Source organism: Bos mutus, chromosome 9 (genome assembly GCF_027580195.1).
Source record: "Bos mutus isolate GX-2022 chromosome 9, NWIPB_WYAK_1.1, whole genome shotgun sequence".
Lineage (NCBI taxonomy): Eukaryota > Metazoa > Chordata > Mammalia > Artiodactyla > Bovidae > Bos > Bos mutus.
In genome coordinates this window covers 94246457-94366048 of record NC_091625.1, presented here as the reverse complement: position 1 = coordinate 94366048, position 119592 = coordinate 94246457, and the positions used below count along the sequence as shown (strand labels likewise).

The 119592-nt window shown below is 50.9% G+C and overlaps 1 protein-coding gene across 2 annotated transcripts; it reads right to left on the bottom strand.

The window, feature by feature from the left end:
* Positions 1–1277: 1277 nt before the first annotated feature.
* Positions 1278–113850, bottom strand: SYNJ2 (synaptojanin 2). Of its 2 annotated transcripts, XM_070376959.1 has the most exons (27): positions 113594–113850; positions 73856–73942; positions 62611–62881; positions 58426–58651; positions 50723–50806; positions 43368–43429; positions 40365–40461; positions 37802–37974; positions 37373–37454; positions 36604–36753; positions 36333–36498; positions 32678–32869; positions 31221–31305; positions 29131–29271; positions 27281–27473; positions 24098–24256; positions 20938–21094; positions 19676–19793; positions 17955–18173; positions 17791–17869; positions 16415–16583; positions 15784–15957; positions 12906–13040; positions 11320–11432; positions 10097–10205; positions 7706–7857; positions 1278–6191 (listed from the first exon to the last, which is right to left on the bottom strand). In XM_070376959.1, exons 1-27 carry the CDS (start codon positions 113718–113720, stop codon positions 5448–5450), a joined length of 4464 nt encoding a protein of 1487 aa, XP_070233060.1. In that variant the 5' UTR covers positions 113721–113850; the 3' UTR covers positions 1278–5447. The 2 variants fall into 2 exon arrangements, with proteins under 2 accessions (XP_070233060.1, XP_070233061.1); XM_070376960.1 differs by lacking the exons at positions 58426–58651; positions 62611–62881; positions 73856–73942; positions 113594–113850 and adding an exon at positions 51128–51348 and having other exon boundaries at positions 1279–6191.
* Between the last annotated feature and the right edge of the window lie 5742 nt (positions 113851–119592).

The window sequence follows — 119592 nt, the reverse complement described above, 5'->3', positions numbered from 1 at the left end:
TAATGGACCAACATGCTCAAACCTGGAGGAGCTCAGGGAATATTGTTAATCAGTTCTAGTTCCATCCTCTTAGATTAATTTCGGGTAAATTAAGCTTGATACTTAACACTGACATGGGCTTCCCAGGTGGCTCAGTGGTAAAGAATTTGCCTGCCAATGCAAGAGATGAGGGGTTGATCTGTGAATGGGAAAGATATCCTGGAGCAGGAAATGGCAACCCACTCCAGTATTTTTGCCTGGAAAATTCCATGGACAGAGGAGCCCGGCAGGCTGCAGTCTTCGGGGTTACCAAGAATCAGCATGACGGAGCACACATGCACGCATGTACAATGACATACGGTAGATGTTTATCTAGGCCATGTTCTCAGGTCATAGTCCAGTAAAATTCAGTCAGTTCAGTTCAGTTCAGTCGCTCAGTCATGTCCGACTCTTTGCGACCCCATGAATCGCAGCACGCCAGGCCTCCCTGTCCATCACCAACTCCCGGAGTTCACTCAGACTCACGTCCATCGAGTCAGTGATGCCATCCAGCCATCTCATCCTCTGTCGTCCCCTTCTCCTCTTGCCCCCAATCCCTCCCAGCATCAGAGTCTTTTCCAATGAGTCAACTCTTCGCATGAGGTGGCCAAAGTACTGGAGTTTCAGCTTATTAGGAAGAAACCATTTTACAGTGCCAAACTCTTAACTACTGGAAAACTGCACAGTCTCCCTTGAACCAAATAGAAAATAAAAGCAAATTACAGGGCTTCTCTGGTGGCTCTGGTAAAGAATCCACCTGCCAATGCAAGAGATGTGGGTTTGATCCTTGGGTTGGAAAGATGGAGCAACTAAGCCCATGCACCACAACTATTAAGCCTGTGTTCTGGAGCCTGGGAGCCACACTGCTGAGCCCATGTGCCGCAGGGAGTTAAGCCCGCGTGCCTAGAGCCTGCGCGCCGCAACAGAAGCTCCTGCAAACGGAAATCCACAAGCCACAACCAGAGAGCAGCCCCTGCTTTCCACAACCAGAAAAAAAGCCTGCACAGCAGCACAGACCCAGAACAGCCACACATACAAAATAAGGGAAGTGTAATTCTTTAAAAAAAAAAAAAAGCAAATTGCAATCTAGAAATTAATGAAAATGAGACTCTTTCATGCCAATATGTGTAGGGTGCATTTAAAGCTACAATCAGGGTAAAATATATAACTTTAAATGTCTTTATTGTTAAGCAAGACTAAAAATAATGAAACCCAGTATGAGCTTTAAGAAATTAGGAAAATAACAAAACCAGAAAAGGGTGCAAATGAAAGATTTTAAGTTAAAATTCATTAAAAATGTTTTAAAAACTGACATAAAATAAAAATAAACAATAGGAAATATAAATACCAATGCTGTTATTTGAAAATGTCAACAAAATTGGATAACATCTTGAGAAGCCCAATTTAGAAAGTGAAAGTGATGGTTATTTAACAAATGGCATATATTTAATAAAAGGCATAGGGTAACTACCTCTCAGGAGCATATCAGACCCCCTACCTCACACCATTTACCAATGATGTTCCAGATGCTTTGAAGCACTGCTATTACCCCAGGCAAAGCCTGTAATCTTAAGCATGCCAACACTCAGATTTATTTAGGTATTTCTGCTGCCTGCTACTTCTAGTATCTACATAAATAGATAAAAATCCTAAGAATAGAATAAAATCCTGAACGGTCATTTCAGGTGCTCTGACAGTCTTTCCCATTTGCTCATTCTTTCCATGTACAGAAATCTACTTTGCTACATATCAGACTCTTAGCCCACATTCTGTCACACCTCCCCTGGCCCTCTGCTCACAGTTAGTCATTCCCTCATTTGTATTCTCCTGTCTCATGGAGACAGAGCTGATTATACAGGTGCAAACAGCATGCCTCGTATGAGAATGAGTTTCAGTCTGCAACCTAGGGTAAAGAAGGTACCTTAACGGGTCGTTTCCTTCTTCCCCATCCGAGTCCCAGGCACTCAGATTAAATTAATTCAATACAGTACTTACCGGTCACGAAGGACTAAGCATCTTTAATATGTGGAGATTGTCAGTATATTCTTATTCCTGAAAGGCATCAGAGAACATTTATGACCTAAATTTCGTGTATTAGTGAGCTAAAAACAAACCTAGACAGAACCGGAAGACTCCTTTCGCCTGTCTCCATGCAATAATGGACTCAAATCACTTCAGCAATCTGATCCTATAGAAGATCCTGTAAGATCCTATAGAATATGAATCTTAGCATCTCTCAATATTACAGCATAAAGTTATTAATGTTCTGGCAGTAAGCCCGGCCAGCAGCATTCAACTTGTAAATTCTTAACCAAGCTATTACTTTTATGCTGCTTCAACTTAGTTTGATGGTTGAGAAAAGAAACAGAAACTCGGAGGAATAACTAATAACCACATTTCAGCCAGAATAAAACGCTGGCTGAAGATATCCCAAGCTTCTCCTCATATCTGAAAAGAACAAAGCCAAACATTTTCTTTAAAAAAAAAAAAGACAAAACATTTAATAGGTGTTTTTTACAATTTCGGTACAAATTATCACTTCAAATAAACAGTTTTTGTTCACTGCTAGTCATCCAGTAAGATTCAGTAAGCAATTTTTGCAGCTTTCCTTTTTCATATAATTACTTTATTACAGAAGAAATGTTTTTATACGTTACCTTGCTTATTACTTATACACAGGTCAGGAGAATTTTAAGTGTCTTGAACTTCAACAACTTTAAACTTTTATAGGAGTCGCTTGGGCAGATGTCCCAGTTTCAGTAATTTACTGCAACAATTTTTTTTAAATAGGCAAGAAGTCTGGGAAGATTATGTTGTAAAAAGGAATTTAATTGGGTTCAATGCCAAATTATAAAGTCTGTGCCTAAAAATACTCTGTAGTGAATGGTAACGCCTTACAGAACAGTAATGAAATAAACGGCAAGGGCACAATAAAAAGGCTGGTGTGGGAGCATCAAGGAAAGATTAAAAATAAAAACCCCAGAATGAAATCCCCAGGATGCCAGCTGCTCACTGTCAAGATTATTCAACCAACTCCACTGCCAGCCTAGGAAAGACACCAACTGTTAAGCAATGATTTAAAAAATAAGACAATTCCAGTTGTCCCTTTTTAAGAGAATGTTAATGTGAGAACCTTACATATTATCAACTCAAAACCCAGTCTCTGTTATTCATTAAGTCTGAACAGCCATGATCAAATAGTATTCACTTCTTCATGTTAAACTACTTGTTAATTTTTCCTTTGACCTGCTTCAATACAATTGTGGTGTGATGAACACCTAGGTTAAATGAAGTTCTATTCTCAGTACCGTTTATTGGCTATTTGCTGCCTAGAACAAAGAAGAAACCTGAAAATTAAGCCCTAGAAGTGACTTCTGTGGTTATTACTGCCCCCCACCCATGCTTTTTCTGACTTGATACACAGATATGCCTTCAAATTCACCTCCTTTTTAGCAGGAAAGAGGTTATAGAGAAAACAGTGTTTGAATTAAGAAATCTTTGATTCCATTCTCAACTGTACCCTTTAAAAGCAATGTGAATCCTGCAAATGATTTACCTTTCCAAAGCCTATCCCCCATCTTGCGGCCTCTCTCGTCCCAACTCTTTCAACGATCATGTTTATTTCTTACATTTCTTAGAGACGTAAAAATGATATAAAGGAGGTAAGTGCTAGAGAAGGAGTCCTAATCAGCTAAGGCTAAAAACACCATTTTTTATGACCGAGTTAACTACTCACATTATGTTTATCTCCATGGCTCACTAGTATCTTTTTCTTAGTCTTCAGGTGAAATGAGATATAGCTTTGATATAGTCTTGAGTGCCACACTAAAATAATCTGTACTCTATCTTGATAGTGGTGATGAGAGTTAATTCTGAAACCCCAGAGGTTTAATTAGGAGAGTGGCATTTCCCCTGGCAAGATGATTACTGCAACAACAGCAGCAAAACCATTAGCTCTGAACACAGGAATTCCCTGGTCCATTGAGGTTTGATTCTATGACATGAAAGATGCCTAAACATGCTATGTGGCACACTGCGATCTTGCCAAATTCTTACCAGCAAAATTATGAAGTCTGTTCCCAAAGACTTCCAGGCCTCCTAACATTCTTTTAGAAATGTAAAGCAGCATGGCAATGTCTTTCTAGACGACTGAATAGTTGAGAGGAAAGATTGAAGGCAGGAGGAGAAGGGGGCGACAGAGGATGAGATGGTTGGACGGCATCACCGACTCAATGGACATGAGTTTAATCAAGCTTCAGGAGTTGGTAATGGACAGGGAAGCCTGGTGTGCTGCAGTCCACGGGGTCGCAAAGAGTCGGACGTGCCCGAGCGACTGAACTGAACTGAACTGAACTGAATAGTTAAGAGGTGGTGCTGGAAATGTATAGGGGGAAAACCTTAATAAAATGTAGATGATAAGTTAACTCAGGATATCCTGGGGTTTCTTATACTTGGGGACATATGGTATTTTCTTTCCTGAAGCCACAGTCAGGTAGGCCAGACTAAAACAAATATTCTTCAAATTGTAACAATGAGACTCAGGATTATGTGCCGGTACGAGTTTTCACAATCTGTGCTTTTACCGGGGATGGAATATAAGGGGGAAAAGAAGTCCATGAGGTTTTATTCAATAGGGAACAGAGAGTGTGAACAATGGGTAGCACACCAGAGCTTAGGACTGCAGCAATTTATGGGACATGCAAAGTCTAAGACATGGTACAGGAGGCTCTAGCCAGCTGGAGCTCAGGTGAAGCTAATGGTATATGATCCAGAATCGTAGCAGGGAATGCCACCATCTCCCCTAAGACTTGCACACCATCATGGTTAACATACATGTACATAAATAAACACAAGGGCTGCTGGGAATGTACAGTCTTGTCTTTTGGTGGACCTATTTGCTGCTTCCTACTCTGATATTTTTTTTAACCTGGTGTTGACCAGGTCCAGCTCTCAATGGTCCCAACCCCCTTCTAGTGTAATCTTGTATGCATCAACCTTCAGTGGGTCACCAAAAAGTTATTCCAAATCTGTAAACTGCAAACAATATTTTTCTAAAAATCACACCACATACACACATAAATTAAACAATCATTTAAAATTCAGTGGGAAGGAGCTTCCTGGGCATTATGGGCTAGGTTTCCTTTCCTAAAATCCACAGGCTGAATCTACCCGGAGGTTTCTCATACCCTGAGAGGAGACATAACATGCACAAGTCTGCAATAAAACATATCTTGGTGGCTGAATAATAATGGTATTGAGGAAGAGACACAAGTTCTGTAAACTACACAGGAGTACCCATGTTTTTTCAGTGTGCCTTTAACTAATGTCTCTTTCCACGTGGGGTTAAGGGCAGTGGGCCTTCCCCCTGTAAAGTGGAGCCAAGGGGAGAAGGCAGGCATCCTGCGGAGGAGCGGCCGTGGGTTTCCCCGTCAGGTTTTCGCCAGTGGGTCAAACGCCTGCAGCACCGTTCTCTTGTCCTTGTCACTGATTGTCACCCAGGGACCAAAGTCTCTTGGTCTGTGCTCCGGGGGCGGCTCCTGGGCTGGTGAGGCACTGACTTGCAAAGGGGCTGAGTGCACCCTTCCGAGGTTCCCGGTCCCCGAGTCCGGGGGATCGGAGCTCTTGGAAAGCCAGGAATTATTCAACAGGTTAGGGTGGTGGAGTAGGCTCCAGAAGGGATCCTGATAGTCACTGAGAAGGGGGGCACCCACTGATTTTCTGTTCGTGGTGCCATCAGCCTCGGGGCTTGCAGGTGATGATGAAACGCCCAGGAAAGCCGGCTGTGGAGAGAGCGCACCGCCGGCAGGCGGGGCTGTGGGGGGACCATCGCTGCAGGGGAGCCCCTGGAGAAGCTGGCAGCTGCTCTGCGGCGCCTGCAGGTGGAAGGCCGCCGGCGCGGATTTCTTCCTGCGTGGGGGCACCTGCGGCACGAGGGGCGGGGCCTCCGGAGTGGGCGAGGTGGCCGTGGGCGGGGCCTCCGGAGTGGGCGGGGTGGTTGTAGGCGGGGCCTCGTCCGAAGTGGCCTTCCGGTCGGAACCTTTCCGCGGCTGAAGGGTTCTCGGTTTGGGAACCGGAGGGACTGTCGCTAGTGGAGGGGTGTCAGGGCTCAACTCCGGGGGCTCGATTGTAAAATGGACGGCCTGATGCCCAAGCTGTTCTTCCGGTGACGCGGGCTGAGAAAAGGTACGACAAAGAGCGTCAATAAGCAGCCTGCCCAGGGAACTGGGAATCGATCAGCACACGCGAGATGGGACCACGTGGACATTCTAGCAAATTCAAGATTTGAGAATGTCTGGGATGCGGGGGTGTCATCAGGCACGAAAGAGCATGGGAGAGCACAGGTATCAATGAGGAACAGCAGGTCCAATGAAATATGAGTGGAAGCTTTAAACCCACCACAGGGAATAATCTGAAACAAGTTTCTCTGTTACCTAGGAAACGGGATTATAGTCTTCCTTTATTAAACAGCGAACCTCTCTGAAAATTCTTCCTGGAGGCTGCAGCTTTGATGATTCAGTGAAGTAGCTTATGTCACAGTGTTAAGCTAATTGAAGGACTCTTTGTAGGGTATACTGGCTCCTTGAATCTTTGCTATTTAAATACAGAAGAATGGCAAATTTCACACAGGAACTTCCCTTCCTCGGTTCTGATTCAAACGGACCACAAAGGAAACAACTGCATGAGACCAGAGGGAGCTTTTGTACAGACATGGCTGTGGGTAGTTTAAACATCAGCATTTCAGTATTGCCACTGGTTCTTTAGATAAACCAGCTGCAATAAACAACCTGTTCTCTGACAGCCTTTTATTGCAGCTCCTGTGCAGCTGGTGAGGAAAACGAACCCATTTCTACCTCTGGCCTTGAAAAGACAAAGTGAGAACAGAGAAGAGGCTGAGGAAAGAGGTCTGTAAGTGCAAGGAGGTGTGGAAAACGGGCGGATGAATGAGCAGACATGGAACAGCAGAGCAACCCAGAAAACACAAAGCCGGCTCTGGAAGAACCAGGTGCCCAAGCCACGCTCACACTTCCTCCAGGTGGACAAGCAGCCATTCTGTAACGACCAGCCAAGGATTACCGAGAGTCCGTGACTGGCACACTGAGCTCAAACGGAAGATCCAGATGTCTCTAGAGGTGCCAGTCTTTGGGCTGCTACTGTCCTGACAAACTCACGTCTCTGAAGCAGCAAGCAAGGCTGAGAACCTTGAGAGCGAGAGCAGAAAACAATCTGCAAGAAAAGTGGCAAGAAAAGCTGTCGCGCCTCCAGTGCTTGTCAAACAAGGCCCGTCCGGAGACCGGTGACTGTTTTTCTAATGCAAATAAGATCTGTACACGTGAACTGTGGGCATAGGACACAGACCACACACACAAATGGGAATTACTGGGACAAATGGAATACAGCGTCCCACGCTGGCTTGGTTTGGGAACAGAAATGGAACATTTGGACAGAGTGATGCCTCCAAACTGTTCCTGTCTTGGTGAGAAATTCCCAATGTTTCTGCTCAGCGAGAGCTAAGAAGCAGCAGGGATGAGAGGGAGAAAGCAATTGCTGGGCATGTTCCTCAAAGATGAGGCCGTGGCTGGGAGTCGTGAACATGTATAAAGAGACCAGACTCATCGGAGACATAATTCTTATCTAAGGAGACATCTGAGCAGCCCAGGAGCGACGGGCTTACATGACAGGTTCTTACCTTTCCCGTCCTCCTCAAAGTTGGCTTCTTGATGGCAGGAACCCTGGGGGCGGGCCGACGGGGCAGAAGAGGCGCCACCCCCACTGTGGGCTCTGGTTTGGAAGATTCCTGGTCCCTCAAGGCTGGAGCATTTAGGGCTTCTCCTGGGACGCCTGAAGCATGGAATGGCACAGCAGAGGCGTAAAGGACAAGGCATTATTCAAAGGATAATGCAGGATGTATTTCTCTTTGATCTAAATCTCTGAGGGTTGTCAGGACCAACCAGCTAGGCTTGACCCCAGCTCCTCACGCTCACCTTCTCAACAGGGATGGGGTCTGTGTAGGGAAGAATCAGTGAGACCCTAAGATCAGTTGCAAAGTTTAATGTGTACCTGTGTTGCTCAGGGGAGATGATGGTAGAATGCCTTGAAATCTTAGCAGGGCCCATGAGAAGGAAAATATTAAGTTGTGACGCAGGGTAGAGTTCAAACCTCAAACCTCTCCCACTCTCCACGTCTATACAGACTTAGGGAAAAAAACCCTTGACTGTAATATAATTAACATACCATAAAATTTACCCTTTTTTAACGATTATACTTTGGTGGTTATAGTCACAAAGTTGTACAACCATCACCATATGGTCCCCAGAAGGTCTTCATCACCTCAAAAAGAGACCCCACACATTTCCACAGGAATCACTGCCCAGTCCCTCCTCTCCTCTCGCTCCTGAAAACCACTATAATTTTCTCTCTGTATAGATCTGACTCTTCTGGACAGTTCACATAAATGGAATCATACAACACATGGCCTTTTGGGTCCGTTTTCTTTCACTCAGCACAGTATTTTCACGATTCACCCATGACAGAGCATATGTTAGCACTCTGTTCTTTTTTACGGCTGAATAAGATTCCATGGGATGGATATGCTCCACTTTATGCATTTGACCTTGGTGTACAGAGCAGGGGCTGACAGAAGGGGTAAGTACGAGAAGTTCAGGTCAGTTGTCTTGAGAGAAGAGGCTATAAAGAGACCTGCTGCTGCTGCTGCTGCTGAGTCGCTTCAGTCGTGTCCGAATCTGTGCAACCCCATAGATGGAAGCCCACCAGGCTCCCCCGTCCCTGGGATTCTCCAGGCAAGAGTACTGGAGTGGGGTGCCATTGCCTTCTCCAATAAAGAGACCTGCTACTGCTAAGTCGCTTCAGTCGTGTCCGACTCTGTGCGACCCCAGAAACAGCAGCCCACCAGGCTCCCCCGTCCCTGGGATTCTCCAGGCAAGAACACTGGAGCGGGTTGCCATTTCCTTCTCCAATGCATGAAAGTGAAAAGTGAAAGTGAAGTCGCTCAGTCGTGTCCGACCCTCAGCGACCCCATGGACTTCAGCCCACCAGGCTCCTCCGTCCGTGGGATTTTCCAGGCAAGAGGACTGGAGTGGGTGCCATAAAGAGACCTAGTGGGGCCTAAACAAAGCAGCAGGGATGCTGGTAATCACAGCAATCGGATTTTAGAGGCGGGCATTCTAGAGGGTGGCACTGAGCTCTAAAGAAGACTGTGGGTGAAGGCCAATGGGCTAGAGGTGAGGAAGGAGGGAGGTGCCACTGGGGGCTGGGTGGAAGAGAGTCCATCAGCTGATGGACTGTTTCATCCATTCAATGAGTTTTTGTTTCTTTTTTTAATAAAAGAGAAACCATGGTGTTATCATGCAACAGTGTTTCTCCTCCTCTTAATCCATGCCCTCTTTAAATGTTATTTGGGAATTTCAAATAAATGAAATATCCAGACTAAAAACAAATCAGGCAACTGTAATTGCATCTGGCTTTTCAGAGGGCATACTTTGCCCTCTTCAAAAGAGAGTCTAGTATAAAGTCAAAACAAACAAACAAACCCCAAATTGCTAGTTACCAGTGATTTTGAATGCATAGGGGAGATTCTAAGTTAAAACATGGTTAACAAGGGTTAGGTGAAGTGACAGCAACAAAAAATGAACAGGCAGTATGCAGAGAAGAGGTCCCTGCCTGACAGTGAAGAATCTAGGGATGCTGGTAATTAAAAACCGAGATGTTTTGCCTGAAGGAGAACACCTACTTAACCATCTCTTTCTACAGAGCCAGCAGGATGAGTTAGTGCCTCCAGCATGAACCTCTTCTAAAACTCATTTTCGGTTATTTCTGTCTCTCCCTTAAGTGCTCCTTAATAATCTTGGGATTGTTTTTATCTATTGATACTTACTGAATTTTAAATATAAGTTCTAAATGGACGATAAATCTTCATAGATGAATTTTATAAAACGTTGCTAAAGGGTATTTTTACTGAATACTGCCTCCAGAAAAAGAGTTCTGTTCTTTTCTAGGCCTCTTTTTGCAAGAATATGAGGAGAAAAGCAGAATCTCGAAGGAGCTCCGGGGGAACACCTACCTCCTCTGGCTTCCAGGAGACATCGGATGGCTGCTTCTGCCTCCTGAGCGTTGGTTGTTTTGATCTGCTTGACATTATAAGGCTTACTTATCCCAGTCCTTGCTTTGGGCTTGAGGACAAAAATCAGGAAGAAATACATATTAGCACAAGTGGGAAAACAGCCTCACCCTGTGAGACCTCTACCCACGGATCCATACGTGAGCGTGAGGGTAACAGAGCTCCATCAGCGATGAAGGCACAGCTCCCATCTAAACTGCATCCTTCAAGTCTCTCCCTCGGAGCACGCGCATACCCAAGGGGAGGGATGCAGTAACATCTAGATGACGCTGGTCTCCCCAACAGGGTGGTTCTAGGACTGTGCAATGCGGACCAACCATCCTCTATCTTTATTTCGACAACCAGGTAAAAAAGCAAGAAAGATTAGTCAGAAGTCACTCCTTCCAAGGTCCAATGAGTCACTCAGCACTTTCCAGATGTTTCTCAAAAGTGCTGATTCTACTTCTTCACTGTTCTACGTCTTAACCTCCACCTCTGGGTCGCCTTTGAGGACCTGCCTTCATCACTGTAAACCACTGAGGTCACGTCAGCCTCCTACGCCTGCTTGTGAGCATGACCATGGCCATCAGCTGGCCCAGCTCTCCTCACTGTCCCTTCCACCCGGCCCCCAGTGGCACCTCCCTCCTTCCTCACCTCTAGCCCACTGACCTTCACCCACAGTCTTCTTTAGAGCTCAGTGCCACCCTCTAGAATGCCCGCCTCTAAAACCCTATTGTTACTATTACCACCATCTCTACTGCATTATTTAGATCTCTTTTTAGTCTCTTCTCTCAAGACAACTGACCTGAAGTTCTCATATTTCCCCTTCTACCAGCCCCTGCTCTATACTCCAAGGTCAAATGCAAGCACTGAAAGGGAGAGAAGCAGGTATGTCTGGAAACCAACAGTCCCTCCATGAAGGGGCGCTTGGGAGTTTTCTTCAAATGCGATTTTCTCTCTCACACTCTGGACGACCATTAAAAATCCCTATAAAGGACCTGGTAGTAAGTTATAGGGTTTGGGGGGGTAAGTGGTGGATAGGCAGAGAGTTAGAGACAGCAATCTATGTATTCACTGGAAAAAGGTGACCTGGCATGATGTGAGGGGCTATGCATGGACCACGGGGCAGATCTCATGGGTTTGAGAAGCTGGCCCGTTTTGCTCTGATCTGAGAAAGGAGAACTCACCGCTTGCTGAGGGGCTCCCGGCAGGAGTTTTGCCATCTGCAAAATCGAGTACTGCCCGTGGGTGCCAGAGGAGATGGAGGCATCCGAGGCTGATTTTTTCACCATGAAACCAGCTGTAAAAACCAAGGAGGGCAGAGACTCCATCTCAGTGCAGTCACAGCTACTTCAACACAAAATTCCCAGCCAGCCGAGAGCAAGAGTAAGGTCATGGTCTGAGTACATCCATGGCCTTCAGCGATTCAGAGGTGCTTCTGAGGCTGTCTTTTGATTCTCTAACAACTTGGGCCTATTAATGTAGATTCTCTGGAGAAGCAGTGTTTGAATGAAAATTTTAATCTAACATCCTGGGCGGGGGGATGTTAAATCTGACAAAAAACCTAATCAGTCATTTTTAAGTGGTTTAAAACACACTACTGTTATTAGGACCAAATTTTAAAGATGTTTCGTGGGCAAAGTCTTAAAAAACATTCCTAAAGCGGAGAATAAACTATATTTAATAGTACTTATAGCCATTAATCATATTTAGAACAACAGTTAGTGACAGAAACACTAGATGAAAAGACAGATAACCAAAAAAAATTGGATACCAATTCTGTTATTAAAATTTTGCATAGACATAGATATATCTAATTGGAAAAAGGATGGAAATCTTTTGGTTAACAACTATCATTGCTAGGTAAGTGAAATTAAATTTTTTACTGTTTCTGTTATCTCTTTTTGTAAACCTCCACAATAATATAGGACATCACTTTATTTTTATTTAATATTTTATATTCTGAGCATGAACTCTGCAAAGTAAAAAAAAATATGTTTCACAAGTCATGTGTTTCTGACTTGGCGTTGATTACGATTGTGATGTAACCCAGACTGTGATGAACCCAGTTCTGAAAGTACAGCTTAGGAAAATCTTTACTGGCACGGCGGGGTGGAGGTGGGGAGAAGCAAGCAGTGGAGGTAAATGCAAACTGATCAGAAGCATGGTACAACCTTATTTCCGATTATTGAGGAGTGCTTTATGGGCGAAGCATTGTTTTTTGGGGGAGTCAGGAAGAAAAGTGCTATGCTGAGGCCCGGACCGGGAAAAGCCGTTCTCAGCAGACTCGGGCTCACAGATGGAGTGCTGCCTGCTCAGAGGCGCGAGCATGGCCACCTTCCGGGTCAGGGCACCTGGGCTTACTTGCGTCCTCGTGAGCAGAGAGGTGGGGGGGCAGTGGTCCAGGAGAGAAGATGCTGAGAGATGCCGTTGGGGGTCGGGGGGAGAAGGAGCTCATAATGTCCCCAGCTCGTTTGTGGCCCCAGTTCTCCAACCCATAAGGTTTCAAACTGCAAGCAGCTTCAAGCAAAAGCACAGCCACAGGAGGGCGAAGAGCAGCTTTAGGAAGGGCTGCTTTGATTTGTCCACAAGACACAAAGCGATCTCTGATACCAAACTCGCCAAGGATTTAGGACGAAGAGGAGGCCGAGGAGGGGAGAAAGCCCTGTGAAAACCCAACAGCAGGATTTTAGAGCCATTCGCTCAGCAGGTAGGAAGGGCGTGGTTATTCCCAGCAGGCATCGTGGTGAGTGGAAAGCAAGCGGAGTCTTACTTGGAGGGGGGGGTCTCTGTGGTGGGTGAGGTGGCCGAGGCCGACTGGGAACCGACAGAGACCTGCTTGGAGAGCGGTGGCGGAAGTCCCCAACTGCTTCCAGCTCCTGCTTTAACTCCACCAGGTCGGCATCATCTGGAGGACACGGCGGGACGTGAGTCAGGGCAGTCAGACTCGGGTCTGCAGGGACCCCTCCCGCAGGACAGCTTGAAGGGTCCCTTTCTGCTGGCGTAGGGGCGGGGAGAGGGCACCCAATGCCTGCTTGGAACACTTGGTGAACCGTGCATGAGGTGTGGTGTCCACGCACGAGAGACACCGAAGAATTTTAAAGTGTACGCGTGCTTCCTTCCCAAATAATCCACAAGACTTCCACACAGAATGACAGCTGAAAACCAGAGCCCCTCCATTTTTCTTTTTTTTAGGCTGAGCTGTGTAGCATGTGGAATCTCAGTTCCTTGACCAGGGATCGAACCTGTATCCTCTGCACTGGGAGCCCAGAGTCTCAACCACTGGACCACCAGGGAAGACCCTAGAGCCCCTCATTTTTCATTCTCCACTCTGAAACAGGGCAGTGACAGGTTTGGCGTTGAGAATATTGTCACTTCTCTGCCGGTGGGGCAGCCTGCAGTCCAGAGGCAAAGTCCAGCATGGAAGGTCCCTGCTCACTCAAGCCCCAAATCCCACAGCCCACGCCAGCGACTGCCCGAGCGTTCACCATCCTGACTCACCAGGGGTATGGGGAGGGGACTGCTTCTGTTTTATTAATGTACATTTGTTACATTTGGGGCTTCCCTTGTGGCTCAGCTGGTAAAGAATCTGCCTGCAAGGCGGGAGACCTGGGTTCGATCCTTGGTTTGGGAAGATCCCCTGGAGAATGGAAAAGCTACCCACTCCAGTATCCTGGCCTGGAGAATTCCATGGACTGTTCCCATGGGGTCGCAAAGACTTGGACACGACTGAGTGACTTTTTTCACTTATTACATTTAAATTCAGGACAGTTTTAGGTCTTCTCTTCCACACCACAGCACACACCGATTCATTTCATCGCGGCTCATCCTCCCATCCCTCAAATCTAAAAGCGGGGTGCATCTTGTGAGCTCTGATGGGGGAGGCAGGATGTCTCCTTCTAAAGGGAGTTCCTGAGGGCCCTTTTCCAACCCACTGGAAAAGACCCTGATGCTGGGAAAGATTGAAGAAGGCAGGAGAAGGGCACGACAGAGGATGAGATGGTTGGATGGCATCACTGATTCAAGACACATGAGTTTGAGCAAACTCCAGGAGAGAGTGAAGGACAGGGAAACCTGGCGTGCTGCAGCCCATGGGGTCGCAGAGTCAGGCATGACTGAGCAACTGGACTGAGGGCCTTAAAGCATCAAGGAGATGTTCCCTTGAGGTCCACCAGGAGGCGAGTCTGCCCACATGTCAGAACCCCAAGCTGCTTTATTAAGTTCTTCATTCAAAAGGCACACACTTGCTCTGCCTCCAAAGGATGCCTGAATGATAGCCACCCTGGAGAAGAAGACCATTTCCTGACTCAAGGACACATCCCTTCAGCCACTTCCGCTACAGTGCAGGAGCCCTCTGGATGTGCAGCATATATAAGCACCTTGATTCGCTAAAGAAGGCTGTTGCCTTTGAATTGGGCAGCAGTCTCACACCATGGGTTTGGGTAGACTCTGGGAGTTGGTGATGGACAGGGAGGCCTGGCGTGCTGTGGTTCATGGGGTCGCAAAGAGTCGGACACGACTAAGCGACTGAACTGAACTGAACTCACACCTGGATGTGCATCCGAGTCACCTGGGAGCTCCACGAGTCGCCAGGTTTCCAGGGTCCCAGCCACACCTGCCAGGCCCACATCTCTATAATGTGGCAAATGATCAGACCTCAGCAGTCTATTAAGCTCCTGATAGTTCAACGCAGCCAGGCTACTGACTGGCTTTGGGACCAAAAACAGTCAAAGGGGCTTGGGGGTGGTCTCTGTACCTCCTGGGAAGTATCTAACTGTCACCCGTTCTTTGTTCTCAGCCGCAGCACAAAGGGTCCTGACACACAGCTAAGCTCCTGCACCTGCTCGCCACCAACAAGGAGATACAATGTCCAACAGCTGGAAGGCACTGGTGGCTGTGGCTGAAACGGAGCTGAAGAGTTTGATGCAGAATGTGAACCACTCTAATCATCTAGGGACCGGCAGTTCGATCCCAGTGACTTTCAGTCCCTCTCGAGTCTAAAATGACATAATGATGCTAAGATGTAAAATTACTGTATAACAATATAATGTTACACAAATATAGAAAGACACCAACAACTCAGGACATTGATAGTGAGTATGTGTCTTATGGGACTGAATCAGAAAAGTCTTGCGGGGGGAGGGGGGAATATCACAAATGTAAAACCAGTTCAGAGCCATGCCAATTTAAATAGAGGAAAGTAACTGACTCATTGGAAAAGACCCCGATGCTGGGAAAGATTGAAGGCAGGAGGAGAAGGGGATGACAGAGGATGAGATGGTTGGATGGCATCACCAACTTGACGGACATGAGTTTGGGCAACTCTGGGAGATGGTGATGGACAGGGAGGCCTAGTGTGCTGCAGTCCATGCGGTCGCAGAATCGGACATGACTGAGCGACAGAACTGAACTGAATGGTCATGAATCTGGCGTGTTAGAGGGGTCCTAGTTGTTGGGGAAAAATGAAATCACTAGAGGAAATCAGTGTAGTGGCAACTGTCTTCCCAGAGCCCAGTGTCCACCTCTTGCTGTGACTCATTTTGCCCCTCTGTTCATGGGCCGAGCATACTGGATGTGGCTTTACCTGACACCCAGCTGCTGAGAGTGAACGCTGCACCAGAGGCGAGTCAGAAAAGGAAGGTCCACGCTACCTTTGTAGGTTGGACGCTGCTTCTTCTTGGCGAGTGCCGGTGACCTGCCGGGAGGTGCCGTGGAGGTGGAGCCGGGGGCATCAGAGACCTCGTCTCCCCCTGGATCACTGTCTGAGACCACAGGCTGACTCAGCTCATCCACCAGATAGTCTTCGTCGTCGTCAAGAATATCCCCTTGGGGAAGGAAGTGTCACAGCGAACAATTAGGGGGAAAGCACCAAGTCATTCATCGATGGGTGTGTTTCAACATCGAGGCCCGTGGCTCGTGTCAGGACCCCCGAGGTCCCCCGAGGCACAGTCACCAGCAGCCCCAGGCACCCACATGGCAGCAAGGCTGGGACCCCAATTCCACGGATGTCTGAGACCCAGGACCAAGCCCACAGCCCTGACATCCACAAAACCACTGTCTTCAGTGAACCTTCAGACGCCTCCAGTCTTAGCACTGCAGGTAGCACCTGTCAGCATGAATGCCCCCCAACTCTGGCCTGGAGAGTGAGCCTGCACTTCAAGGGGTCTCTGGAACCTTCCCGAGGCGGGGGTCTCAGAAGGGCTCTTGAGGCTCTCGTGCTGGGAGAAGGTCTCGTCTGCCAGCCTTGCCACACAGAGCAGGAAGTCCTGGGGGGTGACTCACCTTCCGACTCATAGTCCAGACTCGTGAAGTCGCAGTTCTCCTCCAGGAGACAGGAGTTGGCCGTGGGGGACATGGAGGCCACGCTGTCCCGCTTTCGGATGATCTCCTCTTGCAAACCTTTCAACCAGTCCTTGGTCTTTGGTCTGATCTTCACGGCTCGGCCCTTCACCTGAGGACAGAGTGGCCACCCGAGAATGATCATTGACCTCAGACCCTCTGACCCCAAAGTGCTTCTCACTCGAAGGCATGCATCGGGAGCCAGGCCCACCTTCACTTTTTTCCCAGAGGGTCTAGACCTCGGGCAGGCCCGGCACAGCTCACATTTGGTCTGAATAGAAGTCGAACTGTCATCCCAAGCTTTTCATTTGGTGTGAATTTACAACCAGCACATTATTCATCAAAATGGAAACTACCATGAGCTGCATGTCCCAAACCATGGAGACAGAAAAGTGAAAAAGCCTCTCAGTCATGTCCGACTCTTCACGACCCCATGGACTATGCAGTCCATGGAATTCTCCAGGCCAAAATACTGGGGTGGGTAGCCTTTCCCTTCTCCAGGGCAATCTTCTCAACCCAGGGATCGAACCCAAGTCTCCCACACTGCAGGCAGATTCTTCTCAGCTGAGCCACAAGGGAAGCCCATGAAGAGAGCACGACCCCAATATTCTTGTCGGGGTGGGGGGTGAGCGCAGGGAGCCCCAGTCACGCAGGGGGCACGGTGCTCCAAAACTTGCTGTTTCTCCCCAGTCCTGCAAGGAGCCGGGGCTGGAGGGCAGATACCAGAAGCAGAGGTGGTAATGAGGGTATCTCTCTGGCAGTCTGGTGGTTAAGACTCTAGGCTTCCAATGCAGGGGGCATGGGTTTGATCCCTAGTCAGAGAACTAAGACCCCACATGTCTTGTGGCATGGCCAAAAAATAAATTTAAAAAAATTTTTATGTAAAAAAAAAAAAAAGATGTGGGGCTTCCCTGGTGGCTCAGTGGTAAAGAATCCACCTGCCAATGCACGAGACACAGGTCCGATCTCTAGTCTCAGTTCCACATGGCACACAGCAGCCAAGCCCATGCGTCACAACCCGAGCCTGTGCTCCAGAGGCTGGGAGCCACAGTGAGGGCGTCTCGTGTGCCCCAAAGCCTGTGCCCCACAGCTAGAGGAGCCACTGTAGTGAGAAGCTCACACACCTCAACGAGGGAATAGAATCTTGCACGCTACAACTAGGGAAAAGCCCATGCAGCACCTGAGACCCAGCACAGCCAATAAAAAGATGTGATAGAGACCCAGCTCCTGCCCTCCTGTGGGCGTCTACATTCACAGAAACCAGCCACAAGAAGCCGGAGGGGACAAGCACGCCCCACGGGTGATCAAGCATGCCTCACCTTCATTCCGTCCACATCTAGCACACTGAGTGCCGAGTGACTGTCGGCAAAAGTCACGAGCATCTGCCCTTGGTTGATCCTGGAAGAGAGGAGATTTGCCAGGTCAGCCCCGGGTTCATGTTGTCCAGTGATGAGCACCCAGCTCAGCCCGAGCGTGTCTCCACCTGACAAGCACGATTGTCCCGTAATTCCCCAGGGTCTGCATGAGCTCCAGGCGCACGTCCTCAGGAAACTCGTCCTTCTCTTCTGAGCTTGGCGACTGCAGGTTGACGACGACGGTGGCATCCGGGGGGCCCTGGAAAGAGGACACTTCCTGGAACACCCTGTCCCGAGCCCCCACGTCGACTTCTTGCACTTCCACCTCCACGATGGCCAGCACGGGTCTGCGTTAGACACGGAAGGAAGAGAGGGCACCGTTAGCCCAGGGCAAGACCGTCCCCCAGCCCAACCGCCATCCAGACTCTGCTGTCAACAGGAAACACTGACAACGCAGCCCAAGCGTGCGGCAACCCCTCGGGCCTGGAACCGAGCTCTCCAGTCCTGGAGTTTCCATCCGTCTTTCCCTAACCTTGGCGTTATCTTGGCTTTTCTGTCTAAAGATGATTTGAGAGAAAATCCATAGCAGCCATCAGCAAAGGTTCTTTGCATGTAATCCCAGGACTGCTGAAGAAAATGGCAACCCACCCCAGCATTCTTGCCTAGAGAATGAATCCCATGGACAGAGAGGAGCCTGGCAGGCTACAGTCCATCGGGTCGCAAAGAGTTGGACACGACAGAGCAACTACCACACCCAGGACCACTGAGGATGTGGAAAAGCGGGGATTCTCCCTGGGCTGGGGGGGTTCAAGCGTTTTGCAGGGCACGCTATTTGGAGGTTTGTGTTAAGAACCTCAAAAGTGATTATCTTTTGACCAACAAATTCAGTTCTAGAATTTTGTTCTGAGGAAACGACCAGAGTCAGACAAAGATTTATAAGCAAGGTTGATCTCTGCAGCACTGTTGATGGGAGGGACAAAGGAATAACCTCTAACTGTCCCAGGAGAGGGAAGGGGTTACGACACAGCCACATGACCGTATGCTATGCGCTAAGAACAGCGTTGTAGAAATCTACCTGACATTCACTGAAAACAGATCAGCAGCAAATAAGGCAAATCTTGTAATTTTTACATAGGGATGGGTTTACTCTACAAAAAATTTATAAAATCCTCTATTAGGCAGATGACATCATCTTATTGAAGACATCTACCATATTAAGTGGATAAGTGAAACTATATCTAATATCCTGGGATAAACCATAATGGAAAAGAACATAAGAAAGAGTGTATATGTATGTATTACTGAGTCACTTTGCTGTGTAGCAGAAATACAACATAAATCAACTATACATCAATAAAAAAAACAAAAAAATCCTGAATCTAATACTATAAACTCTGTGGTGTTTTTAATAATAAAATATTAGGAAAATATTCATCAGTAGGTGAGTGGGTAAATTCAATGGGTATATTTAGCGGAATATGGGACAGTGGTTGCAAATGAGAATCAGATCTCTAACAGCAATATCACTATCTCAAAAATATTTAAGTAACAAAAAGGCAAGTTGCACAATGACATAATTTATCAAAACTTAAATGACACAAAACATCATACAGGCTGTATCTTGGCAATTTTCATAAATGAAGTCACTTTTGATGTGGAGTGATGACAAAAGGCTAACACTGATTAATTCTTGGTGGCAAGCACACAGCTACTTGTCACACGTTCTTTGCTTTACCTCATGTCACACATGCACACACACGCATTCAGATGGGCAGCTCTGTTCTCTGCAGGGAACACCCGACCCCGCCTTCCCCAGCAGCAGACATGCCGACGGCGGACAGGACCTTACCTGTGGTCAGACGCTTGCAGCTCTGCCCGGCCGTAATACTTGAGAGCACCGGGAGACCAGGTGTGTCTGAATTGGGTGCCAGCATCCAGATCGCTGTCTAGAAGGTTGAGTTCTCCAGCTGCGCATGGAGATTCCAATCAGGAGATGCACACAAAGACATACAAGACATAATCGTATGCATACAAGACAAAATTTTATCAACACGAACAAACACTGATTACAGAGCGGGGGTCCATGTCACGGCCCACCTCCTATCTCAGACTCAGTGGCTCTAACCCCTTGGACTTGAAACTGTGTCAAGGCGGCTTTGGGGCCTGGGGTAAAAACCCCTCCCCCAGGACTTCCTTAGCAGTCCCACGGTTAAGACTCCGCGCTTCCAATGCAGGGGGTGTGGGTTCTATCCCTGGCTGGAAACCAAGATCCCATGTGCCTCGAGGTGCAGCCAAAAAAACAAAAAACACTCGTCCTGAGCAGGCGGAGTAGGTGAGAACACAGCAGTCACTGCTGCAGGCATCCTGCCCCGGGCCCACGGTAAACAGGACGCCCGCAGCTCTTTGTACAGTAGGAGAGGCAGAGACTAAGGACTAGAAGCTTCTTGCGCAGATGTCCACAAACTGATCTGGACAAAAACGCATCTTCTCAATCTGCAGGTGAGATTTCTGGGCTTTACAATCTCAGCATCCGTCTCACCAGGACAGTTTAATTGTTTATGTATCAGTTTATAGGTGTTCGAATTTTTTAACAAACTGCATTTCTTGCTGGGCTTCAATAATCGTTCAAAACACAATCAACGACTAATGGATGAAAGTTATCTTTCCTGTGTCTTGCTCATGTGTGATCTGGAGTTGGGGCTTTCAGCAGGCAAGAGCTGGGCTGAACAAAACGGGCTAGAGAAAGGGCACAAGTGTGAGAGGCAGAGGTGCCCGAGAGGAGGACCCAGGGCCTCTCCCCTGGTCCCCGCTGTGAACAAAAGGCAGCAGGGTGGGGTGGTGTGGGCAGAAAGCCACGAGGCACAGATGCAGAGATCCGGGAAGCCCGCACACTCATAGGCTGCAGTCTCTAGAAAGAGGCCAGAGGGGGGCTCCCCCAAAGCACCACTCCCAAAGCCTAGGGGTAACATCGGGAATGAGTTTCCTGTAGTTCTGGGTTAACAGGAGCCTTGTTCTTTAAAGAGCGAAGAGCACTGGACTAGGAAACGCGATTTCCCGTGGCACACGGGTCACCGCCCCCTCCGCGTCTGACGCTGCACACGTGTCACCCACCTGTTCTGTCGGAAGGGTGCCTCTTTCTCCACCACAGGACCCTGTCCGTCCAGGCGGGGGTGCGGCACTTGTCACTGGTGTCGTAGGCAGCGGAGCCCACGTCGTACTTGTAGGTGGGTCCAAAGTCAATGGTGCCCTCGTGAAAGTCTTTAAATATCTATCGGGAGGAGAAGTCACAGGACCATCTCAGTTCCCCTAGGTCACGTCCGTTACACACACCAGAGGGCATGTCCCAAAGCAGTTCTTTTTGTTCCCGACAGGAACAGAACCTACATCATAGTGGCAGGCGTGTCGAATACGGGACATCTGAACGCCTTTTAATCAGCAAAAAAAAGTGACGATCATCTCTTTGTTCTGCCGAAGGACACACCACTGGGCCTCCCACCTGCCTTAGCACCAGATCGATCACATGGGGGACAGCGACAGACACAGGCAAGGAGGCCGCTTCCATGCGAGAGGACTGTCCAGCCCAGCCCCGGCAAGGCCTTGATCCCTATCTGTTAACTAAACCAACTGGCTATCAACTGCAAATGGGCACTCGCCAAGGACACCACCCATCTGCGTCTGCAGTTTGAGCTCTGTGCTGCTGCAGCTGCTGACCTTCAACACTCCCTGAGGGAGTTCAGGGAGAAGACTCTTGAGAGTCCCTTGGACTGCAAGGAGATCCAACCAGTCCATCTTGAAGGAAATCCACCCTGAATATTCACTGGAAGAACTGATGCTGAAGCTGAAACTCCAGTACTTTGGCCACCTCATGCGAAGAACTGACTCACTGGAAAAGACCCTGATGCTGGGAAAGAGGGCAGGAGGAGAAGGGGATGAGATGGCTGGATGGATGGCATCACCAACTCAATGGACATGAGTTTGAGCAAGCTCTGGGAGTTGGTGATGGACAGGGAGGCCTGGCGTGCTGTAGTCCATGGGGTTGCAAAGAGCTAGACACGACTGAGCGACTGAACTGAACTGAGGGAGTTCAGGGTGGAGAATGAGGCACTCAGTGCTCCAGGGAACCCAGTGGGACTGGTCTTTGATAGATATTTTCAGGAACTGATTTCCTGATCCCAATCTTTGCATCCCTTCATATCGAGAAATCACTAAATCCCTTCGTGACTAGCAGAAAACCTTTTGTAAAGTGAGTGCTTGATTGCACTGAACTCCTCCTTCACCAAAATCTTATATGTTTAATTTTCCCCACTGCCGCCTTGGAGCACTCTCTCAGAGCTCTCTGATGTGCTGTCTCCCGGGCTGCAGTCCTCATTTTGCCCCAAATAAAACAATTCACAACTCTCATGTTGCACATCTTTTTAGTCAACATAGGTAGGGAGCGGCTCAGAACGGAAGCCCAGTTCCCCTCCGTCTTCACTTAACCCTGGTCCAGCCCTGATGCTGTGGGCAGACGAGGAACAGACACTCACTCGGTGTTCAAGTGGAAGGGTGTGGAGGACACTGGCAGGAGGAAGGAAGAAGGACCCTTAACAGAAAGGCCTGTAAAGGTCCCTTTGCCCTCTGGCCATCCCCAGCGACCCACGTCCCCGAGGGGGACGACAGAAAGCCCGTAGGAATGACCGGATCTCGCTTCAGAAGGGGTCTTGCCCTCCCTGCCTGCGCCACACAACCCGCTGCGCTTTCACCAGGTGAATGGAACTAGCTGTGCTTCCCTTCCCCTCAGTCTGTCCTGCTAGGAAGTAAACAGGTGCCGAGGTGTGGAGGCCCGCCAGTGTGACCTTGAACTGAAGACAGATCCTATAGCTGAATCTTCCCTGTTACGTCGTGACCTGCTGCTGCTGCTAAGTCTCTTCAGCCGTGTCCAACTCTGTGCGACCCCACAGACAGCAGCCCACCAGGCTCCCCCGTCCCTGGGATTCTCCAGGCAAGAATACTGGAGTGGGTTGCCATTTCCATTTCCAATGCATGAAAGTGAAAAGTGAAAGGGAAGTCGCTCAGTCATGTCCGACTCTTCGCGACTCCATGGACTGCAGCCCACCAGGCTCCTCTGTCCATGGGATTTTCCAGGCAAGAGTACTGGAGTGGGGTGCCATCGCCTTCGCATCGTGACCTGAGGAGGCACTAAAAACCTGCATGGGGTCGCACAAGGTAAGTCTGAGCTGAACTCTGACGGTCTTGGGCTGTATCATGGCTCTGTTTACTGACTCTGTGATCTTGGATATGTTACGTGACTTTGGCCTCAGTCTTCTTATCTATAAAATGGGTATAATACCTAATCTGTAGGATGGTCTTGAGAACTATGTGTACAAGTCGGTGTGTGAAGTGTATTAGATGGTGTATTAAATGAATTTGTTAGCATGTTCACTAACAAGAAACAGAGATATCACCAAAATGAATTGCTTTGAGCAGAGTCTAGCATGTCACTTGCTGGTTTAGTGCGCCTGACATACAGCCATTCCTACGAGCCTCAGCCCGAGTACAGAGGGTGTTTGGACTGTGTACATCAAACCCGCCATCCTCACCAGCTGTGTGCACAGAGGCTGATGTGGGGCTGTTTGAATCAGCTTGGATTCAAACTTACTCCCCGGGAAGCCCTGGACCAGGGTTCAGCTTGTCTGGAGGAGGAAGGGACAGCTTCCTGCCCCTCCAACCACGGCGCCGGGGCATAGAGGCTCCTATCACCCTGAGCTGCTGCGGTGGCTTGCGTGTAGCCAGTGTCCTTTCAAACAGCGACAGCCCCTCCGGCCACGAGAAGACACAGACGTTGACTGTGGCCAGAGAAAGCAGGAACAGGACACGAGTGTGGACGGAGACTCACATGTCTCTAGCTTCTTATGCTGGCACGTTTTCTACCATATCAGAATCAGTTACATCCACGCATGAAGCTTAATTTGCAAACACGAGCGTGTGCATTCAGTAGATGCTGTTCCACACTGGGGGCTCCCAGGTGGCGCTAGTAGTAAAGAACCCGTCTGCCAATGCAGGAAACAGAAGAGACGCGGGTTCGATCCCTGGGTGGGGAAGGTCCCCTGGAGGAGGGCATGGCAACCCACTCCAGTATTCCTGCCTGGAGAATCCCATGGACAGAGGAGCCTGGCGGGCTACAGTCCATGGGGTCGCGAAGAGTCGGAGAGGACGGAAGCAACGTAGAACACACTCATGCACACTCCACTCTGGAGCAGGTGTTAAAAACTATTTCAAAAGCACAACTTACTTTTCCACTTGACTTCTGCAGCTGTAGCTGATCAAATTCCAGAAGCTTCTTCCAGTCTTGGCGTTTAACAAAATAGAAGACTTCTTCGTAAGTGAGATCAATGCGGTAGTTGAAATCACCACACCAAAATACGTAATCGTGAGAGAAAATGTTTCTTCCCTAAGTCATAAAAAGAAAGAAATCCTGATGATTTGATCCATCTTGCAAGGAAATGTGGGAGAGGGGGAAAAAAAAATTCACCGTACAGAAGATAGGCAGATATGTTTTTCTTAAAATGTTATTTTTAAAACAAGAGTCTGCTAAAGCATCTCATTTTTCACTAATGCCATAAAAACCTGCCAATAGACTTGCATGTGGCTTACTTTTTACACTTTAAATAGTGTTTTTGAGTGGTCTGGGGAAAGCACCATCCCTAATACAAGGCGCATGATGGCCAGTATTCGCTCTGCCCATCAGATCTCGGCCGCCAGGCTGTACCCCTGCTTCGTTATGTCTGTATCCTAACAACAATGGCCCAAATATTCAGTGTTATGAGAATGAGGCTTAAGAAAATAAGTATAAACGCTCAGGACATGCAACTCTGTAAAAGCTCGTGGGTTTCATACATTTTTATCCTTGATCCTCCATCACCCGCCTTGATCAGTCCCCCTGCCCCTAGCCTGCCCAGTCAGCTGTGTGCCCGCATCCAGGGCAGCCCTGTCGATCTCAGACATCTTCCCCTTTCCCCACCCAGGAATCACAACAATAGCAGCACAGTATCCACCGCCCACAATGCTGGGCTCTGTTCTGAGGTGCCCTGTCTTCACAGTGGCCCTGAGAAGCACATACTCTTGATTCTCTAACAGATTAAAAGAAAAAAAAAAAAAAAAGTTCAGAAACTCTGCTGAAGGTTACACCACTAGTGCATGATATAGGCAAGATATGAACTCAGACCTGCCAGCCGTGAAACCTGCTTCTGCTCACTGCCACTGAGTGGTACTTCCACTCCCCTCAGCCCACAGTATTCTGGACAGAAGACTGAAATTATCACAGCCCAATAAGAGAACCATGTGGAGCAGCCCTGCCTAAAAGAATGCTCGGTAGTGATGGAAAGGCTCTGAACCTCAGCTGTCCAAAGCCCAGCCACATGGGGCCACGCACGTGAAATGCGGCCAGTGTGACTGAGGGCTTTTGGCTTTATTTTTTCTATTTTACATTTGAATAGCTACTTGTGGCTAGTGGCTACTCTATTGAATAGCACCGGTATAGAGTGTGGGTACCCTCAATATTTCTACCGAAAAAGAGCTCTATTATCAACTCTTTAATTATTGAAACTGTGTCCCATGTTTGCTACTTCAAAATAGCACATTTCAAGTGAGAAGGGTTGGACTTTACTTTTTTTTAAGTTACACAGACACAAAAAGAAAATATTAGTCCTACATAATCTTATTTAACTTATATGCAGAGTACATCATGAGAAACGCTGGACTGGAAGAAGCACAAGCTAGAATCAAGGTTGCCGGGAGAAATATCAATAACCTCAGATATGCAGATGACACCACCCTTATGGCAGAAAGTGAAGAGGAACTCAAAAGCCTCTTGATGAAAGTGAAAGTGGAGAGTGAAAAAGATGGCTTAAAGCTCAACATTCAGAAAACGAGGATCATGGCATCCGGTCCCATCACTTCATGGGAAATAGATGGGGAAACAGTGGAAACAGTGTCAGACTTTATTTTTAGGGGCTCCAAAATCACTGCAGATGGTGACTGCAGCCATGAAATTAAAAGGCGCTTACTCCTTGGAAGGAAAGTTATGACCAACCTAGATAGCATATTCAAAAGCAGAGACATTACTTTGCCAACAAAGGTCCGTCTAGTCAAGGTATGGTTTTTCCTATGGTCATGTATGGATGTGAGAGTTGGACTGTGAAGAAAACTGAGCACTGAAGAATTGATGCTTTTGAACTGTGGTGTTGGAGAAGACTCTTGAGAGTCCCTTGGACTGCAAGGAGAAGACTCTGGAGAGTCCAACCAGTCCATCCTGAAGGAGATCAGCCCTGGGATTTCTTTGGAAGGAATGATGCTGAAGCTGGAACTCCAGTACTTTGGCCACCTGATGAGAAGAGTTGACTCATTGGAAAAGACTCTGATGCTGGGAGGGATTGGGGGCAGGAGGAGAAGGGGACGAAAGAGGATGAGATGGCTGGATGGCATCACTGACTCGATGGACATGAGTCTGAGTGAACTCCAGGAGTTGGTGATGGACAGGGAGGCCTGGTGTGCTGTGATTTATGGGGTCACAAAGAGTCGGACACGACTGAGCAACTGAACTGAACTGAACTGAATCTGGCAAACTACAGTGACAAATTTCCCAACTCACTTCTTTATTTTTATTCCAAGAAATAAAAGCTTCAACAAGGATTAATTGTTGAACAACTTCAAGCTCTTCTTCATGAAAACTAAGGAATTCTTGCCTTGAGTGCAGGCCCTTGAACAGGATGTCAGTTTTAAGGGATCTGGCCTTACACAGAAGAGCTCTGTGACCCAGCCGTGTCTCAGACAGAATCCATGGCAAGAACGGCTGAAGTCTACTCTCACTGCTGGGGAACAGGTGTGTCTGCAGGGGGCTGACGGTATGCGAGACCATCATCTCCACATAGAAAGGAAAACATTCAAATCTGAATTTGCAGAGATGGCTTCAGAATGAAAACTTTGGAACCCCCGCTAGAGGGCGGCATGATGCATGATACTGGAAACCAAGAAACCAGACCAGGATCCGGGGCTCCCAAACGGACTGGTTTCGAAACCGGGTATTCTTTTCTGAGCCACCACAAGAAGGTGAGTGTGAGTCTCAGGAAAACCAAATCGTACGCTGGGTTTGGATTCAAACGTTCTTTCCCAACTTAAGACAGAGCACACGGGTTCTCCTTCCCAGTTCCACGCAGTTGCCTTAGAATAAGAACACGCAGGGTGTATCAGCGTGTTCAGCAAGGTACAGAGATACAGGGGGAACCCAGCACTCCTGGGCTGGACGCCCGCTCACCTCTATCTCAGCTTCCCTGGCTGGTTTCCCCCGCCTGGAATGCTGAGTCCCCAGGGCAGGGATGCTCCTAGAGCCATGTGCCCCACCCTCCTGCAGCTGCTCAGAACACCGGGCGGGGCTGACCGGGGCAGGGACCCAGCCACCGCCCACCGCCCTGCTCACCATGGGGAAGCTCAGCTTCTGGGTGATCTCCCTGTAGTCCTCATTCCGCTCCTTCACCTGGCACTGCCCGGCCGTCAGGTGGCAGCAGACGAAGCAGAAGCTGCTGCTGTGGAACTGGAAGCGGATGGCCACGGCGCCCTTGTTCCCCGCCTTCCCTCCCATGCCCGTCTTCACCGTGTCCATCGCCACGTCCCTGGAACAGAGAATGCACACGCGGTGGGGGGTCTTCCCAGTGCCTCCGAAGGAAAAGCAGACGCTGTTCTGCTACAGAGACGAGCCACTTGGTGGCAGCTCGGGGCTGGGGGCTCCGAGAACCCCCCCACACCATCCGCTCGGAGGCTCCCACCGCCCGGGACCAGGCCACACGGGGACCCGCGTCACCGTCCACTCCACGTCACCCCTTCCCTTCCTCGCCCTGGGGCAGCCCCCTGGGGCAGACAGGAGTATCCTCTCTGTGGTCCCAGCTCCGTCCGAGGTTGCTCACACAAGCACCCACGAAGCACATTGGAGTTGAATCACCTCCCCCACCACCTGCTTCTGGTCTCCCAGATACAGCAGAAGCAGCCACCGCATCCTACACAGCTTTTCTGCAAAGTACAGGAGGGGCCCTCAGATAATCAACGTACGTTTAAGAAACAGGAGCCATCCAGTTATTTGTGCTGGACTGGTAGAGGGGGGTGGCCACCAAGCAGTGGCCTGCTGGTGTTAAGATGCTGACTTACAATGCACGCAAGGGAGTGCGCGGGTCCACAGGACCACGGAGCCTCCACCTGCTCCCTGGGACTGGCGCCCGACAGACAAGGTATGAGGTAACCTGCCAGCAAGAGTGCGCTCACCCAGCCCTAGGCTGGAGGGCCTCGGGGCCAAGGACATCGGGGTCGGGACCTCAGCGGGCGCCTGGGAAACCCAGAGCCCCTCGGCATGGACCCCTTCCCCGTGTTCCATCTCTGATCCCGACCCCAACCGCAGCCTCACTGTAACCACAACCGACCTTTACCCACTCCCTGTGGACACTGCCAGGCTGTTACAGCAACCACGGGGGACACGAACCGTAAAGTTTCCCAGAGGTCACAGAAGAGATTATTAGGAACACAGAGCATTTTGCTCTCCAGGTGCTGCCCCGGGCAGTCTGTGGTCCTTGACCTCTGAGGAGATGCACAACCTGTATGACCCTATTGGGTTCAGGGGTCAGGCCAGCTCAATGCCAGGTATCGGCAAAGAGAAAGACTGGCAGGGACTCTAACAACATGAGTGAGACCAGGGAGCAAGGGAAGGCTATGAGACAGCTGCGGGAGAAGGGGAGTTCCTCCCAACCTTAAAACACACATGCATGCCTGTGCGTGCACACACACACACGCCCTTTCCTAAAAGACATCCTGTTCCAAGGCTTTTCCCCTCATGACATTCACAAAGCTGTCACTTTGGAGACTGAGTAACGGGGTGACAGCGGTAGAGAGTTTCTGCCCACACATCTTTTGAAATGTAGAATTCTTTTGAAAAGAGACAACAACTCATTTCCTGATGAGTTACCCAGCTCTAGGCCAGAGGTTTCCTGTCTAACACTGCAGCAAGGAACCCCTTCCCTGCGCCCAACTGAGCCTGGCTGACAGGGATGGTGAAACGCTGCTCCAAAAAGGGTCCAGCTTCCCGAGCTAGAAGTTCCCATCGAGGCTTTTTAAATGCTAGACAATATTCTATTCAGCCTGGTTTTTCCCTGGGGGTTGTGTTACATTTGACTAAAATAATGGCAGGTCCTGATTCCTGCTGCAGGAAGTGGGGGGCGGGGGAAAGGAAGTGGGAATAAAAGAATCCCGGGTTCCCCCAGATGTCTGTAAACGAAATGCTCTTACCTGATGAAGGGGATGTGGTGCGGACGCACAAAGATGTAAAGACAGACGCCCACCAGCTGTGCCGAAGTCAAAAGGATGTACCGATGAGAGCGCGAGATGGCCTTCTGGAGCTGTTCACCCCACATCTTCCTGTTGGTGGTACTGGAGGAGAGAAAGCAGCGATGCTGTTCACAGTTAGCTGGACGCAGGCTCTCCCACCTGGAGACTCCGCCAGCCCTGAGCTGGTTCTTTTTTACCAAACTGACATCATATGGGTTGCACACCTGCATCAGGGCCCTCTGAGCCTCAGTCCTTACAGCGTACTATCTGCGTGTTTCTGGCTGTGTTCCGCACAGACATCATATGGGTTGCACACCTGCATCAGGGCCCTCTGAGCCTCAGCGCTCACAGCGTGCTACCTGCGTGTCTCTGGCTGTGTTCCGCACAGACATCATATGGGTTGCACACCTGCATCAGGGCCCTCTGAGCCTCAGCGCTCACAGCGTACTACCTGCGTGTCTCTGGCTGTGTTCCGCACAGACATCATATGGGTTGCACACCTGCATCAGGGCCCTCTGAGCCTCAGCGCTCACAGCGTGCTATCTGCGTGTTTCTGGCTGTGTTCCGCACAGACATCATATGGGGGTTGCACACCTGCATCAGGGCCCTCTGAGCCTCAGCGCCACAGCGTACTACCTGCGTGTTTCTGGCTGTGTTCCGCACAGACATCATATGGGTTGCACACCTGCATCAGGGCCCTCTGAGCCTCAGCGCTCACAGCGTACTACCTGCGTGTTTCTGGCTGTGTTCCGCACAGACATCATATGGGTTGCACACCTGCATCAGGGCCCTCTGAGCCTCAGCGCTCACAGCGTGCTACCTGCGTGTCTCTGGCTGTGTTCCGCACAGACATCATATGGGTTGCACGCCTGCATCAGGGCCCTCTGAGCCTCAGCTCACAGCGCTCACAGCTGTGTTTCCGCACAGACATCATACCGCCTGCATCAGGGCCCTGAGCCTCAGCGCTCTGGCTGTGTTCTCTGGCTGTGTTCAGACATCATATGGGTTGCACACCTGCATCAGGCCCCTGAGCCTCAGCGCTCACAGCGTGCTACCTGCGTGTTTCTGGCTGTGTTCCGCACAGACATCATATGGGTTGCACACCTGCATCAGGGCCCTCTGAGCCTCAGCGCTCACAGCGTGCTACCTGCGTGTTTCTGGCTGTGTTCCGCACAGACATCATATGGGTTGCACACCTGCATCAGGGCCCTCTGAGCCTCAGCGCTCACAGCGTGCTACCTGCGTGTCTCTGGCTGTGTTCCGCACAGACATCATATGGGTTGCACGCCTGCATCAGGGCCCTCTGAGCCTCAGCGCTCACAGCGTGCTATCTGCGTGTCTCTGACTGTGTTCCGCACATCAGCTCTACGCCTGCCGCCGGCCACCCAGCTCAGGGCCTTACTCATAAGACCTCCACGTGTGCGCGCTAAGTCACTTCAGTCTTGTCCGACTCTTTGTGACCCCATGGACTATATGTAGCCCGCCAGACTCCTCCGTCTGTGGGATTCTCCACGCAAGAATATACTGGAGTGGGTTGCCATTTCCTCCTCCAGGGGAATCTTCCTGGACCGAGGATCAAATCAGAGTTTCTTAGGTCTCATGCATTGGCAGGTGGGTTCTTTACCACTAGACTGCCATAGAACCAGGCTTTATTATTCGTTCAGAAAGTACTTTACAACGGACTAGGAAAGAAAGAGTCCAGCTGAGTTCACACCAAATGTTAGTCCAGTGGTTTTCCTTCCTTTGTACGGATTTTTTACACCTCTCCCTCTCTCATCTTTCCCCAGGAAACGTGAGTCAGCCCCCCTCCAGCCCAGCCCACACCCTCGGGGCTCACACACACCACTGGCAGCTGGTGACTCAACCCTCCCGGCCAGGCAGCTCCGGGAGCACAGAGCCTCCCCCACCCTTCCTTCTGGCCCCTCAATCAGCAGAGAGAGGAACAGGGAGGAGCACGTCTGGGAGGACTTAAGGAACTCGGGCAGCACCAAGGGTCGCAGGTTAGTGGCCACCCCAGCTCGGGATCCCACACCCCAGGCCCGGCCGCCCACCTGGCGTTGACGATGTTCCCCGCACTCAGCTCCACCATCTCTTCGAACCCCACGGCAAATATGTCAGCTGGGCTGCCGCCATCATCTGCGGAACAAGCGGAAGACGGAGGAAGTCAGACCCACCAGGGCCGGTGCGGCCAACTCGAGGGCCAGAGCCCCGCGGCCTGGGCAAGCCCTCCTGGCCACAGGCAAGCACACGCCCACCTCCCTCCAGCTCCCACTGTGCACACGGCCCTTCCCTGCCTGCATCCCAGGAGCATCACTGACTTCTCTGTGGCTTGCTTTTCAAAAGGGACACTTTAATGGTCACCCTGAAGGGTGGTCATGAAGTCAGAGGACACGTGGAAAGTGCCTGGACTCATAACTTCCATGCCAGCAGACCTGCCCCAGGCCCAACCTGCCCCACCCCAACCTGCTAGGCCCTAAGCTCCCGGGACGTGGGGGGCACTGGCTCAAACCTGCGTGGCCCTCAGTACTCTCACAGCCCTGGACCAGCCCCTCTGGGTTAATGTCCGACTGTGGTCTTCTCCCAGGGCTCTGGTGTCCTGAGGGTCAGGGGATGGACCCGCTCTGATGAAGTCTGCCCCAGAAATGCTGGTTTACAGACAGCAGAGCAAGCAGAGGGGCTTCTCATCAGCTCTTTGTTCAGCTCTATCTTCCCTCGAACGAGGGGCCTTTGGTGAACAGAAGCCCTGCAGCCACCGGCCACATCCCTCTCGACGAGCCCTAAGCCATCCCCGTGACTCCGAGCCGTGTCCTTGCGGTACCCTGCCCCCTGCCCCACGCAGACAGGGCACAGACAGTGGAAACGGGGCTCTGGGCTCTGATCGTCATCAAGGCACATGAGTGCAGCCCCCCACACGCCCCCCAGCACTGCACACAGCAGGCAGGGAACTGGAACCCAGATGAGCAGGAGAAAAACCAAAGGCCTAAATAAACGGCTGACTCTCAGAGAAAAAGCACGTGTTTGGATACTGACCTCTGAGGCCATTAAATATTATTTTGCATGACATAGGATAAAAGGTGAGGTGTCCAACCTCGCAATTATTTTATTCTTAAAAGGGGACACAACTTCTTCATGACTGCTGAAGCAAACATGTGTCAATAAGAGGGGTCTGAGAAAAGGCAGGGGTGTGTGTTCTGGGTCAAGGCATGGGCCGGGTCTGGCATCTCACTCACTTCTTACAGCCTGAGGGTTCTAGTCATCAAAACTGAAAAAGTGCAAAATCTATGTGTGAAGAGAAAATGGAGATTCACCGCTTGGGTAACTCTTCCAAACACTTGGAAAAGAAAAGGTGCCACGTATGTAACTTGCCGGACATCTTCTGCAAAGTCAGACCACAGCGTTTGCTGAACGTTCTAAGGAGCGAGAAGGCCAAACACCCAACTTCCCACCTGTGGGCGAGGCCCGCGGCGAGGGGGCTCTACACCCATCACCCTGACCCGGCCGCACTCACCCGGGGGTCCGGTGACTCGGCACAGCGAGGGCGCGTCCAGCAGCCAGTCGGCCAGCTCGGCCGTGCCCAGCAGGTTACTCCTGAACTGCTTCCCACCGTTCACGTTCCAGGTGCCCACAGCCACGCACACCGGCTTGAAATTTGTGAACTCTGACTGGCGCTCCGACATGGCTCTCAGGATCTTGGGAGTCACTATCGGGGACACAGAAAGGGCGTGTCTGTCTCACCCCAAAACTCATGCATTTCCCCCACACCCCCAGAAACCCAGCCAGGGCTGCTGCCAGAGAGGGACGCCGAGGCCATCCACAGGAACCAGTGGCCGGGCCTTATGAGGATGAGGCTAAAGCCCACCACGAGCAGAGCACCTCCTTGTGGCCCTTCTGCTACAATGTCCCCTCCACACCCTTCCCCCAGCACAGCCACACGGGCTCTGACGTCAGGTCACAGGGACACCCATCCTCCACGGTCACGCCACGATCCCACGGAAGTTCATCAACAGGCACCCTGCAACTTCCCGCACGGAACTTCGGCTCTGACACCCACTTTGCATTCTCCATCTTCCAGTCCAAGCACCAGCAACGGTTTGTGGTACCCCCAGACTCAAGCCTTTAAAAAATCATTACTCTGAACCAGGTCCGTCCTCTAGATGGCCAAAATATATTCCATTTTTTAAACTGGGCACTTAAGCCAAATCTCCATCACATACACTCTGCTATGAAATGAGACGCACTGTGCCACTCAGAGCTTCTTTCCACTTGTCCTGAGGTGGCCTCGTCTCCAGGGTTGACACAAACATCACCCTGCCTATCAGAAGCCAAACGGGAATTTCCGCAGCAATGGAGGAATAAAAGCAGAAAAGGGGTGTGAAGCCATTTTCAGCATGGGCAAACCAATTTTTCAAAAACTCCAAAAATTTCTAAGATAAGAGTTATACACCTTTATAAGGAAAACTGCTAGGTTTCCCCTTCTTTTCCACGAACCTATAATGTTTACCGCTCTAGGGAAGTGGTCCCCAACCTTTTTGGCATCAGGGACTGGTTTTCGTGGAAGATAGTTTTTCCATGGACCAGGGCGAGGGTGGGGTGGGGTGGTTTCAGGATGACTCAAGTGCGTTACATTTATTGTCCACTTTATTTCTATTACTGTTAGATCAGCTCCACCTCATATCATCAGGCGTTAGATCCTGGAGGCTGGGGACCCCTGCTCTAGGGGAGAGTGAAACTGTTCGTCGTTCAGTTGTGTTCAACTCTTTTCGAGCCTGCTGGGCTGCTCTGTCCATGGGATTCTCCAGGCAAGAATACTGGAGTGGGTTGCCATGCCCTTCTCCAGAGGATCTTCTTAACCCAGGGATCAAACCCGGGTCTCCTGCATAGCAAGCAGATTCTTTATGTCTGTGCAACCAGGGAAGCCCTAGGAGGTAAGATGCCATTAAAAATTTCCCAAAGAAGCCCCCAGTGCACTTTTATGCGGAATCTTCAACACATCCCCATATACAAACCTTAAGAAAAAATGAAGTCACAGATGCAGAGAACAGTTGCCAGAGGCTAGGGTGGAGGTGAGGGGCAGTGGATGAAGGTGGCCAAAAGGTACAAACTTCTAGCTATGAAAGAAGCAGCCTGGGGGTGTGACGTACAGAATGATGACTGTAGCTAACAGCGTCGCATTACACATTCGTCACAAGGAAAAAACAACCTTTTGTAACTATGTGTGGTGATGGATGTAAACTAGAATTATTGTGGTGATGACCACCCTAGACAGTATATTAAAATACAGAGACATTACTTTGTCCACAAAGATCCGTCTAGTCAAGGCTATGGTTTTTCCAGTAGTCATATATGGATGTGAGAGTTGGACTATAAACAAAGCTGAGTGCCGAAGAATTGATGCTTTTGAACTGTGGTGTTGGAGAAGACTCTTGAGAGTCCCTTGGACTCCAAGGAGATCCAACCAGTCCATCCTAAAGGAAATCAGTCCAGGGTGTTCATTGGAAGGACTGATGTTGAAGCTGAAACTCTAATACTTTGGCCACCTGATGCGAAGAGCTGACTCATTTGAAAAGACCCTGATGCTGGTTAGGGCATAGAAGGGGACGACAGAGAATGAGATGGTGGGATGGCATCACCAACTGGATGGACGTGGGTTTGGGTAAACTCCAAGAGCTGGTGATGGACAGGGAGGCCTGGCGTGCTGCGATTCATGGGGTTGCAAAGAGTTGGACACGACTGAGCGACTGAACTGAACTGAACTGATTCTGCAACATCAAATAGCAAATCATTATGTTATACACCTGAAGCTAACATGTCAAGTATAACTAATTTCAAAAAAAAGAAAAGAAACCTCTAGCTGTTGAGGGAACCATGACAGTCCTGTCCCTAAGAGTGGAAGGCAGCCTACCTACTGCAGGATTTCTAGGGTCCCGGGTCATAACAGAAACAGGAGATTACCCTCAGGGGAGAATGCCTATAAATAACATGTGGCAATGGGACCAAGAACCCTTTCTAGCTGAGAAAGATTCCTGGAGTAAGTTAACATTCAAAGACATCAGCTCCTGGGGAGCCCACTTTATCTCTCCCAGCCTCTCGGTTTGGAAAATGGTCCAAACTAACAGAGGAGGAGCGTGAATGCTTCCGTGAGTCCAGAAGAACAGGCTCCCGGAAACCAGAGTGACAGCTGGTTTCGTGTAAACAATTTTATCTTCTGTATATTGTGGAGCTCGACCTTCGGGGTGGGGAGGGACTGCTCTTCCTGGGGTTAAGCCTGGTCTCAGAGTCAGCCAGAACCTGTTCTGCGCACACAACCAGTCCAGAGCTGCGCCTCCTCTTTCCAGCCCCCACTCCCTGGAGTCGACGTCCTCCCAACAAGGAGATCAAACCAGTCCACCCTAAAGGAAATCCACCCTGAATATTCACTGGAAGGACTGATGCTGAAGCTGAAGCTCCAATACTTAGGCCACCTGATGCAAAGAGCCAACACATTGGAAAAGACCCTGATGCTGGGAAAGACTGAGGGTAGGAGGAGAAGGGGGCAACAGAGGATGAGGTGGTTGGATGGCATCACCAACTCAATGGACATGAGTTTGAGCAAACTCTGGGAGATAGTAAAGGACAGGGAAGCCTGGTGTGCTGCAGTCCATGGGGCTGCAGAGTCAGACACAGCTGAGCAACCATCCACCTAGAGCCCACGGCTGTAGCCCAAAGCTCCAGAGTTACTCCAGCCAGCCCGTGCCACACTGTCTACCCCACCCAGCCTTCGCTATGAAAACCCCAATAATAACCATGGCTTAAGCGCCCTTCTGCCTCCTGACCACCCTGGGGTTCTCTACATGGCCTCACGCGGCATCTCCAGGACTTGTGAGGGCAATGACTGTGTTCTCCTGAGCCTCTCCTCAGCCTCCACTTGCAGCTGCACCTGGCTGAGCATCTCACACAAGACAAGGCAGCTGGTTGTTTAGATCAGCTGGTCACACCGTGAGACGGGTCAAGCTAGAGTCAAGGGTCAGGTTCTGAGCACAGAAGCTCGCTCAGGGGCTACCTGCCACCTGCCATCTAAGATTATGTGAGGGTGGGCAGGCTGGCTGGACCCGTCGCATGTCCTCTGGATGGCAGGGCAACTGGACGCCCCCCCACCCAGCTCCAGGCAAGTGGGAGCCCCTCACCCAGCAGGGCCGGGTTGTCCAACAGCATCCTCCCCTTGTCCGCAGACTCCTCGCTGTAGACGTCTCCAACCAGCAGCAGCTTGATGGCCTCCTGCTTCACCCCGTCGAAGAAGTTGGACTGGATCGTGCGAGACACGGACCGGGCCCCGTCCTTCAGCTTGCCCACCTGCCGCCGGCCGGACAACGGACAGACAGACAGACAGCCGTGAGAGGGGCCCGCTTGGGCCCCCGCCTGTCTGCCCGCCCGCCGCCCCCGGAGGCATGGCCCTACCTTGGCCTTCCCCTCCAGGGCCCGGCTGCCCGTGAACATCTTGCTCAGGCTGTGCCCATTCAGAGACCACATGGCCTTGAAGGACTCCACGAAGCGGTCAGTGATGGGCCTTGAGTTCAGCCCGAGGCTCTCGAGCTGCAGATGGAGGACCTGGGAAAGCCAGAGGGACCAGCGGTCACCGACGTGCCCCTCGGAAGCTGCCCAGGGTACACCACCAGGCGCCACCCCCCAAGAGCTCCTACTCAGTGATTATGGGGCTGACTCTGCGCCCTCAGAGGACAGGGCCCCCTCGCATCGGAGGATGGGGCTTCCCGCCACGGCCCACTGGACTTCATCTACACCACCCAGCCCTCCCCTGACACCCCCAGCAAGCAGGACAGCCAAGGCTGGATGGCGGGCAGCGCTGACCCCACGCCTCCTCCCAGCAGGGAGCCAGGGGAGGTCACCCGGGCAGCAGGCTGCAAACCCAGCCTCACCTCAGGCAGCCTTACTCCGCCCTCGTCCACAACAACCACTACAGCCTGTCTTTCCTCCAGGTGGTGGCCATGGACCGCCGCGTCTGGGGTCCTTCCAAAGAGTGTGTGAGGCCCACCACCACCCCTCACTGGTGAGGGGCCACCGGTCACGTGACCCTCAGCGAGACCCCTCTCTAGATGCCAGGCACATGGCTGTCCCCTCCCCACGGTGACCACAAGAGCCCACGAGGGTGCTGAGCCCAGCCCATCCCCCCAGCAGCCCAGGACAGGATATAGATGGCCGAGAGACAGACCTCGAGGGCGATGAAGCTTTGCACCGCGTTGGTTCGGTCCAGGCAGTCGAGACAGTTCATCCGCAAAGTGCCTTTCTGAAAACTTAGGAAACCAATGGATACAAGTTACAAGTTGTGTTGGAAGAAGCCTGTGGGATTGCAGGCCCCCAAGGAAACTCATCAAGAGAGAACCCCTCACCTCCTGCCTGGTAGCCCACCGCCACCTAGAGCCCACCCCTGCAGCCCAGAGTCACCAGCACGATGCAGACGAGCGGATCCTAAGCTGCCTGTCTGGCTCTGTCTTTCCCACGGAAACCCCAGTGGAGGTTTCCCCAATAGGACATGTCACAGGTCTGCCCACCGGCTAAAGCAGGAGCAGCGAGGCTTGGGGGTGCGTTCCCAGGAGTCGCCTGCCTCTTGGCAGGAGGACAGGACATGAGTGAGACTCACCGTGGACTTACATTCTCGCCCCTGGTGAACACGTCAAAGTCATCCCAGTGCAGCTTCAAGTGGGGCCGCAGGAGGTTCTCCAATTTCTCGAGCTTCCCACCTTTGGCAAACTGATGGAAGTCAAAGTTGATCATAGGCGTGTCGCCGGCGTGGCAGGAAGCCCAGAGCAGCTTCTGAAAGGGGATGGGAGAGGGTGGCGGGGCATCTGGCCGCTTAACCGCATCACTCAGCAGGGCCCAGGGGCTTGGCCTGAAGGGTTACGGTGGACCAGGCGGTTTACCAGCCCTGATCCAGAAAGGGGCAGCACAGAACACGACCCTGGGGACGAAACCACAAAGCGCGTCTCGCCTGCAGAAGGGCCGGAGGTCCGCCTCGGGCGGAAGACAGCCAGACTGTGGCTCTGTGGCTCTGTGACTCTGCCCCGTGGCTCCTTGGGGCAGCCCCGGGCCCGGCAGGGACATCAGCTCCCACAGGGCTCTCCGGAGGGCGCCTGCGGGGAAGGACGGCTCTGTTCTGCAGGCCCCGCAGTGCTCAGTGTCCCAGGACCCGGGGCAGTGAAGCAGGTTGCGGAGCTCATAATCCAGCTCCCGTTGCCCTGGTAACCAGTCCCATCCCTACAAGCCAAGCCTCCAGGAGGGTCCTCCAGGAGGACCTGCGGGTGGGGGAGGTCCGGCCCAATGAAACCCTGGGGGAGACGGGGGCTCAGGGCCTCCCGGGGCTTAGATCCAGCAGGTGAGCCAGACTGAAGGCAGGGCCGAGATGGAGAAGCACGCAGGTGGGTGCTGGGCAGAGGTCTGGCCTCCACACCGGGTACCCCAGCACTCTCACCAGGCAGCCCTGGGGGCCAAGGATGACGTGCTGCCATCCCAGAGTGTGGCTTCAGGTCAGGCTTGTCCACCATGTGCCCAGCCAGAGTCTAGTGACTTAAAGGGCTAGAAGGGCTTCGGCTGTCTAGTCCCTATGACTCTGAGTGCCTGACCCCCACGGGCTAGATGCAAATCAACACACAAGCACCGACATTAAGAAGGTCTCGTTCTGAGGTTGTCAGCTGACCCAAAGCAGGCACGCTTGGTGGCTTCATGAGCTGCAGAAGTGCCCGGTCCCCTGTGGCCTGAGAGCCATGGGTCACAGGCCAGCTGCCGGTGCGTGGACCTCAGCGTGGTGGAGCCGACGGGCTGAGGGAGCTTCTTTGATGCGACTCCAGTGGGGACCATGACCCAGGCTCTCCAGGTAGTGTCTGCCTCTCACCCCCTCCCTGCCCAGAAGCCTGGCCTCCTGCATTGGGCCCCAGGTCGGCTGTCTGCCATTCTGGCCCGGGGGTCCACCAGCTGCTGGGGCAGCTAAGAACACCTTCTCCCCAAAATCGAGGCACAAAGGGGAGAAGGTTCTTGAGGGTTTCCCCCCCTTCTTTTTTCTTAAAATAAGCTGCCAACACTGCTGCCAAGATGGATGGGAGGGGAGATACTTGTCAAGCTTGTTGCCCATAGCAACAAACCAAACAGGAAAAGCAGGTCTGGCCAAGTGAAACTGGCCACCAGAAAGTCTGCTGCAAGCACGGGGCTTCCCCAAACAGCGGGAAACGCGCACCCCGTGGATTCAGCTTCCACTGGCCAGGGGCCAGGACCACGGGGGACACGCTTCCTGTGAAGTGACGGGAAGCTCACACTCTCCATAAGGGGCTTCCCTGAGCTCTGAACAACCACAGGGTTTTTTCCTTTCCCATCCAGCAGGGGACACGGGCTGAAAGGACTGTGTAGGCCCATAGCCCACTCGGTCCAGAGAAGACTGAATGCGCATGGGGGCACTGGGAATCGGGAGAGATGCTTGGAGGTGGGTGGAGCCTTCTGCTCACGGCCCCCCTCCCCATCCAGGGCTTCTCGCTGCATCTTCCCAGGGCGGGGAATATGTGCCAAAAGCCAAGGGGAGTCCACAGAGAGCTGGGGACAGTGAGCAGCTTCGGGCAGGGCGGGGTGGGGGGCAGCCCAAACAAGGCTGGATGACGACTTGAAGGCTCCAAGTTCACAGGAGGAAATTATGTTAGGCTGCTCGCGTTAAACCCAGCAGGGGCTCTGAAGAGCTACTTAGGTACAAGTGTCCTGCGGGTGTTCGTGTGGACTTGCCAGGAGGTGTGGACTAGTGGCTGGGCCTGCCCGACGAGTGAGCAGGGGACCCCAGCCCCCTGAGGGGTCAGGGATGCATGGGGTGGAGCCCAAACATACATGTATGCGTGCATGTATGCATGCACACGTGTGTATGTTTGTCCAAGAGAGGTGGGGAAAGGCCTGGCCATGCTGAGTCCTCAATGACCCAGCGGGGAGAAAAGGCAGCTGGAGCTAGGAGACGCTCTGTTCTCATTCTGAGCAAATTCACCCAAACAAGGCTTCACGAAAAGTAAACTTCATTCATCAGGAGCCCAGATCACTTAATGCTGAAGCTCTGATGGAAAAAAGTCTCTTCAAAGATGGGGCGAGCAGGCCACTGTCTCCAGTCCCCAGGGAAGCCCACCCAGAGCAGGCCCCCCTCCCCTTCTCTTGGCCTCGCCCCAGGGCAGGGAGCCAGTTACCTTAAAGGCTCTGTTGAGCACCTCCTCTCCGCCTCTGCTGCCCAGCAGGTTCACGACCACCTGCTTCCCGTACTGCTCCTTCAGAAGCACCATATGCCTGCAACAGAGCGGGGCAGTCTGTGATGCCCTGCCTCTGGGACACACACTGACGACCCCGCCCTCGAGGGCACCAGCTGGGCACTAGCGGTCTAGGGTGAGCTGGCCCCAGGAAAGGCAGCGGCCGACAGGAACAGCAGATCAGACTTCCGAACACGCGTGGCGTCAGACAAGGATACGCTGGACTTCTATACAGTCCCCCCGTAAATCCAGAACTGCTAACCTGCCTCTCATGAACAGAGCCTCAAAAACGCAATGTGCATAACTCCAAAGTTAACCTAGTTCACCTGGTAGTTTCTCAAATCTAGAAAAACCAGTAGGGGAGCCATCAACCTCGGGGCCCAGTCTTTTCATCTAAGTACTGCATTTCATGATGTTTAACCTCAGCAAGAAGGTTATAAGAAAATTTCCATCTTTAGGAAAATTCTTTGCATATCAGAGACTATTACACATATATTGAAATAGTAGGGGGAGACTCCAATATTCTTACCACCAGCTATTGAAAAGTAACTATAATTTTAATAATGTTCAGTTCAGTTGCTCAGTCGTGTCCGACTCTTTGCGACCCCATGAATCGCAGCACGCCAGGCCTCCCTGTCCATCACCAACTCCCGGAGTTTACCCAAACTCATGTCCATCGAGTCGGTGATGCCATCCAGCCATCTCATCCTCTGTCGTCCCCTTCTCCTCCTGCCCCCAATCCCTCCCAGCATCAGGGTCTTTTCCAATGAGTCAACTCTTCCCATGAGGTGGGCAAAGTATTGGAGTTTCAGTTTTAGCATCAGTCCTTCCAATGAACACCCAGGGCTGATCTCCTTTAGGATGGACTGGTTGGATCTCCTTGCAGTCCAAGGGACTCCCAAGAGTCTTCTCCAGCACCACACTTCAAAAGCATCAATTCTTCAGCGCTCAGCTTTCTTCACAGTCCAACTCTCACATCTATACATGACCACAGGAAAAACTATAGCCTTGACTAGACGGACCTTTGTTGGCAAAGTAATGTCTCTGCTTTTGAATATGCTATCTAGGTTGGTCATAACTTTCCTTCCAAGGAGTAAGCGCCTTTTAATTTCACGGCTGCAGTCACCATCTGCAGTGATTTTGGAGCCTGAAAAAAATAAAGTCTGACACTGTTTCCCCATCTATTTCCCATGAAGTGATGGGACCGGATGCCATGATCTTCGTTTTCTGAATGTTGAGCTTTAAGCCAACTTTTTCACTCTCCTCTTTTACTTTCATCAATGTTAGAATAGCTAAATGTAGCTTTTTAAAAAAATAGGGAGACATAATGCAAAAAACAGACGTAAAACTGATTTAGTAATGCAATCTTTACGTCTGAAACTAGAAAAAACTGGAAGACAACACAGGACAATGTTAAAAGTGGTGGAATTTTATGCGCTTTTAGATTCTTTTCTTCTTTAAACAGTTTTGCATTTTCCCCGTGTCTGCAATAACGTTTCTCTCGTAAATGGAATATTTTAAAGTCAATTATCACAAAAGAACCATTTTGGCCCCATAAAGGCTGGGGGGGGGGGTGGTGGACACAAAAAACCTGTCTTACTAGCTCTGAAGGAAAACACTGCAGAAAAGAACAAGGATTTGAAAGTGGGCAGTCTATGCTGCTCTGCAGACGGTTGACAATAAGCCTGCCTGCTCATCTTCAGATGGGCTTCTGCCTCCGTGGGGAGGAATTCTCCCAGGGCCATGGTCCTAGCAACCCTGCCTTGTTTCAGTCTCTCCCCTGGGAAGATGCAGGGCTGGATCAGATCTAGGCGATCAAAGCCTCCCCACAAGCTGGCAGGCTGCACCCCGTCCCTGGAGCCAGGCAGCCCCGGGGGGCGGGTGCTGGAAGAACAGGACATGCATGGCCTGACTACTCCAGGCTCTGTGGTTCCTCCTGCCCACAGAAGGTGCGTCCTGGCCTGAGGTCTGACATGTGGAGTCAGAGCAGGGCCTGCTCAGGTGAGTAGTAATACACCAACTGAGGGACACAGGTGGGATGGTGTTACCGATTTTAAGGTCAAGAAGAAGGCTGCAAGCAAATTTAAAGTCCAAATGAAGCTTCAGGTAGCATGATTAGAACACTTAAAAAATTACTTTGAAAATTATTTTTATAGCCATTAAGATCATTTTAAAATTAGCATTCAGAGTAAAAACAACATATATTTTAAGAAGCTAATAACTTTCAAGTACAGATTACCAAGAGTTTAGGTTAGTGATGGCTTTTCTTAAGCTAGCTGAAAAATAGGAAGCGTGCAATGACTCAATCGGTGCTTTAAACAATTAACTATGTATGACCCAGAGTTGAGAAGGGGCGACAGAGGACGAGACGGCTGGACGGCACCACCGACTCGACGGACGCGAGTCTGAGCAAGCTCCGGGACCTGGTGACGGACAGGGAAGCCTGGGGTGCTGCTGTCCATGGGGTCACAAAGAGCCAGACATGACTGAGCAACTGAAATGAACCAGAATTTCTTCTAGAATGACACATAAAAGCTAACAGTGGAAATTGCGAGTTAGGGCACCTCTGCCTTTTCCCTTATACCTTTCTATACCATGACTTTGTAAAGCCTGGGAATATATAACTTCAAAAACAAAAGGAAACTGGCTTGGAAATACCCTATAGTTTAGATGATCCCTTATTAACTAGGACAAATAGATAAAAGCGTGACTGCAGAAGGAATGGATAAAATAACTGCAAAGTTTTACCTGAGCAATTTATTAAATGAACCTGCAGGGAAACCTGAGAGCAAGGGAAAAATTCCACTTTGTAAACTGCCTTTTGGCAGAAAGAACCAGAGTGAAAGGCAGATTCAGAGTGCACATTTGGGGTCTCCCCCTTCTGGCCACTCCCTGGCCCCCCATCCCACTGTCTGATAGGAGGAAGGATGGACTTGACGGCCCTACCTGTCGAAGGCAGGGGCGCTGGCCTCCAGGCCTCTGCTGAGTCTCAGATGATGGGAGCCAACCTAAATCAAAGAGAGATGACGCTAGTGATTCCTCCGGCCCAGGACTCGATTGCCTTCCCATTCGCCCTCCGCCACCAGCCAGGCCAGAGCAGGAGCCCCACGGCCCCTCTGTGGTCTGTTTACAGCTCAGGATGGCCAGACCCTGAACCCGAGTCCGGCTCTGCTGTGGCCCTCTCCTAAGTGCCGCATGGACCATGCCAGCTGGACTCATCCACAGAAGACAGACCACGAGGCCCAGGTTGGATCCACAAACACTTCCTCGGGGCAGAGGTGTAGCCCAGCCAACCAGGAGAGAGAAACCAGCCTCCAGCCTCTTCTGCGAGGCCAGGGACCTTGACTGCCCCTCAAATCTGAGCTGCCATAACTACCCGCAAATGAATCTGCCTTACTATCTAGAACTACTTACTTCACACTGGCAGCTTAAAACGCAAACTTGAAACTACATGTTGCTATTGGCTGAGGGCCTCTGAAGCTGGATAAATCTAGGACAACCTGACACGGAACAGTGTTAAGGATAGTAGCGGATTATAACCTGATGAAGAGAACAGGAATCCAGGAATCTCTACAGAGGCGAGCATGCTGGCTGGGTGGATGACTGGATGGATAGATGGATGCGGGCAGGTGGATGGGGCGGTGGCCGCCTGGTGAGACGACTAGCTGGGTGGGGAACAGGGATGGGGAGAAGGGAAGGTTTTTACAGCAAATACCAACCAATAAACACAGAAGGAGTGATGGGAAATCATCGCCTTATAACCATCCCAGGAAAAAACTGTTCGGCAAAAATCATCCATTGACCATACATCTTAAGGGAGTTTGACGAGGAGCAGGATATTTGCATGGTTGCAAAGTGTCTCCCGTAAATCGCTTCTCGGTTGAAAAGTAAGACATATTAAACAGAGAAACTGAGGAACACCTTGCACAGGTGATTGAAGTAACATCACGGAGGAGGGGCCAAGGGACACTGTGGGCTCCCAGCGGGATGGACTATCTGAGGACGTGGTCCTTGGGCAGAAGCGGGCCTGGGATGCTCTCTGGAAGGTCACCCTTCCTCTGTCACCTGGACAACCCTTTAGTCCGGCTGCCCAAGGCCTCACATCCGGCCTCCCCATGCTGGGCCCTGCCCATGCCCGGCTCGGACACTGACCTGCAGCTCTCCTCTCCGATGTCACTTAGTCCTGAGGCTGCTGTGGGTCAGAGCCGCAGGGAGCAGCTTCGGGCAGGGCTAGAATGAAACCACAGCTGGCCCCGCACACAGGAACTGACCTCGCTGCTTTTTTTAGTCTCCCTCTTCCTCCTTTGCCCACCCTCCTCCCCCAGCCAACTGGACGCGTGACCGACCATTCCCTTTTGGTCTCTAAAGCCAGAGGTGCGATCCTAAACGCTCCAGGCTGAGCCTGAGGAAGTGGATGGAAGAATAACGCCTGGCTGGGTGGACATGGAGTGTCTACCAGCTCGTGAGAGGGTCCCAGAGCCACAAAGGGCATCTCTGAACATCTCCCCGCCCCTCCCCTAGTTAAAGATGCCAGCCTCTGTGGTCTGGATCCTTGCCATCATCCTACCTGGTGGCTTTACCTTTATCTTCACAAGCCATGGTGTGTCCCAGCTCCACGGCTAAGGCGTTGGCCTTAAATCAGCCATGATGGGAGTATTTATACCACAAAAATGGGCAAAAGCAACAACTCCAAACTTCTCCCTCCTGGCCCCAGAAAAGCTGGTTTACCACCATAACCTTGAGTGGTTCCCAAGCCTTCTGCACATTGGAGCCATCTAAGCATCTTTAAAACAGCATGCATGGCTGCTCCCACCCGTCGTGATATAATGGGGATAGCACACGCCCTGAGCACCAGGAATTTTATGAGTGCCCAGTAGCTTCAACATGCAGCACTTTGGGCACCACTGGGGCAAAATTCAAACTTCTCAGTGTAACATACAAAGCCCATGTTCATCAGGACCTAGCTGGCTTCTCCAGCCACACCTTTCCCCACGAACTTGTCCCCCTGGCCGAGCTGTAGGTGGCCGAGCCAGCACAGTTCCTGGATGTGGTCTGACGCAGGGGTTGCAGCATCTGCATCGTGGTCCCCTCTGCCTTCCTGGCCGGGGTGACCCCACCCCACCCTTCCCAAGTCAGTTCAGACGCCCACCCCCGCAGCACAGGTGTTGGGGGCCAGAGTGAGGCACTCCGCCCGTGGCAAAGGTCATGAGGAAGGAGGCTCGACATACGCAAAGGCGGGATCGAGCCTCAGGAGTCTCCCTGGAAATCCTCGAGCATCTACCCCCATAACCAGAGCCTGCCTGCTTTACTACTTTGTGCTCTCACCTACACCTCTGACTTTACGGGGAGCTGTCCCCACCACCTCTTTCGGAGAAGGAGTTAACTTAGAGCTCCAGTTAATAAAAACTCCTGGGCGTGACAAGAATGTTTTAACCTACAAACTCCTCTGAAGGTTCTCTGGCCTGACTGACAGGCTTGTCCGGCCACATGTGATTGCTCACAGCCTCCCAACCATGAGAGGCACGAGATGCTTTAAACCTTCTAAAAACAGGTTCCTTAGAAAAGTTAGAAAACTATTAGTATAAGTATAATGGGCTGATTAGAAATTGTATTGGTGAAGGGTTTTTCATTTGTTGAGCCAATGTTTGTTGCTAAGACTCCACATCCCCTGCCCTTACACACATTAATGAATATATAGAAGAAATAAGTATTAACCTTTGATATTAATCACGTTGGACCTTAGGCTAAGTAAATTCTTTCCTTAATTAAAACCCACTACACCCTCACCCTATAGGAATGTAACTTTATCTGGTACTTTCGGAAGGTGGTGTCTGTTTCAAGAATAATCACCCCTGGAGAAATAAATGTCCTGGTTGACTGACCGCTGTCACAAGGAGAGGGTCATAAATTGTCAGCAGGCCCCCTGGCCAGAAGATGATGTAACATCCCTAAGACCTCCGTATACATTTGTATGAAGCACCTGACTTTGATAAAAGTCAGGACTGCTGACCCCGTGTGACTTTTGAATAACATCTCAGTGTATAAAAGTAGACCATGGAAAATAAAGAATTGGGATCAGTTCCTTGAAAGACTGGTCTCCCCATGTCTCTCTCTCTCTCAAATTCTGGCTGAGTCTCCATCTGGAGCGCGGAACCCGCCATGCTTACTAATTATGCCTGGGCTTCTAAGATCCGACCGGGGAGGCCTCAGTGTCTCCTCTCCTTCGGGAGAATGGAAGGACGCCTGCGGCCTACGTAAGTGGTGCAAGCTTCTTGTCTTGAAGTTTTATTGGTCTCCCGCATAAACCAAGCTACTCAGCCTCTTTTCTCCACTGAATTTTCCTACTGAGCTATCCTCATTCTATTACTCTTTACATCTTTAATTAATATCTAATTGAAGCTATTGTATTCTGATCCTCACCAACGACATCCCTGCTTCGAATACCCTGGACCAGCCGGGGCTGGACCCCAGCACACGGGGACCTCAGTCGCCCTCTCTCCTGGCTCTGCTCATACCACACCGTCAGGACCTGTCCCTGCCTCCCGGAAGGCAGGGGCAACCTCTGATGTCAGGTGTCTGAACGTACCAGATGTGTGATGAGAGCCTGCGGGATGAATAAACGGCTTCCCCGGGGGTGTGTATGAGGGCTGGGTGGTGGAAGAGCCCGGAGACTGGTCCTCGCGCTGCACATGAACTCAGAGAGGTGAGGACACTGTCTCTACACCACACAGCATCCCCGTGGGGACTCAGTGTGAAACTCCTACTCGACTCATAGGGCACAAAGAGCCACACCTCTCCTAATGCAACTTGGGCTTTTGTCTGCGTACGTGCTCAGTCGCTCAGTTGCGTCTGACTCTTTGCAACCTTGTGAACTGTAGCCCGCCAGGCTCCTCCATCCACGGGATTTCCCAGGCAAGAATACAGGTAGTGGGTCGCCATTTCTTCCAGAGGATCTACCCAACCCAGGGATGGAACCTGTGTCCCCAGTATCGGCGGGCTGATTCTTTACCAGAGCCACCTGGGAAGTTCTTCTGTCTCTTAGATGCTATATTTTATGTTATGAATAACATTAACAACTACCATTTTTCATACTTTTTAGAGTCTATATACTGTACTGAATTCTAACACATTTCATGATATTCAATCCTCTCCATAACCCTATGAGACTGGTACAGCCAACCCCATTTTACGGAAGCGTAAATTAAGGCTTAGCAAGAAAGAGTTTTTCCACTTTTTTTTTTGAGATAAAAACTTCTCAACAGTATATGGTTCCTAAGTAGGGGAACCAGAACCTGAACTGGAACTCAGGTCCCTATAACGTCAGAGCCTATGCTCTAAACCACAATAAGCTGTCTTGTGACCTTATTTCTTTCTGTGATGTTGCTGGTGAGCCCAGGAGCTTTGTGCAAGGCCCGTGGTCTGCACTGCGTGTACCGGGTCATGCTGGCTTCGGTTCACATCCATTTTAAGCACTTTTTTCTCCTCATCCCAACCTTGTTATTATTTCTAAAACTGCTGCAGTATGATCCATCTCACATCGTCTTTGGAACACAGGAAGGTACAACCACCCAACTCAGAGCACACAGGGCTGCGTGCCCCGGAGCTCAGTGAACAGGCTTTGACGGGGAGGAGGTGGATGTGGGCACGGTGGGAGCCGCAGAGGGGAGTGGTCTTCTCCCTCCTCGGCTGAGCCACATGAAGCTTCAAAACACAGACCTGACCCACCAGTGCAAGACCTGTCTGTGTGTGCACCTTACAGGGAAGAAGACGCTAAAGCAACAAGAGCAGCAAAGTCTTCAAACGAATCCTATATAAAAACATCACTAAATAGACTGAACTGGAAGAGCAACTAGCTTTCGATATGGCTCTTTATAAACGGCACAACCTGCTGACATGACAAAGATGAAATGTGAGGGGAACGTGTTGCTGGAAACGCAGTCGGGACCCAGGCGTTTGCAATGAAGGTCCTGGGCCTGTGAAAATGTGTAGACAAATCACCATCCACAGACCTCTCTGCACACCCCCATACCCTCATACCCCCCCACCCCCCTCCCCCCCACTCCCCGCAACCAGGGCTCATCTGCTCCCTGGGGCAAGCGTAAGAGGCTGCAACACTGCAACTTAAAATGCAAGCTATTCACCTCCAAATCTTTGCACTGTTCATCTAACCTAAGTGAAGATGGAGTGAGAGTTTTTCAAAATGGAAAAAAACCACCAGACTGATCGTCAGACTTGCTACTGATAGTCCAGGTAGGGGGTTTGAGAGCTAACCCCCTCCAAAGAGGACCTCATCTGCCTTTGATGCAGAATCATATTTAGAGGGTAAACACAGGTATCAAACCCAAAGGTTAGCAAAAGATTCATGAACACTGAAGTCTTTTTGAAACTTATTTTGAAGAAACCACGAAGGCTGTAGAAGAGCCTTAACAAGCATCATGAGTCCAGGAGGTGCTATAGCTGCAGAAAAGTGAGCCAGCCAAGGTCCACAGATGCACGGCTGCTCCACGGCAGGGTCAGGCTGCATCTAGAGCATCTGCGGGTTCAACGTGAAGACCGAAATTAAAGAAGGGAATGACAAGCTTTGTTTTCAGAAGAGAGAGACCAGAGCATGGCGAGTTCTAGAAACAAGACAGAGATGATGAAGGAGGGTCCTGGAGAAGATGAAGTGGAAAAAGGGGGACCGTGAAGGTCCGAGGACGCAGACTTCGTGTGGCACAGCCCCTGCAGAGGCAGACTGTGCAAGGCAAGGAGAAACTAGCTAGTAACAATGATGATGATGACGGAGCCATCCTGAATCATGACCTCAAGCCTGGAAGAGCAACCCCAAACTGGGTGAGAGGCTAAAACAGACGAGTTCCAAAGGGTCCTTCCCAAACTCTAAGATGCTCCCATAACCACCCCCGCCCAGGAAACTGCACATCTAAAGAAAATTAAACTTCAAAACCCCTTCTAGAATGTCTAGAATAGGCAAATTAGAGAGACAAAAAATAGATGAGCGGCTGCCGAGGACTCGGGTAGGGCTGGAGGGGATGGGGAGTGACCGCTGATGGGCACAGGGTTTCTTGGCGGTGAAGAATGTGTTCTAAAATTAGACCACGGCGATGGTTACACAACTCTGTAAATGGACTAAAACCCAGAGAATTGTACGCTTCACAGGCTTCTCCAGGTTTCTCTGTGTTAATTATATCTCAGCTGAGCTGTTTAAAAACACAGCTCTCTGGGGATGGGCTCCAGGGAACACTCCATCCGTCCCCGGGAGTGCCTCTCTCTGCAGCCACTTAATGCCACAAGCTGCTGCACGCGTCTTAGGTGTTCCTTTCTGTTGGAGAAACTGAACGTTCTCAGAGCTTTTTCCGTAGAACTCAGAGCCCACGTAAGACATCTGCCCACCTGTCTCCCCGAAGGGCGGACAAGCTTCCTTTCCACAGCTGCCAACTGCGTGAGGACAAGGTGCCCACAGCTGAGGCCAAGTCAGGTCAAGGGCGGTGAGACCCGGCGTGTCAAACACTCCCAAGGATCTGGCAGGTGGCCCTGGGCCTCGAGCCCTCGGGAAGAAGGGCCAAAGCGATGGAAGCCGGGCACAGGGGTCTTGTGAGGGCACCTACATCCCCTCTGGCCAGGGAGGAAGGTCCAGGAGGACATGGCCAAGACCCTCCTGGGTAGGAACTCCCTCAATGGGGCTGCGTGCTGTTTGGTTGATGACAAATGTGTACTTGGCCTCATACCCTGAACACTTCCCAGGAGACAGAAGGCCAAACAGCCCTGGCACCGGCCAGAGCCCCACGTGGGACAGCAAGGGGTATTTTTAGAAATCACGAGAAACCAGTGTGCAGTTCTCAGGTGGTCCGGGAACAGGCACCTCCAAACACCAGACCTGCCGCACGGCCACTAGGGCCCCCCAAACCTTTCAAAGCTTTCCAGGAGGGTCACAGGTCTCAAAAGACATCAGAGGCCACATTTTCAACGCACCGAACTGGGGTCTGAGCAAAGGGAACTGCAATCACACGACGTGGTCCACTTACCCCCAGAGACCTCCCATCTCACCAGTGTCATCAGGGAGCTCGAGGTGGGAAATCACACAACGCGTGTGTCTCTGTGTACAACACCACACACACGTGCAACGCTCACATGCACATGTGCACACACACTGACAGCTCAGCTCAATCCAGCTGGGCTGGGGAAAAAGACCTGAAACTGTGCCAGGAAAGAAACACGATGAGAAGAAGCAGCCCACAGCGGTGTGCAAGAGCAGGTGAACAAGGACAGACAGACACACACAGACAGGCTTTCTCATCACTTACCTGAAGCCCTGGCTGCTCCCAGAACAGCGGAACGGAGCCTCGGATTTGGACAAAAGAGGACACGCCATCATCCATGTAAATTGTCTGCACCGCAGAGAGACAGAAGGGGAAAGGTATTCTTCAATGAAAGCGAACGTCCCGGGGCCGGGTAACGGGATCCGGCTGCTGAGACCCGACACCAGCCAGAGCGAAGGGCGGCCGCGGGCTGGGGTGCCCTCTGCCCCTCGCCCCGCCTGGCCCGCTCTCCGCCCTGCAGGCCAGCCCAGCGCACGGGCCTGCAGGCCACCCCCCAGCCTCCGAGGACGGACGGGAATTCCCACAACCTGACCCACCTTCCCCGAAAAGCCCCGCAGTCCCCTCCCCACCAGCTTCAGGAACAGAAGCAGATGGGCTCTGGGACTTAACTGAGACCTTCCTGGAAGCCCTCGACTGTCAGCCAGTCAGCCGGCCAAGCAGCAGGCGCCACTGGAAAAGGACCAGAGGAAGTGAAAGGGAGCAGCGGTGGGCAAAGCCCGGCTGGCGGCACCTGACCGCCCGAGTCCAGACTGGACATGACCTCACAGTCGGTCCCGGCCCCAAGCACTGTGTTCCTAAGCGTGTCACGGAGTCCACACACACACACACACACCCCTTCCGCAACCTTACACACACACACCCCACCCCTTCCACAAGCTTCCACACACACCCATTCCACAACCTTACACACACATACCCCTTCCACAAGCTTCCACACACACACACACTCTCCACAAGCTTCCACACACACACCCCTTCCACAAGCCTCCACACACACCCATTCCACAACCTTACACACACATACCCCTTCCACAAGCTTCCACACACACACCCCTTCCACAAGCTTCCACACACACCCATTCCACAAACTTCCACACACACACCCCTTCCACAAGCTTACACACACACCCCTTCCACAAGCTTACACACACACACACACACTCTCCACAAGCTTACACACACACCCCACCCCTTCCACAAGCTTCCACACACACCCATTCCACAAGCTTACCCACACACACCCCTTCCACAAGCTTACACACACACACCCCTTCCACAAGCTTACACACACACACTCTCCACAAGCTTACACACACACGCACACACTCTCCACAAGCTTACACATACACACACCCCTTCCACAAGCTTCCAGGGTGACAGCACCTGCAGGACACGGATGATTCTTACAAGTTGAAGTATCTCCCCCCACCCCCACCGCACACAGTTCCTTCAGGGCGTACCAACTCTTCACCTGCCCGCGGGCCCCCACGGATGCTCTAGCGCCAGGGAGGTCTAAAGGGACAAAAAGTACAGTCCTGAGCGTCATGAGGGGGAGGCTGCGGCAGCTATCAGATGCTGCCCTTTATCTGGGTAACTCTACCCTGGCCTGGCAGGGCCGGCCCGGGCGATGCCGTTGGCCCTTTCTATTTCTTACTGGCCTGCTCCCTCACAGAGTAGCTTTCCATGTGGCTAGATCACACTCAGATCACACATGCATTAGTAATTCTGCAGTGGAGGAGCTGAACATTAGACGTGAAGGTTCCCTGGACTACAGGAACCACGTAAGCCTGGTCATCATTAGGTTGGGCTGAAACTCTATCCCTTCATCTCCAAAGGAAAAAATGCACTGGGTTAAGAACTTGTCTGTTTCCAGATACTGATCACCAGCAAGTGGGTTACCCACCACTGTTTTACTGACAAAAGCAGAAGAAAGTAGCAGGCTGTTTAAAGTACTGTTGGCTACAAAGAGATTAAATGCATACAACCACACACACGTCCAGACTCTTGAGAGATCACCAATTCGGCCAACATCTCCACGTAAAGGCAACTCGTAACTGAGCCCAGGATTTGGTGTATGCTAAGGACTTCCCTGGTGGCTCAGATGGTAAAGAATCTGCCTGAAGTGCAGGAGACCTGGGTTTGACCCCTGGGTCGGGACGATCTCCTGGAGGACGGAATGGCAACCCACTCCAGTATTCTTGCCTGGAGAATCCCCATGGACAGAGGAGCCTGGCAGGTTACAGTCCATGGGGTCACAAAGAGTTGGACATGACTGAGCTACTAACACGTTCGCTTTCAGGGAACTATTACCCTTCACTTTATTTTGTTGTTATTTTAGTCACTGAGTCGTGTCTGACTCTTTGCAACCCCATGGGCTGTAGTCCGCCCGGCTCCTTGGTCCATGGGATTTCCCAGGCAAGAAAACTGGAGTGGATTGCCATTTCCTTCTTCAGGGGATCTTCCCGACCCAGGGATTGAACCCGTGTCTTCTGATCTGGCAGGCAGATTCTTTACCGTCAAGCCACCTTCACCTTATATAACAAGCGCTAAAAGCATTGCTTCCAGAGTTAGACATGCTGCTCCCGAGCTGGAACTCGCACAGAACCAGCTTCAGGAAAACCCCCGACAGGCAGTCCCAGCACTGCAGACCCCACGCCTTGGCCAGGAAGGAAAGATGCCTCCACATTCCTCCATTCCTCCTCCCGCATGAAAATACCCCGCTCTGTGCCCCATCCTGTCGTCAGGAACACCCGCCTCTTGGTTCCCAAGGTGACAGGACAGCCCCGACTGTCACCCAGTAGTGACGGATTTGCAGGGCTTTCCTTTCTGGGTGAAAGAACACAGGTGTTGATGCTAGTGGGAGATTCAACACCTGTGGCCTGGCTTCACAAAGGTAATTTTAACAGCGGGTACCTGGCGGAGGGAGGGGAGGCACAATGAAGGGTGAACACAGGTGAGCTTGCGGGTTCTAGGACACCACCAACCTGGGTTCCACACTCATCTGATCCGCGGGGTGGCCTTGGCTGTGTTCTTTAACCATCTCCAGCCTCAGTTTCCCTCTCTCAACGGAGCTTGCATAACCTGGATCACAGAGGTGTGGACGAGGCCCCGCAGGGGAGGGAGTGAGTCGGGCAGGGCTCAGGCTGCAGGCAGGAGAGGGAATCTAGTGGGGGACAGACAGAGGTGGGGGTGCCACACAGCAGGCGGGACGTCAGGAAGGGGGAGTCACGGCGGAGTGTGGCTCGAGGCCAGGCCGGGGGCCCCTGGACCTGGCACCTGCGTGCCCTCTTTCACAGAGAGGTGGGAGCAGCGACCCAACAACCCCCAAGAGAAAGGGACAGCAGGAAGACTCGCCACTGGTACTGATGCTTTTCTCTAAAAGGCTTTCAGCTGAGCTTCTATTGCAGGATGAGGTGTTTGCTGTGAGGAAGCATTTAACAGGAGGCTTCCTGTGTGCTGTTTTGGATCTGTCAGGAATTCTCTGTTCCTTATTAATTCCTGAATATTCAGGAATTAAGAGGAGAGGGAAACCTCTCCCGGGACTGAGGAATCCAGGCATTTCCTTCATTAGTGTTTCTATATGGTGATAAGTACCCTCTTCCTTCTTGTGAACCATACGGTAAAAGTGATTGTTTACAACTCTCTCTCTCTTTAATATGGATCGCCTATGTTTTTAAGTCTGGAATTTTAATCTTTATCTTTGCTGAGAATAACTACCTTGTAAGACAGTATATATACCCACACCATGTTCAAGACCCTCTCGAGAAGGTGCTCTGTACCTTCACCCCATCGAGAGGGCGCCTGAGGCCTTCGTGAACAGAGCAAGCCCTGTGCCAGGGGCTTTATTGGCTTTCTGCATAAACCAAGGAATATCAGCCTCTTTCTCTCCTTTACTTTCTTATCGTTGACTCTGACCACCAGGTTCCCGTCCATTAAAGGACCTCAACAGTTTGCAAACCAGTTCTTTCCAGGTCTGCACTCACGTCCCTCCCGACCTCCCTCATTAATCAGTGGCCTTATCTTCAGGAGCCAAATATTTAGCTTTAGCTTTTGCTTTCTTTGGGTAGACAAGGGGACTTTCTGGGCTGAGTCACGGTGGCAGAGCATACCCACCAGGCAGGTCTTCCAGCTGAGCGGCCAAGACTCCAGACGCTTCCTCCCTGTCGCCAGGGAGACCAAGATGCCATCCGCACCTGCATGCTAATGCGTATCCAGAGCACAAATGCACACAGAACGTATACATGTGTGCACACAAGCATGTTCACAGCATACATATGCCGGCGTGCCCCCCGCCCCCCCGAACAAAAGCCCCCTACCCACAAAGTGCACACACACATAGCCTGCCTTGACGGAGAAAGACTGTTCTTTCCTCTGAGAGAAAAAACATAAAAGGCAGGAGTGGGTGGTTTGAGAACACCTCCCTTTTCTGGCTTCCCAAGAGTCTGACTCAGGAGAAGCCCATTTGCTGTCTCCACATCAGGGATCTAGCCGGCTCCATCTCGCCCCATCTCTTGTCTGGACAACGGGGGCACCGCGGCCCGTTAACCACCCTCAGGCGCCTGCTATGGGAGCCGCCTTCCTGACGCCTAGGGGCTGACGCCTCCCAGCCCATTAGCAGGGGACACAGGCTGGAGGTGACCCACTGGCATCACAAGGGGCTGAGCCGCCGGAGTTAGGGCGCCTTCCTGCCTCAGGCTCAGTACCAAGCAGAGCCGCCGCCTGCCCCCCTTGGGTGCGGATGTGGGGTTTCAGACCCTGCCGTTTCTCTAAATGCCAGGTCAGCAAGCAGGCAACACCTTGTCTTCCTTCAGGCTCCTCCTAACACACAGACCTCTCCCTGCCCCCGCTTGCTCTGCTATCTTTCTCGTCTCTCTCCAGGCAGGAGGTTTGCAGCTGAACACTGACCACTCACCCTGGGAGACACCCCCGAGATGCAGACGCCTGCCCACGAGGGGCCAGCTGGCTTGTTTCCTTCCTGTGGCATCCTCAGCCGGTAGGGTCACCATCAAACTCAAGATGTGCATCCGGTTGCCAACGAGGATGCTCCTGGCATCAGCTCTGGGAACTGACTCCTCTCCGGGGTCCCCTTCTCCCCCACATGCCAGGGCAGTCAGGCTGTTCAGGGGTGGGGGGCCCCCGATGGGCGTGAACCATCCCCGGCTCCTCCCTTCCATGGTGGAGAGCACGGGGCCCTTGCGGAGCAGCCTGGGATGAACACGCCCCACGAGGAACTGCCCTGGCTGCCAGCCCACGACCTCCTGCCCCATCTGGGTCTGTGAAAATGAAATCACTGGGCTGCAGACACCAGGAGCCGTGGGGCAGGTGCGGTCATCTCTAAAGCCTTGCTGGGCTGCCACGCAGTACTGGAGGCGACCAGGTCCCTGCCTCTGAGCCCAGAAACTGGGCCCACGGGGGTACCAACGCAAGTCACCAGGCACCTTAGATGAAACAAAGAGCAGAGGCTCAAGCCCTGTGTGTAGAGAAATGAGAAAAGCAACGACCATAGGGATTTCTCATACACCTAAGTGTACTGCATTTAAAGCAGAGTCCTAATCTGCTAAGGTCAGATGGTGCTCTTGCAACGGACTGAATTGTGTCCCCCCACCCACAAAGGATATGCTGACGTCCTAACCCCCAGCACTGTGAACGTGACCTGATTTGGGCAGAAGAGGCACTGCGGGCACAATTAGGTAAGCACGGTCAGGTTGGGGTAGGACACCATCGTCCAACGTGCCTGGTGTCCTGGAAAGGGGAGGAGCCACATGGAGGAGTGGCAGGAGTGGGTGGTTTGAAAACACCTCCCTTTTCTGGCTTCCCTGTTCTGGACACCAGGACAGAGACTGGCGCGATGCTGCTACGGCTGGGCCACCTGAAGCTGGACAAGGAGAGGTGGACCCTCCCCCAGAGGCTCCAGAAGGAGCACGACCCTGCCCACGCCCTGATTTCGGACTCTGGCTTCCAAAACTGAGAGACGATGCATTTCAGCTGCTTTAAGCACCCTCACCCCCTAACTCCCCCACCCCGCAATTTGTGGTACTTGTTACAACAGCTCCAGGCAAGTACCACCATCTTCTTGACATTTTCAGTGTTTAAATGTCTTATCTTTCAGGAACGGACAGTGAGCCGGGGGGCAGTGCTTTCCCGATGACTTCCTTGACAAGATACAGTAGATGGGGCACCAATTAAAAAAACAAAAGCTGGTTGAGGGACTTCCCTGGTGGTCCAGTGGTTAAGAGTCCGCCTTCCAATACAGGGGACGCGGGTTCAATCCCTGGTTGGGGAACTCAGATCCCACATGTCTCAGGGCAACTAAGCCAGTATGCTGCAACTAGAGAGAAACACCTGCAAACCCAGAGAAGCCCACGTGCCGAATGAGGAGCCACACGCCATGACTAATATGACCCGAGGCAGCCAAAAACAAACAAACATATATATTTTAAAAACCTCGTGGTTATAAGAGAGGAGATGGGGGCCACGTTTCCTCTCTCAGTTTTTAAAAAATATTTATTTGGGTGTGCCTGGTCATAGTTGCGGCACGTGGGATCTAGTCCCCTAACCAGGGATCGAACCCAGGCCCCGAGTTGGGAGTGCAGGGTCTTTGCTACCGGACCACCCAGTGAAGGCCCATCCTCTGTCATTTTAAACCAGGTGTTCATTCACCAGCCTCATCTATGTCCAGGAGAGCAGACAGTGGGAAAACAGAAGTCACAGGCAAGAAACTGCCCCTGTCACTCATCTTCAGGCTGCTGATTGAGGTCCTCCTACTCAGCATCTGACCCCTAGAGGACCCTCCCCCGAACTGTGCCTTCGGAAAGCCCAGGCAGGAGCAGCTCACACACCAAGGGCAGGGACTCAAACCTGTGCTGAATTAAACCGCTCAAGTCCTGGTAGAAACCACCTGGTGCAGCTGCAGCAGTAAGAGGGGATGCGAAGTCACATCTCCACTAACTAAACACGGGCTGTTTGCAGCTTGACACGCATGGCAACACCGCACACGCGCCGTTCGTGGGCTTTCCTTTATGACTGACTCCACTGCCAGTCTACATGGTGGTATCATCCTACAAATTGCATGTTAGCAAAAAACATAAATAAATAAAGCATCTCTGGGAATGAGAACAGAAGTTAGGGGGATGAAGTCAGTAAGAGATTAAGCAGATGATTCTACTCCATAGAACTGAAAGCAACTGATGCCCAACACGGAACTTTCACAAACCTTAGCTGCTAAGACTTGCTTCTAGGATGAAGCCTCAGGAGATCAAGAATGAAAAATAACTTTCTTCTCTCATCCTTCCATTACTCATCTACTTTTATTGTTTCCTGTTTAGTTGCTAAGCCATGTCCAACTCTTTCATGACCCCATGGACTATAGCCCGCCAGCTCCTCTGTCCGTGGGATTCTCCAGGCAAGAATACTGGAGTGAATTGCTATTTCCTTCTGCAAGGGGATCTTCCCAACCCAGGGATCAAACCCACGTCTCCTGCACTGCAGGCACATTCTTTACCACTGAGCCACCTGGGAAGCCCATTCATCTATTTACTTTTGTCTTTAAAAAATTTTCAAATCCTATTGGTTCAAAAAAAAAAAAAATCCTATTGGTTCATCCATCAGCTGCTCTCTGAATAACCACCACCCTTCCTGATTGCAGCAAAAATTCCTGCTGTTTTTTAGCTGCAATTACCCCAGGTAAGCCATGTTTTTCCAGCATGAGAAGAGAATCAGGAGAACACCGTGCAAACCAGAGGCCACGCTTGCAGACACAGCCCCAGGGACACTTTCTGTCCTCCTTCCTGGGAGAGTGAGGAGCCACGATCATCAGAAACTGCCCCCAACACCCTGAGTGGAAACACATTTGCGTGGGTGCATCCACTCTGAGCCACCGGGGACCCCGGGCTGGCCTGGGCACTGACCTGCTCCGTCTCCACGAAGTTGGACACGTGGCCGTCGTCGTTCACGCCGCGGGTGTGGAAGCGAGCGCCAGCACGCTCGCAGCTGATGCGGGAGATGAGGCAGGCCTTGGCCTGCTTGTGAGAGGCATACACCGTGCGGATGGCCACCACCCCGCAGATGACCTTCAGCAGCCAGTCACAGCAGTTCACCTGTTGCTGCCTCAGGGGCACGTGCAGCAGCTGGTTCCTGCAAAACGGAGGCCACAGTGACTCAGGCCGCCTCACACCCTCCAGGAAACACTGCACTCGTAGCAAGCAGGGGCGATGCCTGGGGGCCGTATTCCTGCACTGCACACGCCCCGTGGACTCCACACTCGGGACACACAGCAAGGACGTTCACGTGCTCTAGGGGCACCACAAACGGCAGGGCCACCAGGACACAGGCAGTGGGAAAGGGCTACTCCCGGGCGTCAGCATCAGTGATGGCATGCAGGTGCAGGTGTCAGCCAGTCGCTGGGCTTTCAGGGAACCACAGAGGAGCTTCTGTTTACATCAGTGCCCTCTTCAGTTTTTGAATATAAATCCCTTCAGTAACAATTTAATCATGTTTTATGATGAAAGAATAATGATAAACGACAAATGATAAAAATAATTAAATACGTGCATGCTTATTTAAATTAGATACAGATTCCACAAGGTGAACATGATGAGAGTATTACAAAGCAATGGGAATTAAATAAAAAGGATGAGATGAACATAAAACTTAAAAGTTCCAGTACTTCCTCCCCAAACCAAGTGGATGGTTCTGGGTCTCTGGCGTCCATGATCTTCATGGGATAACAGCCAGCATTTAGAAAGGGAACCAAGCTCCATTCTAAGTGCTTTGGGATGGATCGACCCATTTCATCCTTGTATCAGCCTATGTATAGGCATTATCATTCACCCCATTTTACAGATGAAGAAACTGAGGCACAGAGGAGAAACATTTGCCCAAGGTCACAGAACCAGGTACGCGTGGCATGGAAGCTGTGCTCTTCAGCCCAAGCCTCTCCTGCCAAAGGCCCTAACTATAGAGCTGCCCCCGCACATAGTCACACCGGCTCTCATGTCTCACTCACCTCCCCGACACCCACGGGAGCTTACTGAGCAGGTGATGGCTGAGAAGTGGGGCTTGGGGGTGGTACGAACCTCAGGCTGCTTCCAGACTCTACACGCTTCACCCAGGGAACCCGAGCTGTGCAGTTCTGAGGTCCTTCACATGCTCCCCCAGAGGCAGGGACCCCCACCGTGTAGCGAGCTCATCTAGATCACGGTGTATTTAAAAAGGTAGCACCACTCCTGCCCTGAGCCCTCATCAAAGACGCAGCGCCCGCGTTTCTGGAGAAGTGTGCTGTGAGCTCTGACATCCCAGGTGGCTTCTCCAAGCGGCAAGAGCAGCCGCTCCCCACTCTCAGGCCAGCCTCCTCCCTGACATGGCCACGTGGGCACTAAGGGACACACCGCCCCCCGGGAAGCAGGGCCATGTCTGAGCTCTCACACAGGGCGCTGGGCTGCTGAGGAATAATGAGCTCGAAGCATCACTTTACAAAAACACCTTCCCCTCTTCTGAATCCCTCTCTGAAATTCAGCTGATAAACCAACTTTGTTGTTGTTCAGTGGCTCAGTCGTGTCTGACTCCTTGCAACCCCATGGACTGCAGCACACCAGGCTTCCCTGTCCATCGCCATCTCCCCGAGCTTGCTCAAACTCATGTCCATCGAGTCAGTGATGCCATCCAACCACCTCATCCTCTGTCACCCCCTTCTCCTCCTGCCCTCAATCTTTCCCAGCATCAGAGTCTTTTCCAATGAGTCAGAGCTTTGCATTAGGTGGCCAGAGTACTGGAGCTCCAGCATCAATCCTTCCAATGAATATTCAGGGTTGATTTCTTTTAGGATTGACTGGTTGGATCTCCTTGCTGTCCAAGGGACTCTCAAGAGTCTTCTCCAGCATCATAGTTTAAAAGCATCAATTCTTTGGTGCTCAGCCTTCGTTATGGTCCAATTCTCACATCTGCACTAAATCAACTTTAGTAACCCATGTATTAAATCTGCATCAAGGGAAGGTCTCCAGAATGTTCCAGGGTCTTCCAGCCATACGTGATGGCTGCCATCAGTCATCAGGGGTCAAAGCAACCTTCTGCTAAACAGACAACTCTAAACAATCCCTGTTGTAGTCACACTGGCCTGACCCCCTGTAGGACAGCTCATAACCCTGAAAGAAGAAACCCATACCTATAAAGGAAAAGAGCTTGCATCTCCTTCCAGGATTTGATTGTACCGGGAAGCAGTTATCGACGGGGAAAAGTAACCACCCAGAAAAACGCCTTCACCCACCAAACCCCCACTCTCATGCACCAGCCGCGTCTATTGCTGACCCCATCTGACTCCAGATGTGGGCTCAGATCTTGAACCCAGCACCCCTAATGGTGGGTTCAGGCAATCAAGCCCGTGACCATGCAGCCGGGCCTGACTCAGTTGTGGTGAGCTGCACAGGTGCCGCCCTGAGCCCAAACACCACGCACCGTCCAGGGCTGGCTTCTCCTGGCCAATTGGAGGCAGTCCAGAGTCCACCTGGGGCCTCCCCCTTCCCAAGTCCCTCTCAGTCTTCACTGGGTGACTCCCTGCTTTGTCTTTCTCTTCCCTGTGTACCTCAAATCTCCAACCACAGAGCTGGCACAAGGAGCCCTGGGAACAGTAGGTAGGTACAAAGGGTGACACAGACTCCCCAGGCATTCAAGGCTTGTTACAGCTTCCGAGACCTCTAGCCTCAGCTCATCAGGCAGTCCCGGCTGAAAATGGCCCCGTGGCCTAACAAAGACTCCTTCATAATCCACAGCCCCTGCGTCCCTGAGCTTGGCTCCCTTCAGGAGCACAGACATCCGCAAAACGGAGCTAGGGATTCAGACACACCATCCGCTGGACCTGATATCCGGAGTGTGGTCCTTGAACCAGCGGCCCTGGCGCCACCGTCGGCCGCTTGCTGGAAAGGCAGAGTCTCGGGACCCAGCCCAGTCCTGCTCAATCAGAATCTGCATTTTTAACAAGATTCACGTCCTTGAAGTCTGAGCACACTACTGCCCCCCCAAACCCCACATCACCAGAGAACCTAAGGGGATCTGGGGGACAGGCAGCACGCACATATACAAGGACACCGTGAACCCCTCTTTGTCCAAGTGGAGTCAGGAGCTCGCTTGTGGGGTCCCAAGAGCCAAGGAAAGTACACTTACAGGTGATGAAACCTGTGACCTCCTCTGTTTGGGCAAAGGGAGGAAGGAACAAACAGAGGGCACAAAGATGCCTCATCCGCCCTGACTCAGGGCGGGAAAGGCCCCAGAGGCCAGCACTGGAGCCAAGAACACACAGTCCTGTGAGGCGTCTCTGAACAATTCCTACAGCAGGACTTCCATCTCTTCTGCTTCTGACTCGAACCTCCGGGTAAGTCTGAAGGGAGCAGCTCCATTGTATGCAAATCACCAGGCCCCACCCCGGGTCTTCCACGGGACCTGTCAAAGGTCATGAGCCCCGGGGCTGACAAGGGGTGACAACTGACACTGAGGGGCATCCACGCCCGTGGTCTCCGAAGGGGCCCATTACCGCCCATCACCTCGGCAGGATGACTCGGCTCTGCCGCTGAAACCGACAGGTTTGGCTGTGGGATTAACAGCGTGGGACCTGGAGCCAGGATGCCTGGGTTCAAATTCCCTGCCTCATTCAAGCCTCAGTCTCCTCACCTGTAAAATGGGAAAAACAGACCCTACCTCATTGTTTCCTATGAGGAGTATGTGAGTTACGACCCACAGAGAACTTAGAAGAGCGCTTGCTTTACAAATGTCTGTCCGCTGGAGGATCACCACGAGAACTGAGGGGCCCAGGGGAGGCGCTGAGCACAGGCCCAGGCGCTCAGGGAGCACCGGCAGATGCCGGCACTGTGCTCCTTAGTTACGGAGCAGATTTTCCTTCCAGAGTCTACATAAGACCACCTTGAACACCCTCCCTGATTCCAGCGGGGGCTAGTTTTCCTCTCATTGTGCAGAGAGCGTGGGCACCAATCACAGCTCCCACAGGTAACCCACGTGCCCGGGGATGATGCTAAGAGACAGAAGATGCAGGTGCTCATCAGAGCCCGCCCTCCGTGTGAGCCGGGGGCAGAGGACCAGGGCCTCACCAGAAGAAGGAATTCCCCCACTCGGAGCTGTCGTCACCCTGCTTCTGCGCCCGGACGGTGAGGTCGAAGCAAGACCCATCGTTGGGCCAGGAGAAGTAGAAGACCCCCGAGTTGAGGATCTTCCGCAAGGCCGTGAGGCGGTCCTCCTCCTTGGCCTCTTCCTGGAGAGGGTAAAAGTCGGTGGCGGTGATTTTGTAGATCTCGGCCTCTGGGATTCTGCCCACAGATGTGCAGCCTGTCACCAGAACCAGGAAGCTCAGGGAGGTGCCACCTGGAAGGCAAGTGAGACACGGGGACTGAGGATCGCAGGCGGTGACACGGGTGACCGACAGCCGCAACCACGAGATGGACTTCCTGTTCTCTCCCTCACCTCCCAGCACCCCGCCTTCAGCTGAGGGATCCGCCTGCCACCCGAGCCCAAAGCCGGCCCGGCCCACCAGCAAGAGAGCCACCTGCAGCCTGTTAAAAACTGGAACTCTCAGCCCCACCCCACCAGGCCTCGGGGGCGGGGCCAGCAGCCTACTCTTAACAAGCCTAGGGGTTCCAGGTGGGTCCTCCCCCACCCCCAAGCCTGACATACTGCCTGCAGCCTGCCCAGTCCACACCCCAAGCCTCTCAAATCCACCCTCCCCACAAACCCCCAGGGCCCCGTCCTCCAAGCGCCACTAACAGAGCGGCCTGATTTCAGACCGACTTCGCCTCTCCCCACCACGCAGCACACAGAGTCCAGCCGCTCTTATGGGCTGTCTCTGTGGCTCCCCAAAGCACCCTTGCACCCCTGGACTTCTGCCAGCAAGGCCTTCCTTCCCACTCACCTTCCTGCCCCCACCCTCTAGACCAGCTGGGGCCTCCTTGATGTCTCCACCCACCCCACGCCCTTCCCAGGAGAACTCCTCTCCACCCTTCTGGGGTCAAGTCGGCAGCACCTCCTCTGGGGAGCCTTCCCTGCTCTCCTGAGACACCACCAGGTGCCCCTTAGACACTGCGAGGAGCACTCAGATGTTCCCTCTTAGTTCTCATCACATACAAAGCTAACAGCCTCCTTCCGTGCACGTATCCCCCAGCCGACTGGGGGTTCCTTAGGGACAGACTCTGTTTGGTTGTCATATCCCGGCAAGCCGGCACTTCACACAGCAAGTGTTTGATGAAAACGTCCTAAATAGGCCAATGAGACAGCAGCTCAAGCCCCCTCGCCCCCTCCCCGTGAAAGGCTACCCCAACCACTGCGGACCCTGTTGTTCGCAGGAGGAGAGACACCCCCCTTCTGGGGACCCCACCACACCACCCACGGCTTTTTCTGTTCCACGTCCCCAGGTTGCAGCAGGTCCAGGCACACAAAGGTGCTCGAAGACACGCGCTGGGGGCGGGGACGGTGGGGACACTGACCCACCGTCCTCTATTTCAGGAGAAGGCCCAGGAGACAACTCGGTGGGTAGCTGGCCTCGAGGGGCTGGCGTGATTCCGGCAAGCCGGCCAGAATCCTCGTCCCACCAAGGTTTAAGGGACTCGCTCCTACCAAGACCTACTCCGGATGACCTGTGGTCACCGTCTGGAGCCGTGGTGGTCAGCGTTCTCAGATCTCTGGACACTCCGCTGAGACCCTGAAGACAGCACTTAACAGGAAGACAGCACTGCTGGGGGCCAGGGGACGTCAGGTTTCATTAAAGACCCCTTCATTCAATAAATAGGTCACCCACTCCAATAGGCTTCGGGGGTAGGGGAAGAGGTCACATACCACCTCTCCGGTCATGTGATCAGGAAACCTTTATTCATTCTGTATTTCTGGCTGTGCTGGATTTTTGCTGCAGTGTGGGCTTTTCATTGCAGAGCACAGGTTCCAGGGCATGGGGGCTTTGGGAGTTACAGCACACGGGCTTAGCTGCTCTGCGGCCTGTGGGATCATCCCAGACGAAGGCTCGAACCTGAGTCTCCTGCCTTGGCAGGCAGATTCTTTCCCACTGAGCCACTAGGGAAGCCGGGGAAACCACTTTGAAACAACATAAGAATAAGGCCGTCTATGGGGTCACACAGAGTCGGACACGACTGAAGCAACTTAACAGCAGCAGGAATAAGGTGGTTATGGCTGTGGACAGTGACAGGAGTCAGGGGCCGAGTCTCTTAAGGAGAACCAGTGTCCTTTCTGGAAAACAGCTGGGGTTTGTGTGCGGCTGACGGCCTGTGCTAGAACCAGCGCGCAAGCATCTCATCTGCCTCCTTCCGTGGGCTCAGCACGGGCAAGGCGGAGTTCAAGAACCGTCCACTCGCACGGGCCAGATGACAGCCCAGTGGTTGAGGCTGGGAGCCGGAGACTGGACTCCGGAAGGGGCGGGTCCCACCGGAAGGGGGCGGGTCCCGGGGGAGGATTGGAAATTCTCCTCTCTCTCTACACCCGCGTCGTGCAGTCGTGCAGTGGGTTTCTAGCCCCACTTCCTCAACAGCCTCTGCGTGGGGGGACCGAGTCCCTGGCAGGAGTCCCAGGTTGCTCTGAAGACAGCAGGCACTTTCTGTGCAGGGCAGCGGCCCGGGGGAGGCTCGGGGCGGGCGTGCGACAGCAGGCGTGAAAAGGCTCTTGAAATAAATGAGCGCAAGGGGAAGAGCCATCACCACTGAGGAGGCAGGCTCCCGAGTCCTGGGCCGAGGGGCTCGGGAAAGATGCAGGAAAGAGCCGCTGCGTGGGAGCAAGCTGGAAGCAGATGCTTTAGTGACACTCGGTTCTCAGGGATGCTTACCGTGTGCCAGGCACCACTCCACAAACCTGCTCCCAGCACCCTCAACCAGGAGGTCCCATTTTACAGGCAGGGAGATGGAGGCACAGGGAGGGTGAGTAGCCTGCCCAAGGCAGCACAGCGGGGAGCTGGGATTCAAAGCCACTTTCTAGCCCACCCCAGGAAAGTCACTCAAGCCAAGTCTGGTTCCAGGGCTGGGGGCTCCTGACCGTGTCCTTGGCAGAAGTACAGCCAACCTGTCTTACAGCACCGCTGTTCTAGACTTGGGGACTGGCCCTCGAGGAGCGGAACTGCCTGTCCAGTGCACGGCTCATCTCTGTTGGACCCAAGATGCAAACATGGGTCTCACCTCGGCCCAGGCTCCGTCCAGCCCTGCGGGCGGGTGGCCTTCAACCACTTCAGCTGTTGTCTAAGAATTGTGGTTGGCCAATGCTCCCCTCGCTCATTTTCAAATTGACACCAGAAGTTTTCATCATTAGTTTAAATGGTTGTGAGTAATATATTTTCCAGCATGTGCTAAATATTGACATGTAAAAATAAAACTGTTGTGGGCCTCCATACCAGCATCCAGAGGAATCCAGGTGGTGATTTATATTCATCATCATGTATTTTTTTTAAGGAATCATGAACAAGATCTTCTTGAACAGATGGGATTTTTACTCCTATTTGCCGTCCACTTTCCCCACAGAATTTCATCCTAATGTTACATTCTGTGCGTCACTCGATCATACTGTACAGCACTTTGATCCTAAAGTTCCGAGTCTTTAAAAAGTTTTTCTTCGGGCTTGAGTCATCCCTACAATGATTTTCAGTAGAGATTGGTCAAATGGTGTAAACAAAACATTTTTGTTAAACGATCATTTAACATAAAAAGTAAAGATTTGCTGGAAAGGCTTCTCTTAACGAGACGAGTGGTATTTCTCGTTCATGGACACGTATTTATTGGTGGAATGAAACTAGATTCCAATTCCGGTTCTATTTTTCATTTTTATAGATGTAAACGCTGAGGAACCTTGTTCGCATTGATAAACAGATGGGAACAGAAAGGGCTTCATTAGAGAAACGTCACTCAATTCTTCAAAGTCCTTCTGAGTTACATGGCAAGAAATAAAGAAATCACAATGAATTATTGACACAGCGCTGTTAATGCTGTCAGCTGACACCCCACTTACTTCTTCCATTTTGTGGAAAGAAAACAATTGACTGTCATCTGACTTGTCAACAAATCTGTCACCTAGTCATTGAGGTGACTGACTTGCCCAACCGCTGACAATATTCTGACTTGTCCCTTTGTTTGGCAACCTAGAGGCATTTACGTCTGGAACAACACAGCATGCTGAGATGCTGTGCGAAATAAGACAGCAGAAGGGTGGTTATGGGTGGAGCAGGGAGGGTGAGAAGCCAGCTCCACATCCCAGGACATTCTCAGGCAAACTGATGACCGGGAGGCGCTGAGGAGCGGAAGTTGTTTTCCTCAGATCTAACCACGTCCGTGCTCACAGTCTCCGTGACCCCAAGAAAACGGCCCCTCAGCCTGGCAGGGGTCAGTCAGTCCTGGCATCACCATGTCCCCCCATCTGTTTAAGAGCGGCCCCTGAGCCCACACAGAAGGTGTCTCCAGGGGTAAAACAGGCTGGCGAGACTCGCCTGCCCCAGGCGAGGGAGAAATCCTCTCTGAGGTCACCTTGAGCATGGGATCCCAGCTGTGTTTTCAGTAACTCAGGATCAATTTTCTCACAGCCCGGAAATGAAATGGGCCATGGGGGGGCGGGGGGTAGTGATTGGGGGCTGGGGATCTCAGACGTCATCAGCCAAGGCTGAGTCCAGGGCCTTGAAACCAGATAGGATCTTGAAAACAAGGCAAAGACAAAAGTCAGGCTGACCTTGGCCTGAGAAGATAGGGCTCCGCACGCCTTTCAGCGGCCTGTGGGGCCTCAGGCCATCTCTGGGCACCAGATGGGCTCCCATCCCTTTCAGCTCCAACTCTCTGGTTCCAGGGCTCCAGCAGCAGCAAGACCATGCCTGGGTTAGAGGATGCTGGCCAGAGTCAGGTGAGGTGTTGGCGAGGGCAAGAAATGGGTCACAGACCAAAAAGACATCTACACCAGAACCAGGAGGGCCATACCCACACAGAGGCAGCCTGGGTGAGCAGGGTGGGGCAGTGGATTGCAACTACCTCGATATAAATATGTGCTTCCCAGGTGGCTCAAGGAGTAAAGAATCCGCCTGCCAATGCAGGAGATACAGGGTTCGATCCCTGGGTCAGGAAGATCCCCTGGAGTGGGAAATGGCAACCCCGCTCCAGTATTCTTGCCTGGAAAGTTACATGGAGAGAGGAGCCTGGTGGGCTACAGTCCATGGGGTCTCGAAAGAGTGGGACATGACTGAGCAAATTATATATACAGGTTAACTGGGATAGGGTTTCAGTTTGAGATGATAAAAAATGTTCTAGAGATGGACGGTCAGAGAAGGCAATGGCACCCCACTCCAGTACTCTTGCCTGGAAAATCCCATGGACGGAGGAGCCTGGTGGGCTGCAATCCATAGGGTCTCAAAGAGTCGGACATGACTGAGAGGCTTCACTTTCACTTTTCACTTTCCTACATTGGAGAAGGAAATGGCAACCCACTCCAGTGTTCTTGCCTGGAGAATCCCAGGGACGGGGGAGCCTGGTGGGCTGCCGTCTATGGGGTCACACAGAGTCGGACATGACTGAAGCGACTTAGCAGCAGCAGCAGAGATGGACGGTGGTGATAACTGCTCAAGAACATGAATGGCCTTCATGCCACTGACCTGTAATGCTTAAATGGTTAAAATGGTAACTTTGAGGGACCTCCCTTGTGGCTCAGCTGGTAAAGAACGTGCCTGCAATGTGGGAGACCTGAGTTCGACCCCTGGGTTGGAAGATCCCCTGGAGAAGGGAACGGCTGGCTACCCGTTCCACTATTCTGGCCTGTAAAATTCCATGGACCGAATATAGTCCACGGGGTCGGAAAGAGTTGGACATGACTGAGTGACTTTCACTTTCACTGGTGGTCCAGTGGCTAAGATGCCACGCTCTCAATGCAAGAGGCCTGGTCAAGGAATCAGATCTCTCAGGATCTGATTGCAGGATCACAACCAAAGATCCTGCAAGCCACAACCAAGATCAAAGATCTCGCATGCCATAACTAAGACCAGGAGCAGCCAAATAGATAAATAAATAAGTAGTTTTTAAAAATGGTAAATTTTATTATCTTATATATGTTAGGTGCTCAGTCATGTCCAACTCTTTGCAATCTCATGGGCTGTAACCCAGCAGGCTCCTCTGTCCATGGGGTTCTCCCAGCAAGAGAATCCCACTGGAGTGGGCTGCCATTCCCTTCTCCAGGGGATCTTCCTGGCCCGAAGATTGAACCCGGGTCTCCTGCATTGCAGGCAGATTCTTTACCATCTGAGCAACCTGGGAAGCCCTATCTTATGTATATTTCATCACAATTTGTAAAAACCTCCAAAACCTCAATTTAGAAATCCTCTCCCTCAAGAGAGCCATCTTCAAAGCCCAGCTCCAAGTCAGAGCTGTCTGGGAGAAATTCCAAGCCCTGCAGGGACAGGTCCCGAGTTTCATCCAGCCGAGGCCACTCGTCATCTGGCCGGGAAGGTCGGGCGCCGGGGCCACCATGAGTCACCAGCACACACAATGGTTCATTCAGAGATGGTGCCAGGCGTGTTCTGCGTTGGAATTTCTCTGTTTGCTCAGCCTAAGAGTTCTCTCCCCAGCCAGGTATGAGGGATCTCAACCGTGGGTGCCTACACACCATCCTCCCTCTTGACTGCGGGTCCGGGATACCCTCAGATCTATGAACAGAGGACCTGGGAGCCGATGCTTCCCCACCTGTGAAGTCAGCAGCTGTGGCTGGAGGAGTCCGAGCCCCCCGCCCCTTACCAGCGAGCTCAGAATCCTGAATACCTGGATCCACCAGGTATCTGTCTCCTCCCTGCCGAGAACACAAGCGCCGTGAAGGCAGCGGTGTGCTGGCTACTTTCACCAGCTTCCGGGAGCCGGCTGAGCACAGCGCATCCCAATTCCATCCTGGCCTGAAACCACCCACGGTGGATACACTTACATGACGGAACCTGACAAACACAAACCGTCAGGGATTCCCCACCAGAGAGCCGGACGCCAAATAATGACCGGCCCACCACTGGGTGTAAGAGTTAAATTATTAAGACGATGACCAGCCCACCACTGGGTATAAGAGTTAAATTATTAAGACTGATGGCCGTTTCCTTTCAAGACTTGCTAGAGAATACTGCATTTTCTGAATCTCAAAGGACTCCTAAAGACTGTCAAAGGTCCCCCTCCGGGGACAGTCCATCGTGTAGTGACTGCCCAAAGAAGTCAGCCGCGGCTGACTACCACCAGGGGTCACAGACCCAAGGCACTCAGCCTGGGCCCCACGCCTAGTTCTCCCTGAGGGAACCCTGCAGGACAGCCCTTCACACCCACTCAGTAGCCAAGTTCAGTCCATGTTCATTTTCTCACGTATTAATAAAAATCTTCAGAACTATGTAAGATAGAGATGAGGCAGTTTTCCTGCTTTTAGAGGTGTGAAAACAGCCCTCAAGATATTGAATGAACTAAGAAGGTCAGTCTGTCGAGAAGCTGAAATTAGACTTGAGGAGGGCTGTGTGGTGGAAAGCTTACAGGACTGTCAAGTACAGCTTTACAGGCTGCGCACTGCCCAACTCCAGGAAACACAGTTCAACGGAGACCTCAATGTATTCAACCCCCAAGGCTATGAAATAGGGAGGCCTTGAGAGCTTAGGGGAAAGGGGAGTTAAATCCCTATAATCATTGGGATAAATTCTTTTTATAACAACACTCTCACTTTCTATGCCTTGTATTGTGTATGGGTCAGCAAGCCTGACTCTCATATCCATACATGACTACTGGAAAAACCACAGCTTTGACTATATGAACCTTCCTATATTCATTGGAAGGACTGATGCTGAAGCTCCAATACTTTGGCCATCTGATGCAAAGAGCCGACTCATTGGAAAAGACCCTGATGCTGGGAAAGATTGAAGACAAGAGGAGAAAGGGGCGACAGAGGATGAGATGATTGGATGGCATCACCGACTCAATGGACATGAGTTTGAGCAAGCTCTTGGGAGATGGTGAATGACAGGGAAGCCTGGTGTGCTGCAGACCATGGGGTCACAAAGAGTCGAACATGACTGAGTGGCTGAACAACAATAGGAAGCCCCAACTCCAGGGCTTATTGTCCCCTTCCTGCTAGCATTTCAGAGAGGAAGGAGGGACTCTGAGCTCTCCATGGAAATCTACAAACTTGTGAACATTTCTTAATTTCTAACATAAAAGGCTGTGTTCACTTAGGTAGACTGAAACTGAACAACTGCCCCAAGTTAATTAAGAACCTGAGCGGAAGTCTCTCTCTCTGTACAGAGACCTTCAGTCTAAAAGAGTCAAAACAGGGCCCACCTCCCACTCGGTCTGGTCATCCTGGTGGCAGGTGAAAGCTGGAATTTCACTCTGTACTGCCAGCACCCTCAACAGGTGGGGAAGAAACAAAACACATCGTAGTTCTGGGATAGGGACTTGCAGACGGAAAAGAAAATCAAGTTCAAGCCAAACATTCCTCAGCGTAACCGAAGAGAACTGGAAAAACTCGATGACAAGGCCCAGTCCTTCCATCCTTCAGACTCTTGTTCAGTCGCTCAATCATGTCTGACCGACTCGTTTTGTGACCCCATGGACTGTAGCCCGCCAGGCTCCTCTGTCCATGGGATTCCCCAGGCAGGATTACTGGAGTGGGTTGCCATGTCCTCCTCCAGGGCATCTTCCCGACCCAGGGATGGAACCCGAGTCTCCTGCATTGATAGGCGGGTTCTTTACCACTGAGCCACCAGGGAAGCCCACATCCTTCAGATATCCTGGGCACTCTCAGAAATGTGTTGAGAAAGGCCAGATAATCCTGACGTTCCAAGTGAGACACACTCTCACTACACTCAGGGAGCCTTCACAGGCCCCCCTGGAAGGTGACACAGGCAGGCAGGGCTGGGGGTGTTCAGAGGACATCAAACATGGCTGGGGACCAGGGGCTGTGCTCGCTACCCCCTCGGGGGGAGGAGCAGGTGGGTGAAGGGCCACAGGCAGGGAAGAGGGCCTTGTCTGGGGCAGCACTGGGAGCTGGTCACCTCTCTCCACTCCCTGCCCTGGGATGAGCCTCCCGTAGCCAGGCACCCACAGACACCCTGGCTCACTCGGACACTGTCCGTGGGGGCTGCAAGCCTTCCCAGTCAGGACCAGTTTCCTAGAGCTGATCTCCAACCTCAGCCCAGGAAGACAAGCTTTCCCCTGGGATACAGGCAAGGTACCACTTCCCTGGTCTTGGAACCTTAGCCTTTCTGCCCCTTTCAGGACAGAACAGCCTAGTTGGTGAAGGCAGCCCCTGATGCCATAAAAAAAGGAGTTTAAAACCTAGTCACAGGTTCAAGGGGCTTCCCTTGTGGCTCAGCTGGTAAAGAATCAGCCTGCAATGTAGGAGACCTGGGTTCAATCCCTGGGTTGGGAAGATCTCCTGGAAAAGGGAAAGGCTACCCACTCCAGTATTCTGGCCTGGAGAATTCCATGGACTGTAAAGTCCATGGGGTCGCAAAGGGTTGGACACGACTGAGCAACTTTCACTTTCACAGGTTCAAGAGGGAGGGGGCACATGTATACCCGTGGCTGATTCACGTTGCTGTATGGCAGAAACCAACACAACATTGCAAAGCAATTATCCTCCCATTAAAAATAAGTACATTTAAATTTTTAAAAAACCCACTTGCCACTTAAGGACTGCCCCACTTTCGGCAAGTCACCGATGCGAAATGAACCATTAATTTACGCACAAGAAAAATATTGCCAATCATAATTGTAAAATGCCAACAACTGTAACATATCTGAAACACCCAGATGTTACAATATAAAAAAATGTGTCATGGAATAGAGGAATTACAACTCTTAAGCTTTCTAACAGTTCCAGTTCCTACCTCAAGTTGTTGGGAGAGCTGAGTTAATAAATTAAAACACTTAAAACTGGGCCCAGCACAGAGTAAGCACCACATAAGGTCAGCTGTCATCTTCACATCCTCGTGATTGAGGAAAGGCCGCAGGAATTTTTTATAACCTCGGGAAAAAAAAAAATCATGGCAAGGGAAAAAAAAAAACCTACAGAAACCCTTGGCAGGCAGCACATCTTCATGGAAAAAAAGTGTTTAGAGGCCGCTAGATCCAGGTTTGAATTCTAGCTGAGCTTCTTAGGCAAGTGATTTTTACCCTCTGAGTCTGTTTCCTTTACTGAAAAGGAGAATAAAGACACGGTATCACGTTGGCTTGTTTTTAGGATTAAAGAAGCTAATGTACACTTAGCCACTGGCACAAAACAGACATTTAATACATGCATTTTTTCATGTGGGTACTGAGTGTTTTTCCTAAACACTGTTTGGAGATGATCACCATCATAGTTCAGAGGAGAAAAAAAAAAACCACCCGACTAAAGAAAAAAGAGCCAGAAAAGTAATGGCAAACAACTGTGCTATTCTGTCTGCTGTGAAAATCCTCAGACCAGGGAACACAGCTGCTGTGTGGATGTGGAGATGAAAGCAGCTGCTGTGTGGATGTAGGCTTGGGAAGAGCCTGCGTTTGAGCAGCTCACAGCCTGATCTGGTCTTGGCCCCATAAGTCACCAGAGACACTGGGCAGGGACAGTGTAAATCAGACGGCAGAGAGGGGAGGAAGGAGGGGGTTGCTGAGCCCCGACATCGCATCAGGGCTCCTGCGAGGCCCAGGAGTGCAGAGGTGACCGAGCGGCCTCACGGGGAGACTGTGACTCCCCAGAGGCAGCCGGGTCGACGGTTCAGCCCCTCGCGTCTTACACCGAGCAAGGATGCCCTCGTGTTCCTGTGAGTCCTCTGCCCTTTCCAGTCGGATCATGTGGCCCAGTTCTGGAACTCTTTTCCTTTCTCTCACTCACACCCACCCTCAGTGCCCAATGGTCAGGCGCTGGTGGCTTTTCTCTCCTTGCCAATGATGCCCCATCCCAGCTCCACTCTGTCAAGACACACTCAGCAGGTCCAGGGGCTTCTGACCTCTGACCTCCACCCCCTTCTAGAATACAGATCCCCTGTAAAACAACACACCAGCCCCTGGGGAGATGCCCCTGCCCTCCCAGACCAGGCTGGAAGACCTGAGATCCTGGCAGGCACCCAGAGAAGGTCTGTGCCCACTCTGTGCCCAGGGTGGGAAGGAGTGCCAACAGGGGAGGACCAGGCTGCTCTCACCTCGACCTCTGCCCTAGCCTGGAGGAGCCGGCTCAGGGAAATAAAGAAACATTTTAAAAGAGGGTAGCAGCTGAAATAAAACGACTAAATCCCACAGCCTCTCCAAACTCACATAAGAGAAGCTCTGCCCGACACTAGAAGTCTATAGCCCCGAGCGTGTGACAGCTGCCGCCCTCCACGCGGGTACTCACCGGACTTCAGCCTGAGCTCCCCCAGGCAGCCGTAAGCATCGATGAGCTTCCCATACTGGCCTTTAATGACCTCCTTTTCTTCCGGGGCTGCGGGAGAAACACAGCACAGAGCATCAGCCAAACCTCCTGGTGGAGTTCATTCACTGCAGCTTCCGATGCGGCTCCCACCCACTCGGCAAAGAAAACGCAGAGTCAGTAGCTCGGCCCCAAGTCATCTGTGTGGAGGCTTGTGGATCGGAAGATCGCCGAGCTCCAGGGACTGAGACCTTCCCACCTGCTGTCTGAAAGCTCCGGCAGCGTCCCAGGGAGGGCTGCAGAGGCGGAGGGGAGTCCCTGGCCGGTGGAGGTGCTGGGTTTGAGGCGGGAGCAGGTGTCTCAGGCCGGCCCCATCCCTCGGTACTGCAGCCCACGTGCTCAGAAACAGCACTGAGTCATCGCTCCCCGATGGGGAGGACCTTCCTTCCTAGGTATTGTCCACCAGAGGCCGCGTCGTGCAAGTGCCCACCCGCCCCCTGGGGACCTGCTAACACACAAGGGCTGAGCAGGAGGCCTGGGTGAGCCTGGTGCTCCACGTCCGGGGCCAGTGAATCCCAAGGCAGGCTGATGAGCAGAGGTCCCTGGGGTCTTCAGAGTTACTAGAAACACCCAGGACTACACCCAGCCTATGAGAAGCAGAAGAAGAAAACCTGGCAGAGGGAAAAACCAGGAAAAGGAAGGAGCCCTTAACCTTGACAGTAATACCACAGACACCACTGGAGGTGCCACTGGCTCTTACAGGGGCCAGGCCTTTGTGCCCTTTTCTCAGAAGAACATTTCTAAATGCATAGAACAAAACACAAACACAGATGAATCCTTAAATAAGGACCCCGCAAACTCTCACTTTTCACTTTCATGCATTGGCGAAGGAAAATGGCAACCCACTCCAGTGTTCTTGCCTGGAAAATCCCAGGGACGGTGGAGCCTGGTGGGCTGCCGTCTACGGGGTCGCGCAGAGTCGGACACGACTGAAGCGACTTAGCAGCAGCAGCAGCAAATACCATTAGGGCGACTTCCTATGGAAGCAAAAACTCAGCCTCAACTGAATTCATCTAATACAAGGGCTCTCCATCTGAGGCGACAGAGGAAAAAGCCTGGCAGACACCACAGCTTCATAGATAGGTTTTGGGGGGCTCTGTATCTCTAAAAAGTGAAAGTGAAAGTCGCTCAGTCGTGTCTGACTCTTTGTGACCCCATGGATTGTACACAGTCCATGGAATTCTCCAGGCCAGAATACTGGAGTGGGTAGCCTATCCCTTCTCCAGCGGATCTTCCCAACCCAGGAATCAAACCCAGGTCTCCCGCGTTGTAGGCGGATTCTTTACCAACTGAGCTACCAGGAAAGCCCTATAATCTCTAAAATTGTATGCAAAATTTTTGATGTATATTTTTATGAGACTGGGATCGTAATTTTCATCAGAATCTTCAAGGAGCTCTAAGGTTAAGAACCAGTTTAATAAATGACATTTTCCTCCAAAATTCACATGACTTTTTCTAATCAGGGTTTTTTGCTGGGGGAGGAGGGAGCAGAGTAATCTAAAGGTAATTACCCAAAGCCGGGGCTTCCCTGGTGGCTCAGCAGCGAAGAATCCATCTGCCAATGCAGGAGACTTGGGTTCAATACCTGGGTTGGGAAGATCCACTGGAGAAGGGAATGGCTACCTACTCCAGTATTCTTGCCTGGAGAATCCCATGGACAGAGGAGCCTGGCAGGCTACAGTCCATGGGGTTGCAAAGCAGCCACTAAACAAGTGTATATAAGTCAGTCCCAACCTCCCAATTCACTGCACCCTCCCTCGTGTCCACATCCTCTCCCTTCAAAACTAGCAATCGCATCCCTCCAATCCCTGCTTCCATCTTCACATCTCATCCTCTCTCCCTCTCCCGCCTCCTTCTTCCATCTGTTAAGGACCATTGTGAGTACACGGGGCCCCTGGATCATCCCCAACAATCTCCTATCCCAAGGCCCTTAGCTTAATCACAAGTGCAAGGCCCCTTCTGCCACACGTGGGAACCGTCACAGGAAGTGGGCATCAGGATGGGGGCACTGAGGGGCCCACAGATGGGCATGACCCACTTCCTGGAGCCCGCGGGTCTTTGCCCCCACAATGATGACAATGAGGAGGACGAGGCAGCCTTCCTGCCCACCCTGGTCTGCTCCCCAAAGAGATGAAGGCCTCCTCCATCCAGGTGATGACGAGTCCGCCGTTCAGGGACAAGCCTGCTGCCACGTGCCTACGGAGCCCTTCTGGAAGTGGCCTGCCCCCTACTCTAGGGCAGGTGAAGCCTGTGAAATCCCATCCCTGCAGGAGGAAGCGAATTGCCCCCTGCAGGCCTGTTCAGGGCCACACGTGGTGTCTCCTGGTCTAAAGAGAGAGAGGTAAACAGGCAGCTTCCAGTCCTCACTACAGTGGACACGTTGATCAATGCAAGAGCATAATTCTGACTCACACACAAAAATCGTATTTCAACCCGCAAAGCTTTACAAAGCCTTAGCACAGAACCCTGAAGCCAGAGTATCATCTGGGTCTCACCCTGTTGACCCTAAAACGAGGAAGTCTTTGTGCCTTTATGTCCCTCTACAAACAGTCCTGACCAAACAAACAAAACCCTGGGAAACTGCCAGCCAAAGGAGCCTGGTCAGATCCACACTTCAGAGGTGGGAACGGGACAGCAGGAGAAGCTGTGGAAACAGACCCGACCCCTTGCCCCGCTGGTCACAGAAGACAAGCACACACAGCCGGTCCCCCTGCGCTGGGAAAATTAAACAACACAAATTTTAAAAAGGCTTCTCATCTTATTTTAAAAACAAACAAGCACAGCACCAACAGGCCACCTTGTCCCATTCGAATCCTGTAAATGATCAACTCCTTAATACAGAATCAGCACCATCATCCCTGGCTTTCACACAAGGCACCTCACGGACGGCCACAACCTGACTGCATGTGCCAGGCTTGGGAGAAGATGCTTTTCCTCCATCGCAAACAGACCAACTGTAAACAAACTGGGGGGCTTAAAACATCAAAACTTTCTCAGCTCTTGAGTCTGGAGGCTGGAAGTCTGGAAGGAAGGTGTCAGCCGGCCACCACCCTCTGAAGGCTCCAGGGAGGGTCCTCCCCTCCTCGTCCTGGCTGGTGGTGGCCATCAACCTGGACCTTCTTTGGCCTGCAGCTGTGTCCCTCCAACCCCTGCCTCTTTCATCACGTGGCCATCTTTTCCCTGTGTGGCTCTGGGTCTCTCTCCTCTTGCAAGGACACCCATCACATCAGATTGGGGGCCCACCCTACTCCAGGATGACCGCATCTCAACCTAATTACACAAAGGACCCTATGTCCAAACATGGTCCCATTCTGAAGTATTGGAAGTTAGGACTTGCATGTATCTTTTGGGGAACACAGCTGAACCCATAAGATTCAGTAACCTTTTCCTTCCATGAGCCAGCCCTGTTAAAAGTCCAGACTCTCTGCAAAGCATCCCTCCTTTTCTCCAGGCCTTCCCCTCCAAGGCTCCTTCCCACCCCTGTGATGTGTAAGCGGGACACGTCCCAGCCTGGGAGACAGGGCCTCCTCACTGCGCCCCCAGGACCCCCAGAGGCCTGGCCTCCCAGGCAACCTGTTGCAAAACCACCCGACACCACCGCTTGCCCCAGATAACCGTATTTCCTCACTTTGTGTCAAAGGAAGAAAAAATCCGTTTTGCTCTTAAAAGGGAGTTCACAAACCAAAAGCCTCAGGCAGGTAATGAAGGAACGAAGCTGCAGGAAGGTGACCCAAGGATATACGCACCTTCTAATGGGGACACATGGTCCGTTTCTGCCCACTGCCCCCAGGAGGTCAGACCAGCCTGGGTACCAGCGAGTTTCCAGTTTTTTGAGAGAAATAGGGCACTTCTGATTTCTCAGTCTTGGCAACCAACCCAGGTTTATTTTAAGCTCTGTGTGGGCTGCACACACCTCTGCAGACTGTATTTGGTCTGCCCATTGGCAACTTCTGTCCTTCCTTACTTAATGTCTCAAAAATAGAATTTTCCCGTCTTCCACGCTTTTGTTTGTTGCATTTCTGGAGGGTTAGTCCATGTGAGAATGTTTTTGCTTCCCCATACTCACCGCCCCTCGAACCCCGACCATCGGCTACGACTTTCCAGGAAGTCCTCCCCTTTGTCCTCATCCACCTCTTGCCCTGGGATTTAGCCATTCGTTCCAGTGAGCGTGTATCTGAGGGCCGGCTAGGCACAGGGACCCAGCAGGGACCTGAACAGACCCAAACCCATCCACCCCAGAGGCAGCCGAGGCAGGCGCGGGGCCTCGGCAAAGAAGGGACATGTGTCATGAACGGATGAGTGACGACAGTGGAAGCCAACCCGCTGGGGGTAGGAGGCAGGAGCAGCGGCCCCGACAAGGCTGTCACAAAGGTGGTGGAGCGGCAGCGCCTACTTGGGGCCAGGAACCACACAAGCTTCCTGCCAAGGGGGACAGACGCGATCAGCAGCACAATGCAGACAGCGACGTGAGCCAAGAAGAAAAAGCGAACAAGGAAGAGGGGTGGGAAGCGGGGGAATGAGGACTCTCACATGGTGCAGTTTGGCAAGGTCTCACTGCAGGGGCAATCTGTGAAAGCAGATGAAGGAAAAGAGGGAGATGGCTGAGTGGAGGGCCGGGGAGCACTGTGGGCCCAGAAGAGCATGTGCAAAGGTCCTGGGGCTGCAGCATTCCTGGAATATGCAGGATCAGTGAGGTCAGCGAGTCTGACAGAGGGGATGGAGCCAGGGACACGCTGAGAAGCACTGTCTTGGTCATACCAAGACTTGGGCTTTCGTGCTGAGCCAGAGGGAGGCACTGAGGGGTTTGGGGGATCACTATGGCTGCTCGGTTGAAAACAAATCCAGGAGGGGCAAGAGGAAGGCAAGGAGACCAGTTAGGAGGCGCTACAATGATCCTGCAGAGAGGATGCTTGGAGTGGGGTGGGGTGGGGGGGCGGCTGGAGGTGCTGGGAACACGCACATACCACACACACGCACTCACTTTATTATTATTGAAACTTGCAAAGAAAAGCAGAGTAGTGTAATAACTTTATGTGCCCACCAGCTCTGACTGGTATCTATTCACACTCAAGCTTACTTCATTCGTATCTCCCATCTGAGAGGGTAACAGGCAGGAAGGCCAGGGGTCTCCAAACGGAGAAAACAGGCTGCAAGTGTCTCTCAAAGTTCTGTGTTGCTATGACGACACCTGGTTCCACCTGAATTTCACATTTCTCAAACCTTGAGCTACCCAATGCGTTTTTCTTATGGAAATGTTTTTCTTAAATTATGTTAATGAAACTATGTATTTGCTTGGGAATTTGCCTTTCTTCAAAATGGTTCCACCTAAGACTAACTTTTTTTCTTTTCTCAAACCTTGCGCTGATAATAGCTCAACAAACCAGTATTCATATCAATTGTTTTATGGCTGGGGGATGACAGACCTCCAGCCATCCTATCTGAAAAATGCATATTGTGGGAGAGGGGCCTGGTGAAACTCCCTCAGCCTTGACGTGTCTCTCTTATCTGATTAATAGCTTTCTAACAGACATAAAGCAGCTTGCTAAAACTAGCAAGGGGGGCACTCTCCATCCCCCTTCTGATGTCTGTGTCAGAAGCTTTCTCTGTCCCCTTTCCACTTTAATACAACTCTGCTACACAAAAGCTCTTGAGTGATCAAGCCTGGTCCCTGGTCCCAAAGCTAAACCTTCTTCAGAGATCATGAATCTGACATTATTCACCGTAAGCTATCACATCCCATCTCAGACACCTCACATCAGTCTCATTGTGTGGGCTCAGACAATAAGCAACAATCAGTGTCAGGAGTTTAAAAACAAAAAAAAAAACATCCTAACCCCACTAAATCAGAAACTCTGGCCTTGAGACCCAGAAATCTGTTTTCATGAGTCTTCCACTTGAGAACCACTGTCTAAGATTATATTCCAATTCCAGACTTCATATTGTTCTATCTATAAATATTTCAGTAAGAATCTCTAACAGATGAGGCTTCCTTTTAAAAATACACCACAATACCATGATCATATCTTTAAAAATGTAACCATAATTCCTTAACGTCATCAAATACCTGCATATACGTCAAAGGCAAATGCAAAAGGCTTTATGGACGGACCGGACGTGGGACATGAGCGAAGGACAGGTTTCAAGGATAATGCTGAACAGCCGACAGGATGGTGTGACCATCACCCCTGGCGTCCATGGAGACTGATCGCCATCTGTCATGGAGTCAGACCGGCCCCGGTAAAGACTTTGAGGATGCAGTTGTGCCAGCTGCAGTCACACAGGCATATCGGCTGAAGATACAAACTGGACACCCCTGGCCAACAGAAGCTTCTTAAAATCACAGACTCAGGGAGATCGCCTTCAGAGGGCGTGGAGGGGGACAGGGCGCTTAAAGGTCTGGGAGACAGAGGAGAAGCCAGAAAGATACAAGGAAAAGGTGCAGTGCTTGGTGTCAGGAGCCAGGGGAGAGTGTGTCAAGGAGGCGAGACGGTCAGCGAGGAGGTCCCACGCTGCCGAGTCCCATCCCAGCAGGACTGAGCGCTCATCCTTCGAGTTACACACAGAGGTGAGCCAGGGGAAAAGCAGCTTCCGTAAAGATGAGGGGCAGAATCCTGAATGGGGAGGACGAGGCAAAAATAGAGGCTGGGAGTAGGAGCAGTTCCTTGAGAAATTCATCTGTGTGTGTGTGTGCACGTGTGTGTGTGTAGAAATGGGGGGCTGGGAGCAGAAAGTGGGGTCTAAAAGTTGCCCTAAGAAGAGGAGTTAACACGAGTTTGCACGCTGGCAGAACTGATCCACGGGAGGTAAAGGCTGCTGGAGGGGAGAGAAGGGGCCCACTGATCGGACGCGGTCATGACCCTGACTTGTGAGTGGGGGGCCACATGAACAAAGAGTCCGTCCAAGGCGACAAGAGAGCGGAAGGACTGGGGCAGAGGCGGTGGGGCTTCAGGGGCGGTGGGGCTGCCGGGGCGCAGGCCGCGGGTGGAAACGCTCTCCTGGTGCCTCCGGCTTTCTCTGTGAACTGAGAAGCAAAGCGTCTGCTCAAAGCCCCGCGGAGGCGGAGGCGGAGGCTCGAAGGAGCTTCAGCGAGAAGGGCCTTCGGGGGAGGCGGGAGGGTGAGCCGACATAGGAACTTACCTGGAGGCCCCGCTTGGGCCTGGGGACCCCAAAGAGGGGTCCACTGCCAGCGTGACGGTGGGTCCGCTCCAGAGACGTCCCGCCACATGGAGGCAGGTCCAGGCGAGGACAGGAGGACCTGCTCAGCGGTTCCCCAGGGGAGTAGGGCCGGCAAGTGAGGGGCAGGGGTGGAGGGGGAGGGATGCGGAGCGAAGGTGGGTAAGGGGGTGGGGAAGGCATTGGAAAAGGAGGCAGGTTCACCTCCTGTCCTGCTGGTGGGAATGTAAGTTGGTGCAGCCACTATGGAGAACAGAATGGAGGTTCCTTAAAAAGCTAAAAAGAGAGTTGCCATAGAATCCAGCAGTCTCACTCCTGGGCATATATCCAGACAGAACTGTAATTCAAAAAGATACATGCACCCCTGTGTCACAGCTGCATTGTTCACAATAGCCAAGATGTGGAAACAGCCTAATGTCCAGCAAGAGATGAATGGATAAACATTCTGGATAAATGAAAATATATATTCGTTCATCATTCATTTCTTCGGTCGCTAAGTTATGTTTGACTCTTGTGACTCCATGGACTGTATGTAGCCCGCCAGGCTCCTCTGTCCATAGAATTTTCCAAGCAAGAATACCAGACTGGGTTGCCATTCCCTTCTCCAGGGGATCTTCCTGACTCAGGGATCAAACCTGCGTCTCCTGCTTTGGCAAGAGGATTCTTTACCACTGAGCCATCAGGTAAAGAATGATGGCTTTACCTGATACACATACATACACACATACACAAATAGAATACTACTCAGCCATAAATAAGAAGGAAACAATGCCATTTTCAGCAACACGGATGGATCTAGATTATCATACAAAGTGAAGTAAGTCAGAAAGAGAAAGACGAATGCCATATGTACGATAGCACTCATATCGGCAACCTAAAATGTGATACCTGGGCTTCCCTGATGGTCCAGTGGTTAAGAATATGTCTTGAAATGCAGGGGACACTGGTTTGACCCCTACTCCAGGAAGATCTCACATGCTGTGGGGCAACAAAACCCATGCACTACTGAAGCTCGCGCTGCCCGAGCCCATACTCTGCAACAGAAGAAGCCACCGCAGTGAAAGCCTGTGCTGCAGCTAGAGGGTAGGCCCCACATGCCGCAACTAGAAAAAGCCGGCGCTCACCCTGTGTTGCTCAGTCACTCAGCCATGTTTGACTCTTTGCAACCCCGTGGACTGCAGCATGCCAGGCTTCCCTGACCTTCACTATCTCCCAGAGTTTGCTCAAACTCATGCCCATTGAATTGGTGATGCCACCTAACCATCTCATCCTCAACTGCCCCCTTCTCCTGCCCTCAATCTTTCCCAGTATCAGGGTCTTTTCCAATGAGTCGGCTCTTTGTATCAAGAGGCCAGAGTGTTGGAGCTTCAACTTCAGCATCAGTCTTTCCAGTGAATATTCAAGGTTGATTTCCTTTAGGATGGACTAGTTTGATCCCCTTGCTGTCACAAGGGACTCTCCAGAGTCTTCTCCAACACCACAATTTGAAAGCATCAGTTTTTCGGTGCTTAGCCTTCTTTAGGCTCCAACTCCCACATCTGTACATGACTATGGGAAAAACCACAGCTTTGACTATACAGACCTTTGTCAGCAAAGTGATGTCTCTGCTTTATAATATGCTGTCTAGGTTTGTCATAGTTTTTCTTCCAAGGAGCAAGTGTCTTGGAATTTCATGGCTACACTCACTGTCCACAGTGATTCTGGAGCCCAAGAAAATAAAGTCTGCCACTGTTTCCATTTTTTTTCCTGTCTATTTACCATGAAGTGATTGGTTCAGATGCCATGACCTAGTTTTTCGCATGTTGAGTTTTAAGGCAGTTTTTTTCACTCTCCTCTTTCTTCTTCATCAAGAGGCTCTTTCGTTCCTCTTTGCTTTCTGTCATTAGCGTGGTATCATCTGCATATCTGAGGTTATTGATATTTCTCCTGGCAATCTTGATTATGGCTTGTGCTTCAGCCAGCTCAACATTTCACATGATGTGCTATGCGTAGAAGTTAAATAAGCAGGGTGACAATATACAGCCGTGACGTACTCCTTTCCCAATTTTGAACCCAGTCCATTGTTCCATGTCCAGTTCCAACTGTTGCTTCTTGACCTGCATACAGTTTTCTCAGGAGGCAGGTGAGGTGGTCTGGTATTCCCATCTCTTCTAAGAACTTTCCACAGTTTGTTGTGATCCACAGAGTCAAAAGCTTTAGTGTAATCAATGAAGCAGAAGTAGATGTTTTTCTGGAATTCCCTTGATTTTTGTATGACCCAGCAGATGTTAGCAATTTGATCTCTGGTTCCTCTGCCTTTTCTAAATCTAGCTTTAACATCTGGAAGTTCTCGGTTCACGTACTGTTGAAGCCTAGCCTGAAGGATTTTGAGCATTACCTTGCTAGCATGTGAAATGAGCTTAATTGTGCAGTAGTTTGAACATTCTTTTGCATTGCCTTTCTATGGGATAGGAATGAAAACTGACCTTTTCCAGTTCTGTGGCCACTGCTAAGTTTTCCAAATTTGCTGACATATTGAGTGCAGCACTTTTAACAGCATCATCTTTTATTATTTTAAATAACTCAGCTGGAATTCCATCCCCTCCACTAGCTTTGTTTGTAGTGATGCTTTCTAAGATCTTTTTTGTATAGTTCTATGTATTTATTCTTGCCACTTCTTCTTAATATCTTCTGCTTCTGTTAGGTCCGTACCGTTTCTGTCCTTTATTGTGCCCATCTTTGCATGAAATGTTCCCTTGGTATCTCCAATTTTCTTGAAGAGATTTCTAGTCTTTCCCATTCTATTGTTTTCCTCTATTTCTTTGCATTGTTCAGTTAAGAAGGTCTTCTTATCTCTCCTTGCTGTTCTCTGGAACTCTACATTCAATTGGATATGTCTTTCCCTTTCTCCCATGCTTTTTGCTGCTCTTCTTTCCTCAGCTATTTGTAAGGCCTCCTCAGATAACCACTTTATCTTCTTGCATTTCTTTTTTTTGGGATGGTTTTGGTCACTGCCTCCTATACAATGTTATGAACCTCTGTCCATAGTTCTTCAGGCACTCTACCAGATCTAATCCCTTAAATCTATTTGTCACTTCCACTGTATAATCATAAGGATTCGATTTAGGTCATACCTGAATAGTCTAGTAGTTTTCCCTATTTTCTTCAATTTAAGCCTGAATTTTGCAATAAGGAGTCCATGATCTGAGCCACAGGCAGCTCCATGTCTTTGCTGACTGTATTAAGGTTTTCCATCTTTGGCTGCAAAGAATATAATCAATCTGATTTCAGTATTGACCATCTGGTGATGTCTGTGGGTGGAGTTGTCTCTTGTGTTCTTGGAAGAGGATGTTTGCTATGACCAGTGTGTTCTCTTGGCAAAACTCTGTCAGCCTTTGCCCTGATTCATTCTGTACTCCAAGGCCAAACTTGCCTATTACTCCAGGTATCTCTTGACTTCCTACTTTTACATTCCAGTCCCCTATGATGAAAAGGACATCTTTTTTTGGTGTTAGTTCTAGAAGAAGTTGTAGGTCTTCATAGAATTGTACAGCTTCAGCTTCTTCAGCATTAGGGGTTGGGGCATAGACTTGGATTAGTGTGATGTTGAATGGTTTGCCTTGGAAACAAACTGAGATCATTTTGGCATTTTTTAGATTGCTCCCAAGTACTGCATTTTGGACTCTTGTTGACCATGAGGGCTACTCCATTTCTTCTAAGGAATTCTTGCCCACAGTAGTAGATATAATGGTCATCTGGATTACATTCGCCTATTCCCATCCATTTTAGTTCACTGATTCCTAAAATGTTGATGTTCACTCTTGCTATCTCCTGCTTGAACACATCCAATTTACCTTGATTCATGGACCTAACATTCCAGCTGGATCATGGAAAAAGCAAGAGACTTCCAGAAAAACATCTATTTCTGCTTTATTGATTATGCCAAAGCCTTTGACTGTGTGGATCACAATAAACTGTGGAAAATTCTTCAAGAGATGGGAATACCAGACCACCTGACCTGCCTCTTGAGAAATCTGTATGCAGGTCAGGAAGCAACAGTTAGAACTGGACATGGAACAACAGACTGGTTCCAAATAGGAAAAGGAGTTCGTCAAGGCTGTATATTGTCACTGTGCTTATTTAACTTATATGCAGAGTACATCATGAGAAACGCTGGGCTGGAAGAAGCACAAGCTGGAATCAAGATTGCTGGGATAAATATCAATAACCTCAGATATGCAGATGACACCACCCTTATGGCAGAAAGTGAAGAGGAACTCAAAAGCCTCTTGATGAAAGTGAAAGTGGAGTGTGAAAAAGTTGGCTTAAAGCTCAACATTCAGAAAACGAAGATCATGGCATCCAGTCCCATCATTTCATGGGAAATAGATGGGGAAACAGTGTCAGACTTTATTTTTCTGGGCTCCAAAATTACTGCAGATGGTGACTGCAGCCATGAAATTAAAAGACACTTACTCCTTGGAAGGAAAGTTATGACCAACCTAGACAGCATATTCAAAAGCAGAGACATTACTTTGTCAACAAAGGTCCGTCTAGTCAAGGCTATGGTTTTTCCTGTGGTCATGTATGGATGTGAGAGTTGGACTGTGAAGAAGGCTGAGCACCGAAGAATTGATGCTTTTGAACTGTGGTGTTGGAGAAGACTCTTGAGAGTCCCTTGGACTGCAAGGAGATCCAACCAGTCCATTCTGAAGGAGATCAGCCCTGGGATTTCTTTGGAAGGAATGATGCTAAAGCTGAAACTCCAGTACTTTGGCCACCTCATGCAAAGAGTTGACTCATTAGAAAAGACTCTGATGCTGGGAGGGATTGGGAGCAAGAGGAGAAGGGGACAACAGAGGATGAGATGGCTGGATGGCATCACTGACTCGATGGACGTGAATCTGAGTGAACTCCGGGAGTTGGTGATGGACAGGGAGGCCTGGCGTGCTTCGATTCATGGGGTCGCAAAGAGTCGGACACCACTGAGCAACTGAACTGAACTGAACTGAACATTCCAGGTTCCTGTGCGGTACTGTTTTTTACAGCATCGGGCTTTACTTTCACTGCCTGACACACCTACAGCTGAGCATCGTTTCTGTTCTAGCCCAGCCTCTCCACTCTTTCTCTGCTCTTCCCCAGTAGCATATTGGACACCTACTGACCTGGGGGGCTCATTTTCCGGGGTCATATCTTTTTGCCTTTTCATATTGTTCATGGGGTTCTCGAGGCAAGAATACTGGAGTGGTTTGCTATTTCTTTCACCCAGTGTAGCCAAAAATAAACAAAATTTTTAAAATTTTTAAAATAAAATATGACACAAATGAAGTAATCTACAAAACAGACTTCAGACACAGAGAACAGACTTACGGTTGCCAAGAGGGAGACAGGATGGGAGAGGGGTGGATTCGGGATTCACAGATGCAAACTATTATACAGAGAATCAACAACAAGTTTCTACTATATATCCCAGAGGGAGCTATATTTGATATCCTATGATAAACTATAATGGAAAAAATATATATATGTGAAAAAATTTTTTTAAAGGGGTGGCAGGTTCATGGGATCGCAGTCTCACTGGGGTCAAAGTGGGTGGAATTGGAGAACTGAGGGATGAGCTGGAAAGACGAAGGTGGCAGATGAAAAGGGCAACATCTGACATAGATGGAGCGCCTGGGCTGACAGAAAAGAAGGTAAAACCAGCAAGGAAACAGGCAATCTCAAGGGGGGACAGAGGGCAACATGGTTCTGTGGTGCATGTGGATAAAGGGTCAACAGAGCCTGCAAGAGAATCTGACCCCAGGTTAGCCTCCCAGTCCCGTAAACTGATAAACACCGTCCATGTTACCAGACTACAGTAAGGCAAAAACAGACCATCTGGCAGCAAACCTCGGACTAGCAGGAATCACAGCTGACAGGAACAGTGATGGGGGCCCGGGAAGACTACGTGAATGGGGCAAGGAGCCTGGAAGCTGAGCCACCAACAGTGCATTCTGGGGTGACTGGGAGCAGGGGTGAGGCTTCTCAGCAAGACACCCTGTCGTCCACGCCCTTCCCGCACCTCCCCGCCCCCCACCCAGCATCCATGCCATTGACAGGGCTGCTGTGACAATGACTCCACAGAGGAACACTCCATGCGGCCCCGCCAGGAGCCCTGGTTCCTGTCCTGGGTACAGAGCGGGGTGTTGACAGTTTGGATGCTTAGATGAACCTAGAAAGACCTCCTGGTGAGCGCTGGACATGAGATTCCTAGCTGACTGCTTTTACAGTGGAGGGAAGAAGTACAGCCTGGGTGTGGCAAGGAGGAGCCTGGGGGACCACCATCCCACCCCTGGGTCCAGGGGGCCAAGGGCAGTGGAAGGGCAAGGGCTCCCTTGCAGGGGACGGCGCTTGCCCCAGCAGAGCGAAGCCGGTCCAAGATGCTGGTTCCCAGGACAGGGCTCTGTCGTCAGACGTTCCAGGGCCGGGGCAGGGCTCCTGGGAGCCACAGAGCTCAGCAATGCGGCCAGAATCTGCTCTGCTCCTTAAAACCCAGGCCAAGCAGGCTGTGCTCCTGGTCAGCAGGCGAGCTGTCTGGACCAGTCATCAACCCAAGCACACGTGCTTCTTTCTTTCACAATATTTTCCACAATCACACGCCTTAAGGAAATTCCAGCAAGGTCCAGCCCACGGGTCAGAAAAATAAGTAGGTCAATTTAACCATGCAGACGGCCCAAGACTGAGGCACCCCTTGTGGCTGTGTCCCTGGGCCAGATATTATATCAGCTTCTTCTATTTCATGGTCTCCAGAGGACAGAATCACTCAGATTCAGGTCACTGTCTTCTTCATGTGCTAATTCTGAGCTCAGCTCAGACTGGCTTGTGGCCGTTCCTTCCAGAGTTATCAGTTGGGAGCTGAAGCAGTGCTCCAGAAAGACAATGGCCTTCCTCGGGCCGGCCGGGCGGTGGGGGGGCGGGTGGAGGCTGCTGGGGGGGTGGGGGCGGTTGCTAAGCAAAGTGGAAATCAAAACATCAGTCTGAAACAGAAGCTTGAGAACCAAGACAAACCCAATCAGGCAGACACGTCAGCCCGGCTAGGACACTTTCCTGTGCTATCCCCAACTTTTCTCTCCAAAAAGTCCAAGCCACACGAAAAGGTCAGCGGAGAGTGGTTTGGCAGGGGACACTAAAAAAGAAAAAAAACGCTACCTAAGCAGATGCACTGCCTCCCTGCAAGAATGTGTTCGCGTGTACCACCAGCCAGAGGGAAAAAGAGGACAACGGGTCGTCTCCTGCAGCCACAGCTGGACAAACTCCCCTCCTTGCAGCAGAGTCAGCAGAGGCTGGCGTGACCAGACAGGGGAAGGGAGGCTTGTCCTCCTTGGACAAGAGGGCTTGAGCGCTGGGCTGGACACTGGGCCTTGAGAGTCTTCTTTTTGCCCCTGAAAAGAAGGAATCTGGGCCTTTTACAAAAGTACTGACAGAAGGCTGACTATGCTTCTGACGGAGCCAGGCGATAGGGCTGAAGTCCTGCTCAGCAGCCCTTACACCTCCAGGAGAGGGCACCAAGGGCTGGGCCAGGCTGACTGCAGGACCATCCCACCCCACAGAGCACAAGAAGGAGTGTAAATCACCCCCTTTTCCACAGAGGTGTGCATGCTTCTCTTTGGACACAGGAGAGAGGTAGACCCTTCAGGCCAAGTTCACGGCCTGCCCACAGATGTCCACCCCCTCCCCCAGGGATTCCGCCCAGAGCAAGTCCTGATGCGTCACTTCTGCCTACAACAAACCCTTCCGTTTGCTTCCCGTAACTAACATGTCAGCTCCACCCCCCGGCTCTGGCGCTGGAGGCTCCACTCCCAGCTACTTTTCCAGTTTCTTCTCTAACTGACCAGCCAGGCCAGTTCCGGAGTATTTCCCCCTCTCAACATCACCGTCATCGTTACTCAGAAAGAAGTACTGCCTTACTCCACCTGAATGCCTCTCCCAGCCCTGCCAAACCCTGCCTGCGGGTCTCCTCCCGCACAGAGAAGCCCTGTTCCCATGCATGCATACACACCTACCTTTAGAAGCCATATTGTTGTTTAGTGGCTAAGTAGAATCCACAGACTGGAGCCCGCCAGGCTCCTCTGTCCATGGGATTCTCCAGGCAAGAATACTGGAGTGGGTTGCCATTTCCTCCTCCAGGGGCTCTTCCCAACCCAGGGGATCGAACCCAAGTCTCCTGCACTGGAGATCCATATATATTGTCTAACACAACATGGGGCTTCCCAAGTGGCACTAGCGATAAAGAACCCACCTGCCAATGCAGGAGATCCGGGTTTGATCCCTGGGTCAGGAAGATGCCCTGGAAGAGGAAATGGCACCTCACTGCAGTATTCTTGCCTGGAAAATGCCATGGACAGAGAGGCCTGGTGGGCTACAGTCCATGGGGCCACAAAGAATTGGACACAACTGAGCGACTGAGCACAATACAACATGAGGTGCAGGAAGGGAGTCAGAGAGAAGGGGAAAGAAAACACCTTTTTGCATGTTGACCCCATCACTCAACAAGGATGCTAGATGTCTGCTGTGCAAAGGCTGGCCCAGGCACTGGGGGAGCAGCGGTGAGGCAGGAACAGAACCAGGAGGAGAAGCATCTTTCAGGAAGGAGGTGTGATCCCTGGGTGGAGCTACTGGACGGAGGACAGACCTGCAGGGGATCCAGCCGGCAAGCTGGCAATCTCCGGGGACTCCGAGGAAAGGCTTCAGAGGAGTGGCACGCCCCTAAGCCTGACTAGGAGAACAGGAGGAGAGAGCAGAGACGGCACACGAGGACAGACCCTTCACAGGAGGATGGGGTGGAGCAAGGAGGTGGGGGTGCTGTGGAGACAGAGTGTTTCTAAACATGAGGTTGCTGGGGAAATATCAACAACCTCGGGTATGCAGATGATACCACTCGAATCACAGAAAGCGAAGAGGGACTAAAGAGCCTCAAGATGAAGGTGAAAGAGCAGAGTGAAAAAGCTGGCTTAAAACTCCACATTCAAAAAACTAAGGTCATGGCATGCAGTCCCACCACTTCATGGCAAATAGATGGGGAAACAATGGAAATAGTGACAGATTTTATTTACTTGGGCTCCAAAATCACTGCAGATGGTGACTGCAGCCATGAAATTAAAAGACACTTGCTCCTTGGAAGAAAAGCTATGACCAACCTAGACAGCGTATTAAAAAGCAGAAACCTCACTTTGCCAACAAAGGTCTGGATAGTCGAAGCTATGGTTTTTCCATAGTCATGTATGGATGTGAGAGGTGGACCATAAAGAAGGCCAAGCATCGAAGAATTGATGCTTTTGAACTGTGGTGTTGGAGAAGACTCTTGAGAGTCCCTTGGACTGCAAGGAGATCAAACCAGTCAATCCTAAAGGAAATCAGTCCTAAATGTTCATTGGAAGGACCGATGCTGAAGCTGAAGCTCCAATCCTTTGGCCACCTGATGCGAAGAGCCGACTCATTGGAAAAGACCCAGATGCTGGAAAGATTGAAGGCAGGAGGAGAAGAGGCAGACAGAGGATGAGATGGTTGGATGGCATCACCGACTCAATGGACGTGAGTTTGAGCAAACTCTGGGAGATGGTGAAGGACAGGGAAGCCTGGCGTGCTACCATGGGGTCCCAAAGAGTTGGACAAGACTTGGCAACTGAACAAAACATGAGATACATCACCTGTTGGTTTAACAGTGGAAATCACCCAGCTAGGAAGGAAGGGGAAACTGGGGATGGAGTCTTCACGGGTGAGAGGTGACAGGACCGGTGAGAAGAAAGGGGTGCAGGAGCTGGGAGGGCAACGCACCCATACAGGGGGAGGCGGTGCCAGCCGCACGGGGCAGGCAGAGGACACACCAGAGCTTGTCAAAGTTCTCTTTTTAACGATTTTATTCTCTCGGTGACACAGGGAGTGAAATCATGAGCTGAGAGGGCCAAGGTGTTGAAGGCTTGAGAAGATGAGAAATGGTCACCTGGGGGAGCGGGAGGGAAATATGAGCAGGCAAATCCACCAGACTACCAAACAGCACCAGAAACAGTTAGGAAGTTGTAACAGACCAATCACGCACTCAGGGTTTTCTCCAGAAGTGTCCGGCAACATGAGAACGTGTGTGGAGTCAGGGGAGAGGACTCGCTCGGGGCTGGGGACTTTGCCTGGCAAGAATGAGGAGACAGAACAGTTAGAAGAGTAGAGAGTGTGTTCAAGACGGGGACGATCGCCACGGTTGGATAAGGAGGGAAGACAGGATGGGAGGGCAGGGAAGGTGGGGGGAAGGCTCAGGGACCACAGACTCAAGGTCTGAGCAGAGGTCCTGAGAGGGCAGGAGGGCAGGAGGCAGCAGAGTGCGCGCCTGGTGCCAGACTCCCAGGGCGGTGTGGTGACTGGTGATGAGCAGGTCTGGGGTGTGAAGGCGATGGGAGCAAAGACTTGGCAGTGACGAAGGGCGGCAGACCGCATGGGCACGACCCCGCCTAGGATGGGGGCAGGAGAGGCGGCAGAATCCCAGCCTGCCGTGAATGCGAGTGTGGCCGGGAGGCAGGCAGTCTTCTTGGGAGGGCGAGGGGCCCCGGGGGGAGCAGCAATGAGAAACACAGTGCCCATCCCACCCCCAGCAAGGCTGCCAGGTTTGGGGGCGGGGTACGAGCAGATGAGGACGGGGCACAGTTCCAGGAGGCTGGTGTGGGAGTGGATCAAGCTCCCCGAGGTCGATTCCTCCTCTGTATTTTAATCCAGAATCCAGACAACAGCCCCACTGTTCATTTCCTAGGCTTCTTTGATTTTTACAATTTTTTGTTTGATCAGATTCATTAGGGATCTGACCACAGCAGTTTGTTCACCTGTGTTTGATGCTCACAGATTGTCACAGCTTTGCATCCACACTCTTTGGGGACCTCTGTGACAAACTTGGGAGCACACAGGTCCAGGGGAGATGATGGAAGTGCAGCTCGGAGCAGACACGTTAATATCACTTCTCTACTTAAATCCCACACACAGGTACTGTCTGGGGGCGTGACCTGTGACAGGTTTGGCATCTTTCTCCATTTAAGTCTACTAGCATTGGAAGGCAAAGTCTTAACCACTGGACCACCAGGGAAGTCCCCTAAGTCTATCAGCTAAACGCACCTGCCCAGTCACAGAGGCCCCACCCAGAATCGGGGGCGGGGTGGGGGGAAACAGTCACACATTTTTTGTTACAAAAGGGCAGAAGAAACCTCAAATGAACCTAGATAACACTGTTTCATTGACTGGAAATTGTCTCCTCCAGCCAAAGGCTTTCCTTACCTGGAATCAGCTCTAGTCTGGAAAAGAGAAGCCTGTGGCTGGCTCAGACCCTAACTTTAGAATCTGCACGTCTTCGCAGTAGGAATCACCCAAGGACACACCAAGGACGCTGGTCACCGTCAGGTGTCGGTGTGTGTTCTGAGAACTAAAGGTCAAAGGTGTCTGGGGCAGGCCGGGCTGGCTGGGCAGGAGGTTTTACTGCGGGGCCTGGACACCTTTCCAGCACTACCTCATGCTGGGCGTCTCCCAGGCTGGGGGCACCCTGTCCAGAGGTCCCACCCCGGCCATCTGCCCAGGAAATCCTTTCCTGAGGGTTTCCCCTCTGGGGAAGCCTGACTTTACGGAATGCCTCTAAAGCCTGCCACCCCACCCCACCTTCCAGGGGGGTCTGTTTTGCCCTCCCCAACTCTGGATTTTTCCGACGGTTGCCACGCCTTTCACCAGCCCCAACCTCTGGCCATGGCGGCCCCCTCCTACTTCCTGCCCTGGCCACAGCACCTGAGCCCTGCCCTGATGGGCGGGAGCTCAGCTGAGCAGGTGTGTCCCTCGGAGACAAGTCGGATCTGGGCTTGTCTGGGAGCCCACAGGGCTGACCTGGAGAGCCGCTCATGAGACATGACAAGAATGACAATGTGGCTCCACTGCTCAGGCCATTTGGACTTTTTCTCAAGAATGTATGGCTGCAGCCACTATTTCTGTTGGATGACTGATCCTTCTTTGTGATCTACAGGCGGCTTTTACAGTGTACAAAGGCCATCAATCTCTCGTCCCTGCATATGTGGCAAAAGGCTGTACAGAGTTTATTCCAGTTTCCCGCTTGTCTTTTAACTATATTTATGGTATCTTTTGATATCCCAGAGCTTTAAATTTTTATGTAATCAAATCTCTCAGTCTGACACAGGAGGAGCCGGGGGTGCTAAAGTGAAAGTCGCTCAGTCGTGTCTGACTCTTTGTCACCCGGATTCTCCAGGCTAGAATACTGGAGTGGGGAGCCTTTCCCTTCTCCAGGGGATCTCCCAATCCAGGGATCGAACCCAGGTCTCCCGCACTGCAGGCGGATGCTTTACCAGCTGAGCTAGGTGCCTCCAATCCTGTTTCCAGACCTGCATGCTGGTTATATGGCAAGTTCATTTCATGAAAATTCATGAAGCTGTCCACTCAGAATTTGTTCATTTTTCTCTATATGTTATATGTCAATAAAAAACTTCTTAGGTTACTTTTCCTTTATGACTTTTGAGTCTTATGCTTTGCTTAGAAAGGCTTTTCGTACCATCACACTGTGAAAGTTTCTCCTATATTTTCTTCTAATGCTTTAAAAGTGAGATTTCTTTACAGTTAACACTTATGTACCTCTGGAATTTATATATGATTTAATGTAGGGCTCTAACTTAATTCATGTCCACATGGGCTTAACAAAACCTTTTTCAAACTCTCTAGCTCTGGTTCCCTGAAAGTCCTTAAAGGTAAAACATCCCCATGTCACTAGATAACACAGCTTATGGCCAAAGTGAACTTCATGAATGACGAAGCCCTGATGGGGACACCAGGCTTGGGGCTTCCTTAAGTGTGACAACCCTTGTAACTAGGCATGCCCCTTTGTGAACCCAGGAACCCGTAACTATGGGGGTTTTATAAAGGATCCTAGCCTTTTTATAAAGAATCTGCCTGCAATGCAGGCAATGTGGGTTCAATCCCTGAGCGGGGAAGATTCCCTGGAGAAGGGGATGGCTACCCACTCCAGTATTCTTGCCTGGAGAATCCAATGGAAAGAGGAGCCTGGTGGGCTACAGTCCACAGGGTTGCAAAGAGTTGGGCACAACTGAGCAACTAACACTTTCACTACCTCCTACGGGCACAAGGCTTTAAGCTGGGGAGAAGCTAGTAAGCAGTGGACATCCGTGTGAACAGTCAACTGCAATGAACGGCTGCAAAGACCACTCACTCCCCGGAGGAGAGCCAGGCCTTCTCCTCTCAGACCAGAGGGCCAAGGAGGATCCGCTCTTAAATATTCGCTAATGGAGGAAGTGCCAAGTTGCACAAACACCATTTACTGAGTAGCCACCTTTCCCCAGCTGATTTAAACTGTCCTTAATAAGAAACTAAATTACTCTATTTACACGAGTCTGTTCCGAGCCCTCTCCTCTAGCCTATTGACTTGTGCCGTATCAGTGTTATGACTTTACAGTATCATCTTGACTATTTTGGCCATTTCTTCATCATTCAACAGTGCTTCTGAGTCTCTCCACACATCAGTGTTGAGAAGACAAGGCCCCTCTTATTAGTTTCCTGGGATTGCCAAACAAAGCACTGCAAGCTGGGGGATTGAAACAACCGCAGGCGATTAAACAGCAAAATCCAGGAGCTGGCAGGGCCAGGCTCCCTCCGGAGGCTCTAGGGAGGGTCCTTCCCGCCTCTCCCTGCTTCTGGGAGCCCAGGGTGTCCCATGGCTGCTGGCAGCATCACTCTCGCCTCTGCCTCTGTCTTCGCCTGGCCAACTCCCCTCTGTGTGTCCGTGTCTCCACATGACATCCTCCCCTCGGTGTGGGGTGATGGGATGGCCGGGAGTGGCAGCCAGGAGGCCAGTTAGGAGGTGGCGTGTGGTCCAAGCGAGGGGAGGCAGTGGCTGGACCAGTACAGCTGCAGCTGAAACGGGGGACCGGGTGGATTCAGATCTCTTTTGGAGGGAAAGTGGGTCTCGATGCCCCGGTGGACTGGATGGAATTGAAGAAGAGAGCAGGATCTGGAGGACTCACAGGTTCTGTCTGGAGTTATTATGCCCACACATGCGGGGTGGGTGCTGTGTGTGTGCTCAGTCATGCCCAACTCTTCGCAACCCCGAGGACCATAGCCCGCCAGGCTCCTCTGTTCATGGGTTTTCCCAGGCAAGAATACTGGAGCGGTTGCCATTTCCTCTTCAGGATATCTTCCCGACCCAGGGATCAAACCTGTGTCTCTTGCATCTCTGCCACTGGCAGGACTCTTTACCACTGGGAAGCCCAAGGTCGGGGTGGGGGGGCTGCCATTACTCAGAATGGGAAGATTAAGGTAAGCACAAGATTAAGTGGGGAGAGGGGGCGAGTCCCAGATATTTTAAAATCAGCCTGTAAGCTTTACATCAAACTCCTGTTGACTGGATTTTACTCATAGGTACTTGCATTTACAGATTTATTGAGAACAAAGTTTTTACAATGTTGATGTCCCTTTCCCAAGAATATGCTGTACCTTTTCACTTACTCAGTGACTCCATAAAGTTTTATAGCTTTACATTTATGTTTATTCCCGAAACTGTTGTTACTGGGCATGGAACCTGTTTTTCCTATTGCACACTCTAACTGACTAATGATGGTATATGGGAAAACTTTAGGTTTTCATCTTGAGCTTGAAAAGCAGCCACTTTATTAATTCACTAAGTCTAACGAACTATCACATACCTATCACCTAGCTCGAACAGGCATCCACATTTTCCCAATCTTATTTCACCTGTTCTCCCATCCCCACCATGCATGTACACACAAGTCCGTCTGGCCGTCCTCCCAGAGTGTTGGCAAGCAAGTGCCAGATATCATGTCAATGCACTAAGAGACACCGGGGTCTGGCTCCTGGATTTCATAAGTGGACAGTCTTAGCATCTGCAACCAAAGACCCTGAGAGCATTCAGGAGGGGAGAAGACAGAACCACTGATATCATGGCTCTCCTGCAAGACCCAGGAGAAAGGCAGGAACCAAACTGAAGTCACAGGCCCACCCTCTAAAGCTCATGAACTTTCTTTACAGGATCATTCCTCCAGTCTTCATTCTCTGTCTGTTTTCTCTTTTAAGACAAAATTCTAATAAGCTCTCAGTAGCCTAATTTTTCTAACAGCCAGTTGATCCAGAAACCAAAAGGGGGAGGGGGCTACTGAAGTCAGACACACACCCGGAAACCCCCAAAGTGTGGTGCCATCCGTGTGCAATGGTACGTCATTATCATCTCTCACTTCATAGATAGGTCTGGTCCTTGTGTTGTAAAGGCAGGCTACAATGACCAGTTCTGTGGTTGGATTAAAATTTTATCATAACCACACAAGCTAAAAAGAGCCATGAGCTGTCCACATTCTCCAGGGTGGTCTCCAGGCCATACAGTGCCTTTTTGTGAATTAGAAAAAAAGCACCCGTTATGGACAGATTCAGACCCAGAGTCACAGCTTGGAAAGCAGGGAGGCTTTGGAGAAAACAGGAGTTCAGCCCTCCTCACCCACTCTTCCCACCCCCTCCTCTCACCCCAGAACCTGGCACAGAGTCCTGGACCTTGCCCTGTGGTTCCATCCCAGACTCCTGAGGTCTTTGCAGATGTCGATATTTTTAACACCCTAATGGAATCATACCCCTTCCCCTGTCAACAAACAAATAAAACTTAGAGAAATAACTGCAATAGTTTTGTTACTCCTCATTAAAATCAATTTATACCAGATGAACTCTCTCAGTCTTTACCCCAAACACCATGTGTCTGGAGAGAGAGGAAGTTCAGCTCAGTCGCTCAGTCGTGTCCGACTCTTTGCAACTCCATGAATCGCAGCACGCCAGGCCTCCCTGTCCATCACCAACTCCCGGAGTTCACCCAGACTCACGTCCATCGAGTCAGTGATGCCATCCAGCCATCTCATCCTCTGGCGTCCCCTTCTCCTCCTGCCCCCAATCCCTCCCAGCATCAGTCTTTTCCAATGAGTCAGCTCTTCGCATAAGGTGGCCAAAGTACTGGAGTTTCAGTTTCAGCATCATTCCCTCCAAAGAAATCCCAGGGCTGATCTCCTTCAGAATGGACTGGTTGGATCTCCTTGCAGTCTAAGGGACTCTCAAGAGTCTTCTCCAACACCTCAGTTCAAAAGCATCAATTCTTCGGCGCTCAGCCTTCTTCACAGTCCAACTCTCACATCCATACATGACCACAGGAAAAACCATAGCCTTGACTAGACGGACCTTTGTTGGCAAAGTAATGTCTCTGCTTTTGAATATGCTATCTAGGTTGGTCATAACTTTCCTTCCAAGGAGTAAGGGTCTTTTAATTTCATGGCTGCAGTCACTATCTGCAGTGATTTTGGAGCGAGCCCAAAAAAATAAAGTCTGACACTGTTTCCACTGTTTCCCCATCTATTTCCCATGAAGTGGTGGGACCGGATGCCATGATCTTCGTTTTCTGAATGTTGAGCTTTAAGCCAACTTTTTCACTCTCCTCTTTCACTTTCATCAAGAGGCTTTTTAGTTCCTCTTCACTTTCTGCCATAAGGGTAGTGTCATCCGCATATCTGAGGTGATTGATATTTCTCCCGGCAATCTTGATTCCAGCTTGTGCTTCATCCAGCCTAGCGTTTCTCATGATGTACTCTGCATATAAGTTAAATAAGCACAGTGACAATATACAGCCTTGAGGTAACTCCTTTTCCTATTTGGAACCAGTCTGTTGTTCTATGTCCAGTTCTAACTGTTGCTTCCTGACCTGCATACAGGTTTCTCAAGAGGCAGGTCAGGTGGTCTGGTATTCCCATCTCTTTCAGAATTTCCCACAGTTTATTGTGATCCACACAGTCAAAGGCTTTGGCATAGTCAATAAAGCAGAAATAGATGTTTTTCTGGAACTCTCTTGCTTTTTCCATGATCCAGCAGATGTTGGCAATTTGATCTCTGGTTCCTCTGCCTTTTCTAAAACCAGCTTGAACATCTGGAAGTTCATGGTTCACGTATTGCTGAAGCCTGGCTTGGAGAATTTTGAGCATTACTTTACTAGCATGTGAGATGAGTGCAATTGTGTGGTATTTTGAGCATTCTTTGGCATTGCCTTTCTTTGGGATTGGAATGAAAACTGACCTTTTCCAGTCCTGTGGCCACTGCTGAGTTTTTCCAATTTGCTGGCATATTGAGTGCAGCACTTTGACAGCATCATCTTTCAGGATTTGAAATAGCTCAACTGGAATTCCATCACTCCACTAGCTTTGTTCGTAGTGATGCTTTCTAAGGCCCACTGGACTTCACATTCCAGGATGTCTGGCTCTAGGTCAGTAATCACACCATTGTGATTATCTGGGTCGTGAAGATCTTTTTTGTACAGTTCTTCTGTGTATTCTTGCCACCTCTTTTTAATATCTTCTGATTCTGTTAGGTCCATACCATTTCTGTCCTTTATCGAGCCCATCTTTGCATGAAATGTTCCCTTGGTATCTCTAATTTTCTTGAAGAGATCTCTAGTCTTTCCCATTCTGTTGTTTTCCTCTATTTCTTTGCATTGATCACTGAGGAAGGCTTTCCTATCTCTTCTTGCCATTCTTTGGAACTCTGCATTCAGATGCTTATATTTTTCCTTTTCTCCTTTGCTTTTCACTTCTCTTCTTTTCACAGCTATTTGTAAGGCCTCCCCAGACAGCCATTTTGCTTTTCTGCATTTCTTTTCCATGGGGATGGTCTTGATCCCTGTCTCCTGTACAATGTCATGAACCTCATTCCATAGTTCATCAGGCACTCTATCTATCAGATCTAGGCCCTTAAATCTATTTCTCACTTCCACTATATAATTATAAGGGATTTGATTTAGGTCATACCTGGATGGTCTAGTGATTTTCCCTACTTTCTTCAATTTAAGTCTGAATTTGGCAATAAGGAGTTCATGATCTAAGCCACAGTCAGCTCCTGGTCTTGTTTTTGTTGACTGTATAGGGCTTCTCCATCTTTGGCTGCAAAGAACATAATCAATCTAATTTCGGTGTTGACCATCTGGTGATGTCCATGTGTAGAGTCTTCTCTTGTGTTGTTGAAAGAGGGTGCTATGACCAGTGCATTTTCTTGGCAAAACTCTATTAGTCTTTGCCCTGCTTCATTCCGTATTCCAAGGCCAAATTTGCCTGTTACTCCAGGTGTTTCTTAAGCCCTTAAAAATGGGAAGTATAAGATTCTGTTGGTCCACTCCAGAGACATACGACTTCAACATGGAATTCTATTCTTGCAGCTCTACTGCTGGCCCTCTTATGTTACCCACACGGATGTGATCTGGCTGCAGCTCTTTCCCCTGGTCCACCAGCACATCCCCTCCCGGTCCACAGGCCTCTCCCCTCCCAGTCCACAGGCTCCTCCTCCCTGGACCACAGGCTCCTCCCCTCCCAGTCCACAGGCTCCTCCTCCCTGGGCCACAGGCCCCTCCCATCCCGGTCCACAGGCTCCTCCTCCCTGGTCCATAGGCTCCTCCCCTCCTGGCCCACAGGCTCCTCCTCCCTGATCCACAGACTCCTCCCCTCCTGGTCCACAGGCTCCTCTTCCCTGGCCCAGAGGCTCCTTTCCTAGCGCTGCTGCTGCTGCTAAGTCACTTTAGTCGTGTCTGACTCTGTGCGACCCCATGGACAGCAGCCCACCAGGCTCCTCTGTCCCTGGGATTCTCCAGGCAAGAACACTGGAGTGGGCTGCCATTTCCTTCTCCAATGCATGCATACATGCTAAGTCACTTCAGTCGTGTCCGCCTCTGGGCGACCCTATGGACAGCAGCCCGCCAGGCTCCTCTGTCCACAGGATTCTCCAAGCAAGAACACTGGAGTGGGTGCCGTCTCCTTCTCCACTTCTAGTGGTCCCGGTGAAAAGAGAAGCAGGTACCACTAGGCCCTTGGACACTGTTATAGGGCCTGGCTCCCTGGTGGCTCAAACAGTAAAGAATCCACCTGCAATGCAGGAGACCTGGGTTGGATCCCTGAGTTGGGACGATCCCCTGGAGGAGGGCATGGCAACCCACTCCAGTATTCTTTCCCAGAAAATCCCACGGGCAGAGGAGCCTGGCGGGCTACAGTCCATGGGGTGGCAAAGAGACACGACTGAGCAACTAAGCACAGGCCTGGGTGGGCAGCAAGTTATTTCCAGCCCTCATTTTTCAACATTCCTTTCTCTATCCACACTATGTAAATAGAAGCAAACAAGTCCTTGCTGGAACAGGCCACGAGGCGAGTGTCACTGTCCTGTCCACAGGACCAGGGACAGCGCTGCTGCCCCCGGCGCTCTCCCCACCCCCACCCTCTCCGCCAGCAGGGGCCAGCTGGCTCTGCCTGACCTCAGCTCTGCTTGGATGGGAGGCAGAGGCAGCAGAGGACTGTCTCTGCTTAAACAGTTTTTCTGACATATAATATTTATCAGCCACCAATAGGATTGATGGTGAAGCTAAGTCCATGCAACATACAGGCAATAAAAACAGACAGATAAAACAAGCCCACACTTACCCAGACACAGAACTCACCCTACCCCAGTTTTGGGATGTCAGTGGATATTAATAAGAATCTGCTAAAAGAGCTACTGAATTAACACAGTTTATGATACTTTAATGGCTTCTCTGGTGGCTCAGTGGTGAAGAATCCACCTGCCAATGCAGGAAAAGCAAGTCATGTGGGTTTGATCCCTGGGTCAGGAAGATTCCCCTGGAGAAGGAAATGGCAACCCACTCCAGTATTCTTGCCCGGAAAATCCCATGGACAGAGGAGCCTGGTGGGCTGCAGTCCATGGGGCTGCAAAAGAGCTGGATATGACTTAGGGACTACACAACCACAACAATAATACTTTAATAAATACTGTTATATTCCTAATTTAAGCTTAAATTGATACGACTTAAAATATTTTTTTGCTAATTATAGGGGGGCCAGAATCAAGGAGAAACAATCTCATGCATTTTAATTAATTGATGTCTCCAATTTAAAATGTATAGCATCAGATTCCTAGGTTTAGTTGAATCTTAGATCTCAGCCATGTTAGATTTTACTTTCCAAGTCATTTCTCCTAAGATTCAAATTTCTGGGTGGCTTATAATTTTAACGGTGTGTAAGGTAGGGGCACTGCTTATCTGCCTATGCTCAGTGTTTAAGGTTTGGCTGGTTTATTTGTTTTAAAGACAGAAGGAATCTGAGAGTGGGGGAAGGCAGGACAGGTTGCTATTTGTTTTCAGATGAGGATTCTGAGGCCTGGGGGATTCACTAAATTCCCCCAGGGGAGGAATAGCCTAAGGACTCAGGGCTAAAATTCAGGTCTCCTCTCTCTTGCCAAGAGGCAGGAAGGAAACAGGTGAGGGGCCGGGAGGACTTATCACTAGAACATTCCAAGGTCAAAAGTGAGGAAAGGAAAAGAGTCTGCTTTTCCTGAGTAGAGATTACTACCACCTGTCAGGAATGTCAGTACAAGCAGAACACAAAAGGCAGCCGGCCAGCAGAGAGAAGCTGTGCGTGGTGCTCACCTCAAACCTGGCCTTCTTCCTAGATCTTGCCGGGTGACCAGACCGCCCCAGGTCTCCCATGGGTCTGAGCATCAGTCCTGAACACCCTGCCCGCTTCCCAACCCACTGCCACCTCCCATGTCAACGCATTACTAGTGAAGCATTTGGTGGCCCAAGTTCTGCTGCGTGAGACCTCACAGCGCCTTAGACGACAGAGAAAACCTCTCTCCTTTCTCACCATCCGTTTTGCCCTGGCCATCACCTCAGACCTCGTCAAAGAGCAGAAGTAGCAGAGGAGGATGCCCTGTTCTCGGGGGGCATATGGTTTCCCTGAAACACACAAGAGTCAGAGAGCAGAGCACAGCGTCGAGGAAGTGGGAGGGGTGGCCCATCAAGCCTCAGGGAGCGGAGGAGGCGGGGCGGAAGTGGGCAGAGAAGCAGGAGCGGAACTAAGTACCAGCTCCCCTGATATTACAGAAACCTCTCTGGGAGAGTCCCATATCCTCAAAAAACCAGCCTTAAAATTAAGTTCAGACTTTTGCATCTGCACTTTGGAATTGCTCCCAAGAACCGGAAAGAGCTGCCCTGCCCGCCCTCCACAGTTAACACGCTCAGAGTGAATCCTCCCGCCCGGATTCATTTTCTCAACCAAGAAGCTATATAAGCAAATCGCATACCCTGAGTGCAGACCGCTACCTCCCCAGCACCCAGCAGCTGCATCCAGCCTTCCTGGGCGGGCGCTTTGCTGGCCCCACTGGACCCACACCAGGTGCCTGGCGCCCAACCTCGGGTGCAAAGCGGTCTGTCTGCCCCCTTGGCAGAGCCACTCCCAGGCCCCCAGGACAAGCAGGTGGAGGACAGGAAGATACACCCAGAGGGGCACCCAGCACACTGCCTCAGGAACCTCGCCCCACTCACCATCAAGGCAAGCTTCAGGAAGACACCATGTGTCACCTGTTTGACCAGCCTCAATAGAGATGCATGTCCTTAGGAGCCTGGGGTCTCGCTGCCATCTCTATTGAGGACCCCGTCGCTTCCTTCTGAGCCCTGAGTCCCAGCCACGCTCTGCTCTAGGCATCAGGGTGTCCTCAGAGAAGGACAAGACCCGGCATAGGGCTTGGCCCTGCCAGAACGTGGAACCCACACACTTCCGGTGAAGATCTCCCCTTGGTAATATCTCACACACCGCTCAGAAAGGAGGGGACTGCTTCCCCCAGCTGGACACCCCTCTATAAAAAAGTGTCAGATGGGGGACTTCCCCGGTGGTCCAGGGGTTTCAGGATCTGCCTGGCAGATGGGGGACTTCCCCGGTGGTCCAGGGGACTCAGGTTCCATTCCTGATCCAGGGAGATCCCACAGGCTGAGGGGCAACTAAGCCCACGCGGCCCAACTCCTGAGCTCGGGCACCACAGCTAGAGTCCGTGTGACCCAAAGAAAGACCCCACGTGCCGCAACGAAGCCCTCGCGTGCCACAACTCAGACCCGATGCAGCCAAAATGAATGAATAGTTTTTAAAACTCTTTCAAATTAAAAAAAGAAGTGTCCGATGGAAACCCAGTCACGGTCAGGAGGCGGCATGGATGCTCACTCTTACCAGCAGCCCTTCTCGTCACTGAACGCACGTGCGTCCTGAAGCCCAAGATAAGCAGAGCGACACAGGACCAAAAAAGTGTTTTTCATACAGTAGGTTTTCTTATTTTCCTAAGCATGCGACTTCAGCCAAACACACCGCTCTCTGGAGCCTCCTGGACTTGTTCAAATGGTGGCTCGGCCACTAACTAGAAACAGAACCTCCTGCAAGCTCTTACCCATCCCTGTGCCTCAGTTTCTCCAAGTGTAAATGGAGATTATCAGGACCGGCCCCTCTGTGAGGGCCAAAGCAGTCAACCCATGTAAACCTCAAACAGTGCCTGGTACGAGGCAAGCACCCCACGAGCGTTAGCTAGGATGATCAAGTGAACCAAAGTTTATTTGACCACCTGAAAATCCAAAACACTCTAACAGACAGACATCCTTGAAGCAAAATGGGTTCTTGTGTGTGTGTGTCTCCTGAGATATTCTAGCTGTAGAACACTGGGTCAAGGATAGGCATGTTTCTAAGGTTTTTCAGTAAACTGTACTCAAGAAGGACATATTTACATAACAGGGCCCCCAATCTCCTTCCAGCAAGTCTTGGAAGCAGGAAGTGCCTATAAATGGGCTGTTCTGTGTTGACTTCTGCTGGGAATCCGGCATCTACCGAATTGCCCTCCGGACCCACAGCCTGGAGATGCCGGCGCAGCGTGGGGGTCTTGCTGTCAAGCCCTCAGCAAACTCAGGTGCACACACCTTTGCCAGCCTGATTTGATTTTCCCCTGGAGGGGGGCTGGCCACCACACACACCCTAATCCTAGGGACCCCAATCTAATGCCCAAGTCTGAGCCTGGGGCAGTTTGCCAGGGCTTTAAGGACACTTAAAGTGTAAAAAACACACAATGCGTTCCCCATCCTCAGGTGAAAAGGTGACACCATCCAGCAACAGAAGCTGAGCAGCCAGAAATCACAAAGGGATACCTGGGTGCCCAAGGAACGCCCCGGAGTGGGACCCAGACCCACCTAGGTGCCCAGGGCTCACCTGGCCCAACATCGATGGGGTTTGAGCCAGGCACCCTCAGAGCCTTGTACCCCCATGTGGAAATAATTCTAAGGTATCAATCAAGCTTACAAACTGCTAAAACCAAACTACGTTCCATCCTCTTGGCTCCAGAAAGACACCCCAGGACTAAGGTCAGGTCTAGAAGGTACCCAGCAGAAAGAGCTGCCCCTAGCCTGGCCGCCTTCTCTTTCCACCCACCCCGGGCTCCAGGCTCCACGCCACCCTGCAGGGGCCTCATGCACACACCCGAGGACACCCTAGCAAGTGTGTGTCCACTTCCACTAACACCCTGCAGCCTTGCCACACTGCTGCCCTGGACCCGGGTGGACACACCCACTGCGCAGTCTGTCAGGGGCTCTGGGAAGAGACCAGCGCAGGCTGTATGCGGGCAGGTTACCACGTGTGCAGGAGATTCCAGGATCCTCTGGAGTGTGGTCCAGAGACAGGGGGCGGGGGCAGTCAGCAAACAGCAGGGGACACAGCCCTTGGCCCGACCCCTCATTCTGGTGAGAGGCACGGGGCAAGGCCCACCTGGCCATGGTCCGGGGGCAGTGCAACCACTGAGCCCATCAACGCTGTCCCAGGAGGGGACACCCTGCTCTTCCAGGCTGTGGTTTATTCTTGCCCTGTGGTCAGTTCACTGTCAAAAATGTATCTCGGCCAGAACCTCAGAATCAATTCACACCATCATTTCTATTGTTGGTCACATTTCAATCCATCTAATAAATTTTGAACTCGCACAAATGCAAGCTGTAGGGGAGGAAAAAAAAAAGCGAGCCAAACAAATTAAAACTTGCTTGGCCATGAATCAGTTAGGAGATTTATTTTTCATAAAAAAAAAATCAGGGATAGGTGACACAGAATGGACTGAGAAGCCTGGTGGGCTTCAGGCTATCGAATTGCCCTCCGGACCCGCAGCCTGGAGATGCCGGACTAAGAATTGATGCTTTTGAACTGTGGTGTTGGAGAAGACTCTGGAGAGTCCCTTGGACTGCAAGGAGATCCAACCAGTCAAGGGGTCACAGAGTCGGACACGACTGAGCAACTTCACTTTCACTTTCTTTCATCCTGTGGTGTTGGAGAAGACTCTTGAGAGTCCCTTGGACACCAAGGAGATCAAACCAGTCAATCCTAAAGGAAATCAACCCAAAATATTCAATGGAAGGATGGATGCTGAAGCTAAAGCTCCAATAATTTGGCAACCTGATGTAAAGAGCCAACTCACTGAAAAGACCCTGGTGCTGGGAAAGATTGAGGGCAAGAGAAGGGGGCGACAGAGGATGAGATGGTTGGGTGATATCACCAACTCAGTGGACATGAGTTTGAGCAAACTCAGGGGGTTACAGAGTTGGACACAACTTTGCAACTGAAAAACAACAATCCACAGTGAGTGACAGGTACAGGAGATTCATTTTTCCTTTCACTTTTGTGTACATTTGAAAATTTTCACAATTAAAGGTTAAAGGAAAGTTTTGGAGCCATGCAGCCCCCACAAAAGAAAAGCTATGACCAACCTAGACTGCATATTAAAAAGCAGAGACATTACTTTGCTGACAAAGGTCCGTCTAGTCAAAGCTATGGTTTTTCCAGTAGTCATGTATGGATGTGAGAGTTGGACTATAAAGAAAGCTGAGTCCCGAAGAACTGATGTTTTGAACTGTGGTGTTGGAGAAGACTCTGGAGAATCCCTTGGACTGCAAGGAAATCAAACCTGTCAATCCTTAAGGAAATCAATCCTGAATATTCATTGGAAGGACTGATGCTGAAGCTGAAACTCCAATACTTTGGCCACTTGATGCAAAGAACTGACTCCTTGGAAAAGACTCTGATGCTGGGCAAGATTGAGAGCAGGAGGAGAAGAAGAGGAGAGAGGATGAGATGGTTGGATGGCATCACCAATTCGATGGACATGAGTTTGAGTAAGCTCCGGGAGTTGGTGATGGACAGGGAAGCCTGACGTGCTGCAGTCCATGGGGTTGCAAAGAGTCAGATACAACTGAGTGATTGAACAGAGCCCAAAAAAGAGCCTGGCAAGACCTGAAATCACATTCCTCCCAGTGAGTTACGAAAAGGCTGGCAGAAGCACACACTAACCTGGCCTGCAATTTTGTTGATATTGTGAGGAGCAAACCTGCAACCAACCGGGAACGGCCTCTGCAGGAGCCACCATCCACCAGGCCGCTGTGCCCCCACCCTGGGTCACCGGCCAGGAGTCCGGAGCCCCCGCCAGGCTCTATCTGAGCTCCAATCCTCACCCAGGAGGATTCATTCGACTCTCTCAGATGCTCTCAGGCAGGTCAAACTTCAAGTCACGGACCAAATAAATCCAGGCCACGGAGCCTGACAAAGGGGCCAAGGCAACCACTCAGAGCCTTGCTGGGCTCCACGGCTGAGTGTCCAAGTCAAACAAGATCTGACCGGGTGGCCTCTATGCAAACAGCGGCAGCAGGGAGAACCCAGGCCCGTGTTTACACAGAACCTTTCCCCTCAGAAGCTGAAAGCGATTTCAGGACACTCATTAATTAGCTTAATTAAATCTCACGGGGCTCCTGCCCACCCTGCTCCCGGCTGCCTGTTTCACTCGAGTATGGCTGGGGGATGCAGAGAGGCGGGGCTGCACACCTGGCACACACGTGTAAACACATCACAGTCACAGGCCACCCTTCCTGGGGGGCTGTTTGGAGAACACGGGACTTTGGAGCCTTGTCACTGGCTCTACTAATGGACGAAACTCATGAACAACGCACGGTTCCCTTCATCTAGTCCAAAGGAGGATGTCTAAAAGGGACAAAGAAGACAGCAAGCACTTTTTGTCCCAGTATGCAAATGAGAGAACATCTGTATGCTAATTGTGGACCACGGACCCAAGGGAATTGTTACAGGCTCCGGCTTTGTATCGATATTTGAGAGGCCCTTGGAAATGGCACCCCACTCGAGTACTCTTGCCTGGAAAATCTCAGGGACAGAGGAGGCTGGTAGGCTGCAGTCTATAGGGCTGCAAAGAGTCAGACACGACTGAGCGACTTCACTTTCTTTCTTTCTACTGCCGAATCAGGTCATCAAGAAAATGCTATAAAAACCTTTGAAATTGGTGCCAACATGTTAGGCTTTTCTGCCTCTGGAATGCCTGTTCCCGCTGATCCATATTAAAGAAACATTCTCAAATCTTTTAGAAGCTGGAACTTGGAAGTTTTCCTCACCGGCTGGCAGGCCGGGTGGCCACCCAGGTCATGTTGGCATAGAAGGACTAACCCAGAAATCATCAGTTTTTCCTAAACTCAAAACCTAAGTCAAGCCCTGTCTCCGCAATACCTGAAAACATTAGTGGGAAGCCTTTTAAACTTATGACCCCGAGGGCTAGGATGTGCTCTAAAGAGCTATGCTTTCGTCCGGCCCACGTCCCTGTAAAAGTAGCGGTGTGTACCCGCCACAGAGCTGCACAGACTCCAGGGCCACTCAGTAAACACCAAGAAACCACTACCCCGTGGGAATAAACCACTGACTTGAGTCTGCTTGACCTCTCACTCCCTGGGGAGACTCATCAAGGGAAACCAGAGCTGACCTGAAGAGGAAGCCTGAACCTCATGGAATGGCCAAGGTTCCACCACCAGCTATGCAAGCTGCCACAGCTGCACTGCCCCACACAAAAGAAGAGCCTTCATCTTTCCGGCAGGGTGCTGGGGGCGAGGAGAATGAAAGCACTCTTAACCTTATCCAGGAAAGCAAAAAGCTAGACCTTTGGAACACAGACGGGCATTTTAAGTTCAGATCCAGTCTATCCCATTGTGACATACTTAGGATGCTCTAAAAGTCTGAGACAACTTTCCAGTAATAGAGGCTCCTACAATCGTTCTTGGGACCAGCCACATTACCCAATGAATGCCTTTTAAAAATAGTTTCACTTAATGTAAGAAAAGGTCTTCCCTCATGGCTCAGACAGTAAAGAATATGCCTGCAATGCAGGAGATATGGGTCAATCCCTGGGTCGGGAAGATCGCCTGGAGAAGGGAACGGCAACCCACTCCAATATTCTTGCCTGGAGAATTCCAGGGACAGAGGAGCCTGGCGGATTACAGTCCATGCGGTCACAGAGAGTCGGACACGACTGAGTGACTGACACAAAAGACTTCAAAAATTAGGCAGTCAGTCCAAAGTCTACTGAAAAATGAATGCCAGACAAACGTGGACTGCACGTGAGCTGAGGCCGCATCCATTGCCTTCACTACTTCCTCTGTTCTAGAATCCAGAGACTTCTAACCAACAAACACAATATACATGATTTCAGCCCAAACCTAATTTCCAAATGGAAAATACGCATTATACTACTTTCATTAATCATTTTAAAATCTTCACTTTTGAAAAAATAAAGCCTTTTTTATCCTAGTGGCTTCAACAGTGTGCTAAGTCACTTCAGTTGTGTCCGACTCTTTGTGACCCTATGAACCACAGCCCACCAGGCTCCTCTTGTCCATGGGATTTTCTAGGCAAAAATACTGGAGTGGGTTGCCACTTCCTTCTCCAGGGGATCTTCCCTACCCAGGTATTGAACCCCAGTCTCTTACATCTCCTGCACTGGCAAGCGGGTTCTTTACCACTGGAGCCATCTGGGAAGCCCAGTGGCTTCAAAGGAACTCTTAAATATACAGGAACTCTCTTAAGATTGCTGTAATCCAACTGACGAATATTTTACTCTCTTTGATGAAGCGGTAGTTTTGTACCATGCAATTAATCTCTCAGCTCTGACAAATGTGGTATGAAGTAGACATTTAAAATGGAATGGAAATTTCTGTGATTTTTTTTTCCTCAGACCTTAGCAAATGACCAAACTTGGACTTTTCAGGCTAGAGTACAAATTGAAATAATCTGATAACAATTTAATCCATGATTTACTGCACAACTTATGGTGCTGACACTACTGGAGACATGGTTTTAGTAACCGAGTGACTGAAAACAAGTCAGATAACCATATGTTAATAAAATGATTAAGGAAGTGGAAACAGAAGAGACGGTCCTTCCAAGACGTAGACTGAAGAATCTAACTGCAGAATGGATGTGTACAATGTGAAAAAAAGACTAGAGTCAATTATAAAGTGTGGTGGGGTAAGTGCACTGGTTATCCACCTAAAGGAGTAGAGACCCTCCTCTGCGCTTGAACTAAAATGGACTGGAATGGGTGAATTTAACTCAGATGACCATTATATCTACTACTGCGGGCAGGAATCCCTCGGAAGAAATGGAGTAGCCATCATGGTCAACAAAAGAGTCCTAAATGCAGTACTTGGATGCAATCTCAAAAATGACAGAATGATCTCTGTTCATTTCCAAGGCAAACCATTCAATATCACAGTAATCCAAGTCTATGTCCCAACCAGTAACGCTGAAGAAGCTGAACGGTTCTATGAAGACTTACGAGACCTTTTAGAACTAACACCCAAAAAAGATGTCCTTTTCATTATAGTGGACTGGAATGCAAAAGTAGGAAGTCAAGAAACACCTGGAGTAACAGGCAAATTTGGCCTTGGAATACGGAATGAAGCAGGGCAAAGACTAATAGAGTTTTGCCAAGAAAATGCACTGGCCATAACAAACACCCTCTTCCAACAACACAAGACAAGACTATACATGGACATCACCAGATGGTCAACACCAAAATCAGACTGATTATATTCTTTGCAGCCAAAGATGGAGAAGCTCTATATAGTCAGCAAAAACAAGACTGGGAGCTGACTGTGGCTCAGATCATGAAGTCCTTATTGCCAAATTCAGACTTAAATTGAAGAAAGTAGGGAAAACCACTAGAGCATTCAGGTATGACCTAAATCAAATCCCTTATGATTATATAGTGGAAGTGAGAAATAGATTTAAGGGCCTAGATCTGATAGATAGAGTGCCTGATGAACTATGGAATGAGGTTCGTGACACTGTACAGGACACAGGGATCAAGACCATCCCCATGGAAAAGAAATGCAAAAAAGCAAAATGGCTGTCTGGGGAGGCCTTACAAATAGCTGTGAAAAGAAGAGAAGTGAAAAGCAAAGGAAAAAAGGAAAGATATAAACATCTGAATGCAGAGTTCCAAAGAATAGCAAGAAGAGATAAGAAAGCCTTCTTCAGCGATCAATGCAAAGAAATAGAGGAAAACAACAGAATGGGAAAGACTAGAGATCTCTTCAAGAAAATTAGAGATACCAAGGGAACATTTCATGCAAAGATGGGCTCGATAAAGGACAGAAATGGTATGGACCTAACAGAAGCAGAAGATATTAAGAAGAGATGGCGAGAATACACAGAAGAACTGTACAAAAAAGATCTTCATGACCCAGATAATCGCGATGGTGTGATCACTGACCTAGAGCCAGACATCCTGGAATGTGAAGTCCAGTGGGCCTTAGAAAGCATCACTACGAACAAAGCTAGTGGAGTGATGGAATTCCAGTTGAGCTATTTCAAATCCTGAAAGATGATGCTGTCAAAGTGCTGCACTCAATATGCCAGCAAATTGGGAAAACTCAGCAGTGGCCACAGGACTGGAAAAGGTCAGTTTTCATTCCAATCCCAAAGAAAGGCAATGCCAAAGAATGCTCAAAATACCACACAATTGCACTCATCTCACACGCTAGTAAAGTAATGCTCAAAATTCTCCAAGCCAGGCTTCAGCAATATGTGAACCATGAACTTCCAGATGTTCAAGCTGGTTTTAGAAAAGGCAGAGGAACCAGAGATCAAATTGCCAACATCTGCTGGATCATGGAAAAAGCAAGAGAGTTCCAGAAAAACATCTATTTCTGCTTTATTGACTATGCCAAAGCCTTTGACTGTGTGGATCACAATAAACTGTGGGAAATTCTGAAAGAGATGGGAATACCAGACCATCTGACCTGCCCCTTGAGAAACCTATATGCAGGTCAGGAAGCAACAGTTAGACCTGGACATGGAACAACAGACTGGTTCCAAATAGGAAAAGGAGTACATCAAGGCTGTATATTGTCACCATGCTTATTTAATTTATATGCAGAGTACATCATGAGAAACGCTGGACTGGAAGAAACACAAGCTGGAATCAAGATTGCTGGGAGAAATATCAATCACCTCAGATATGCAGATGACACCACCCTTATGGCAGAAGGTGAAGAGGAACTAAAAAGCCTCTTGATGAAAGTGAAAGTGGAGAGTGAAAAAGTTGGCTTAAAGCTCAACATTCAGAAAACGAAGATCATGGCATCCGGTCCCACCACTTCATGGGAAATAGATGGGGAAACAGTGGAAACAGTGTCAGACTTTATTTTGGGGGGCTCCAAAATCACTGCAGATGGTGACTGCAGCCATGAAATTAAAAGACCCTTACTCCTTGGAAGGAAAGTTATGACCAACCTAGATAGCATATTCAAAAGCAGAGACATTACTTTGCCAACAAAGGTCCGTCTAGTCAAGGCTATGGTTTTTCCTGTGGTCATGTATGGATGTGAGAGTTGGACTGTGAAGAAGGCTGAGCACCGAAGAATTGATGCTTTTGAACTGTGGTGTTGGAGAAGACTCTTGAGAGTCCCTTGGACTGCAAGGAGATCCAACCAGTCCATTCTGAAGGAGATCAGCCCTGGGATTTCTTTGGAGGGAATGATGCTAAAGCTGAAACTCCAGTACTTCGGCCACCTCATGTGAAGAGTTGACTCATTGGAAAAGACTCTGATGCTGGGAGGGATTGGGGGCAGGAGGAGAAGGGGACGCCAGAGGATGAGATGGCTGGATCGCATCACTGACTCAATGGACGTTGAGTCTGAGTGAACTCCAGGAGTTGGTGATGGACAGGGAGGCCTGGCGTGCTGCGATTCATGGGGTCGCAAAGAGTCAGACACGACTGAGCGACTGAACTGAACTGAACTGAACAAACAAGGGAGACGGTGCAGCTGGACACCAGTTGTAAGCCTGTTCTCCAGTGTTCAGGTTGAAGTTCCAACAATTGTACCTGGTTTTGCTCACTTTGGTATTACCTGGCCTTCCCTGTGAATGGGAAGGGCCCCAAACAAGGGGCCCAATGGCTGGTGATTCCAAGAAGCCACACTCTGTACACCAATACAGAAACAGCCACCGGATGTCAGGCAGTGCTGTCTGTCACCCTGGCCAAGCAAGTTTCTTATCCTCTCCAGGCCTCAGTTTACTCCTCTGTAATATGGACAATATAATAGCCCTTTTGCAGAACTATGAAAATTAAATGAGATAGTCTCTAAAGCCCTTGACACAATGTCAGTGTCAAGACTTGCCGGTCTTGATAGAGTTGAAATACACAGACTTGGCAACTGATGCTGCTGCTAAGTCGCTTCAGTCGTGTCTGACTCTGTGTGACCCCATAGATGGCAGCCCACCAGGCTCCCCCGTCCCTGGGATTCTCCAGGCAAGAACACTGGAGTGGGTTGCCATTTCCTTCTCCAGTGCATGAAAGTGGAAAGTGAAAGGGGAGTCGCAACTATCTAAGGTCAAATCCAGGCTTCCCCGGTGGCTCAGTGGTAAAGAATCTGCCTGCAATGCACAAGACAAGGATACGATTCCTGGGTTAGAAAGATTCCCCTGGAGAAGTAAATGGCAACCCACTCTATTACTCTTGCCTGGGAAATTCCATGGACAGAGGATCCTGGTGGGCTATAGTCCAAAGGGTCACAAGGAGTCTGACACGACTGAGTAAACCCAACAACAAAGTCAAATACAGCCACTACAGGGTCATCCGGTCGTTTATTTGCCTCCAAGTTCTATACTTCGCGGGACTGACGCTTCTCAACTAAGCAGTTAGTTGAGGCCAAGGTGCCATCAGCTGTTTATCTGGCGTCTGGGTTAACGGTGTTTTGTCCTCATCCCCTCCAGGGGCAAAGGAGGCCATCGCAGAGCAGTGGGCATTCCCTGTTTCATCAACAGGTGCCAAAGAGAAACGGCGCCAAGAGCTTGGTCAGGCCGGCTCCTATGTCAACCCTCCCGGATGGTCACGAATGTGGAACGCGTCCCGAGGGAGCGCGGGGCAGAAGAAGCCAGAGGCGGCTCTCCATGAGTGACCCGCCCGCCTGCAGGCGCGCAGATGGCAGACCCCGAGGGGGGACCGCGGGCCGCCTGGGTCTGGGGGCGCAGCCGCACGTGCTCTCGGGCGTGCCGGCGCCACTTCATTCAAACAGGCCCCTACCGGCCACCCCGCGCGTGCGACCCCCACTCCTCGGCCGCCTTCGCGCCCCCGGGACCGCTCAACTCGGGGAAGGGAGGTGCCCCGTATGCCTCGGTCTCAGCACAAGAGGCAGGCGCCCTCCCCTTCGGGCACCTCCCCCCGAAGAGGACGGAGGAAGCGGCCCGAGCCCCCCGCGCCGCTGCGGAGTCGCCTGACCCGGGCAGCACCGCCTGCCACACTCACCGAGCGTGGCCACCGTGCCGGCCTCGAAGAGCAGGCAGTCCCTGCGGCCGCGCGCCTCCAGCAGGACGCTGCTTTCCCCCGAGGCCTCCAGCCGCCGGAGCAGCCGCAGCGCCTTGCTCAAAGCCATGGGCGCGCGGCCCGGCGCAGCTCCCCGAGCGCCCGCAACTTCCAGGAGTTTCACTTTGCGTCCCCGCCGCGGGCCGGGTGCAGGCTCCTCCCAGCCGGTTCCGCGGCCTCCGCCCGGCCCGCCTCCGCCGCGCCCGCGCGCGCCGCCCCGGGCAGGTGAGGGCGCGCGGCCGCCTCCCCGCCGCCCCGCCGGCTCTGCAGAGGCGCCGCGCTCCCCCCAGCGGCCGGGCCGCGGCTGGGTGGGTGGGTGGGGGGCGAGCTCCGGGCAAGATCGGGGGCTGATGGGGGCCAGGAGCGGAGGGGAAGTGCTCCCCCGGTGGGCGGCAGCCGGGGAGGAAGATTCCACACATTCCTGGACGCGGAGGAGGCTGCCGTCGGCGGGGCGCCCTGAAGCTCCTGCAACGTTACGGGACGCCCCGCGGCCTTATATGGACCCGCCGGGGCCTGGCGGCGCCACTAGGCTAGAAACTGCCAGGCCCGGGCCCTCCGCAGCACTCCGGAGTCCTCCCAGTCCCGTCCAGGGCGCTGCGCCTCCCTCTCTGGTCTGCTTCTGCGACCCTGGGCGAGTCGCCTGTCCTCTGTGACTCAGTGGCCCTAAAGGGTAAAGCGGGATTAGAAAGTGTACTTGCTTCATAACGTTGCAGGGGAGGATGGAGTTAATTCGTACAAAGGGCTTGGTGCACGCCTGAGGAGCGGAAAGTGCTCCATCCATGGTGCCTTTTACTAGCTTTCTGTTCAGAGGGTCCTGCGGCCCACTGTCCGCACCAGGCAGAATTTGGGTAGCGGGGAGTCAAAGGTGGGTTGTCTCTGAGACACTGAGCCCCTGATCTCTGGACCTGACGCTTACCGTGGGACCTTGACTTCTCTGAACCTGCTTTTCTCTCTTATCAGATGGTGAGGGTACCTGCCCCAGAGGCTTGCAGGATGGGCGTGGAGTCATCGTTCAGAGGAGCTGAACACTCTGGGAGTGGCAAGCAGGGCAAACTGTGAGGTGCTGATGGTTGCAGGAGTGAGAGTGAAGGGCCTTTTCCCTCCGCCTTGCAACCCCTCCTCCCACTCTGCTGAGTGTACCGCCCTTGACTTCATGGGGGACACTTCACTCAGCCAGTATATACTCAGGCTGTGGACACCAGCATGTATCCGTGCATCCCCCATTAGGACATGTGGCCCATCTAGGATGACTGGCAGCTAAGGAACAGGAAGTATGCCCCTCTGGGCACTGGGTTTTAGCCCGGGTGTTGGGACTGGTCTTGCAGGGGAGAGGAGAGGGCAGGAGAGAGGGCTTACCTGGAGTCACCCTTTGGGTGGGTCTGGGGGTTTCATTTCCTTTTCCTACAGTGAGTGTCTACACGCCGGCTCCAGACCTCATCCAGGTGTTCTCATTAGACGCCGAGTCCAGGTGATTCCCCTCTCACCCCTATCCTGCTCACACAGAGAAAGAAGACTGTGGGCAGGTAGTTTATGAATCGGGCATGTTCCAGAAGAAGTAAAGTGCCGGTGCCAAGGAGGATGGCCGCGCCTTGCAGACATTGAGGAGCGAGCAGCAGTGACTGACCAGGTAGTCCGTCCTCTGTGGACCCTCCCAGGTGTGATTCGGAGAACGAAGGAAATGCTAACAACAGCAGAGATTCAAGTCGCTCCTGAGCATTCTGCCCTCTTGTTCACATACCCCAGTATGATGTGATCAAAGTCCCAGAAAGGATGCTCCTAAGTTATCCAAACATTTGTAAAATGCAGACATTGTTTCTGCCTGAGAACAGCGAGCCCATTGAATGAGGCAGAGTAGCCTCTGGCCCACTTTTCCTCTCCTTTTAAACTCTAAGTTCTCTTCTTCCAGGAAGCCTTCCTGTGATGTGGAGGTTCCAGATAACCCCTCACACTCACAGATGTCCACTTTGGCTCTCACCTGCTCACATGTTGCTTGAGAAGTGTTTGTAGAGTCCTTTTTTCTTAGTCTTGTTTCACAAATTAGGTTGTAAGGTCTGCAGAAGGGGATCAAGTCTTTTAAACTTTTCTCTCTCCTCTTTCCTGCCTTTCCATGAGTCACAGCTCTGCCCAGTGACGTGCTGAACACATTTTAGAAACTTTCCTATAGTCCAGACCAGCACTTTAGCTTTACAGCTTAGACACTGTCAGACACAATGAACTGTAAGATGAACTCCTATTTCATGTACCACTGAGAAGGGAAAAAATGCTGCCAATTAAACTACGTAATGAAATCATTAGCAATGCCCTGATTTCAGCAGTTATAATGTGCGTCTTAGATGCCAATAATGGCTGTTCCCCTACCTCTGAGAATTGGCTGAATGAGCCAAGTGCCTGCTGTGTTTTCAGGTCGCTGCCCCCTGGTTTGGAGTGGGATGGGTCCACGGGGACAGCAAAAGAAGACTTGCCCTTTCATCCATGCTTCCTGAGAGTCACCTAGGCACTGGCCCGTTTAGCAGATGGAGAAAGTAAGAGATCCTAACACATTCAAGGAAAGGTCAGCTCTGACACCTGAACCATGAGTGCAGCCTGAGAAGACCAGTGGACCCGTCTGGGGAATGTTGGGGCACATCCCACTCCTGAGATGCAGAGTTCTCGGGGAAGAATTAAGGAAGAAACGGGGGCAATAAGCATAGTTTGCTAACTTTGGAAGCCTGACTGGGAAAAACACAAAGTAAAGAGGACAGTGGGCAGAGGGGACAAGAGAGGACGAGAGACCTTTCTAAGACAGGCCAGGCCTGCTCAGGTGATGTTTTCATCGGATCATCTTGGCTTCTGAGTTGCAACTTGAGGGAGCAGTGGGACCAGAGAGGAAGCAGCTGTGACATCCCAGGGGTGCAAGTGTGCATGGGCTCTGGGAGTGAGAGGAGAGAAACAGTTGGGTTTGGGGTAGTTCTTTGAATTCTGTGAGCCCACAGGGTTTGCTGCTAGAGTGGACGTGGAATAATAGGAGGAGGCAGGAGTTTGGAGATACCATGATATTTTTGGCCAGATCACTGGAAAGATGGAGTTGTCATCAGGTGAGATAAAGATGAGATGGTTGGATGGCATCACTGACTTGATAGACATGAGTTTGAGCAAGCTTCAGGAGCTGGTGATGGACAGGGAGGCCTGGCTTGCTGCAGTCCATGGGGTCGCAAAGAGTCAGACACGACTGAACGACTGAACTGAACTGAGCTGAGATAAAGATGGCCATTGGAGGAGCAGGTGGCTGAACAGGCAGGCAGATTGGGGCATGTTAATTCGGACATGACTTAGCAAACAGCAACAAAATTTTGAGATGCCTGTTAAAAATCCAGGTGAAGGTGTCGAGTGGGCAGTTGGTTATATAAGTTGGAGTCCAGGGGGAGGTCCAGGCAAAGGAGTAAATATAAAAATGTGAGCATTCCCATGAGGTAGGGGACCACCAGCCATTACCCGTCCTAGGATCCAAAGGAAGGAATCATCCCAAGGAGCAGACGGCAGTCAAGGATGGCAAAGGCCACTCTGGGTCCAGGACAGGACTGGTCCTTTGACTTTTGTCACAGTCGAAAGACTGCCCATTAGGAGAGCAGTTTGGGGACATGGGAGGGGGTACAGGGAGCTCTTTTTTACAGCCCATTTCTTCTTGCATGACCCTCTGTGTAGCCAGGCGTCTAGGTGTCGACTCCAGGTGATTGAAAGCATGCAACACACTTGGAGACCGTCATTCTGAACCCCCTCAGTTTCTCCTGGCGAAACGCTCCATTGTTCTAATTACTCTGGGTCTGTCTTCCAGCTTCCTTGCCTGGAAACGTGTGGTGTGCATGCTGGACTGTCTAATAAGGTTCTGACTCACGTGGCACACGATTAAGGCGATGATCCACAGTCATTGCTGGGTTTGTTTCAATTTCATGTACCTTTTTACTCTCTTTAAAAGGGTTTCATTAAACATACAACAAATTATGACTTAACTTTCATACCTTAATAAAAGTTTCCATCTAAATGCATTCACAGATTAGAAGATATTCTTTTGTCTAGAACACGGGCCCTTTTAGGGAGTTGAGAAGAATGTGACCACTGTAATATACTGGCCAAACGACCCAGCCCAGATGAGCTTTATCGAGTCTCTGTGTGTACTGACTGGCTGGCTTTAAAAGATTTCTAGCCCTAACTTTTAGATAAAACTTGAAAGTTTTTCAAAGTACTTTTCCTATGCCATATTTAATTAGCCATTAACACTGTGGATATTTAAAGCTAAAACGTATTATTCTCAAGTCATTAATTAACTGATTCATTCATTTACCCAGACTGCAATCTCCCATAAACTTGTTTAGTCACCAAAGAAATTGCATAACCTTGCAGACTGGTGTCATTTTTCTAAACAACAATTATTTAATATCATTGGATATTGTTAGTCTTCACATTTCCATGTGTTATGTCATCAGTCACTTTCCATAGTTTGTGTGAACTGCGCAAGTAATATTGACACAATCTGACTGATGCATCTCTAAACCCCCTTTAGTTTTTTTTATTTTTATTTTTTGCGGTGGCCTCTCTCGTTGTGGAGCACGGGCTCCAGGGCTCTCGTGCATGAGTAGTTGTGGTACGTGGGCTCAGCAGTTGTGGTACACGGGCTTAGTTGCTCTTTGGCACATGGGATATTCCCAGACCAGGGATCGAACCTGTTCCCCTGCACTGGCAGGGGAATTCTTAACCACTGGATCACCAGGGAGGTCCTCTTAACCCTCTTCAGATACACAACTTTCCCTTCCATTTCTTTTTTCCCTTGCAATTTACTTGTTGAAAAAACTAGCTCGCATGCCCAGCAGCCCTCACAGACTGCCTTTTGCTGAGTGTTCCCGTGGTATCGTTTAGAGTGTCCCCTTGCTTTGTGCTAACTGCTAAGTCGCTTCAGTCGTGTCCGACTCTGTGCGACCCCACAGACGGCAGCCCACCAGGCTCCACCGTCGCTGGGATTCTCCAGGCAAGAACACTGGCGTGGGTTGCCATTTCCTTCTCCAATGCATGAAAGTGAAAAGTGAAAGGGAAGTCGCTCAATCGTGACCAACTCTTAGCGACCCCATGGACTGCAGCCCACCAGGCTCCTCCATCCATGGGACTTTCCAGGCAAGAGTACTGGAGCGGAGTGGATGACCTGTAATGTAGCTCAGTAGTTGGACATAGAAGCTCTAGCAGATTCTATTTCCTGGTTAGATATGTTCTTCCCATCAGGAAGCACAGGTCTGATTGCTTCTCTTTGTGATGTAGCAGCCACTGAGCTTCAATGCTGTTATTCTTGCAAACCAGTTATGCTCTATTATATTGCTTTATTGATCTGTAGCCTTTTTTGTTTAGTCGCTAAGTCCTGCCCAATACTTCTGTGACCCCGTGGGCTGTACCTCACCAGGCTCCTCTGTCCATGGAATTTCCCAGGCAAGAATATGGGAGCAGGTTGCCATTTCCTTCTCCAGGGGATCTTCCCAACCCAGGGATGGAACCTGTGTCTCCTACATTGGCAGGCAGTTCTTTACCACTGAGTTACCTCGGAAGCCCCCATTAGTAGCAAAAATTCTACTTAAAAAACAGAAAATTCCCATCTACTATTTTTTACCTGATGGCAACACAAACAAAAGAGGTAGAACATGATTCTTTTCCTTTATTTACTAGAGTTCAAAATAATGAGTTACTTTGAACTCAGTGAATTGGTCTATTAACATCCTCCAATAGTGACCAACTAGTTATATTTTTTTCACTTTCATTATGAACTCCTATTTGAGTTTAAACAGACTTGATGTGTTCCAGTCCCTTGCAATCTTATTGATGCTCAAAATGTTCCCTCTTTGGCCACTGGAAGCATCTTTAAGTTGGCTCTGGGCTCCTCTTGCAGAGAAGGCAATGGCACCCCACTCCAGTACTCTTGCCTGGAA

Excerpts from the sequence above, each read along its gene's own strand:
- SYNJ2 (XM_070376959.1), bottom strand. The coding sequence starts at position 113,720 with ATGGCTTTGAGCAAGGCGCTGCGGCTGCTCCGGCGGCTGGAGGCCTCG. Across the intron at positions 37,975-40,364 it reads TGCTCAACAGAGCCTTTAAG|AAGCTGCTCTGGGCTTCCTG; the intron begins GTAACTGGCTCC and ends ATCCCCTTTCAG. Across the intron at positions 27,474-29,130 it reads CACCACATCCCCTTCATCAG|GGACGTGGCGATGGACACGG; the intron begins GTAAGAGCATTT and ends TCTCTGTTCCAG.